General features: G+C 47.6%; 2 protein-coding genes across 2 annotated transcripts in view; one reads left to right on the top strand and one right to left on the bottom strand.

The window, feature by feature from the left end:
• The window catches only part of AP2S1 (adaptor related protein complex 2 subunit sigma 1), a 10,982-nt gene extending 607 nt beyond the window's left edge, over nt 1-10,375 (bottom strand). The window contains exons 1-3 of the mRNA XM_039250075.1: nt 10,129-10,375; nt 5,680-5,829; nt 327-440 (exon numbers count right to left, since the gene is read on the bottom strand). Of these exons, the coding sequence (XP_039106006.1) occupies nt 327-440; nt 5,680-5,829; nt 10,129-10,347 (483 nt within the window). The 5' untranslated portion in view covers nt 10,348-10,375. The remainder of the gene's footprint in view (nt 1-326; nt 441-5,679; nt 5,830-10,128) is intronic.
• Nucleotides 10,376-20,370: 9,995 nt separating this feature from the next.
• ARHGAP35 (Rho GTPase activating protein 35) lies at nt 20,371-140,710 on the top strand. Its single transcript, XM_039246787.1, has 7 exons — nt 20,371-20,477; nt 66,391-70,267; nt 82,890-83,034; nt 131,026-131,103; nt 132,622-132,753; nt 139,362-139,467; nt 140,276-140,710. The coding sequence occupies exons 2-7, from the start codon at nt 66,584-66,586 to the stop codon at nt 140,631-140,633; spliced, it is 4,503 nt and encodes a 1,500-aa protein (XP_039102718.1). The 5' UTR covers nt 20,371-20,477; nt 66,391-66,583; the 3' UTR covers nt 140,634-140,710.
• Nucleotides 140,711-141,906: the final 1,196 nt, after the last annotated feature.

The following is a 141,906-nucleotide window of genomic DNA, read 5'->3' as shown; positions in this document are numbered from 1 at the left end:
AGGCAGAGATGGTATGAGCCGGGCAGGGAGAGACACGCCGAGAAACTGAGGGAGGGGGAGGGAAAAGGAAGAGAACCAGTAACGAAGACGGTCAGAGAGACAGAAGGGCAAGAACAGGGATGATGGGAGAGCGACAGCAAAAGACAAGACAGACAGACAGACAGGCAGAGGGAGAAAGAGGAAACCGCACGGGCAGAGAGGGGCAGAGGGAGGCCCGCGCACGGACCCGGGGAGGTGGGGAGGGTCTGTGGGTCCTGAGGGGAGATCAGAGGTCCCGGGGAGTCCGGGGGGGGGGGCCCAGGCCACAGCCCCCCCAGCCCGCGCACCTCCACGAAGTTGTGGATGGCCTCCAGGTAGGCCAGGTTGTTGTCATTGACGTCCACGCAGATGCAGAAGTAGAGGCCGGCGTAGCGGCGGTAGATGATCTTGAAGTTCCGGAACTGCGGGGCACAGAGGCCGTCAGCGCCCAGCTGTGCCCAGGACCCCACGCGCCGGGCAGAGCGGAGCCACAAAGCTCAGCCCTTCGACCTGTGATAGGTCCCTGAGGTCCTGCTCTGTGTCTGGCCCTGTGCTGGGGACACGGTGGTGACAGAGACAGGCCCGGCCCTCCCCTGGCGGGGCTGCCAAACCCATGGAGAAAGATTCATCCACTGTCATCCCCAGCATGGGCAGCTAACCCAGCCTGGGGATCCAGGAGGGCTTCCTGGAGGAGGGGGTGTCTGAACTGCGATCTGGAGGATAGCAGGAACGAATGGGCAAGAGCACCCCAGGCAGACTGGACGACATGAGGAAAAAAGCGAAGAGCCGAGAGGGAGGCTGGGGAGTTCCACGATGCCCACCCCACCTTTCCATGGCTCCCTGTTGCCTCTGGAGAAAGTCAAATTCCTTAGCCTGGAACTGATTCGTGCAATTATTCCACAAACGCAGCAGGCCCTGTGCTGGGCAGTGTGGTCACTGCTTGTAACCAGGACAATCCCAGCCTTGCTTTTAGGTGAATCGTAATATAAGCAGGAATTTTTCTATAGTAATGTGTACACCACCCAGGAATAAATACATATGGACCAAGGACGCAGGCTCTAATTTTATATGCGGGGGAAATTAGATAAAGAGATAGATATAGGGGCACCTGGTGGCTTGGTTAAGCATCCGACTTTGGCTCAGGTCATGGTCTCATGGTTCGCTGGTTCGAGCCCCTCGTCGGACTCTGTGCTGACAGCTAACTCAGAGCCTAGAGTCTGTTTCAGATTCTGTGTCTCCCTCTCTCTCTGACCCTCCCCTGCTCACGCTGTCTCTCTCCCTCTCTCAGAAATAAATAAAATAAAAAAGAGAGAGAGAGAGATATAAATAGGCATAAGGGTTTGCTAAGCACAAGGTCTTTGGCCCAAGTCTGAAAAATCCCAGCTCTGGGTCTGGTGTTCGAGTGTTTTGTCGCCACCTAGTGGAAGTTACAGAAGCCAACATTGGTCCCTGATTTTTATGTCCCCCCCATCCTTCTGTTAATTTCTATACTTTGAGTATGTTTCCTTTCCTTTTTTTTTTTTAAAGTTTATTTTGAGAGAGAGAGCAAGCACACGTGAGTGAGTGGGGGAGGGGCAGGGAGAGAGGGAGAATCCCAAGCAGGCGTGGGGCTCGATCTCAGGACCCTGACGTCAGGACCTGCGTGGAAACCAGAAGTCGGATATTCAGCCGCCGGAGCCACCTAGGTGCCCAGCATTCTTTCTTGAAGTCTTCTCTCTCCCGCCATCACCCTTCTGGCTTGTCCCTGTGCCTTGGGTTTAAATTTGAAGGCTTCTTGGGGCACCTCAGCGGCTCAGTCAGTTGAATATCTGACTCTTGATTCCAGCTCAGGTCATGATCTCAGGGTGCTGAGATCGAGCCCAAGTCAGGCTTTACACTGAGTGCCTGCTTGGGATTCTCTCTCTCCCTCTGCCCCTCCCCCCGAACGCACGGTGTGTATTCTCTCTTTCTCGGGGATCCGCCCCACACCTTCACGCCTTCTCCCTTCCCCAATAGCTTGCTATCTACTCTCTCAGATAAGTCTCTTCCGGCAGGCTGGGCAGGTCCCCTCTGCATGGCCCCCACCATCGGGCCCCGCCCCCACCCTGACCACGCCAGGCATCGCTGTCTGGGGGCGGGCCTGTCCACCCACTGGACTGTGGGCCGGGGCTGTCACCACTGAGTCCCCAGCACCAGCCTGCACAGGATGATGTCCAAACCCTAATTCCTGGAATCTGTGAATAGGTGACCTCGCATGGCAGAAGAGCCTGCGCAGGTGTGCGCTAAGGATCTTGAGATGGGGAGTCTGGGAGTGTCCGGAGGGGCCAGAGCAACTCCACAGGGTCCTTATGGGAAAGAGGAAGACAGGGGTGCGGGTCAGAGAGAGAGTTCAAGAGTCTGTGCTGCTGGCTTCGAGGCCGGAGAAGGGGCCACGCGGACTGCCTCTGGAAGTGGGAAGAAGGCAAGGAAACAGACTCCCCGGGGCCTGCAGGGGGAACATGGCCCCTGCGGACACCCGGCCTCAGGACCTGTAAGACAATAAATCTGTGTTGTTTTGAGAGTTCAGTAATTTGTTACCACAGGGGCGCCTGGGGGGCTCAGTCCGTGAAGGGTCCAACTCTTGATCTCGGCTCAGGTCATGATCTCACAGTTAGTGAGTTCGAGCCCCACACAGGGCTCCGCGCTGGTAGGTGGGGCCTGCCCAGGGATTCTGTCTCTCCTCTCTGCCCCTCCTTCACTTGCGTGCGCGCATGCTCTCTCTCTCTCAAAATAAATAAATAGACTTAAAAATAAGGTAACTTGTTACCATAGCAAAAGGGAACTGATATAGGTGCCAAGGAATCTGCATTAATGAACAAACGAGAGGAAGAAAGTTTGGGTGGCCGGGGCCTTCTTGCTGATACTCATCCTTAGAGTCTGCTCTCACAAGTCCCCTCCTCCGGGAAGCCTGCCCTGATCTCAGTCTCCCGAGAGAGACAGTGTTTAAGGTCTCCTACCCCTGATCCTCCCCAGTCTGTTGGGGGAGGGACCAATTCTCTCTCACTCCCTACTGCGTTCCCTCCTCCCAGAAACACTCCCTGACCTTCAGGCTGAGTTGGGGGGCCTCTTCCCACCCAGCTGCCCGGTCCCAGCCCTGCCCCGGGAAAGAGGGGGAAATAAACGCAGGAGGGATCGCATGAATGAATGAAAGGCCTGAGTCGGGAGGAACAGAAGATCTGGGCGTCAGGGCCGCTTGTGACCTGCTCGCCTGCCCAGCTGGGCTCACTGACCCCTGGTCCCTCAGCACCCCGAGCAGGAGGTCCGCTATGCTGGCGGCAGGGGGGCAGGTGTCCGCCCCCTCCTTCCATCCCGCACCTGCTCTGCACGCTCTCGCCCAGCGCCCCGCTCCCCACACGGCCCCTATCCTGCCCTCCTCCTAGAAACCCTTTTCTCTAGGCTGCGGGGACCCCGAATCTCCTGGCTTTACCTCTACCTCCTCACCTCCCACCTCTAGAGATGGCCTCTCTTCTCTCCTTTGTTCCCCTCTGCCGAGGGGCCTCCTCCCTGGCTTTCAGCACTTCAGACCCGCTAGCCTTCTCTGCCTCGGTAGTTTCCTGCCTCAGGGCCTTTGCACTTGCTATTCCCAGGTGTGGAGTGCTCTCTCTCAGATATCATCTCCTGCCACTTCTTCAACTCCTTCACGTCTTGGCTCCAATGTCACCGCTTCCAGGCCTCCTACTGAAATCACTGAGCCCTGCGTTCCAACCCCTGGCGTACACACGCCAGCACTTCCGCCCCGCACGGATGATGCTTTTGCTCCCCAGCACCCGGCGCCACCCGCTATGCTCTGCCTCTGTTACCAGTCTCCCTCTGACCAGAACATCAGCGCTCTCGGGGCAGGGACTCCGGTCTTTCTGTCCCTGCACCTAGGACAGTGTCTGGCAGGGGCGCCTGGGTGGCTTGGTCGGTTGAGTGTCCGACTTCAGGTCAGGTCATGATCTCACGGTTCGTGAATTCAAGCCCCGCGTCAGGCTCTGTGATGTCAGCGCAGAGCCTGCTTCAGATCCTCTGTCCCCACCCCCCTCTCAGCCTCTCCTCCTCTCTATCTCAAAAATAATAAACATAAACATAATAACAATAATAGTAAGGAACAGTGCCTGGCATACAGTAGGCCCCCAATAAATGTGATGAATTTACAGGACAATTAGTCTGGGTGATGCCATGGGAATTAAAGACACAGCCTTCCTGATTTAAGAAACCAAAGAGGGACGCCTGGCTGGTTCAGGCAGTACAGCCTGAGACTCTTGATCTCAGGGCCGTGAGTTCAAGCCCCAGTTAGGCATGCAGATTCCTTAGAATGAATGAATGAATGAATGAATGAATGAATGAATGAATGAAAAGCCATATAAGATCCTTGACTGGCTCTGAATAATCAGGTTTGACAATCTGGGGGCATGTAACTACTGATTGGGTATTAGGGTAATTAAGGGAGTATGATTAATTTCATCAGGTTGGCTAACGATATGGCGCTAACATAAGGAAATGTCTTTATTTTCTGGGATATGTAAGAGTAAAAAGTCATGATCTCTGTAACTTCATCTCAAACAACGCAGCAAGGGATAGTTCCTTATCCTAGTCTCTCTACTTTTGTGTGCTTGAACATTTTTGTAGGAAATTTTATTTTATTTTTAAGATTTTATTTTTAAGCAATCTCTACACCCAACGCGGGGCTAAACTCACAACCCTGAGATCAAGGGTCACGTGCTCCTCTGACTGAGCCAGCAAGCTGCCCCCATTTTTTTTTCCTTAAGATTTTTATTTTTAGGTAATCTCTACACCCAACGTGGGGCTCGAATCCACAACCCCAAGATCAAGAGTTGCATGCTTCACTGACTGAGCCAGCCTGGCACCTTGGCGCCCTCATATTTTTGTGTGTGTGTGTTTTCTTAAATAAATTTCTTTTCAATGTTTATTCATCTTTGAGAAAAAGAGAGAGAGAGACAGAACAAGAGGCAGAGAGAGGGAGACACAGAATCCGAAGCAGGTTTCAGGCTCTGAGCTGTCAGTACAGAGACCGACTCAGGACTCGAACCCATGAACCGTGCGATCATGACCTGAGCCGAAGTTGGACGCTTAACCATCTGAGCCACCCCAGGCGCCCCTTTATAAGAAGTTTTAAAAAGGCACCAGAAAAACGATAAATCCTTCAGCCAAAAGAAAATGGTAGAGCAAAAGGGTGAAATATTAATACAGATGAAATTTGGATAGTGGGTGTATGAATCCGCAGTCAACTTCCCTCTCACTGTATTAATCTGTACGTTTGAAAATCTTCACAACGTGGGGAGTCTGGGCCTGGCGCCTGGTAAAGTGTGTGACTCTTGGTCTCGGGGTTGTGGGTTTAAGGGCCACACTGGGTATAGGGACGAGCTAAAACTAAAATCGAAAAGAAGGAAGGAAGGAAGGAGGGAGGGAGGGAGGGAGGGAAGGAAGGAAGGAAGGAAGGAAAGAAAAAATTTTCACAAGGAAAAGTTCTTTGCAGAGAAGGAAGATCTCAAGCTCAAAGCCTGTGGAGGGAATGACCTTGGGAAGGAAAAGGGGGCCTGAGCGGTTCCTACGGGCAGAGGTTGGGCGGGAGGCTGGGAAAAACTGGTGAGAGGAGGCAGGTGAGTGTGGGAGGCGTGGGGGGGGGGCGGGGAGCATCACCTCCACAAAGTTGGTGTGTTTGGCGTCTCGGACGGTGACCACGGCGTGCACCTCCTCGATCAGCTTCTGTTTCTCATCGTCGTCGAACTGCATGTACCACTTGGCCAGGCGCGTCTTGCCCGCCCGGTTCTGGATGAGGATGAAGCGGATCTGGGGACAGCGGGGACAGCAGGAGGAAGAGGAAGTGAGGGTGGCAGGGAGGGCTGGCCGGGGCGGGATGTCCCGCCCCAGGGCCCCACCCATCCCCACCGGGGCCCACGCCCCCTGCTGCCTGCCCTCTGGGGGTCTCAAGTGCTCCTCAGACCCAGGTCAGGCCGGCCTGGCCACCTGCTCCCGCTCCAGGTCACAACACCCCAAGGGAATGGCTTTTCCCACTGGCCACCTCCTCTAGTCAGCTCCAGGGCCCTGCGGCCCAGCCAGGCTCCTCTATCCCTCCTCTGCTTGACCTTGGACAAAGGATCGGTCCCCTGGGCCTCAGATTCCCACCAGCAAAGTAAGTTTCCTAAGACCCATCTTGTCAGAGTCTTCTGCAGGAGAAAGGTTTACAAACTTAGTTCAGTAACCGGCACAAAGCAGGCACTCAATAAATGTTCGAGTTTCAGGCTTCTGCGGTCTGAATCCTGGAGACTCCACTCTTTTTTCCTTTTATTTACCCATTCCTTAAATTTCACTCACTTAAAAAAATATTGATGGATTTTGAGAGAGAGCGCACATGTTCAGAGAGAGGGAGAGAGAGAATCTCAAGCAGTTTCCGCGCTGTCAGCACACAGCCCGACGCAGGGCTCGAACCCACGAACTGTGAGATCATGACCCGAGCCAAAGTCGGACGCTTAACCGACTGAGCCATGCGGGTGCCCCTAAAACTCACCCACTTAAGAAGTGTACAGTTCAGTGGTTTTTAGTGCCTTCATACAATTGGGCAACAATCACTATTCTCTAATTCCAGAATATTTTCATCACCCCAGACAGAAAGCCCCACCCATTTGGCAGCCACTTCCCCTCCCTCCATCCCCTGGCAAACAATAATCTTTCTGTCTCTATAGATTTTCCTGTTCTGGACATTTCATGTAAATAGAATCAGACCATATGTGGCCCTTGGTTTGGCTTCTGCCCCTCGGCCATGTTTTCAAAGTGCATCCACATGGAGGCACGTGTCCAGGCTTCATTTCTTTTCTTTTAAACATTTTTATAAATGTTTATTTATTTCTGAGACTGAGAGAGAGAGAGAAACAGAGCACAAGCGGGGGAGGGGGAGACACGGAATCTGAAGCAGGCTCCAGGCTGTGAGCTGTCAGCACAGAGCCCAACGCGGGGCTCGAACCCACAAACCGTGAGATCATGACCTGAGTCAAAGTCGGACGCTTAACCGACTGAGCCACCCAGGCGCCACCAGGCTTCATTTCTTTTTATGGCTGAATCACATTCCACCGTAAGGATATACCTCGTCTTGTTGGCCTGCCCATCAGTTGATGGATATTTGGGTCATTTCCACTTTTTGGCGATTATGAATAAGGCCGCCATGACCATTTGCATGCAAGCATTTATGTGCACGCATGTTTTCATCTCTCTTGGGTATATACTTGGCAGGGGGGACCTCCGGGTCATATGGTAACACTACTGTCTCACTTTTTCAGGAACTGCTGAACTGTGTTCCAGAGCATTTGCCCCTTCTCGAGTCATGGAAGTGCTTGGTGCCTCAGTTTACCCACCTGGAAAATAGGGCCTCATAAAAGTGCGATGGGAAGTATGAAAAGAATCTAGACTAGCACAGTGTCTGGCTCGGATTATGTGCCGTGTCAGCTCTGTCATCAGTGAGGGCTAGGAAACTTGTTCTTGTGATTCTGAGAAGCCAGGTCAACCCTCAGAAGACTACTGTGAAAAAGTGAAAAGTTCATTCCAGAAGGGCTTAGCATAGTGCTCATTATATGTATGGCACTCAGTACAATTAGTGATCATGGCTAGGGACATTTGTCCAAGTGGCTAAGGACACAGACTCTAGAGTCTGAATGAATCCTGGGACTCCTAGCTGGGTGTCCGTGGGCAATAACTTAGCCTCTCTGGGCCTCAGTTTCTCCTTCTGTATAATGGACATGATGGGAGCACCTGCCTCATGAGATAGTTGCAAGGGTTAAGAAATGTAAGGGGCGCAGCACCGTGGCTAGCACATACTAGAGGTTATACGAGTATTAGTTCTGAGGGGTATTATAATTCACCATCATTTGACATTAAGAAAACCAAGGCCCGGAGTGCCTGGGTGGCTCAGTCGGTATGCGTCCGACTCTTGATTTCGGCTCAGGTCATGATCCCACGGTCACGGAACAGAGCCCCACTCAGGCTCTGTGCTGAGCGTGGAGGCTGCTTGGGATTCTCTCTCTCTCCCTCTCTCTCTCTGCCCCTCCCCTGCTCGCTCTCTCTCTCTCAAAATAAATTAATTAAAAAATTTTTTTGGGGGCGCCTGGGTGGCTTAGTCGGTTAAGCGTCCGACTTTCGCTTGGGTCATGATCTCGCGGTTCGTGGGTTCGAGCCCCGCGTCGGGCTCTGTGCTGACTGCCAGCTCGGAGCCTGGAGCCTATTTCAGAGTCTGTGTCTCCCTCTCTCTCTGACCCTCCCCTGCTCACGCTGTCTCTCTCTCTCTCTCTCCTAGAAATAAATAAAAAAATATATTTAAAAAAAAATTTTTTTTTAACGTTTCTTTATTTTTGAGAGAGACACACAGAATGAGAGTGGGGGGGGGGGGGAGAGAGAGAGAGAGAGAGAGAGAAATACAGAATCTGATGCAGGCTCCAGGCTCCAAGCTGTCAGCACAGAGCCTGATGCAGGGCTTGAACCCACAAACTTTTGAGATCATGACCTGAGCCGAAGTCAGATGCTTAACCGACAGCCAAGGCACCCCAAATAAATAAATACTCAGAGAAAGGAAGTGTCCCAGCCACAAAGCACACCTGGGAGTCGAAAGGCTTTGCTCTGGACCCCTTTACCCTGGCTGACTCTCTGGGACCCTCTCACCATCCATGGGAGTCCACTCTCTTTCCTAAGCCTCACTCTCCAGTATGCGATTCCCCCTTCCCCCAACCCAGCCAGCCAGACACCGACAGGATATTACACTCCCCTTCCAAGAACCCCATCTGCTGAGCCAGGGAAAGCTACTTCCTAGCAGGCCAGGGGTCCTGGGTACAAAGGGAAAGGTCCGGGCCTGGGTGGGGAGAGGCTCACTAGGTAGCCACAACCTGGGGGCGGAGCCAGAGATATATAGAGCATAAGGGGAAGAGAGCTAAGAGTTGAGGGGGAGACCTGCTTCTTACCCCCAAATTCCCTTACATGCCTCTTCTACATCAGAATTTTTCCACCTCCGGAAATCTAGCCTCAGAGGACTCTTCCCTCCTGCATCCTCAACCTCTGACGTTCTCTCTGGATGCCCCCCAACCTTCCCTGTCTCCGAGGCCCCAATGGGGCCATCCCATTTCGACTTCCAATTTCCGGGTTTCAATCAACCCCCTCTTTGGGGCTTCAGAAGGCCTTTTACTGGGGACATCCCTTCTTGGTCGCCAAGGCCTCCTCCCCTGTTGGCGGGGGAGACGCCCTCGTTCTGACACCCACCCCCATTCATCTCGTTTTTCCAGCTCCCTGCCCCAAGAATCCTTTCTTATGGTCCAAAGACCCGTCCTGGGGGAGGGGAGCCAAGTTCAAAGCCCAGCCCTTGCTGCAAACGCTCCATTCTCATCTCTCACACTTCCAGGTCTACTCCGACCCCAAGACCCCTCTTCTTGGAAGGACCCGTTCCATTGCCCCCCATCCGTTTCTAATATGCGCTCCCTACCTCCAAGCCTTCTCCTGCTTTGCAGCACGCTTCCCCTGATCCTAAAGCTCCGTTCCCTATAGCAGCCTGCTTCCCGTCTCCCGGGCCCAGTCTCTTCCCCTTGAGATTCTCTCTCTCCCTCGTCAGCAGTACCCCTCCCGTTTCAACAGCCCCTCTCTTCCTTCAGTGTCAGCTTCCTCCTTCTAAAGACCCCTTCTCTCCAATCCCCGAGGTTTCCATTCTTCTCCAATTATCGTGCCACACTCCCAGGGAGCCCTTCTCTGGGGACGCCCCCCCCCCCCCCCCCCTCCCCCCCCCCCACCTCCGAGGTCCCGCTTCGCGAGTTGCCTCCTCATTCCAACCCCCCGCCCCCGCGCCAGTCATCTCCAAGGTCTCCCGCACAGCCCTCTCCCGTTGGCGCTAGGTCTCTGATGTCCCCCAGCTTCGGGACCCCCCGGTGCGCTCCCGCGCCGAAAATCGCCGCCCAGGTGCCCCCTTCCCGGGCCTCCGATCGGCCCCAATCCCGAGAGCCCGCGCCCGGCCCAAACCATCGCACCGCGGCAGGGGAGGCTTGTCAGTACCCAACCGAGCCTCAAGCACCTGCACGTGGACCCACCCTGCGCCCGTCCCCAGGGTGGGAGCGCCCCCGTTACCATGGCGACCCCCGTCCGGACCCCAGCGGCCCAGGTCCCGCGGCTACTTGGCAGCTCCGGCTCCCACAGCAGTTCGGGGACCCGGGACGAGAGCGGACTTCCGGCAGAAGAACTCGCCCGCCTTCTCGCGCACAGCCCACTGGGAACTGTAGTCTGGAGACCGCGTTCTCCCGGCCGGGCTGCAAGTCTGGGAAAAGGGCTGGGCCCCCTTCCCAACATGCTGCGCGACCGTCCTTTTCCCACCGCACGGTACAGACCCCCAGTGCATGCTGGGAGTTGCGGGTGAAAGTCCCTGGCGAGGACTACAATTGCGCGACAGCCCCAAAGGGAGTTGCATTCTGGGAAATGTAGTTCCAGTAGGCTTCCCTCCATGCATATCCTCCCCAGGCGAGAAGGGCAGGCTGGAAATAGTAGTTTTAAGTAAAAAATTGATCTGTGGGCCGGGGGGGAGGGAAGAAAAGAAGAAGGAGAAGAAACTGCGTTGTGGGAACTCGAAATGTAACTCTGATCGCGATCACCCAGTGTTTTGTTTGAAATATACTGTTTCCCTGTGGGAGATCGAGAGTGGTTTGAGAGAATGACTTTTGCGAGTCAGAGCTGTGTGCAAATTCTGCCATTGCATTTCCTAGCTGTGTGACTTTGGGACAACAACTTCACCTCTTAGTTCAATTTCTTCATCTGTAAACAGGACTAATCTAGAGGTCACCTTGAGTAGGGTTGTTTTAAAACTTCGGTAAGTTTCCAAAGCACTTCTCACGGTGTCTGACATGTAGTACTTGCTCAATAAATACTAGTTAACATCACGAATGCTCATTGTTAACATACACCAGATAGTAGGAGTCTTTTTACCTCCCATCCAGAGCTACAGTTGTCTCCTTTCAGTTATTAAAATAGCCCAAATATTTTCCTAACTCAGCAACTTTTCCTTTGTGCTTTGCTATTCTCTAGAAGGCCTTTCTGCATTCATCCTGTGGCTGACTCCTTTTCTTCCTTTACCTTAAACACCACTTCCACAGACCTGTATAGAAGACCTTGCCTGAGTACAAAAGTGCTCTTCTCCCACCACCAAAATTCTCTAGGTTTGATTTTTTTTAAGTTTATTTATTTTGAGAGAAAGAGAGAGAGGTAACGGGGAAGCAGCAGAGAGAGAGAAAGAGAGAATCCCAAGCAGGTTCCACGCTGTCAGCACAGGGCCTGATGTGGGGCTGGAATTCACCAACTCTGAGATCATGAACCAGTGATCAGTGAAACCAAGTTTCATTTTTTTATAGTATCCATGGGGAGACCCTCTGATGCCCTGAACTCAGGACTGACCTCCTGAGCTCAGAAAGCTCCAAGAAGCATCCACCTAAGTATCAAATTCATCTTTTGGAAACTGACTAATGAATTGTTGGACTGGGAAAAGAAACATTTGTGGGTGAGGTGCCTGTGCAGATGAATCAGAAAGTGCCCAACAGTTACCTGGGCTTCATTTTGATGTTAAAATTCCCCCTCTGAATATTCATCAGAAGCCATCATTAAAGGAGCCTGTTTACCCTGGTCTTGGGGGTCACTGCTTTGGAAATTATTCCCTGTGATTTTCTTATTTGTATAAATAATGATGACCTGTGAGGCAACTCCACTTGGGGTAGTCTTTGTCTATATAACTCACCAAGGAGTTATATAGGGGACAGGTTGTGGAGGGCAGGGAGCCTGTCTATTAATGTATCTACATCCTCTAGAACATGGTGGCACTTGGTAAGCACTCGACAAAGTATTACTATTGATACTGAGGAAAGACTTACCCTCATAAAAACAAAGCACATCATAGAACAACGTAAACGCAAAATGTAGAATTAGCAGAAGCATCACACATTGGCATGAAAAGGTTAGGGATTATTTCTATCTGGTGCACTGCTCTATCTCTAGCAAGGTTGGGACCGAGGTAAGGTAAGCAAGGTGCCCAGGATATAAAATTGAAAATGGCACTCACTCTTGAGCGTGCCTGGGCAGCTCAGTCAATTAAGTGTCCAACTCTCGATTTTGGCAGAGGTAATGGTCTCTTGGGTTCTTGAGTTCGACCCCCACGTGGGGCTCTGCACTGGCAGCACAGAGCCTGCTTAGGATTCTCTGTCTCCCTCTCTCTCTCTGCCCCTTCCCTGTTCTCACTCTCTCTCAAAAATTAAAAAAATAAAGAGTCTTAGGTGATGACCCTGCCCTTGCATGAGCCTGAAAGTGAGCACCTACTTGAAGTTTGTTCCCTGGACACCTCGCTTGACTCACCTTAGCCCTCACCTCCCAGCGCTGATTTCTATGCCAGTGCCCGGCATAAGTTTGGTGTTCAAAAAACATTTGCTGAATGAATGAATGAATGAATGAATGAAGGAGTTAGTGAACAGATGTCAAGAAAACAGACCCTGTCCCCACCATGACAACATTCATGGTTGAGCAAGGGGAAAAGGACATTGTATAAATAAATTTTAAAATTACCTAGGAAACAATAATTTTTTTAAATCTCACACAGTTTCTGTGGGTCAGGAATTTGGGAGTTCAGCTGGGTGATCCTGGCATAGAGTCTCTCACATGGTTGCAAAGGAACAGATTCTTGTCTCTGCCTTCGGGAATCTCATGGCTTTGGAAGCTAAGGTGATATTCCACCTATAGGGACAGAAAGAGCAATCTTTCTTGCACTCTAGTATGGATTCTGAAAGGATCCTTCCGTTTGCAATATCACGATGGTATGCTTGTCACGGGGAAAAACTGGGAAGAGTCAAACTATGCATTGTGAAGGAGAAAAGTCAGTTCATGTGCAGCTACCTGACAAAATATTATGCGTAGTTAAGATGGGGAGGGTCGCCTGGGTGGCTCAGTTGATTATCAGACTCAACTTCAGCGAAAATCAAGAGTCAGAAGCTTGACTGACTGAGCCATCCAGGTGCCCCAAGACATTAACAGTTTGAAGAGTCTGCATCAGTTATATTGCAAAACTTAATTACCCTTACTTTGGGTTTGTCTGATGTTTCCTCATGATTAGACCCAGGTTCGACATTTTTGGGCAGGAATATGACAGAAATGATCCTGTTTCTTCTTAGAGTATCCCATGAGGGGCATGTGATGCTAGTTTGTTTCATTTGAGTTTGATCATTTGGTGAGTTTGATCATTGGACAAAGGTAATGTCTGCACTCTTTTTTTTTTTAATTTTTTTAAAATTTATTTCTAGGAGAGAGAGAGAGAGACAGCGTGAGCAGGGGAGGGTCAGAGAGAGAGGGAGTCACAGACTGAAACAGGCTTCAGGCTCTGAGCTGGCAGCACAGAGCCCGACGTGGGGCTCGAACCCACGAACCGTGAGATCATGACCTAAGCGAAAGTCGGACGCTTAACCGACTAAGCCACCCAGGTGCCCCTCTTTTTTCTTTTTTAAAGCAGGCTCCACACTCAATGTGGGGCTTAAACTCATGACCCTGAGATCAAGACCTGAGATCAAGAGTCAGACGCTTAACCCACTGAACCACCCAGGCACCGCCACATTTTTCTTCTTAAAAGTTATGTGGTTGGCAATAAGAAAGAATGAAATCTGGCCATGTGTAGCAACATGGATGGAACTTGAGGGTGTTACGCTGAGCGAAATTAGGCAGAGAAGGACAAATACCATATGTTTGCACGTATAGGAGGATTAGGAGGAACTTAATGGAGGACCCTGGGGGAGAAGAAGGGGAATAAATAGTTGGGGAGAGGGAGGGAGGCAAACCATGAGAGACTCTTGAATGCTGAGGACAAACTGAGGACTCATGGGTGTGGGGGGGAGGGGGGAGATGGGCATGGAGGAGGGCACTTGGGATGAGCACTGGGTGTTATATGGAAACCAACTTGACAATAAACTATTTGTAAAAAATTAAAAAAAAAGTTATGTGGTATATCTGATACTAAACCCATAAGCAGCACAAGGAAAAAATGCTGAGCATCAAAATTAAAAACTTTTGTGAATCAAAAGACACTATCAAGACAATGAAAAGACAACCCACAGAATGGAAGAAAATATTTGCAAAGCACATATCTGACAAGAGATTGGTATCCAGAGTAATGAAGAACTCCCACAACTTGACAACAAACCTCAATTTAAAAATGGGCAAAGGACTTAAATAGACATTTCTCCAAAGAAGATACACAAATGGCGAAAAAGCATAGGAAAATATGCTCAACATATTTTCAGGGAAATGCAAATGAAAACCACAATGAGATACAACTTCGCAAGCATTAGGATGGCTATGTCAAAAACAAAAGAAAACAACCACCACAAAAAACAATAATAACGAGTGTTGGCAAGGATGTGGGAAAATTAGAACCCTCGCACATTGCCAGTGAGAATGTAAAATGGTTCAGGCACTGTGGGAAACAGTTTGGCGGTTCCACAAAAAAGTTAAATGTGGAATTACCACGTGATACAGCAATTTTATGTCTAAGTATATATTCAAATAACTGAAGGGATTCAAATACCTGTACATCAATGGTTCTGCAGCACAATTCACAATAGCTAAAGACCCAAATGTCCATTAACAGATGAATGGATAAACAAGATGTGATATACACAATGGAACATTATTCAGCTTTTAAAAGGAATGAAATCCTGATACACGCTCCAACATGGATGAAACTTGAAACCATCATGCCAGGTGAAATAAACCAGACACAAACGGACAAATATATGATTTCACTGAAATAAGGTACTTAGGGCACCTGGGTGGCTCAGTCGGTTGGGGGTCCGACTTTGGCTCAGGTTACGATCTCACAGTTCTGTTCGTGGGTTTGAGCCCTGCGTCAGGCTCTGTGCTGACAGCTCAGAGCCTGAAGCCTGCTTCAGATTCTGTGTCTCCCTCTCTCTCTGACCTCCCCTGCTTGGACTGTCTCTCTCTCTCTCTCAGAAATAAATATAAACATTAAAAAATTTTTGAAATAAGCTACCTAGAACAGGCAAATTTATTTAGAGATAGAAAGTAGAATGCAGGTTACCAGGGGCTGGGGCGTGGGAGGGAGGCAGAAAGGGGAGCTATCGTTGGGATACAGAGTTTCAGTTTGGTATAATCAAAAATTTCTCAAAATGGATAGTGGTAATAAACAACATTGTGAATGTACTTAACACCACTGAAATGTACATCTAAAAATGGTGAAGTGGTAAATTTTATGTTATTTATATTTTACCACAATAAAAATGTTACATGATTCATATTTAAAAAAACACCAAAACTTCGCAACTTAGTAGTAGCTGTCACCAATATAGTACTATGTTCCAGGCATTTTCTTTCTTTTCTTTTTTCTCCTCTCCTCCCTCCTTTCTTTCTTTCTTTCTTTCTTTCTTTCTTTCCTTCCTTCCTTCCTTCCTTCCTTCCTTCCTTCCTTCCTTCCTTCCTTCCTTCCTTTCTTTCAGCGTACTTCATGCCCAGCACAGAGCCAGCCCTTGATCTCATGACCCTGAGTTCAAGACCTGACCTGAGATTAAGAGTTGGACGCTTAGCTGACAGAGCCACCCAAGTACTCCTGTTTCGGGTATTTTTCCTAAGCAATTCACTTAATGAAACCTCAAAACAATCCCGTGCAGTAGGTATTGCTATTATCAACTCCATTTTAAAGAGGAGGAAACTGAGGTACAGAGAAGTTTAGTAACTTGCCCAATGTCACACAGCTATTGTAAATGGTGGGGTTGAGATTCTACTCCAGGCATTCAGGCTCAGAGTCAAAACCTCAAGCCACCAGACTGTACTCCGTTCATGTAAGTGTACAGAGAGATCTTGGGGAAACAAAACAAAACAAACAAAACAAAACAAAACAAAACAAAACAAACACGTTTCTGGAGAGGCAAGTGGGATGGGGTTAGATTCTCCATGGAAACAGAATTTTATCTGAGCGTTTTTTAAAAAATGTCTATTTATTTTTGAGAGAGAGAGAGAAAGAGAGAGAGAGAGATGGAGTGTGGGCGAGGGAGGGCAGAGAGAGGGAGACACAGAATCCAAAGCAGGCTCCGGACTCTGAGTTGTCCACAGGAGCCTGGCGGTCCCTGTGGGAAGGATTGACTGGAAGGGGTCACCAGGGGGCTTCCGAGAGATTGGCCACATTCTAATTATCTGGGTGAGCGTTACAGGGATGTGTTTTAATTTTTTTTAACGTTCATTTATTTTTGATAAAGAGAGCAAGCGGGAGCGGGAGGGAGACAGAGGATCCAAAGCAGGTTCCGCAATGTGAACGGAGATGCGGGGCTCTGACCCACCTTGAATCCGGTCCTGAGCCGAAATCAAGAGTTGGCCTCTCAACTGTCTGAGCCACCTGTACGCCCCACAGGGGGGTGTGTTCCTTGTGAATTACTCATGGAGCGGGACGCTTGTGATTTGTGTCCTTCTCCGTATCCATGTTATGTTTCCACTTTTAAAGTCTGTAGAAATGGAGAGGTTCTTTCATTATCCATCCTTCCAGGAGCTATTAAGTGGGTGCCCGCTGCGTTTCAACCGCCGGCCTGGCCACGGGATCCAGCCGGGAATCCGAGCATCCCCGCCTCCCCTTCCTTCCTCGTGATTGGCTGCGCTGCCGACCAATGGCGGAAGAGTTCACCGCTCCCCGCGATCCCGGCTGCATCAGCCAGCCGCAGCTTCCTCTGTTCGGATTGTAGGAGGCGCTGTGGGCTCACTGACTTCTTGGTCAAGCGCAGACCTGGTCCCCACCCTCTCTGATTCTTTGAGACTCTGAGGAATGTCGAGAGAATATACGCCAGCACATCCAGTTCTTTGCAAAACTGTTCAGTGGATTTTTTTCTGGCTCTGCATCTCTCCGATCAGGGCCCAGAACCCCAGACCCCTCCTGCCTCGTACCGACTCCGGCTCTCTGGCTGGTGGGAGTTCCAGTCCTCGGAGCCCTTATGGGAGACACTCGGGAAATCTCGACAGCGGCCCAAGCCAGCAGTCGGCACTTCTCTCTCTGTCAGCTAATTGTTTACTCGGTTGTTTATTTATCCTGGAGTGGAGGCTAGCCGGGCAGTGAGGGGGCGGCTGCCCCCAGGGAAGCCTGCTTCCTGTGGTTGGCTTGCTCAGCGACACCGGCCCTCCAGCAAACTGGGAAGAATTGCAGAGCTGGGAAGGCCTTCCTTGATAGTTCAATCGTTTATTCAAGGAAAACACTGCCTGAGACCCTGCCTTGTGCTTGGACCTGTGCTGGAGACACCGACAGTGACCGAGATAGCCCTGGCCCTGCCCTCATGGCAGGTTAACAGTGTGGTGGGAGAGAAAGACCTGTCACCAGGCAGGGACAACCCAAGGTGGCCTGGGATTGGATGGACAGCCCAGCGGGGCTGTGGGAGCCTAGAGGGAGCACCAGACCAAGCCTGTGTGTTAGGAAGGGCCTCCTGGAAGAGGGGTCATATAAGCTAGCGTCTGAAAGAGAGGTAGGAGTTAGTCATTAGACAGGACTGTTCTTTTTGGCCATCCCCTTTGTTTAGCATGAGATTCATTCATTTAGTCATTAACAAGTTTTATTGTGGGCCATTTGCCATACTGAAGAACTAGCCAGAGTCCCTGCCTTCAAAGGGCTCACACATAAAATGGTGATGCCAGTACAGAACTTCAAGGCATGGTGAAGTGCTATGAAGAAGTAATAAGTTGTAGTTATCTCACCCCCATCATCTGGGTTTGAACCTCAAATCTACCACTTACTAGCTGTGTAACTTTCTCATGTCTTGGTTTAGTAGAACAATAACAACCACGTAAAACCTTGGATTGCGAGTAACTCGTTCTGCGGGTATTCCCCAAGACGAGCAAACATTTCTAGTAAAGTTTAACTTGATAAATGAGCAATGTCTTGCAATATGAATAGTACACGATACCGAATGTTACATGATCACAACTGAGCCAATGGCGCTTGACATTTGCTTTGATACATGCTTTGGATTAGAAACATGTTTCCTGAACAAATTATGTTCGCAAACCAAGGTTTTATTGTATAACCTACTTGTAAAACATTGAGAATTAAGTGGGTTAATATGTTTAACGTGCTTTAGAATATCACCTAGTCTAGAGTGCCTGGGTGGCTCAGTCGGTTAAGCGTCCGACTTCGGCTCAGGTCATGATCTCACGGTTCATGGGTTTGGGCCCCGTGTCGGGCTCTGTGCTGACAGCTAGCTCAGAGCCTGGAGCCTGTTTCAGATTCTGTGTCTACCTCTCTCTCTTACCCTCCCTTGTTCAGGCTGTCTCTCTCTCTCTCAGAAATAAATAAAACATTAAAAAAAGATGCATTTAAAGAAACTTTAAGAAATGGTTAAAGAATATCATAGCATAAAGTAGCCGTTTTCATCAAAGAATGTACCAGACCAAATCTGGGAGGCCACTTTGAGGAAGTGAGTTTAAGCTGAGAGTCGAAGGACAATGTAGAATTGACAGGCTCCAAAAGACAGGGAGAGAGGGACATCTAGGTCCAGAGTGAGCCCAGTCTTCTCTGTTCTGGGTGCTGTCAGTTCCCAGTCTTTCCAAGAATTGAACGACCTGGAACACTGCATTGGAATTGAAAAGACATTACTTTGAGGCAGGGGATTCCGGTGTTCCCTCAAGTGATCTCAAAATAATTTACAAAACAAAGTTTGTGGTGACAGCCTAAAGAAACCTTGGGCCACGCACTTGACTGGTTAAACAAACTCAGAAAAACCAAATGAAACGCAACAGTTACGCACATCTAAAAATCAGATTATATGCATAAAAATGCTAAGTTTAAAAAGTCAAGGGAAACGACTCTGACTGGTAGTCAAAAAACCTTTATTTAAAGGGATGTTTTTAAAACTTGAGTGCCTGTAATTTTATCAACGTTTGAAAAGTAATAATGTTTAGTACTTAACAGCTACAGATCATTTTAATTCTCTCAGCAACCATATGAGAGGTACGATTATTTTTCCATTTTGTGGATGGAGAGACTGAGAAAAGAGACGCAAAATGCAATAGGAAACAGCCTTTCTTCACGCATTCCGTCAATATTGACTGGATGCCCAGAACGCTCATCTTCCACGACGCGCACTTCCGGAGGGATCCCAGAGGAACCTCTCCTCTCTTTCGGAAGAACTCAAGGGTGACCACAGTGCTCCTGCCCATCACTACGGTTGACCCTCCACGGGCCGGGACCGACATTTGATTTGCAGTCATTTGCACAACGCTGACTCGGAGGTCAGGGCTGCGCGCAGAGGCGTACCTCGTCCCTCTCCCGGGCTTCGGGGGAACACAGAACCCAGAGCAACTCGCATCAACCTGCTCGTTGCCTGCAGATCTTCGCTGCCTAGGGAAAGAGCACGCGCTCCCCAGCCCTGCCCCTTCTTCCGGAACGACAAATTGCCCGGCACGGATTGGGGTGAGGCGGGCCACGCCTCCTCGGGTTCCCCAATCAACTCCCTCGCTGGGTGTCCCCTCTACTCCTCAGCCCCTCCCCGCCGCCCCACGTTACGTCGCTCCCTCTCTCCTCCTCCGTTATTCCAGGGGCAGAGGCTCGCGCGGCAAACCCACCTCCCCTTGCCTCCCATTGGCTGGTCAGGTCCCGCGCGAGCGGGATCGCGCCCTTCGCCCCCGCCCCCAAAGCCGGGCCATACCTCTCCCCTCCTGCTTTCTCCACGAGCCCCCGCAAGGAGGGGATGGGCTGCTTCTGGCGCGCGCAAGGGCGCGCGCGCCTCCCGCGGGCCACTCCCTCCGTCTCGCGCCTGGCAGCCCCTCCCGCGCACGCGCACTTGCCCACCCGAGTCCCTCAGCCGGGCCGCAGGCTGCCTGGTGCGGTCTCGCGGCGCAGCCACCGCAGTAGCGGCATTTCTTTGGGGCGCACGCGCATTATGGCCTCCGCGCCCGGTCCCAGCCGGAGGCCGCGGTAGTGGCACTGAGCCCCTCGGGTGCGTAGACGCCCTCGCTTCATCTCCTGCCTGGCGCCGGTTATCCCCTTGCGACGCGCGCCCACAGGCCGTTATCCTCCTCCAACGGTCCGCGTGCCACGCACGCGCAGTGGCGAGGGGCGCGCGCGCGCGGGAGCGGCGGCCGCAGGAAGGAGGCGCCGCCGCCGCCGCCATTGCGAAGGAGGGAGGAGGCGAGCGAGCGAGGCTGGTCCGCCCTCCCCCTGGTTCCCGCCCCTCCCCCCTTCCCCTCCCCGCCCCCCCGCCCCGAGGGAGAGCCGCGGCGCGGCGGGAGGAGGAGGTGGAGGAGGCGGAGGAGGGAGCCCGCGAGGGAGGGTCCGCCCGGCCCCCCGCCGCCGGAGCCGCCGCCGCCGCCGCCTCAGCCGCCGCTGGACGAGGAGCAGCAGAACATGGCGCCGGGGCCGCCGTCGCCTCTGCTGGGATCCTGGAGGCCAGAGCCGCGCTGAGGGCGCCCAGCTGGTGAGTGCGCGAGCTCGCGGGCCCCGGCGGCGAGGCCGGGCGCCGCCCCGCTGCGGGGTCCAAGGGGAGGCGGGGACGGCGGGGCCCGGAGCCCGCGAACAATGGAGGAGCCGGAGGGGGAGGGGAGGGAGCGGCCCCCCAGCCCCCCGGGCCCCGCCGGCCCTGCTGCTTCGCGCTGCGGCCCGGCCCACGGGGCCCGCTTGCCCTTCGGACCTGTCCCTGCTCGCCCCAGCCCTGCCGTCCCCGCGTCTGCCCCCCCCCCCGACCCATTTGGGATCTCGGTGCCTGCCTCCGCCACCCCCTCCTCACTTCAGCCACTCTGCTCCCGATTCTGCGCCTCCCCCTACCCTCTTCCGCCCCTCAGTAGTGCCCTTCGCCCCTCCTGGACTCTGCGGTGCTCTGGGGACCCACCTCCTCAGTGACCTTTCTGCGTTTCTGCATCCCTCAATTCTGCACCCACACTTGGAGATTCGTGTCCCTCCTGCCCCCCGCTTCGATTTCACTCACGGCACCCTCGGTCTGGTCCCTTCTTTGACCCATCTGCTGTTACCCGTCCTCTATTGCACCCCCAGGAACTGCTCCCTCTAGGATCTGCAGTACCACCTCCTCGGAGAGCCATCCGAGATCTTGTTCGGCTTGGCACTGCTGCCCCTAGGTCTTCTCCTTGGACTTAATTCCGCCTCCTTGGGCCCTACTGCCCACTCGCGGAGCCTGCTGCACCCCCGGAATGCCCCTTTCCTCCCCGACCCTTCCATGCCTCACTTCGGTCCCCTGCCCCCTCTCGGGCTAGGATGCACCATGCTTGCCTCTTTCCCTTCTCAGATCTGCCTCCCGTTTGCCCTTCAGACCCCCCCTTTTTTTCCCCTCCTCTCCCAGACCCTTCTACCCTCCCGATCTGCCCTTTGCCCAATCTCCGATCTTGCTGTGCCCTCTTACCTGCTTGCTTTCCCGACCCTACCTTCCACGAGGAGCCTCCTCCCCCTCGTATGACCCTGCAGCTCTCGTCGCTGCCATTCATTTCTCCGACCTCTCTAACAGCCTGGCCGCAGCCTCAGTGCTGCCCTGCGGACCCAGTTCTGCCCAGCGTGCTTGCGGCTTCCTGTGCACCCCCCCTCCCCGTTGGCATTGCTGAGCTGTCTCATTCATTTGCTCCCCCTTTCTTTGACCTGTTTCCCCTTCACTCTTCTCGGCTGGAGACCTGCTTCCAGCCTCCTCTTTGCTCGAAGCCTTCTCCTCTCCATTTTGGCCCTTCTTAGACTTGCGTTTTACCTCCCTGAGTCTTTGATAACTTCTCCGATCCGTCACCCCCTTCCCTTCCCATTCTGCGCGGCGCAGACCTGCCCCAAATCCTTTCTGCACCTGCTCTTTCCTGTGCTCGGTTCTGCCCCATCTGCAGTAACATTTTCCTCACAGCTCTGCCCCTTTTGGAGCTGTCCACCTGCCCACCTTTTTTTTTTTTTTTCTCTCCCCTGGATCCATTTTAACTTTCCTAGTGGTTTCCCCTTAGAGTGATTCTCTTTAATCCTGGTCTGTCTGTAACTGCACCCACCTGTGTTATCTCTCCGTCCTTAAGTTTCCCACCTGACCTCCTCGTCCCCCCACCATTTTGATTCAGCCCTCAGCCTCCACTCTCTCCTTTCTTGTATCTTCTAGGCTCCCTCCTTTGTCTTGCCTTTTACCTCCTTCGTGAGTTCGGCTTCTCCCAGTTCTGCCCTTTAGCAGAGATGTCTTCTCAACCATTCTTTCCCATCACCGGCTGCCTCCCCACCCCCCAGCTCCCTCGTGGAGCCGCCCCAGTTGTTGGATAGATTCTCCCTCCCTTTTTGATACACGTTTCCCGATTCTGTTCTACGTTGACTCTCCTCACCTTTCTTTCCCCTTGTGTCCTGCCAAGCGCCTTCTTTTCTCATTTGGGTCCTGTCAGGCTTGCTCCTCCCAGCCCCCCACCCGTGACCCACCTGTTCCCACCGAGTGCTCCCCCTTTTCAGGCTTGTCTTGCTCTAGTCTCCAGTCCTCAGCTAACGAGGGGAAGGGGCTGGGTTGAGCCTAGGGTTCTCTAGCCTGTGGTTTAGACCGAAGATTCCCTCAGCAGTCTGACCCTCAGGGTTTTATCCCCAGGGATCCTGTGAGATCTGGGTAAATAGATGGGGGGTGTTTGGCTGGTTATTGCTCTCTGGAGCCTGAGAATGTCTGCCCCATTTCCCCTACTTCTACCAAGGTTAGTGCTGGTGAGGGGGTGGGTCTCTTTCCATTAACCGCCCCCCCCCCCTTATTTTTCTCACTCCTGTCTCACTCCCCAGCGCCTTCAGATCCCTGGGCTTTGCAGCTTTGTATCCTGCGGAACAGGAGAGTGCAGCTGCTCACAGGTCTCTTCTCTTTCTTATTTTCCCTTCCTCCTCCTCCTCTGAGCTATTGTAAAGGGACAGTTGTACCTGTTCCCCACTTCCACCTCCAAGCCAGCACCCCTTGGGAGAACTTACAAGTGTGCTTTTTTGCCCCCCCCGCCCCCCGCCCCCCATGACAGTCTAATTTTCGTTTTACCTCTGGCTAGGGAAATGCTGGCTCTCAAGTTCTCCCCAGTCCCACCAGGGGTTATGGCCACATTTGGTGTTTACTGCTTTGGGGCTTCAGAAGCTGCAGTCTTGCCTTCCGTAATGGCTTCGAGTTTGCTGTGTGACCTTTGGGAGGGTGGGCTTCTTTCTTTTCACCTCTGCCCCAGGAAGGCTCTGGCTTCCTGGTCTTCAAAATAATTAAGGCCCGAGTTTGGAAAGCCCGTTGCGGTTGTTTGTTGAAAGAGAGAGTGCAAAGTGTCACTCAGATTTCTGCCCTCTGGTGTTGCAGGCACTCCCAGCCACCAGAGCTGAATGCCTCTGGGCAGAGCCTTGCTGGGGGTGGGGTGGGGGGGTGGTGGTGAACTCAGTGGTGTACAAGAAGTATGTGGGTGGGCCCTGACATTCCCCAAGCCTTGTGAGTGACCTGATTTGGTAGAGTGAGGAAAGAGTGCCAGGAACTGGCTGATACGATTGGATTTTTGGTCTTGTTACCTGAGAAATGTACCTCAGCTACCTTTTCTTGAGCTTTTTCTTTAGTGATCTTATGTTGGGAGTGGGGTTCCGGAAATCCATCCCGAGAAAGAGGTATGTTTTACAGGGAAGCCATCTAACCATTTTCCATCCGTAACTTGGGAGAGGGAACCTTTGCATGTTCTAGGTTTATTTATTTTATTTCTTAAGTAAATCAAAAGCCTGATTCCCCCCCCCCCATGGCCTAGGGCAATTGCATATTAAAGCAGCCATCCAGCTGTGAAGGAGCATTTACTGGAAGGGCTTTCTTTCTTAACTGAGCTATGATCAAACTTTGTTTACTTCAGCACTTATTTAGAAATAGTTCTGCGAGAACACTTGAAATAAAAAAGCATTCACTGTATCTACATAATTGGACCATTGACTCATCAAAAGTTAGGACACTTGTATATGATACAGTGAGGGGAGCTAGATAGAACCATCCATATGGTTCTTTAGCTTCTGACTTCTTAGGTCTTAAATTTTCTGACAAGCAGAGTCTGGTAATTTTAATAATCTGTAGCATGTATCTTCACCATTATTGACTTAAAGAATTTTGGTTCATCTTCCTATTGGTTTCCATTCATTTTTTAATTTTGGCCTTGTGAATTATGATTCATTCTCTGGATTTATTTTAGAGCTTGTTTCCCGTGTTGGTATAAATAGTTGTTTTTTTATTCTTAATGGGGAAGTGATAGCTAATTAAGAATAAAACAACTGTGTGTGCTGCATTGCTTAAATTTGTGTTTCAGAGTTTTAACATCTCTGGCAGCATAGAAAGTTTCTCTGTGCCCAAACCCTAGTTTACATAATAGGAAGAGGAGAGGCAGAAGAACAAAGCTGATTTTTCTTCCTAAACTGGTATCTGATGTTACAGAGATTGTCAGATTTGTCTGATGGCAGCAGAGGCTCTAACCTTAGTGTCAGCATTTGCTTTCGTGTTGGAATTGGGTGCTGCGGAAATCTGAGGTGGTAGCCTTGGCCTTCTGGAACAGTTAATATGCCAATTGAGGGTGGGATGGGGAGCAGGAGATGGCAGTAGATGACTGTTTTCAGCCTACTAACATGTCTTCAAGGGCTCCTGCAGTGCCTAGAAAATCTGTGTAATACTAGTCTGATCAGAGTTCCTCTCTTGCTTTTATTCTTTTTGAACTGTCCTTCTGATCATTTCCCCCTTCCTTTACCCATCTCTCTCTCTCTCTCTCTCTCTCTCTCTCTCTCTCTCTCTCGGCATGATAAAGGCCAAAGCATTTAGGACAATTTAAAAAAAAATCAGAGAATAGTCATTCTTTGTGATACAGGTTACATGGAAAAAGTTGTCCACGTGCAGATCCTTTGGCCTAATGGCAACTTTCAGTGAAGGACAGTCTGGGAGGAGTGAAGGCTTCACAGATGGCTGTAAACTATAGTCTCATAGGTGTTTCTGCAGTCTCTTGTGTGATGAGGAAACACATTGGGTCAATACCCTTGGAGATTGATGAGGTGAGAGTGTATGTCCATTTCCCTCTAGTCTCTGCCTTCACATCTTCAGTCTGAGGGGGCCTTCCGAGAGGTGTTAAGCCACCTGCAGGGCCTTCCTGTGAGCTGCTTTGACTATTGTCATTCACCACCTGGGTGTCTTAATTTACTGAGTCAGTGTGACATTTAATTGATCATCTAGTCTAGTTTAAAAAATTTTCACACTATATGAAATACATAAACTTGGAGATTCTTTGCTTGAAGAGGGAAAGCAGAAATCCCTTGGATTTGGAGCAACACAGTGTGAAAACCCGTGCCTGGTCTAGCCTCCTCGTTTACAAATGGGAAAATGAACTTGCATAGGGCATGGTGACAGGCTTCCTGTCGTAACTGAAGGACTCTTGGAAATACAGGCAGCAGACCTTCTGGTCTAGGGCTTAACCTAATTAGTGGGAACCGTGGACAAATCACTTCACCTCTCTGGGCTTCACACTCCTAGTTTGAAGTCTAGTGTGCTGTCCAGCTCTGATTTTAGATTCTTACTGTCCTGGACCACATACCAAGTTAGAGCTGGGATTGGGACTGGACTCTTGGTGCTATTCTTAATCCCACCCCCACCTCTTTCCCTCCCCTACATCAGGTCCTGTAGCCTGGAATTGGGGGGTAAGGGCCCTTTTTCTGGGAGGTGCAGTAAAACCAATTGGATTGCCTTTGCCGTATACTTTCTCAAACATAATCACTGTCTCTTTTTCAGCCACTCATGTGAAAATTAGAGCTTATAATTTTGGGGGAAGCGGCATCCAGATTGTATTAACTGCATAGCTAAAACCATACACCTCTTTTAAAAGCAATATGGAATCTTTTGAGCTGAGTCATTGTTGACCTAGGCTCTCAAATAGCAATGTCTGAATAGCACTTGAATTGCTGGTATTAAGAAGTGCAAACAAATCATTCATGTTCATCTTCCTGAAAGTTTATTTTTATTTAATTTTTGATATAGTGCTTTATTGAGGTTTCATCTATGAAGAATTCTTGAAAATAACTTTTGGCATTGGTCAGTCTAATTTTCATTTATTTGCTTCTTTGGGCTTAAGAGACACCATTAAGTTGATATATTAGCAGAAAACCAGGTACTTTTCAGTCATGAGCCATCATCATAGGAAAGTAGTATTTACTTTAGTTGAAAGTAGCCAGACTCACCTATCTCCTTCATCTTCCTTTATTGAAATGAGTGTTTTCACTTTATGAAATTTGTGGCAGTTGTGAGTGTTACATGGCGTATCTGTGGTATTTCATACCTATTTTGCTCTCCTAGTGTCTCTGCATTTTTATTGGAAAATGTTCTTTTGCTGGTCATTATGGTAATATTTGCACTTGGCAGTCGAATTTGAACAGTTGAGAAGCAGCTTTCTATGGTGTAAAAGAATGTTGAGTTTATAATGAAGACACTCAGGTCCTAGCCCTGGCTCTGCTGCTTACTAGCTGTGTGACTTGTGTATCTTTTATTTCCCATCGCACCCAGCAAAATGACCTTGTACAGAGTAGGCCTCCTGCTACATATAGGTTGATTGAACCCAAACAGGTGCCAAAGCCTTTTTGTTTTTATTTGGGCGGTAGGTGGGTGGAGAGATGTGCACCAAATATAATGGCCAATTTTGGGCTTTGAACTCTCAGAGAGCATGCGCTCTCGGTCAGCATTAATCCTCATATATACATACAGTATCATACGTGTCTTGACCAGAGTTACACAGCTAATAAGTCGAGAGCTGTGTCTGTCTGATTTTAAAATTCGTTTTTATTTTATTAATCTGCCTTGTCTCTCTGGGATATAAGAATTAGCTATAGTTCATCCCCCAAAGGAATTTATAGTCAGTTGTGAACAGTTATAACTCTCTATAATGTAAAGTGGGTTGAGGGAAGTTAAGTGTTGAATAGACTATTTGGATAAATTTCTGCATTCTTGAGAGGCAGCCCCATATTAACAGCCTTAAAGGCTTCCATATCCAGATACTACTGAGCACACAGGTTCTGTGTCACACTATTTTGAAAAAGAATCTATAGCCCCAAGTCCCAGCTTGTCATTCTAGCCAGCATGTTGAGAAAGTTGAGTGTTTGATTTCTGACCTGGATTCAAACCTGGGTATAACAAAACTATATATAAGTAAAGTTCTCCAAAAGAAAGAAAAAAGACATGTTTGGTAATGTGATGAGTGCTTAAAGCTATATTTTCCTTGGTAAGTAGGAAAGTATCTGGGTGACTCCTAATTGACAATTTTCAGTGGAGAGAACACTCTAAGCAACTAGAAACTTACAGATAAAACTACACCTTGTGCCTTATTTGTGTGGAACTCACTACAATGCTTTTTAAAAACACGATTCAAAAATTTGTTAAATAATGTTGAGGTAAAAGTATGTTGGCTAGCTGCAGCTAATAGCTTCCCGAAGTGTAAAAAAAAAAAAAAAAAAAATCGGTTGCATTGTACTTCTCCCCATCTCCATTTAAAAGAAAGGTCAAAACCACAGCTCCATCTATTGTAGCCTGTAGTACTTAGGAATAAGACAAAAGAAAATGATTACCGTTAATTGCCATGGGCAATTAAAAAGGATTCTTTGTTCAGTAACAAATTGATTGTGTACAAATGAAAGCCAGTACTGCATTAATACGAGATTATTAGATTCTTGAAATCTGCATCTTTAACTAGAATGGCTTTCACTTCAAGGGAATTATTTCACTGGGATTAGTGTATTTAAAAGGTTGGTGGTAAAAGTATCACTAGGTCTTTATTTTTCACAAATGTTAAGTTTGTAGGTAGAAGGCTGGTGGATGCTGCTTTTGTGATACCATTTCTAATGGCCTGAAATAATTGAATACTTTTTGAACGTAGCTGACTTCTAGGAGATTTCTTCCTTTGATTGGTCAGTCACCAAAGGAATGCAGATAAAACTTTTGGTAAATGAGGTAAAGGGAAAAAGTCCTCTCAGTGCTCGGGCAGTGAGTCTCTACTCTTGGCACATGCCCAGCATTAGCCAACAGGCATAAAGGCTTAAAAGTGACAGCAGTAGCTAAAATAGTGAGGATTTCATGTTCTGTGGGAATACATGGAGTACATGTTTACTTGTGTACAGATCCTGTAACATTTTTTTATTAAAAAAATTAAGGTGCAACTTCCATGTAGACAAGCATGTAAATCTTAAAGTTTACATTTCTGAATTTTTTACATATTGTCTAGACAGCTTTTTCATATGATGATGGGGCATCATTTCCTTACCCATATGCTTCTTAATAAGTTGAAAATTGTTTAGAGGCATTTAAGTCCTGACTTTATAGAAAGTGAATTGTATAGAGTGATATTTTGTAACTTTCCCAAGTTTGTTAGGTCTCCAACTCTTCATTTAGGCTCAGGTCATGATCTCAGTTTTCATGAGACTGAGCCCCACTTCGGGCTCTGCCTCTGTGCACGGCTTGGAGCCTCCTTGGGATTCTCTCCCCACTTCTCTGTTGGCCCCTCCCCCAATAAATAAATAAACATTTAAAAAAAAAAAGAATGGAATAATAGTGACCTGGTACAAATTACCACAAGTGACGAAAGCATTCTTTTAATAACAGATCTTCCCCATATGTGTTGTAATTCCAGAGTTTTTGGGTCTCTGTTTGCTGGAATTAAAAGGAAATAGGTAGTAGTCATTGCGATCAGGACTATCAGACACAAAACTATTGTGAACTTTCTGAAAAGCATTTTGGCAATGTTTTAAGTGACATAAAATCCTTGATCAGCTTGTAGAAATCTATATGGACCAAGAAATAGAGATGAGGACCAAAATTGTATGCAAAGATATTGACTCTAGTGTTGTGTATAAAAAATAAACAGTAAATAAATGTTTTAACCTTAGGGAAATGGTCCCTTTATGGAAAGACATGGAGTCATTTAAAAAGGATGTTTTTTGGAGAATTCTTGACATGGGAAAGCACACATAGAATAAAATTAAGTATGAGAAAAAATGGGATATAGAACTATAAACAGTATGATTCCAGTTATTTTAAAATATATATGGGAAAAGTAGAAGAAACATGCCAGAGTGCTGTTTGTATTTATCTCTGTGTTGTAGAATTTTCAGTAAACATTTTTCCTACTATTTTTTATTTATTTAACAAAAGGATAAAGGTTTTTTGTTTTTTTCCTTTTTGTTTTTGTTTTTTGCTGTATGGTTGTATTATTGTATTATAAATACATGAAGGAAAAATTGAACTAAAAACCAAGAAATTAGTCATAGTAAGATCTGCTGGACTCTAGTACCTTTGAAGGTTAAGGCAGTCGCCCTTTCTTAGAATACTAATTGAATTAATTATTAGCCGCATTAGCAGTTGATAACAACAGTGTGTTTATTGTGTACCAGGAGACTGCAGAGTGTTACCCTCCTATCCCCACAACAATTCTCTGAGGTATGTGGTATTTCATTTTGTAGCCCGGGAACGGAGGCTTTTAGAAGGGACTTGCCCAGGGTCATGCAGCTAGTAGGTTCCAGAGGTAGCGTGGTTCAGAGCCCTGGCTCTCACTTTATAGAATTGAGTGTACCCCAGAGAAGAGAACTGAAGTCTGCTTTGTGTCTGATCGTATAGCTAACCTATCAGTTGTCTTTTCATCAGGGTGTCCCCTCATGGTTGTTTTAAGAGAGAGAAGGGGCGCTGGGGTGGCTCAATCGGTTGAGCCTATGACTTTGGCTCAGGTCATGATCTCGTGGTCCATGAGTTTGATCCCCATGTCGGGCTCTATGCTGACAGCTCAGAGCCTGGAGCCTGCTTTGGATTCTGTGTCTTCCTCTTTCTCTGCCCCTCCCCTGCTCGTGCTCTCCCTCTTTCTCATAAATAAATAAACATTAAAAAAAATTTTTTTTAAAGAGAGAAGCCATTCATATATTTTCCCTTTTTCTTGGCCAAAATCAAGAATGGATATTAGTTATATCTTCCCTTCCATGAACCAAAATTCTTTGAGATTAAAATAATTTAGGGCTGGGGCACCTGGGTGGCTCAGTCGGTTGAGTGTCCAACTTCGGCTCAGGTCATGTTCTCACGGTTTGTGAGTTCGAGCCCCGCATTGGGCTCTGTGCTGACGGCTCGGAGCCTGGAGCCTGTTTCGGATTCTGTGTCTCCCTTTCTTTCCATCCTTCCCCCACTCAAGTTGTATCTCTGACTCTCTCTCAAAAATAAATACACTAAATTTTTTAAAAAAAATAATAACAATTTAGGGCTGTTAAGCAGAAGAGGAACACACCTACAGGTTTGTATCCCCAGAGGATAGAGATATAGAGAAACAAGTTTTATTTTTCCTTTTTCCTTCTCATTCAACCAATATTTGGGTGTCCATGCTGTTGAGAGTAACGGTTATACAAAACATGTCTCTTCCTCCTTCAGAGACTTTATATGCCATTTATTAAAACAAAAGCAATTCTTCCCTTACAGGTGACACAAGGAACATCCTGTTTCTGTACCAGAAAGTAAAAAATTTAGAAGGCCAATGGCCTGATTTTTTTCCCTGATCTTTTTTCCTTATCTTATCTTAGAGCTAAGTGTGACCAAACATTTCAACACAAGAATAGGTAGACTAGGAAGATAGATTTCATCTTATTATAAGAAAGAACTTCTTAAGAATATGGTCCAAGTTCATTTTTAACTTGAATAAGGAATAATTTGGAGATTTAAATTTTTACCTTGTTTGTTTTTATTGTTGTTAATAAGATGTTTGCACACACACACTTATTTACTGGTCATTCTTTCATGAGGGAGAATACTGGAAGACCTGAGACTCAATTGAAATGTGAGGGGGTTTACATTCAGACATCAGGAAGAAATTGCAAAATAGCTTTGGAAGCACCACAGGAGGTTTTTTGTTCTCCCATTTAGTCTGTGAACTCTAGAATTTGTCAGTAGGAATACAGTATTTGTTGAATTAAAGATATATGTTTTATTTTATTTTTTATTTTACTTTTTTTTTAAGTTTATTTTTGAGAGAGGGAGAGCAGGGGGAGGGGCTGGAGGCAGAGCAGGGGGAGGGGTGGGAGGCGGGGGGGGGAGGGGGTAGGCAGAGAGAGAGAGGGAATCCCAAGCAGGTTACAGGCTGTCAGTGCAGAGCCCCATGAGGGGCTCAGGCTTATGAACCATGAGATCAGGACCAGAGTCAAAATCAAGAGTCAGTCGCTTAATCGATTGAGCCACCCAGGTACCCCTAAAGGTATATGTGTTAGATAGAAACCAGGAAAAAATAGTCTCTGCGGTCTTTCAGTCCTTTCATTCTTAGGATTCCTCAAGCCACGTATAGAACCTTTTCTGCCATCAATTTTCATTTTGCTTCTCACCAACTTTGTTACCTTGGACAAGTCATTAATTTTCATTAAAATTTTTGTCTATAAAATGAGCCTACGTACCTACTCTACCTACCTACCTACCACAAAGGCTTCTGTATTATAATTCTAGATTTCTTTTGAGAACGGAATGCCAAGAGTGAACGTGCAAGCTCTGTAAGGTCAGAAGGCCTTTCAGTTTTCTGGGAGAATGAAAGAGGACAGTTTGGTTAATTAAACTGCTTAGGCGACCACCATGTCCGCAGCCTGCTGGCACTGGGACTCTGCAGAGCGGCAGGTGCTATTGATGTGTTATCTTGTAACTTGCCCCCAGGTAGCAGTCAGTTTTTGGGTCTTATCAGTAAGTGTCTCACACATCTGAATGTTACAGGTCAGAGGCCAAATAGCAGTGGTTGAGGTCTGTTTGCTTTCATAGTGTTAGGACTGAGGCCTCAGGTCAGGTACTCTCACTGCCACACATAGGACTCCCTTCAAGTCCCAGTCCTCCCTCTAGCCAGCTCTGCACCCTCAGACAAGACACTCCAACTTTAGTGCCTTGGGCACCACCTCATCTGTAAAAAGGAGAATATAGTAGTGTTTACTCCCCGAGTCACTGTGCGGTTAAAAGGGTTGTTATATTTAAGAAGCTTAAAATAATGCCTGGGTCATGGTGAGTGCTATGTAAATGCCATTATTACTATAGTGGTTCCTGGACTTGGCTTTTATAGACCAGCTGAAAATGATAGTGGGAGGGGCGCCGGGGTGGCTCAGTCGGTTAAGTGACTGATTCTTGATCTCATCTCAGGTCATGATCTCACAGTTTGTGAGTTCGAGCCACATATTGAGCTCTGTGGTTACAGCAGAGCCTGCTTGGGATTCTCTCTCCCTCTTTCTTCCCCTACCCTACTGGTGCGCACAGGCTCTTGCTCTCTCACTCTCTCAAAGCAAATAAATTTAAAAAAAAATGGTAGAGGGAAGAGACCAACAAATTTTGTAATTTGTAGTTTTGCCAAGGAGGGCATTAAAAAAAAAAAAAAAGGAATGAGAAACCTTCCTCACTGTTATTTTATAAAAAATTGAATCTAGTATCAAAATAAAAGGTAGCCCTTCTCAACGAAGTTGGCAACCTTATGGACATATGTAGGTATATGTTTCTAAATCTCATTTTTATGTAGACTGGGGAAAGCTTTGCTCCAGGCCAGCATCAATAATGTGTGGATAGGTATTTAGACATAAATTCATACCCCTCTCCTCCATTTATTTTGTCACCTTAAACAAGCTGCCTAACTTTCCTGAGCCTTCTCTGAGTTTTCTCATGTGTAGAATAAAGATACTGATACCTGCTTCATGGGGTTGTTGTGAGAAACCGAGGTAAAGAATAAAGTGTTTGTCATATAGTAAATGCTAAGTTGGTAGGGGTTGTTCTCACAAGGGAAGTTAAGTATTCATTGGGAGCCAGTCAGGTGAAATCCACAGTGTGTGCCATCGGGAAATCCAAAAAGTAAGGTGATGTGCTTGGTTGCAGAAGTCTCTTGCAAGGTACCCTTGTCTACATCATTTCCTGTCTCGTTTATTCTCCCTGCAAGTCACTAAACAAAAACCTGACTTGCATTCCCTTGCTTAAAATCCCTTAGTGCTTTCCTTTTGCCTTGTAAAATGCCTGACCTGTCATGGGTGCCTAATTAATGCCCGAAAGAGGGATAGAGTAGTCTGGCCGGGCGGACCAGAGCGATTTTTGAAAAACAATTGAACACTGATAATACTAAGTCAGTATATCAGGGACCCATGGCGAAATCCTAAAGCTGAATCCCGAGGTCTAGCAGCTGTCCCCTCCTTGGCTTTGGGCATTGTGATAGGCAACAGGACGTGGTTCGAAGGTGCCTACAAAGCTTGCTCAACCTGGAATGGATTGGACTTTCTTTTCTTTTCTTTTCTTTTTTTAAGTTTATTTTTGAGAGAGAGAGAGAGAGAGAGAGAGAGAGAGAGAGAGAGTCCCAAGCAGTCTCCACGCTCCATGTGGAGCCCAGTACAGGGCTCAATCTCATGACCGTGAGATCATGACCTCAGTTCATATCAAGAGTTGGATGCTTAACTGACTGAACCGGCCAGGTGCCCCTGGATTGGACTTTTCAAACTGCCCCTCCTGATACAATAGTCAGCACACCGTCCCTCTTCCCTCTGAGCTCAGCCCTGGGGAAATCCTCTTCCTTGCCACCACTGAAGCTAGGTCCTCAGACACTCTTGTAGTAATAGTAGCCAGTGCTTCCTTAGTTCTTTCTGTGTACCAGGCATTGTTCTATGCTCTTGATATGTTTTAACTCAAGGAATCCTCATAATAGCCCTCAGAAATAGGTACTCTCCTGGTATCCATTTTATGTATGAGGAAATTGAGGCAGCACCTGCTTGGTAATGTAGGAAGATTCAGAGAAAAGAGGATTACACCTCCCACCTCCCAAAGTACCAAATTGTTATACAGCTGTTTGCTGGGCTGGTTGTATGTGTGTGCTCTTCTCTCTTTCTCTCTCTCTCTCTCTCTCTCTGTGGGGTCAGTCGCCTTCGATTCACATATTGACCTCGATTATTGGGAAATATTTCTCCCACTGAAAGGTATTTGGATGAGCATAGCGCATTCTTTGGTTTGTCCCCTTGATCCTTAGTTTGGCTTACCTGTTAAAGATTTCCAGAATGATCTGGCAGTTAATTCCAGTTCTGTTTTCCTTCCTCCTTTTTACTGAGGTCCTTATTGGAGTTTATCATCTGGTTTTCTCATTTTTGGGTATTTTCATCTAAGTTTATCTCAGCAAAATATAAATCAAAGCCTGTCACCCAATTTGTTTTAATAATGCCTCCTTGAAGTATTTTGCTTTTGGTTTTTGGGGAATTGCTCTGGAAATTTTGGTATTGCATGATGCAGGGAAGGGCCGGTGGCATGTGCTGTCTGTCATCAGCCAGCCTGGAATGCTCATTTTAATACCCATTTCAAATATATATTTGTCTTTCCAGAAACCTTCCCCATTCTTCCCTATTTCCAAGGTCTGAATTAGCATCAGGGCTTCTTTGTAGATCAGCCCTAATAGAACTTTCTGCACTGTTCTTTACGTTTCTACTTGAAATGTAGCTAGTGGGACCATGAAACTGAATTTTAAATTTTATTTAATTTTGACAAAACTTTCAATGGCCAAGGTATTGGGGAGTACAGGTCTATATGCTCCACAAGAGAGAGGGTTTTTCCTTCCTTTGTTTTGTTTCTCCTAATTCTGGCATAGGAGTGTGCTCCTTGATGTATTTGATGAGTGACAAATAGCCCTCAGTGGCGGAAATGATAAGGAAAGTTTAAAATAGTCCTTAAATTCTACCTTCCAGGGATAATCACTGGTAACAATTGTGTTTTAATTGTAGGAAAAAATGCCAGTTTTCATTGACATTTCAGTGTTTTCTACATAGGATTCATTTTATTAATTTCTTAAAAATTTTTTTTAAGTTTATTTATTTTGAGAGAGAGAGAGAACGAACAAGAGGGGTTGGAACAGGGAGAGAGGGAGAATCCTAAGCAGGTCTGCACTGTCAGCACGGAGCCCGATGCTGGGCCGTGAGATCATCACCTGAGCTGAAATCAAGAGTCAGTCACTCCACAAACTGAGCCACCAGGCACCCCTATTTACTTTTTTTTTTGGTAATTTCTACATTCAACGTGGGGCTCAAAGCCATGACCCTGTGATCAAGAGTTCGCATGCTCTTCTGACTAAGCCAGCCAGGCATCCTTCTAGAAATCCACATTTGTCAAGGTTGTTGCAGATTTGGGAATTTTAGGAGATGGAGGCTTAGAATGCAGGTCATAAATGTAACAGAAGCAAGTTATGACTAATTTTGGTCAAGTGCCTTTGTAAAGATTGTTGTGACATAATGGAATTCTGTCCTAACGCTTAGAGTTCTTAGCGAAAATCTAGGAAAGAGGATGAATCATCTTTCTTTCCTCTTCCATAGCCCAGATAATTTTGCCAGCATTTTGTTTTGAGGATGAGTTGGGCATTCAGGGGATTTTGGCTTGGCTCCTTGGAGTGGTTGGGGTATTTGGAGAAGAGAAATGAAAGGGATTTATCCCTTGCTGGCAAGATTGAAGAAGCAGAAATGGGTCTGCTTGAATTTCTTTTCTCTTCCATAGTGGAAGCAACACCTTAAGCCAAGTTGTTTTTCTGAACTTTGTGTGTGCCTGTGAGTGTGCATGCATCTGTCCTGTGTAAAGATGTCATTGATTTCATTTTTTGTTAAATTTCCTTTAGTCCCTAACAGTTTTCCCTATTTCAGATCATCTGTGTTGGTAACTTCCATTCTGTTCTGAAATGATGAGTTTATCTTCGGAGCGGGCTATTGAAGTTGGGGCATGGATGGGAAGTGGAGAGAGACAGAGTGCAAGCAGGGGAGGCCCAGAGAGAGAGGCGATACAGAATCTGTCAGCACAGAGTCTGATATAGGGCTCCAACTTAAGAACTGCAAGGTCATGACCTGAGCTGAAGTTGGATGCTTAACCGACTGAGCCACTAAGGCACCCAGTGAAGGAATTTTTAAAAGTCTTCGAATTAAGTGGAATATGGGAATCTTGGATTGGGTCCTGGAACAGAAAAGAGAATTAATGGAAGAATGGTAAAATCCAAATAAAATCTATGGTTTAGCTTTTTTTTTTTTTTTTTTTTTACCATAGGTAATTCCTTTGTTTTGACACATCTGCAGTTGTTATGTTAATATTAGGGGAAGCTAGGTGAATAGGATATGGGAACTCTGTAATATCTGCATCTTTTCTGTAAATCTAAAATCATTCCAAAATAAGTTATTTATTTTTTGAGAGGGAGAGTGAAATCCCAAGCAGGCTCAGCATGGTCAGTGCAGAGCCTGACACAGGGCTTGAACTCACGAACCATGAGATCATGACCTGAGGCGAAACTTGAGAGTCTGGAGGCTTAACTGAGCCATCCAGGTGCCCCCCCCTTTTTTTTTTTAAAGCCAAGAGCCAGAGCATTTCAGAGTTGTGACTTCAGCAAGGGGGAAGCATACATAAATTTGGTTTATATAAGGGCCCCCCAGGAGCTGTGTCTGCCTCTGTCTACTTCCCTCCCTCAACCCAGTGTTCCAGCCATGGTGAATGACAGTAGCTCTCCCTGAGATCCTTGCTTCTGGGCCTTTTTCCTATACTGTTTCATTTTATCTGGGATGTTCTTCCGCTACCCCTATTCCCAACCCAATCCAATCAAACAAACAAAAACTTAACTAATTTCTTTTAATTCTTTAGATCTGGCTTAGATTTATTTTTATTTTTTATTATTTTTTTTAAGTTTTAGAGCACCTGTGTGATTAGGGGAGAGGGTCGGCGGGGTGGGGGGGAGAGAAGGAGAGAGAGAGAGAGAGAGAGAGAGAGAGAGAGAGAATCTTAAGAGAATCCATGCTGAGCATGGAGCCCAACTAGGGGTTTGATCCCATGACCCTGGGATCATGACCTGAGCTGAAATCAAGAGTCAGACGCTCAACTGACTGAACTACGCAGGGGCCCCAGATCTGGCTTAGATTTTATTTCTCTCAGAAAGCCTTTCCTAATTGACCACCAGTGGTCAGGCCTTGTCACAGTTTGCCCCTGAAGTGCTGCTTACTACTGTGTGTTTAAACTGCCTGTTTTCTTTTCCTTTCTCTTTCTCCAACTACATCTTAAGCTCCTTGAAGATAGGGGCTATGCTTTTCATTGTTTTATCTCCCAGGCATATAACCCGGGAATCTAAGCATCCTTGATATTTGGGAAATGTTTCTTGAATAAGTTGCTCCACGACAGGAAGCAGCACATTGCACATGCTCTCAGGTTCCACTGGCAGTTTCACTGAGGCCTGTAAGGAATGGTGGCTGTAGGGGCGCCTGGGTGGCTCAGTCGGTTAGGCTTCTGGCTTTGGCTCAGGTCATGTTCTCATGGTTTGTGAGTTCAAGCACCGTGTTGGGTTCTGTGCTGACAGCTCAGAGCCTGGAGCCTGCTTCGGATTCTGTGTCTCCCCCTCTCTCTGCCCCTCCCCTGCTCGCACTCTGTCTCTTTCTCTCTCCGTCAAAATAAACATTAAGAAAAAAAATTAAAAAAAAAAAAGGAATGGTGGCTGTAGTTTGCTTTAAACCCTCATATGTGCCATAGATGGCCAAATCCCTGGTTTCAGAGATGAGAGTGCACATTTTTAAACAGGCTATTCTTGTATATCAAGCTCCAGGGGTCCAATTTAGGTAGATATTTTAAAATCTGCTAGTTCTGTAGCATTATCTTTTCCTGTACTATGTGAATTTATCTCATTTTACCATAAGAGATAATGTGTGGATTGTTGTAAATCCGTTCTTCAGTAAACCAAGTCAACAGTTAATTATCTGGAATGTGTACAGCCCTAGGTGGAATACATAACGCTATCAGATATGGTCTCTGCTTTTGAATTTCTTACATTCTAGTGGGAGAGATCGAACATCCTCACCCTACAGTTTGTTACTGTGGCTTAATAACATGAATCAGGCAGCAGAAGGACTAGGGGCCCTTGTAGCGTAGCAGGTGCTAAAGCCATCGCCTCTGTCTTCAGTTTCCCTTGATGTTGGTAGGACCTCTGAAAACAAAATGGTCAGTGAGTTTGGATTGCCTCTAGTTAATGTGGCTAGAAATTCGAATTCTAAGCAAAGGCTATAAACTGAGGGTCTCTGGATCCTTAAGGAATATGATTGGGGGAGTGTCTGTAATGCTCTTAAAGAGTATGTGCTGCATTTTGGTTCTGTTTATTTTTTTATGGGGAGAGGATCTGTAGCTTTCATTAAATTCTCAAAGGAATCCATGAACCCAAAAAGATTAGAACCACTGGTTTAGAGTAACACTGAGACCCATGGCCTCATTTTGTCTTTCTTTTATTTCACCGTTTTAGATTGGGCACTGCGTTTTGTTTTCCTGTGATTCTTGGAGGAGTCCTTGTTGCAAAAATTGTACTGTTGAATATCTAAGGGAGAATTGTGTGAAGTGCTCTCTTTTTTGGAAGCTCGGTATTATGGCTCTTAAGCTTTCATCTATTCTCTCATTGTTTAGTAAGAACATCTTTATATTTGAAATAATAATCCCTGCTTTCCTAGGTCTAAGTAGCGGAGTAGTGGTCGCATAAAGATGAGGATGACTAGGTCCTGGCCCTAAATAGGCTTTTGGTGGTACACAGTGTAAGTACTCAGAAATGGTAGCTCTTAGTCTCATGAGAACAGCTGTCATGTTGAATCCTAGCTGTAGTCTTGGAGGATGCACAGGGTAGGATATACTGGACAGGAACACAGGGGAAAGATGATTTAAATTTTATGTTTCAGCGAAATTTTACTGTTGACTTATCTCATTATGTCATTGATAACGTTGCAAAACTTTGCATGTGAGGGTGTAACCGATAGGTGCTTAGGGCCATTGCCAAGCTGAGATCCAGTTGGAAACATGACAGTGACACATGTATTCACATGGAACTCTTTTAAAGACTGTTGGCACCCTTATCCCCTGCTCTGGTCAAGGACAAAAGTATTCTCTTTGCCCTTAGGTCACTTAGCAAGCGGACACGGAGAGGATGTGTAATTCTGGGCTGGACCCTTGGACTTCATTGTTTACTTACTAGGAGATGGCATTATCTTTTGATTTCTCTCAGTAATCAATATAGTGTCAAGGTCACCTCTCCTGAGAGGCAGTATAGATGGGTTTTGAAAGTCAAAATGCCAGAGTTACAAACCCAGCCGTGCTGTTTTCCGGCAGGATAGCCTTGACTCAGGTCACAGTTGACCCCTCTGAGCTTCAGTTTCCTATGTGTAAATTAGGGTTGCAACTATTAGCTGCCATATAGGACTGTCATATTATATACTACATGTCCACTGCTTCGCAAAGGGCTGGTCACATAATAGGGCCCAATAAGTGGAAGCTATGTTGTTATTAGTAGGTGAGGATTACAAATCATGGAGAAATTCCCTCATTTTATCACTAATGATAATTACAGTGTCACTCAGAAGAAAGATAATTCTACTTGTGTGAACGGGGGCATTGGGTACTCCTAATTAGTATTAGAAGGAGTGGCTATGTTTCTCTCTCTCTCTCTCTCTTTTTTTTTTTTTTTTTTTGGCCTGTTCATAATTTTTGCTGGGGCAAAAGCTCTTAATCTGGGGTAAGTGTATTTTCTGATGGAGAAGGTCCAAATTTTTCATCAGGTTGTCAAAGTGATTCTTAACTGGTAAAAGATTACTTGGGCTAATTGATCCATTGGGTAGGTGTAGAGCCACAGTTGGTACTTGATTCTGAAATCGTCCATCATATTAAGATACTGTTGAGAAAACTTTTCCAAATAGATTTCCAAATAGAAAGAACATAATGAAGATAGAGAGTTGAATACTCAAAAAATCTTTTGTGTGCTTTTTCCCTCTATTTGGCAAAGAGAAAGTGGGGAAGAAAGAGATGTCAGGAATGAGTGAAACACTTCCTGCAGAATGACATGGCAGTTTCTTGTCCTCAGAGGTTGAGTCCAGATCATCACTTGGCCTCCTCACCCTGCACCACGGCTTCTGGTCACATGTACCACCTGCTTCTCCTGGACACATGTTCAGGTTCCGTCAACTCCTGCTGTCTCGCTGCTGAGATTGTCCCTTCTCCCATAATTTGCAGTGCAGGTGTCCTTCCTCATACTGCCTGTCTTCATTATGATCGGCTTGTGAGTCCCTCAGAGCACCGACCTTCATCTTTATTCTCTACGCCCACCCACTGTCCTTGTACAGAGGAGCACCGCCTGTGTGCGCAATGTAGGGGCATGTTGTTACACGTGACAAAGAGTTACGGAACTGAAGTGAATACTGATGCATAAGAAGGAACTGAATGTCTGCTTAAGGGGGAAAAAGAATACTGGTTAAAATTATTGAAAACATGAAAAATGGTCAAATGCCATTGGGAGTTTTGAGTTCTGAGAGAGTTTGGGAACCCTTTGGTAGCCTCAGTGACAGCCTTGTTAGGGGGGAGAGCCCCCCCCGCCTTAGGAACTAGGAGTGTGGGAAACAGGCAGCCAGCACTGTGGTCCTGGCTGAGTCGTAGTACTTCTGGACTGGGGTTATCTTCTCTGCAAAGTGGATTGGACTATTTATTTATTTATTATTACTATTTTTTAAATCATATATTTATTTATATCTAAGTTAGTTAACATGTAGTGTGTTGGTTTCAGGAGTAGAATTTACTGATTCATCACTTACATACAGCACCCAGTGCTCATCCCAACAAGTGCCCTCCTTAATGCCTGTCACGCACTTAGCCCATCTGCCCCACCTCCCCACAGCCACCCTCGGTTTGTTCTCTGTATTTAAGAGTCTCTCATGTTTTGCCTTCCTCTGTTTTTTGCTGTTACTTGTTTTGTTTTAAATGTTTTTTTTTTTTTATTTTTGAGAGCACGTGCAGAAGCAGGGGAGGGGCAGAGAGAGAGGGGGACAGAGGATCTGAAGCAGGCTCCATACTGACAGCAGAGAGCCCGTTGCAGGCCTCAAACTCATGAACTGTGAGATTATGATCTGAGGTAAAGTTAGAAAGTCAGATGCTTAACTGCCTGAGCCACCCAGGTGCCCCTCCCTCTCTGTTTTTATCTTCTTTTTCCTTCCCTTCCCCTGTGTTCATCTTTTGTTGCTTAAATTCCACATATGAGTAAAATCCTATATTTGTCTTTTTTTAAAAAAATTTTTAATGCTTTATTTATTTCCCCTGAAGAGGGGAGGGTCAGAGAGAGAGACACACACAGAATCCGAAACAGGCTCCAGGCTTTGAGCTAGCTGTCAGCACAGAGCCTGACACGGGGCTCGAACCCACAAACCGTGAGATCATGACCTGAGCCAACATTGGATGTTTAACTGACTGAGCCACCCAGGCACCCCAATCCTATATTTGTCTTACTCTGACTTATTTCACTTAGCGTAATATGCTCTAGTATTGTTGCAGAAGGAAGATCTCTTTTTTAATGTTTATTTTTTTATTTTTGAGAGAGAGAGCGAGCAAGTTGGGAGGGGCAGAGAGAGGGAGAGAAAATCCCAAGCAGGCTCTGGCACAGAGCCTGATGCAAGACTCAGTCGCAAGACTCAGTCCCACGAACTGTGAGATCATGATCTGAGGTGAAATCAAGAGTTGGATGCTTAGCTGACTGAACTACCCAGGTGCCCTAAGATATCATTCTTTTTGATGGCTGAGTAATATTCCATTGTGGGTGTATGTATATATATGTAAACATATATGTATGTATACACATACATATACCTACACACACGTATATATACACCATATCTTTTTTATGCATTCATCAAATGATGGACATTTGGGCTCTTTCCATGATTTGGCTATTGTTGATAGTGCTGCTATAAACACTGGGGTGCAAGTGCCCCTTTGAATCAGCATTTTTGTATCCTTTGGATAAATACCTAGTAGTGTAATTTCAATAGTAATTCTGCTGAAAAATTTTATTTTTAAGTAACTGCTACACCCAACGTGATGCTCTGAACTCACAACCCCGAGGTCAAGAGTAACATGCTCTAGCCCCTGAGCCAGCCATGCCCCTGGATTAGCCTTTCTGAGCTTGTGATAGGGAGCTGATAGGGGGCATTGATGAGCGTCTGCCCTGTACCAGGTACTAGTCTGGGTCCTGAGAATATAATCAGGACCAACCAGACAGGACCCTGGCTTTTACTCTGGTAGAATGGATCGGGTGGGGCGTTAGTTCTCTCACCAGCATTAAAATTCCGTGATCTGGGAGTGCCTGGGTGGCTCAGTCAGTTGAGTGTCCGACTTCAGCTCAGGTCATGATCTCATGGTTTGTGGATTCGAGCCCCGCATTGGGCTCTGTGCTGACAGCTCAGAGCCCGGAACCTGATTTGGATTTTGTGTCTCCCTCTCTCTCTGCTCCTCCCCTGCTCACGCTCTGTCTCTCTGTCTCTCTCTCTCTCTCTATGTCTCTCTCTCTCAAAAATGAATAAGCATTTAAAAAAATTAAAAAAAAATTCCATGACCTAGACAGTGGGTACCAGCTTCTGCTCTGGGGTGGTTGTGAGGATTAAATGAGAAAGCATTTTGAAGATTACAAGATACTCTTCTCTTATTTATTATGAGTACTGTCCCTACCCTGCCTTTGACCTATAATTTAAGCAAGATTAAAAATGTTTAAAGTGGGGGCGCCTGGGTGGCTTAGTCAGTTAAGCGTCTGACTTTCGCTTAGGTCATGATCTCGCGGTTCGTGGGTTCGAGCCCCGCATTGGGCTCTGTGCTAACTGCCAGCTCAGAGCCTGGAGCCTGTTTCAGAGTCTGTGACTCTCTCTGACCCTCCCCTGCTCACGCTGTCTATCTCTCTCTCTCTCTCTCCTAGAAATAAATAAAACATTAAAAAAATAATTGTAAAAATTTTAAAAAAATGTTTAAAGTGTATGCCAAGGTCACTGCCAGCATTTTTACATTATCTAGTCCCCAGTGAGGTTTTCATATCATATTGTAAGTAAATTAGCCTAGGAAGATTGGGTGGAAGCTTTTTGCACCAATAGGAGTATGATCCCAGGGTTTAGGTAGATTTAGGGACTTAATTCCGTTGATTATAAATGAATCCCTTAAACAGGATTGGGATATAGATTTGTAATACTGTCTTCACCGAGAGTGTGTTTGAGAAGAGCACATTTGCTTACAAGTATTTTTGAAGTGTTTCTGTATTGGGTTTATTTCTGCTGAGTTCTTTCTATTTTTAAAAAAGATTTTAGTCTGGGGTGCCTGAGTGACTCAGTCGGTTCAGCATTGAACTCTCGATTTCTGCTCAGGTCATGATCTCATGATTTGTGAGTTCGAGCCTCATTGGCTCTGCACTGATGGTGTGGAGCCTGCTTATAATTCTCTCTCCTTCTCCCTCTTTCTTTGCTCCTTCAGCACACTTTCTCTCTCTCAAAATAAATAAACTTGAAAGAAGATTCCAGACTGACTGGCTCTTAAATTCTTATATACAGTTTCACATTGGTGAAGACTACATGTTCAGAAAAACCAACTTCTTTCCTTATTTGGGCTTTTTTTTTTTTTTTTTTAACCATAAATTCAGGATGCATTTGTTTTCCAGATGCTTCCATTTTGTGATTAGGCTGAGTATTTTTATTTTTTTACAGGTTTTAATTTTATTTATTCATTCATTTATCCATTTATTTATTTATTTAAAATTTTATTTTTTAAGTAAGCTCAACATGGGGTTTGAACTCATGACCCCAAGATCAAGAGTCACATGTTCTACTGTCTGAGCCACCCAGGCATCCGAAGGTGAGTATTTTTAGATACAACTCCCTTGCTCTTAAGTTTGTCCCCAGCAGTCTCAAAACAAAGAGTATATGATGCAATTAGGATGCAATCCATTGCCTGTGGATTTCATGGGAAATTATTTCCACGCAACGCAGAAGCTTATGGACAAAGTCAAGCTTCCTTTTATTATTTATTTATTTAAAATATTTTTTAAAATATTTTTATTTATTTTTGAGAGAGAGAGGTTGAGAATGAGCAGGGGAGGGGCAGAGAGAGAGGGAGGGAGACAGAATCAGAAGCAGATTCCAGGCTCTGAGCTGTCAGCACAGAGCCCGACGCCGGGCTCGAACTCGTGAACTGCAAGTTCATGACTTGAGCTGAAGTCTGACACTTAACCACCTGAGCCACCCAGGCACCCCTCAACCTTCCTTTTAGATTTGGCGAATTTATAAAAAATGACCTGATGAAGTAAGATTCTTACCTTGAGATTAGAGATTTTAAGTGTGAAACAGTGATGTGAAATTTCTAAGGCAGCTTTGATCTATGAATAAAATGTTACTTCTGATTCAGTCTTTGAGCTGTTTTAAGTTTTTCTTTGAAACTTTAAATGGAATTGACATTATTTACACTATGTCCTCGTGTTTTTCACTTTTAGTAAAAAGAGACACGAGTCTTTTCCCATTGTCTGCTGTGTTGCAGTTTTACTCTGCTGTTTTGTGAGTTCTTGAGATGGAGATAAAAGAGATGGATTCTCTCTTCCCCACGGAATTTTAGTATACGCATTTTCTTTTCTTTTTTTTTTAAATTTTTTATTGTTTTATTTATTTCTGAGAGAGAGAGACAGCATGAGCAGGGAAAAGTCATAGAGAGAGGGAGACACAGAATCTGAAACAGGCTCCAGGCCCTGAGCTGTCAGCACTGAGCCCAACATGGGGCTCGAACCCACGAACCCTAAGATCATGAGCCGAAGTCGGACGCTTAACCAACTGAGCCACCCAGGCACCCCAGTATAGGCATTTTCATTCCCTTACATTTGAGGTTGATTTTCTTCCCATAGTGTTTACTTATGATGGTCCTTATGGAGGCCACCCCTCACAGCATGTATAGAACATTGCTGTCTGATCAGTATGAAAGAGGTCACTTTTCTGGAGTCTTGGAAGAGGATCTCCAGGATAACAAAGTCACGTAGTTACTTCTATGGTGATTTTTCAGGTATGCTTTCTGTGTGAGTACAAATGGGTTTTTGCAGTGGGATGAGAAAAAAAATGAAATCTAAGGGCAGAAGCTTAGAACGTCTTCTCCCTTCCATGGTTTGAGAAACAAAGAAAGGCACAAGCTAGTGTTTTCTCACAATTTAAGGCTCTGACAACTGAAGTGATTCTGATTCTCAGTAGCAAATTACACTAAAGTTTAAAGACAGCCATTTTCCATTAAGTGGCATTTTGGAAATGGTCTGTGTTTAAAACTATGGCTGACATTCTGTTTCTCTTGTGAGTCTTGGGTGACATCATTGTTCCCGTTGAGGGGACAGCATGTGGCATCCTTCCCACCTGGGGCGTGGCGTGTAACCTCCCTATCTGGCAGTCCTATCGGGAAGGAAGGAGATGCCTGGCATTCCCAGGCGGGTTTAAGCAATTGTAAGGCAAGGTATGTAACAGCACTTGGAGCGAAGTGAGGCGCTCGCACACACGACAGTGGGGAGTACGGTACTCAGGGTTTGCGTCTAGGAAGAGCAGAGCCTGGTGCCCTCGCAGTGGGTGGTGGGCCGTGAGGACAGTGCACGTAGGGTCTGGCCGTGGTGGCTTCCGTCGTCCCTCCCGAGGCCCCGCCCGCACAGCCGGCTCTGGCGTGTCTGCTAGGCCTGTCTGCCTTAGCAGCCGTGCAGCGTCAGGGCAGCCGTGTGTGCCGGCCTCGGGGCCGGGTGTCCTGGGAAGCTGGGCGATCTAGAACGAGTCACCTCCCCTCTCTGAGCCTGTTTTCTCATCTGTGCAATGGGGGTTTAACAGTACCTGCCTCGTTGGGTTATTGTGAAAAACGAAATGAAACCACATGCATATAGGTTATTTGGTGCTGTGCCTGGCTTGAGAGTATTTGATGGTAGTTTTTTTAACAGGTTTGTTGTTTTTTTTTTTTTTATGTTTCATTTATTTCTGAGAGGGAGGGAGAGAGAGGCAACGTGAGCAGGGGAGGGTCAGAGAGAGAGGGAGATACAAAATCTGAAACAGGCTCCAGGCTCTGAGCTGGCTGTCAGCACAGAGCCCGACGCCAGGCTCGAACTCAAGAACCACGAGATCATGACCTGAGCCAAAGTCGGATGCTTAACCGACTGAGCCACCCAGGCGCCCCTTTAATATATATATTTTTAAGTTTATTTATTTTGAGACACAGAGAAAGAGCATGAGTGGGGGAGGGGCAGAGAGAGAAGGAGAGAGATCATTCCCAAGCAGGCTCCATGCTGACAGCATGGAGCCCATCTGGGGATTCCATCTCACGAACCGCAAGACCGTGACCTGAGCCAGAAACCAAGAGTTGGACTTCTAACCGACTGAGCTCCCCAGAGGTCACGTATTTGCTAGTATTGTACAAAACGGAAATGACAAGGCGCCTGGGTGGCTCAGTCGGGTAAGCCCAGCGCAGGTCAGGATCTTGCAGTTCATGAGTTCGAGCCCCATGTCAGGTTCTGTGCTGACAGCTCAGAGCCTTGTGCTGCTTTGGATTCTGTGTCTCCCTGTCTCTGCCCCTCCCCTACTCATGCTCTGTCTCTCTCTCTCTCTCTCTCTCTCTCTCAAATATAAAAAAACATTAAAACATTAAAAAATTCTTTTTAATGTTGTATTTATTTCTGAGAGAGAGAGAGAGAGAGACAGTGTGAGCAGGGGAGGGTCAGAGAGAGAGGGAGACAACAGAATATGAAGCAGGCTCCAGGCTCTGAGCTAGTTGTCAGCACAGAGCCTGACACAGGGCTCAAACCCACAAACTGTGAGATCGTGACCTGAGCTGAAGTCAGATGCTTAACTGATTGAGGCACCCAGGCGCCCCTAAAACATTTAAAAAAGAGAGAAGACTAATGAGAAAACTGGTAGCGTGCGTGCGTGCGTGCATGTGTGTGTTTAAAGCCAGTTCTAGGGCATCTTCTGTTCGTCCCCTTACCCCGCTTATGGCGTGAGAAGGCTTCCCGGTGGCATATCGTAGCGCTCCTGCTCTGACGGGCCTGTTTCTCACTTGCACCAAGGAGGCTCTCAGTAGATGTTGAATAAGGGATGGACCTGCAGCCCCTCATTGTGAAACACTGGCTTAAGTATCAAGTAATAGGATTGTCTATGGTATTTGATAGATTTGTTTTCATGTATTTCAATTGGTTGAGAGTTGATTATCTATGAAGTATCCCATTTTAATCCAGAACTTTTCATTTGCCAGTCTCTGAAAGGAATTTATTATGTCTAATATTTACAAAATGCTTCTATAGCATTGTAGGATATGGTTTCCTGTGGTAAGGTTGATAGAAGTAATAACGAACTGGCTAAAAGGGTTTGAGTATTTATCTACTAGGCATGTTGGTAAATAAAGTATGAAAATGACAACAGCTGATGGCTCAGTTCTGGGAACCTGGGAGAGTTAGGATGTTTTGTGCTCTTGTTGGGGTGTACATCTTTTCTAAGGCTTCCATTTCATGAAATATTTTCTGTTCATAGAAAAGTGGATCAGCAGATGATGTGACGATGGGCTGTATGTATGGTTTTAATAGTTGTTAACCTCTGGAGTTAGTAGTTTTTACCTAACCTTTTAAAGAAGTTATACCCTCCAACACTTCTTACCCCTTATCTTCATTTAATGTAATATCTGAAAATGAATTTAAGATAAGACTTAGAAATGTCTACATGATCTCTGAGCAGGTTGGAAACACAGATACTTCTAGGTTTGAATCAGCCCTAGATTGACAGCTGTTTATTCTAAGAAAGGTAAACCACATGTGTTCTGGGCAGTGTGATGTGATGAGGTTTTCAGGGTAACTGAAAAATAGAAACCCTCACCAGAGGTTTAGTGATAGCCTTTATAAGTCCTGGGGTGACTTTGTCAAGGAAGATGTTAAAATCTTTGCCCCATGTGCCAGTTGAACTCCTCTGTCTCCCATCCTTGGTGGCTGCATTTCAGGACTGATAGAGCTTTGGAATTTTTTGTTCAGGGCTTTGGATGAGATTTTTTGTTGTTGTTTTTAATGTTTATTTTTTGAGAGAGCGAGACAGAGTGTGAGCAGCGGAGGGAGATGCAGAAGAGGAGAGAGAGAGGGAGACACAGAATCTGAAGCAGGCCCCCAAGCTCTGGGCTGTCAGCACAGAACCTGACACATGGCTCGAACTCAGCGATCTGTGAGATCATGGCCTGAGCCGCAGTTGGACGCTTAACCGAGCTTAACTGACTGAGTCACTCAGGTGCCCTGAGATTTGTTTTCAGGTTGCTTCTTAGAACTGGACTGTCTGCTTAGCCTTCACCTCCCCACCTCCGTGAATTCCGAAGCTTTGTACAGCCATCAGTCAGGTACCACATACCTAAGAAGTACTTCTGTGTATGAGGTTCTGGGGAAACAGAAGGAAACACTTGGAAGGATTCTCTGTGTTCCATAGAAACTTGGTGAATCAAAGAGAGATGCGGTATTGACTTCCTTTTAAAAACACAACTAAACTATACTATAAATGTTTGGCTAAACACACAGCTAAGCTAGCATCTTAATCTTTAGAACTCAAAAAGTACATTGTAATATACCCAGGGAAACATTTTCTAAGATTTTGTTCTATGGGATTTTTAAAAATCGGTAGTCATCTTTTGCCATTTTGTATTTCATTTTCCATCTTTGTTGATGCTGCTATTTTTATTTCCTCCTCATCTGCTGCTTTATCATTTACTGCCTAGTCAGGAAAGTGGAAACTCCACTCAAGATCTGTCAGGCAGAGAGGGATCTAAATGCAGGGGATCTGTTCCAGAGGTGTTGGAAGGGCTGGAGGAGCAAATGAGGAAAAGATGGTGTGTGTAGAGAAGCAAAAGGGAGAAAGGGGGGGTCGTTACCCAAAGATTAGGAAACTAGCTGCCTTTGGGCCAGAACCTCGGACTCTAGAGCTGCTGACTTGCCGCTGCCGTTGGAGCTCTTTTGCCGCAGTTCGGCGGAAACCCAAGAGCCAGCGCTCCGCCGACGATGCTGGAGCCTGTGCTGTGTGCAGTTGTCTGCCATCCTCCATGGTGGCTTGCTGCTGCACACAGACCAGAAGCAGGAAGAGTGTTGTAACCCTCTTTCTGACATCCAGTTTCCAGCCTTTGGCAGAACCTGACTGCAGGCCAGCTGGCAAAGGGGTCTGGGAAATGTAGTTTGCGGGCTTTCAGTTCTGGTGATGCAGAGAAGAGTGTAGAAGTGCAAGTGTGGCCAAATGAATGCTGTAACTGATTGGGGATGATGAATATGTCATAGTGGAGATGGAAAGAGAAGGCAGTGTTTTAAACTGAGAGCACTCAGAAAGGGAAGAAGTGTAATGGAGTTCCAGACAAGGGCTGTAGCCTTTGTGGAGGTTTGCGAGCAGGGATGTACAAGGCACGTTCAGGGAACAGTTTATCTGGAGCATGGAGTTCTTGTTGAAGGATCGTTGGAAATAAGGTTGGAAAGGTAGACTGGAGTCAGATTGCCTAGTTCAGGCTTTGTGAAGCAAAGGGCACGACCAGGGCCTTAGTAGTGGAGTTGGAGGGAACAATCCATTCGAGGTCAGCTTTTAACTGGCATAGCTGTCTGTGGGCTGGGGCAAGCCATTGGAGTAAATAACGAATTCTGGTTTTCTATGTAATTTGAATGCCTTGATTACTTAATATCTTTGAAGGTTCTTGCTCTTTCTTTTTATGCTTTTATCCCTTTTGGGATGATGCCTTGTTATTGTTAGGATAAGTGGCACTAAAACCTTTAAGTGGCACTAAATTCACTTTATTCTTAAACTGTATAAGTTTATTTGAAATTTATGAAACTTCTGCAAGCACTTTGATAATTTGAGGTAACAGGACACCTTTTTTACTTTTTCTGGTTTGTTAATTGTTTTGGTTTCGTTTGTGGGTTTTGTGGGTTTTTTTTTTCTTTAGAAACTGATTCACTTATCCCATTTGTTTAGCAGATAATTATTGAGTCAGGCACTACCTGCAGTGCTGAGGTTGGGTGGACAGCAGAATAGGTAAGACAGTAGAGGGACACCTGGGTGGCTCAGTTGGTTATACGTCCAATTTCAGCTCAGGTCATGATTTCATGGTTGGTGAGTTCGAGCCGTGCATCAGGTTCTGCATTGACAGTGCAGAGCCTGCTTCCGATCCTCTGTCTTCCTCTCTCTGTGCCCCTCCTCAGCTTGTGCGCTCTCTCTCTCTCTCAAAAATAAACATAAAAAAAAAAAAGATAAGAGACATGAGATCCCCATCATCTTGGAGTTAACAATTTAACAAGAAGCATGTGCAAAGAAAACTATTTCTCAACCCTAGAGCCTCTGCAGTTACGTTGACTCTGCCTGGAACGGTACTTCCAAGTCACACATTATTAACTCTCTCACTTTTTTGTTTTCTTATTGTTTGTTTCCCCTTGCTAGAGTGTGAGCAAGGATCTTTGTCTCTTTTGTTCATTGCTGTATCCCCAGTGTGTAGGGCAGTGCCTGGCACAGTTGTAGGTGTAATTTATAAAAAAACTTCAGTCATTTTTTTCTTGAATGGTTGAATGAGAATAAATAAATGGGGCATCCAGGGAACTGAAGGAAGGCCACAGTAGCTAGAGTATAGTGAGAAAAAGGTACAGTAGTGGAGATGAGATCACATTTGAGGATGTATAAGAATTTGGGGTTGGGGCGCCTGGATGGCTCGGTTGTTTAAGCTTCCAACTTTCAGCTCAGGTCATGATCTCACAGTTCGTGGGTTTGAATCCCACATCGGGCTCTGTGCTGACAGCTCAGAGCCTGGAGCCTGCTTTGGATTCTGTATCTCCTTCTCTCTCTGCCCCTCCCTCCCTCACAGTCTGTGTCTGTCTCTCAAAAAAATGAATAAACGTTAAAAATTTTAAGAATTTGGGGTTTTAGTAGAAAGGCAGAGAGAGACTCTGAGGGGTTGTAAGCAAGGAATTGACAAGATCAGATCTGTACTTTAAAAAGATAATTTGCTGCTCTACAGAGTATGGTTTGCAGAAAGCAAGAGTAGATGTGGGAAGGAACACTTGAGGCTGTGGGGATCCAGGTGATCTAGCTTCCCTGGCAGCAGGTATATTCTCTTGCAGCTTTTGAGTTTGAGTGTACGTTCCATCGCTAGGGATTGATTATATCAGTCTGATTATAATTGTACGCACTTAGGTTATCATTAGCCCCAAGAGACCTACCTGTCTCCATGAAGAGCGTCATTGTCCAGGGATCCTACTGATGGGTGAAAGCTCTCCAGATGCCATTTAACTAGTTTGTATCTCCTGCGCCACCCCCCCCCCCAAAAAAAAAAAGATTTAATACCTCGTTAGGGAGAAAGTCCAGGCCTCTTGACTACTCTCCAAATGTTCTACCCCTAAAATGCTAATATTACCTTTCTCAGAATTCTTCTGAATCATTTGCTGGCACTGTAAGTGGGTTTTTAAACTTTGATTTTGCCACTTTTCAGACTGTTTGTACTAGTACTTTTCACTGTAGGCACTTGAGTTGCTTTGGTAACTTGAAGAAGGCCTTTTCACATGCCTTTCTTGCTTTTTAAAATGGGAGTAGCCTTTGATAGGAATGTTTCTGCCTCTTGACATGTTAGTTGGCAAAGTTGGAGAGGCAGCCTTTAATAAAGGTCACTTTGGAAGAATATTAGTTGGTTACTTACCATTCTTGGCATTCTTGTAGAATGATACAGGTTTATGGCCTTTTTATTAAGTTCTTAAAATCGAATGGTCTTTAATTAGAAGCAAGCTCATATAAAACTTAGTGACTCCAGACAACACTGGGCTTACTGTATTGGATTATAGAGTGAGATTTGCACTCATAGGAATATGGGTTTTGGAGGGGGGATGGAGAAGGGGCGTGAGAAGGTGATATTGAACACAGTCCAGCTCTGTCCATGCCATCTGCTCATTGCAACCTTAACAGTGTGGAATGTGGACATACAACTTTCAAGCTCAGTTGCCTTTTGATTGCTCCTGACAAGGCATTTAGCTCTCATGATTTAACTGGTTGAATAGGGCTTTCTGTTACATAGTCAATATGGAAAATGGAGTCAGTAGCCCAATTTTTGAGCTCCTGTAATTATAAGACTTGACAAGCCATGATACATAGATTGTAATCGCTGTCTTTGAAATGGCCCACTCCAATATATTAAACAAGATAGTGGAGGAATATATAAATTCAAGGACTGACAAGTTACCATGAAACAACCCCCACCTTTTTAAAAAAAAAAAAAAAAAAGGAGAAGAAACAGAGAAAACCTATCTTACTGTTATGCTTCACTGGGTAAAAGGGCTCAGGCAGGTGTGTATCATAGCTTTGTCCAGGTGTACGCTGGATGTCCTTGCTGGAGAAGACTGAAAGAGGACTTGGTGTTTTGGATAGGGCACTTTGGTGCAGAGAAGTTCTATGTTTACACGCTGGCACCTGCACTCTTTTTTTTTTTAACGTTGTATTTATTTCTGAGAGAGAGAGAGAGACAGCGTGAGCAGGGGAGGGTCAGAGAGAGAGGGAGATACAGAATCCGAAGACAGGCTCCAGGCTCTGGGCTAGCTGTCAGCACACAGCCTGACGCGGGGCTCGAACCCACGAACTGTGAGATCATGACCAGAGCTGAAGTCGGATGCCCAACCGACCGAGCCACCCAGGCACCCCGACACCTGCACTCTTGAGGGGGTTTGATTGGCAGAGGGAATGTCCTTTTAGGGACAGCAAGATTAAGCCCGTTTATGGGCTCTCTCACACAGTGGTTTCTCTGAACAGAAAGTCAAAATAACAGATGCAGGAACAGGGGAGTGACCCAAGGAGTTGGGGAGATGTACGCAGAAGTGAAGGAGCTGAGTTGAGTCACATTTGTTCATCACCAAGTCTCTTCTTCCTCCTGCAGACCGTAGTAGTCACATTAGCCATGTGATAACAGTTTTCATTTAAGATTTTAACACAGTTGATGCTGTGGGTAGTTAAAACCAGTCTGCTGATAAGGTTTTATAATGGTGGTGTGCTTTTCTAGTCCATTCTAATGGGAGTTAGAAATCAGTAGTAACTATTTGTTCTTTGATTTTAAGATTTTTCAAAGAGCTCACCTGCAATATGTTCTCAGAACCATGTGTAACCTGGGGAAACTGAGGTAGTCACTGAGGGAGACCCTCAGTGCGTTTCTGTTGGGAAGAAATGGGACAGGCATTCTGGGCATATGTAACTGAGAAGGGTATGCTGTTACCTCATGGGAGTGTATTTTTGAGAATTTTGACTCAGAGACATGGTTTCCTGAACAGCGGCCAAACACATGAGGTCAAGGTGATTTCCTCTAGTAGGACAGCTGTCATGGAAGAGTAGGCTGGACCTGTTTTCCTTCTTAAGTCTGAGGGCTGAAGTAGTGATAAGAGATGACTCATTGATCTTATGAAAATTACTGGCTGAGGACTTTCAAGGAATGGTAGTTGATAAGGAGGAACTAGTTACTATTCTGGTCTGCTATCTAAGGGAAAATCATGAAACTAGCATTTTCTAGAAAATGCCATTTATTAAACTACATATATGATCACGAGTGTTTTCTTAGTTATTTTTGGACTCCCAGCAGGACGTGTTACTTTTATAGTTTGAAATTTATCTTAAAAAAAAAAAAAAAAAAAGAGGGGCACCTAGGTGGCTTGATCGGTTAAGTGTCCCACTTTGGCTCAAGTCACAATCTCACGGTTCATGGGTTCGAGCCCCACATTGGGCTCTGTGCTGACAGCCAGCTCAGAGCCTGGAGCCTGCTTCAGATTCTGTATCTCCCTCTCTCTCTGCCCCTCCCCTGCTCATGCTGTCTCTCTCTCTCTCTCAGAAATAAATAAAAACGTTAAAAAAAAAAGAAATTTATCTTGAACATTAGTTCAAGATAATGGGTGGTAGATAGGTACTATACAGAACATGTAGCAGAAGCTCTTGGAAATATACACATGGTGAAGGGGGGAGATTGTAGCTGTGATACATGGTAACTGGCTGAATGTTACTCCTTTTTGTCCCCTTCCCATTCTGATTTTATGATCTTGATTCATCTTATTATCTCACAGCAGAGATCAGTGTGTGGAAACCACTCTGGGGTGGGGGCTGGAGGTGGGAGGGAGGCCTCGCTTAGAGCACAGGTCTGACAGCGGCTTCTGTGACTGACTTCCTTTCTCCTCCTCAGCTTCCGCATCTGTTACCTGAAGGAAAGAGTTGGCTGCCAGCTTTCCCCCGCTCTGCCTTCCCGGGGCTTTCATTTGGAGAAACCGATCAGTTCATCTAGAAGTCCCTTTTAAATTTGTTAATCCCAAGAAGAATCCTAGGAATTTTTTGCAAAGTGGCCAGTTTTTTTCAGATTTTGCTTCTTATTTATCTGCCCTCTTCCTTTGGCAGACTCCCTTGACAGTGAGACACAGGGTCATTGGTTTAAGTATGGGAAGGAAATTATGGCCTTGAGCACAGTCAGAATCTGGCTCTCAGGCGCTTCCTGTGAGCCACCACTAAATCACAAAGACTGGGCCCGACAAGGCTTCTCAGAGGGGCATCTTACACCACCACTGTGTCAGCGTTTCCACCGTAAGCAGTTGTTTCTCACAGTGCTTATTATGACTAGGTTTCAAGCGGCCTTTACACGGGAAGCATTTACGCGCTGGGTGAGGGTGAAGTAGCAGACAGACCTGGTGGAGGATGAGAGTGTACGGACTGCATTCAGAATTCCCCTTTTCAGCCCAGGCCTGACCGTGCCGTTCCCGCCCAAAGTCCTGGGGCTTCCTCGGGGTCAAGGCCAGACTCTCCTTAGTGTAACTGTGTCCTCACCAGATTTGCCCCGACCTCTCCTGCCAGGCATGTCTCCTGCCCTCCGCTCTGTTCTCTGGCCAGGACAGCACGACACAGTAGGAAGACCGGACCTGGAGGGCGAAGGAGTGGGGGGCAGCGCCAGGGGAGACCTGGCTTCCAGACCTGGTTCCAGCTCTCACCAAATGCTTCCTTTTTTCTTGGTCTCAGTAGTCACGAATGTGGATGAGTTTCCTGAATGAGAGGAAGGGAAGAAAGGGTTGGGGGGGGGGGAACATTAGGAGGCTCTTTTTGACTCTTGTCTCTTGGCAAAATCTTGGGAATCAGACCACCAAATATCTGATCATTAAATGGCTTGTCAAACCATGAAGTTATTTGAGCTTTAAAAAAAAAAAAAACTCATAGAGAGGGACATCTGGGTGCCCCATTTGGATAAGCATCTGGCTTTGGCTCAGGTCATGATCTTATGGTCTGTGAGTTGGAGCTCTGCTCTGTTCATGCTCTGTGCTGACAGTCCGGAGCGTGCTTGGGATTCTCTTCCCCCTGCCCCAGCTGTCCCTCACTTGTGCTTTCTCTCTCTGTCAAATAAATTAAAACTTTTTAAATTATTCTTTAAAAAACCCATAGAACTTTTAAACATTTGTTTTATGGGGGCGCTTGGATGGCTCAGTCGGTTAAGCATCTTACTTCAGCTCAGGTCATCATCTCACAGTTCGTGAGTTTGAACCCCGCTCTGGGCTCTGTGCTGACAGCTCAAAGCCTGGAGCCTGTTTCAGATTCTGTGTCTACTCTCTCTCTGCTCCTCCCTCACTCGCACCTCTGTCTCTGTCTCTGTCTCTGTCTCTGTCTCAAAAGTAAATATTTAAAAAAATTTTAAAAATTTGTTTTATGTGGGATCCCAACATATAAAACAGATCAAATTGAGTTGTTCTGTTTTAAGGCTAGAAGGTCTGATGTGCCCCCTGTTTTTAGCCTTCTCCACAGCCCTGAAGAATTGCCGGTTACATCCAGGCCTCTCAGGGCACTGCTTCTCAACACTTATCGCTCACTCCCGTGAGGATTATTAGAGTCACCCGTTTTGACATGACCCCAGGCAGAGGCCTGGTGTAGAAGGCGGAGAGTGTGTTGCAGTGGGTGCTCCTATTGGTAGAGGGAGTGCCGGCTCTTTGCTGTCTGCTGTGTTTCTCTGATTCCGTGCTTTTATAGAGGAAAGTGTATAAAGTGTGCACAGTGTGAACAATTACGAAATGACTTCCCATGTAAGCAACCCAAGTCAAGGAATAAAACAGAAGCTTCACTTGTACCCTTTCCCGCCATAGCCCCTTTCCTAGCCTCGAAAGTAGGGACCTAAAATACGTTTTCAAATGCCGAGGTGATAAATATTTGAATAGGAAGTCATGTCTTCCTTAATAACGTTTTGTTCATAGTGTCTACATGTAACTTCTTTTCATTCAGAAAATCCAGCTTGCTTTACACATGTTAACTCAAATATTGATCTCTTCTAGAAGACAGGGACACATACCTCAACGAGCAGATCTTCGAATCTGATTGTTAATTGCGCTTAGGACACAATTTTGTGCTGATTCCAGGCCCTTTGGCCCTTTTGCATGTTCTCTCTCGTATCTGTTAACTTTTTCATGTCTCTCAGACATCTGTTTTTAACTTCATATGAAATAAGGCAAATGTGTAAGTAAATGTGGAGACCAGAAAGTAGAAAAGATGGGTCTGAGTATAGATTTTGCTAGCGTGATCCTAAATTAATTCTTTAATCTATGGAACAATTTAGATTTAGAAGTTGGTTCTGTTTCTTTGTGACCATTGTCCTTATCTTCAATACAGGTGCTTTAGGTAAAATAAAATCATTCCTTTTTTAAAAGTTTATGCATGCGGCATGACTTTTATTACTTATAGTAGCCTGTTTTATGACTGCCAATTTATAGATTAGTGTAAATAAGTAGTGAGGAATAATTAGGAATAATGGGCTGAAATCCTCATGTCATCTTAGAGTGCCATCAGGGAATAGAATAGTAAGGCTTACTGTTGGACTTGAAAATAAGCTGACCTATTTTCCCCAATTTGATAGAAATGCCTGTTTCTTTAGCACTGTCCTCTGTTTGCAAGGCACATTTGGCTGGATGGTGCCTCTACTCTTGCATATTCAGAGAAATGTTTATGAAGAATATCATTTACAAAATTTTCTACTTAAAGTAGAAACAAAACAAAAACATTGGAATAGATTAGGTCATAAGTGCTCAGAAGCAACTATTGAAGTGATTTTACAGGTTTTCTTTACTGTTTCAAAAACAGTTTAAAATTGATCTGAATACTCAGGAAATTCAAAGGTAAGACTTGGCTGTGTTTTTGTCTCTCAGTTTGCCGAGAATTTCATCTTCCTGCATCTCATGGTAAGTGGGCTGTGGGCCTGAGACCTACTGGCCTGCACTGGCCTTGGTTTTGAGTTTCCTGCGGCTCGGGGTATTCTCACGGCCTACCAAGAAATCCTGCTTTGTCGTCGTTGCTGTTGTTTTTCTTAGCACAGGTAACCCAGAGAAATCTCGCTGCTTCAGTGACAAAGATTTCTCAGCCTTTGGTTTTTGTTTTTGTTTTTGTTTATAGTTGTTTTGATCAGATAGCTTGATTAGAACTCCAGAGTTACCTGGTAGAAACCTGCTGAGGATAAAGTTTAAGGAAGTGCTTTTGCTGAAAGCAGCCCCCTTTATTCATCAGGGGAATTTGATTTCATCCTGTGAATCACTTGCCTTAGAAATTTTATTTCCTTGGGACCTACTCATAGAGTTCTGCACACCTCAAAGCATGAGAACTGTGTCAGGATGAAAAATGGGCTCGTTGCTTTATTTAGTGTGGGCTGGTTAGGATGGTAAGATAGTTCTGTTTTTTTACCCTGGAATTCAGGTTTGATTTGATGTGTTTTTTTTTTTTTTTTTTTGAAGTAATATCTACACCCATCGTGGGGCTCAAACTCACAACCCTGAGATCAAGAGTCCTGTGCTCTACCGACTAAGTCAGTTCAGGTGCCCCTCCCCAGGAGTTCAGAGGCACCCTTCTTTACCAGGGCTTGGGGAGAAAATGAATCAAGAGGAGCAGGAAGAGGTATTTGCCAAAATTACAGATGGACGGAAGAGAATCTTTCATAGCTGCTCTTTTAAACATTAACTTTAGACCAGATTGTTTTAAAAACAGACATCTAAGATATCAGTCTTTTAAAATTGCTTTTGGTTTTTCTCGCTGGACTCTCTGGAGAGTGCTGTCCATTGAATCTGCATAGGGTGTAGTGAGAGCTGAATACCCCTACATACCCAGTGTCCAGGAATAGCCCGTCTGTTGCATGAGATTACATGTTTCAAGACCAGATGGTTAAGCACTTAAATCAGTCTTTCCAGAGATCTAGATGACCCATTTCAGAGGTTTCCTGTACCCAGAGCCCTGGGGATGTAGTGAGATTCTGTGGCTATGAGGAAATCCTCCCTCCTACATTAAACAGAAGTAGGTGTGTGCAGCCTGTACTAGTGGAAGCAACCTCCAGTACTATTCTGGGCAAATATTTGCTCTTTGCTTCCTTTTTAAATCTATAGTTTTTTGCCCCCCTTTCCCATTTTATTATTTTAAATTGCATTATTTTATTTTATTATTGTTTTTTAATGTTTATTTTCTTTTTGAGAGAGAGACAGAACGTGAGTCGGGGAGGGGCAGAGAGAAGGGACACAGGATCAGAAGTAGGGTCCAGGCTCTGGGCTGTCAGCAAAGAGCCCGACGTGAGGCTTGAACTCAGAACTGTGAGATCAGGACCTGAAATGAAGTCAGCACCTAACCAGCTGAGCCACCCAGGTGCCCTGCATTTTGTTATTTGAATTTGCCATATTTAAACGGAGTTTTCCCTTCTAGCCCTGCGTCGGGCTCTGTGCTGACTGCCAGCTCAGAGCCTGGAGCCTATTTCAGAGTCTGTATCTCCCTCTCTCTCTGACCCTCCCCTGCTCACGCTGTCTCTCTCTCTCCTAGAAATAAAAAAAAAAAGAAAAAAGAGAAAAACAAACGGAGTTTTCTTTTACGTTAAGAGATCAACTCTTTAGACTGATCATCTCCTTAGATGGTGTTAGTTTGTTGGATGAGGAATTAAAGTAGTAGTGTTACCAACAGTAAATAACGTTGGTGGGATCAAAGATCGTCCTATTAGATTCTCACAGGTAAAAACAGTCTGTTCATAGTCTGAGCCCTGGCTGGCCTTCTCGCTTTCTACCTCCCGTGCACAAACATTGTTCCAGTCAGTCTGTCCCAAAACGTGTCTGGTGCTTTTCCATTTTGGTCACCATTATTCTTGCCCTTTCACATCTTTACAACACCTGGGTCATCTTTCAAGCCCTGCCAGTCTTTTGTGTACCAATTCAAACTTCACTTCTACTATACCCCCCCCCCCCCGCCCCCAATCTGAATGATCTCCTCTTCCTCTGGATCCCAAGAAATGGTCTATGCCCTTATAGTCTTATGGCTTAGTTTTTGTTTTTGTTTTACTAAGTAAAAGTATTATATATGGGGCGCCTGAGTGGCTCAGTCGGTTAAGCATCCGACTTCGACTCAGGTCATGATCTCATGGTTCGTGGGTTCAAGCCGCGCATCAGGCTCTGTGCTGACAGCTCAAAGCCTGGAGCCTGTTTCAGATTCTGTGTCTCCCTCTCTCTCTGACCCTCCCCTGCTCATTCTGTCTCTCTCTTTCTCTCTCTCTCAAAAATAAAAATAAAACTCTAAAAATAATTGTATGTGAAGATTCTCATCAGCAAGGACAGAGCCCCATTTCTTCTTTGTTTCTTCACCTTGTCTTAGCTTTCTAAACAAGTGATTTGATTGATGGATAATTTAGTTTTCAGGTCTAAAGATTAGATACTAGAGTAATAGAAAACTGGTTAACCCATCCGAAATATTATGAAGGAAGGAGACAATTTAGCTGCTCTGTCGCTGGGGTCAGCAAGTGGCTGTCTTTCTCTTTTATTCAGTATCAGAGGCTGTGTTGTGCTTGTTGGGTTTGATGTAGTCATTTCAGAAGACACTCTTCATGTGGTAAAGAAATGAGCAGAATTAAGGATACTGCTTCACATTCAACAAAAATCCCAGAGGAAACAAAGGCTCCTTCTGTCAGTCACGTTCATAAAGGTTACAATTCCTATGTATAGCTGAATAACCCTGATACGTCATTTGTGCACATCTCTATCTTTAAGGTTCTGTAAGTTTATCTGGATTTCGCAGATAAATGAATTGGTTGAGTAAGGACCTTGGACTTCACTTTTAACTTTTCTTCTCTGATTTGTCTAAAGTTTTTAAAGAAAAAATGAAAACCTTCAGAAAATTCACTCTAACATTTATTAATATAAAAATGGAAACATTTGGGTTTTTAAAGACTATCTTGTGTTTAAATCATTTTTATTTTTTTCATCATGATACATATGTACTCTTTTTAAAAAAATAAACTTTATTTTTTAATTTTTTTTTTGAGAGAGAGACAGAGCGTGAGTGGGGGAGGGGCAGAGAGAGAGAGACACACACACACACACACACACACACACACATCCCAAAAGCAGGCTCCAGGCTCTCTGTCAGCACAGAGCCTGACACGGGGCTCAAACTCACCAACCCTAAGATCCTGACCCAGGCTGAAGTTGGGCAATTAACCAATTGAGCCACCCAGACACCCCTGTATGTACTTTTAATCCCTATCCTTTATTTCCCCTATCCCCCTCCCCCACTTCCTTTCTGGTAATAATCTGGTAATTAATTTGTTCTCTAGTTAAGAGTATGTTTCTTGGTTTCTCTCTCTCTCTCTTTTCCTTTGCTCTTTTGTTTCTTAAATTCCACATATGAGTGAGATCATGTGATGTTTGTCTTTCTCTGACTGACTTATTTCGCTTAGCATTATACTCTATGGCTCTATCCATGTTGTAGCAAATGGCAAAATTTCATTCCTTTTTTATGGCTGAATAATATTCCGTTATATACTTATACCGCATCTTCTTTAGCCGTTCATCTATTGATGGACACTTGGGCTCTTTCCATAATTTGGCTATTGTTAATAATGCTGTGATTAACATGGGGGTGCACGTATCCCTTGAATTAGTGTTTTTGTGTTTTTCGGTAAATATCCAGTAGTGTGACTCCTAGATTATAGGGTAGTTTTATTTTTAATTTATTTTTAATTTTTTTTAATGTTTATTTCTCAGAGAGAGAGACAGCGTGAGCAGGGGAGGGTCAGAGAGAGAGGGAGACACAGAATCTGAAGCAGGCTCCAGGCTCTGAGCTGTCAACACAGAGCCCGATGCGGGGCTCGAACCCACAAACCGTGAGATCATGACCTGAGCCGAAGTTGGACGCTTAACTGACTGAGCCACCCAGGTGCCCCATTATTTTTAATTTTTGAGGAACCTCCGTACTGGTTTCCACAATGGCTGTACCAGTTTGCATTCCCACCAACTGTACAAAAGTTCCTTTTTCTCCGTATCCTTGCTAACATTTGTTTCTTGTGTTGTCGATTTTAGTCATACTGACAGTTGTGAGGTGATACTCTCACTGAAAGACCATCTTATTTAAGTTCGGTGGGTCAATAGACCATAGAGTTATGTTTTCTTCGTATTGGAGCTTTTATATTCCATTCTTTCTGGTTCATTTGGAAAATCTATTCCTCTAGAAGATTCTCCTTTTGGAATCCCTCTTACAGGAAAAAAATGTTTCCCAGTTGGATCCCCCTCTTTTGCATTTCTCTCTCTTGTAAAATGCATACATTTTAACCAGCTGCTGATGGTATTCATAGCTTTGAAAGCTCATTCAGAAACTTAAGGTGTTGAGAAGTATGAGGTATTAAGGAGGTTTAGAAAATGCTCTTTGCTTTGTTAGTTACAATGCATATTTCCATTCCCTTCCTCTATTGGGATTAAGAAAATTTACGGTACCTAGTATTTTACTTCCTTTTTGCTAGCAACTCCCTGTAAAATTATTTCCTTACTTTATTATTATGTAATATTATATAATTACCATATAATATTATAGTATTGTTAGTTTGGTGGTATTCTATACGTCGTGGTTTGAAACCAAATGCGTCTTCAGAATTTGTTAACTATTTTCAGAGATAGAGACCAGTAGTTTTGGTTATGGATAATAGTGGTGGATCTGTGTCTTAGGGGACATTCCAGATCACAGAGCCCAGAAACATTTCCTCTTGGGGGTGGTGCAGGGGGAAGGAGGGTGAGACCCATGCTGGTGAAGCTGTTGACAGTATGAACTTGAGCAGTCATAGTAAATGCTGGATCTCAGTGGCATTTCTGTGTCCTTTGAAATGTGTACTATCTTGGGAATGTTGCTACTTCTTGCCCTGGATTTCGTAGAGGTGTTAAAAAAGAAAACACCCTCCTACCTTCCAGTTGAGGCACTCTTTGGGGAGCTGGTATAGTGGTTAAACAACTCCGGAAGCCTGGTGACTGGTTCTGAAAAAGCTCTCCGTTGTTTGCATTATGTTGTAGTACTGCGTATGTTTGTAACAAAAACTGAATATATTCCTGAAGTATTTTCCTTTTCGAAGAAGTTGACTTGTGGTGTAAAACTACTCAACATTGGGGTTAATTTTTCTAATACATCTAGCTCTCCAAAGCTTGAAGATAAAAGTAGTTACAGTTTAAGAATACTTTTTCCCCCCTCTGCTGTAACTCTTCAGTTTTAAAAGGACTAATATTGGCAAATTACCAGAATGGACCTTTGGATTTTGCTGTTTGAGGAGTTTGGTTACCGACTGAGAACACCGGTTCCTATCAGATGTAAACTAAAGATATTGCAAGGTCTTGGACGTGCCGCATCTTCCACTTTCTCTTTCTTTGTGGCTTTAAGATCATTAAATTTAGTGACTCAGCTAATTTTTTTTTTAAATCCACCTCTTAGAAAGGTTGAACGTGTTTGTGACCAAGCACTTAGAGTTATTTCCTTTAAATCAAGTGTTTGCAGCGGTTTTAGATTTATAACAGTCTTTGTTTACTGTGTAATTCAGTCCAATTGAGGAACTAGTAAAACTGCATTATCCAGACATCAAAGACAGGCATGAAAGAAGAGTGTACGTATACCGGGGAACCTATTAGGTTTCTAACGAGTGGAAAGTTACCAGGTGTCCCCAAATTAACCATATCTTTGCCAGCTGATTCTCATTTTTTTGTAGATTTTTTTTTTAAGGTTAGTCAGCAGTGTTCTGGGTTTAAAATATGAGTTGCTGTGTTCTTGAGAGTTGAGAGTGTTGCTTTCTCGTCTTCAGTGTCCTTCAGATAGCTGAGACGTTGACTTTCATGGGCTGCCCAGAATATCACGCACTGAAAAAACTGACCAAAGTTTGGAGAATACATTTTAGCTTAGTTCACAGTTGAGCTGCTGTCTTTATTTCTTGAGGTTTAAGAGCAGGTTAGTGTTTTGTTTTCCTGGGATTTCTGTGAAGAGAGAGATTACTCAACCCACTTTACAGAGAGTAAGTGGGGTGATTGGCCAGCTGCGTGCAGCAGTCACTTGAATTGGGACCCCTGTCACCACGTTGCATTTCAGGATTGTCAGGTAGGTGGTCTTGAGTCCTGCCAGACTCTGGGATGGGGAGTTGATGGAGAAGGGCTCTGGGATGGGAGCACCCCTGACTTAAAGGCTCATCAGCATTCCCATCTGAGGCTCTGTTAAACCTGAGTCTCCCGAGGGGTGGAAACAGAATTGTGTATGTGTGTACTACAAGTAATATGCAAAAGCACTGTGATGTCGTACAAATCTTTGCTATTTGGGTATTTTAGAGGATGTGTGTAAACATCTTATAATTTTACCTAAGTAAGCAATTACCTAGGGAAGTGTAGGAAATGGGTAAGGTTTGGTTTTTTTCTCTTTCACATGGATGTCTGTCTGTTTCTGCTGAAATCTGGGACTTGGCTTCTTTAGGAGCATGCCATTAGGTCGTCTGGAGGCGATTGCTTTCATTGAGTTTTCTGTTTTGAAAACGGTCAAACCATTTTTACATACCACATGTAGGCACATTTTGTTTCCATAGAGGGCTTGGCTTTCTCAGTTATCAAAGGAAGATATGGATGTTTGGGAAAGGCCTGTGACCTTGTGAGGTTGTCATCATAAGGGACAACTTTCCTCTCCTATTCATCACCCCTCTTCCTAGAATAATGTATGGTGGTGTAACTTCCCACTGCATTTCTTAGGAGACGGGCCCACAAAAATATATTAAGGTGGTAGAAATGCTGGGTTCCTACCAGCCATGACTGAGATTCAAAAGAAAATTGTTCTCTTTATTTTAAATTGAGTTATCTCAGGAGACCATTCATTTGGTTCGGCAGTTGTGTGGTCATGTTTGCACGTGTGAGTAGACGGCAGTGCAGTGTGAGCAGTGGTAGCCAGAAGGCCATTTATGTGGAGACAGCCAAGGCCTGCGTATTCTATTTCTGTCAACCAGGAAGTTGCCAAAGACATTGTAAGGTATTATCATAACATTTTATTACTTCACCTCTTCAGACTTTAGATCCTTTAAGGTACATCTTTTCAGCCACATTCTGTGGTTCTCCATAGCCTTCGGGGAAGAACCCGAACTCTTTGAAAGAGGTTTAGTCTGATTTCTGCTTTACTGGCCAATACGTCTCACCCATCTCCTCCCCACACACACACACTCGAGGGGCCTTTCCTTTTTCTGCAGAGAGGAGTCTCTGTATTTCTTTCCCCTACTTGTTTCTCCGGAGGTGGAGCTTCTTCCAGAAAGGCTTTCCTTAATCAAAACACTAGGTTTGGGGACTCTTTAATATGCCCTCATAGTCATTCCCTTACTCGTTCCTTCAGTAAATATTTGTTCCAAGCACAATGCCATAGTGCCATAGGCTGAGGATACAGAAGTGAACAAGAAGGGGTGGGCTTTGTCCTCACAGAGCTTATGATGTTCTCATCAGGGAAACCACCCAATAGTCAAACCTTTTTAAAAACGCTTTTTAGGGGGCGCCCGGGTGGCTTAGTCGGTTAAGCGTCCGACTTTCGCTCAGGTCATGATCTCGCGGTTTGTGGGTTCGAGCCCCACGTCGGGCTGTGTGCTGACTGCCAGCTCAGAGCCTGGAGCCTGTTTTAGAGTCTGTGACTCTCTCTCTGACCCTCCCCTGCTCACGCTGTCTCTCTCTCTCTCTCTCTCTCTCCTAGAAATAAATAAAACATTAAAAAAAAATTTAAAAAAAAATAAAAAAATAAAAACGCTTTTTAGTGGCTCCTGGGTGGCTCAGTCAGTTAAGTGTCCAACTTCGGCTCAGGTCATGATCTCAGGGTTTGTGGGTTTGAGCCCCGCGTCGGGCTCTGTGTTGACAGCTCAAAGCCTGGAGCCTGTTTCAGATTCTGTTGTCTCCCTCTTTCTCAGACCCTCCCCTGCTCACACTGTCTCTCTCTCTCTCTCTCTCTCTCTCTCAGAAGTAAAAACATTAAATTTTTTTTAATTATAAAAAAATTTAAAAAAAAAGGTTTTTATTTGGAAATAATCACAAATTTATGGAAAGTTGCAAAAAAATTAAAGTAGCTCAAAGAAATACCCAGATTTATCTGTTGTTAACATTTTACCTCATTTGCATTCTTTTTCTCAGTATATATACATATTTCTTTCTGGACCAATCACGTACATTATGGCCTTTTCCCCCCAAATACTTCAGTGTGTATTTTATAAGAGTAGGCTATTCGCTCACATGGTAGTTATCATGTTCCTAAATTTACATTGATCAAATGCTTCTATCTAATGTTCGGTTCATAGGCCAGTATTACTAAATGACTTAATAATGTCGTGTGTTTCCCATCCTGGTGCAGAATTCATTCTAGGTTAGAATAATTGCATTTAGTTATGATGTCTCTTTAACTTCTCTTGATCTGGAATGTTTACATAGCCATTCTTTGTCTTTTGTGACATTGCTATTTTTTGAAAAGTATAGATTGTGCACTACCTCCCCATGATAGAATCTTGCTCATTTTTAGTTTATATCATGTTTTCTCATGACTAGGTTGAAGTAGTACCTTCTAGGTCATTCACACCGCTTAGTAGTGTATCCTCTTGGAGGTACCGTATCTGGAGGCCCATGATGTCCTTCTGTCCCTCTTTTGTGATGATAATTTTCATTATCCAGGTGGTAACCCAGTTTCTTTATGATATAATTAGTGCTTTTCATACCTCTTTCCTTTGCAACAATAAGTAGCATATCAGGAGGCCCCTCAATTCTGTGCAGATATCCTGATTCTCATCAAAATCTTCTGCCTAGAAAGGGTATCAGGTGATGACTTTTGTCTTATCCAGTCGTATGAACTCAAGTTCCTATTTTGGGCAGTGGGTTATAATTCACTACTGTATTTAATTATTTTGGTGCTCAAATTGTTTCAGATTTGACCAGTGGGATCCCCGTTCAAGCTGGCTCCTGTGTCTTTGTGAGGTGCCCTATCATTTTTTCAAGCACTTCCTTTCCTGCACAGCAGGATGTTCTAGGCTCCTCTCGTACCAACTCTGCTCTAACCCTGGTATCAGCCATTTCTCTAAGAAGCCCTCAAACTCTTTGTTTTAACACCCAGTACAACTGCTTGCTTGCATGTCTTCCTCTGTTAGATGTATGGAGGGCACATAAATGTCCTACTCATATCTTCACTCAGCGTAAGGCCTGGCACATTTCATGTTTAAGTATCTGTTGACTAAGAAAATTGATTTTTGCGATAGTTCAGCGACTAAGATCAGGTTCCAAAATTATGATGCTGATGGGTTTTCTTTTCTTCCCCCTGTCTAGGAAGACATGTTTACTATCTGGCGATGAGAAGTGGTGAAAAGTGACCTCGTACTGGTGTACAAACACTATGAGACCTGACACTTGCACTGCGTGGGCAGCTGGCCCCCACTGATAATGTGGGGAAGCCATCAGGTCCACTGGAAAACACTAATCTGATCTTGGAAGTGGCCGATTGTGGCAGGATGTGTCGACGATGATGATGGCAAGAAAGCAAGATGTCCGCATTCCCACCTACAACATCAGTGTGGTGGGATTGTCTGGGACGGAGAAGGAGAAGGGCCAGTGTGGCATTGGCAAGTCTTGTCTGTGCAACCGCTTCGTGCGCCCCAGCGCTGATGAGTTTCACTTGGACCATACCTCGGTCCTCAGCACCAGTGACTTTGGCGGGCGAGTGGTCAATAATGACCACTTTCTCTATTGGGGAGAAGTTAGCCGTTCCCTGGAGGATTGTGTGGAATGTAAGATGCACATTGTGGAGCAGACTGAGTTCATCGATGATCAGACTTTTCAACCTCATCGAAGCACTGCCCTGCAGCCCTATATCAAGAGAGCTGCCGCAACCAAGCTCGCATCAGCTGAAAAACTCATGTACTTTTGCACTGACCAGCTGGGGCTGGAGCAGGACTTTGAGCAGAAACAAATGCCAGATGGAAAGCTGCTGATTGATGGTTTTCTTCTTGGCATTGACGTTAGCAGGGGCATGAATAGGAACTTTGATGACCAGCTTAAGTTTGTGTCCAATCTCTACAATCAGCTTGCAAAAACAAAAAAGCCCATAGTGGTGGTCCTGACTAAGTGTGATGAGGGCGTTGAGCGGTACATTAGAGATGCACATACTTTTGCCTTAAGCAAAAAGAACCTCCAGGTTGTGGAGACCTCAGCAAGATCCAACGTAAACGTGGACTTGGCTTTCAGCACCTTAGTGCAGCTCATTGATAAAAGTCGAGGAAAGACAAAAATCATTCCTTATTTTGAAGCTCTCAAGCAGCAGAGTCAGCAGATAGCTACGGCAAAAGACAAGTATGAGTGGCTGGTGAGTCGCATCGTGAAAAACCACAACGAGAACTGGCCGAGTGTCAGTCGCAAGATGCAGGCCTCTCCCGAGTACCAGGACTATGTCTACCTGGAAGGTACTCAGAAAGCCAAGAAGCTCTTTCTCCAGCACATCCACCGCCTCAAGCACGAGCACATTGAGCGCAGGAGAAAGCTGTACCTGGCAGCCCTGCCGTTAGCTTTTGAAGCGCTTATCCCCAATCTAGATGAAATAGACCACCTAAGCTGCATAAAAACCAAAAAGCTCTTGGAGACCAAGCCAGAATTCCTGAAGTGGTTTGTTGTGCTTGAAGAGACGCCGTGGGATGCCACCAGCCACATTGACAACATGGAGAATGAGCGGATTCCCTTCGACTTGATGGATACTGTCCCTGCCGAGCAGCTGTACGAGGCCCACTTAGAGAAGCTGCGGAACGAGAGGAAAAGAGCTGAGATGAGAAGGGCATTTAAAGAAAACCTGGAGACCTCTCCCTTCATAACTCCCGGAAAGCCTTGGGAAGAGGCCCGTAGTTTTATTATGAATGAAGATTTCTACCAGTGGCTGGAAGAATCCGTATACATGGATATTTATGGCAAACACCAAAAGCAAATTATAGACAGAGCAAAGGAAGAGTTTCAGGAGCTGCTTTTGGAATATTCAGAATTGTTTTATGAGCTGGAGCTGGATGCGAAGCCCAGCAAGGAGAAGATGGGCGTCATTCAGGATGTTCTGGGGGAGGAGCAGCGATTTAAAGCACTACAGAAGCTCCAAGCGGAGCGAGATGCCCTTATCCTGAAGCACATTCATTTTGTGTATCACCCAACCAAGGAAACATGCCCCAGCTGCCCCGCGTGTGTGGATGCTAAGATTGAGCACTTGATTAGTTCTCGGTTTATCCGACCATCTGACCGGAATCAGAAAAATTCACTCTCTGACCCCAACATTGATAGGATCAACTTGGTTATCTTAGGCAAAGATGGCCTCGCACGGGAGTTGGCCAATGAGATTCGAGCTCTCTGTACAAACGATGACAAGTATGTGATAGATGGTAAGATGTATGAGCTTTCCCTGAGGCCAATAGAAGGGAATGTCAGGCTTCCTGTGAACTCTTTCCAAACGCCGACATTTCAGCCCCATGGCTGCCTCTGCCTTTACAATTCAAAGGAGTCTCTATCGTATGTGGTGGAGAGTATAGAGAAGAGTAGAGAGTCCACGCTTGGCAGGCGAGATAATCATTTAGCCCATCTCCCCCTGACATTAATCTTGGTTAACAAGAGAGGAGACACCAGTGGAGAGACCCTGCATAGCCTAATACAGCAAGGTCAGCAGATTGCCAGCAAACTTCAGTGTGTCTTCCTCGACCCTGCTTCTGCTGGGATCGGTTATGGACGCAACATTAATGAAAAGCAAATCAGTCAAGTTTTGAAGGGACTCCTGGACTCCAAGCGTAACTTAAACCTGGTCAGTTCCACTGCTAGCATCAAAGATCTGGCTGACGTTGACCTGAGAATTGTCATGTGTCTGATGTGTGGAGATCCTTTCAGTGCAGATGACATACTCTTTCCTGTCCTTCAGTCCCAAACCTGTAAGTCTTCCCATTGTGGAAGCAACAACTCTGTTTTACTTGAACTACCAATCGGACTCCACAAGAAGCGCATTGAACTGTCTGTTCTTTCGTACCATTCCTCATTTAGCATCAGAAAAAGCCGGTTGGTCCATGGGTACATTGTTTTCTATTCAGCCAAACGTAAGGCCTCCTTGGCTATGTTACGTGCCTTTCTTTGTGAAGTGCAGGATATTATCCCCATTCAGTTGGTCGCACTCACTGATGGCGCTATAGATGTCCTGGACAATGACTTAAGTCGGGAACAGCTGACTGAAGGGGAGGAGATTGCTCAAGAGATCGATGGAAGGTTCACAAGCATCCCCTGTAGCCAGCCCCAGCATAAGCTTGAGATCTTCCACCCATTTTTTAAAGATGTGGTGGATAAAAAGAACATAATCGAGGCTACTCATATGTACGATAACGCAGCCGAGGCCTGTAGCACCACGGAAGAAGTGTTTAACTCTCCCCGAGCGGGCTCTCCCCTCTGCAACTCAAACCTGCAGGATTCGGAAGAGGATATCGAGCCCCCTTCTTACAGCTTGTTTCGAGAAGACACATCACTGCCCTCTCTGTCCAAAGACCATTCTAAGCTCTCTATGGAACTGGAGGGAAATGATGGGCTGTCTTTCATCATGAGCAATTTTGAGAGTAAACTGAACAACAAAGTACCTCCACCAGTCAAACCAAAGCCTCCTGTCCATTTTGAAATTACAAAGGGGGATCTGTCTTACTTAGACCAAGGCCATAGAGATGGACAGAGGAAGTCTGTGTCTTCTAGCACCTGGCTACCTCCAGATGGGTTTGATCCTTCTGATTATGCCGAGCCCATGGATGCTGTGGTCAAGCCAAGGAACGAAGAAGAAAACATATATTCAGTGCCCCATGACAGCACTCAAGGCAAAATCATCACCATTCGGAATATCAACAAAGCCCAGTCCAACGGCAGTGGCAATGGTTCCGACAGTGAAATGGACACCAGCTCTCTAGAGCGAGGCCGCAAGGTGTCCATCGTGAGCAAGCCAGTGCTGTACAGGACGAGATGCAGCCGGCTAGGGAGGTTTGCTAGTTACCGAACCAGCTTCAGTGTGGGAAGTGATGATGAGTTAGGGCCCATCCGGAAAAAAGAGGAGGATCAGGCTTCTCAAGGTTATAAAGGGGACAATGCCGTCATTCCATATGAAACAGACGAAGACCCGAGGAGGAGGAATATTCTTCGTAGCCTACGGAGGAACACTAAGGTAAGATGTAGGTCAGGAATGAGTCCTGGGAGTGGCTTGCACAGTGTCTGTGTGAGCGCTGACTGATGATGATGGTGATGATGATGGTAGTGATGATTTTTCAAGGACAGCTTATTCTGGTTTAAAAAAAATTGGTCTGTGTGTCTCTTTACTCTCTGACAGTGTAAAAAGCAAGCAGTGTCTCAGATCGCTACCACTGGCAGCTCTGGAGCAGTAGGGACCTTGGGTAGGCAGCCTGAGTTTGAGTTGTCTTTGTCCAGAACAACAGTTAGGTGATTCCAGAAGGAGCAGGTCGTGTGGAACTTACCGGTATCCTGACTGGTAGCCAGGCCGGTGACAAGATGCTTGCACTTGCTTTACGTAAACAGCAGAATCTAAAATTGCATGCTTCTGTCTCTGACTGCTAAACAGACATTTCATCCATATGCCTCTTAAAAGCTCCTTTTTTCCCTCATTAACCCATACAGGTTGCTGCATTTTAGCATAGGAAAAATTGGATGATTATTTTATTTGCAGATGCGAATACTTCACTCGTGCGAAGGGTCTTTACATACGTAAATGAAAAGTAAGAAGTAACTTGCCACTGTGAGTTATAAACCTGTGTTACATTTGTGTGCAGTGCCCTCCAGCTGCATTATTTTAAGTGGGTTGCTGCTGTCAGTGAGGGCTTCACATTTTGTTTAGGGGCAGAGCGGGCGGGGAGAAGAGAGAAAGTAAACCGCGGGTATTATGAGTGTCAGGCCTGCCTTCAGGTGTAGAGCAAACAGCAGCAGGTGAAGCCTCTTTATCTTGTGTAGAATTGCGGTGTGGAAAGTAGAGTGCCCTGTCTCGTTGGGCTTAAGATTTGAGATAGGTATTTCCCAGCTTCCCCCCCCCACTTAGAGCAGAGGGAAACACTCTGTTTTTCAGAGAAAGACATCTTGGTGAGACAGGACAATAGAACTGTGTGTTGTGCTATGTGATGTACAGAGTGATCATTTCTCTGCGTTGAAAGTTTTTCCTCCTCTCCCTCCTGCGAAGCAGCAGAGAACAAAGTCACTTGTATGAAAAGATTTCAGGGAACTTTGGAAGAAAGGCTGCCAAAAACTTATGTTATTACAAGATATACCAACTCAGAAGGATCTAGAGCCCAAGCTGTTTTAAGAGTTGACAATTCTGTTGTAAAGTAAGTACTACCTGGAAGTTAATTCTTACTGGTTAGGAGACCCTTGCAGATGGAGGAACGTGGTGCCACTGCCCCACAAGGAGCACATACTACTCGCTTTGTGTTCCCTGGTAGCTTTCGGAGTGTTCACCGGTCGCCACTGGCTGGAGTTTCCAGAGTTTTCTTACCTGTGGAGTTTCAGCAAGGGCAGGGCAGCATTGTTGTGTGTTCTGTCTTCCCCCCATCCCTGAATTGAACGTTAATAAATACCATAGGCATTCTCCTATTTGATTTCCCCTTGTTCTGTTTTTTTCTTGGATGCCTTCACCTGCCTTCAGTATTTTGTCCTCTACAGGTTAGTAGACCCTTAGGGCAGACCCACTGAAAATCCTTCTTATTTAGGGAGTCAGAAATTCGCCTCCCCCCGCCTCCCCAGTAGTTCCTCAAAGCTCTCCTGTTTAATGATCCTGGAATCCAAACATTTTGAACATTTTGACTTTCTTCTCTTCCTCCTCCACTCCTGATGAAGACTGTTACCAGAATAGCTTGTCTGAAGTCATAACGTGTGGGGGTGTTTGCACACCTGGGACTTAGGAAGGTGGCATTATAGCACACTGAATTATAACTAGTCTCTGACTTCTAACTACGTTTTTAATACTTGTTGAAGATAATGCTTGTAAGACACATTCCCAAACAAGCCGGGCTTTAAAGAGCACACACGTTAGACCCAGCAGAAGACAGCTGGCATCCATGTTCTTGAAGAGCACTTCCTAACCTAGAACTTCCTTACCCTGGGTTGCTGGGTCAGCATGCAAGATGTGATCAACTTCCTGTCTTAGTTATGTGGGCCACACCTCTTCAGGTCACATAAAAATGATACCTCTGGCCCAAGAGCAGTAAGTAGCGTGCCGGAGGCCAGCGCAGGAGTATCCTCTGGAAAGTGTGAGTAGAAGGAGCGATTGTCTTTTCCTGCCATGGAAAATGGTGCTTTGAAATGAGTGTAGCTGCTTTGTCACCCTAGTTCAGAGATAAGCAGAGCCTGCCTTCTCTTCCTCGTCCGGGCAAACCTCCTATTAAAATTGCTGCCTTAAGAAAGCAGCCTGACACTTGTTTTACTGGAAAAGCAAGATGCCATGGGGCAGAGAGTGCCAGGCCAACCCCTACGTGCGGGATTTGGCCTTTGATTTTTATTGGCATGACAAAGCAATACAGTATTTATTTGAAGTGAGGGGTGAGCCAGTTGGTAATGGAAAATGCACTTAGTGCCTCCTGCATGCCAGAATGCTAGACACCACTGGGGAAGTGGCACAGATCCTTCTTGGCTGGGCTGTGGCTCCCAGGTGACACAGCAAGACCCACACAACTACTGAAAATAGGTGGTCTGCCCAGGGGGTGCTGTGTTGAGGCAGAAGGGAAATCCCATGCTAGGGGGGAGGGGGCGGTGAAGGTAGCGTAGGGAGTGTGGTGATTAGGAGCTCAGGTTCTGGGAATCCCGGGAATCGGGAGCCTGAAGTCAAATCCCAACTCCTCCGCTTCCTCCCCGGGACATGGGGCCCTTGACTCACCTCTCCACATCCCTTTGGGGAGAACATAGCGGCACCTTCCTCACATGGTTGTGAGAGCTGGGCTGAGGTTATGCACAGGAAACACTCAGCACACTGCATCCTGGACAGGTGTTAGGTGTTGCAGGTCACCTAGCTGGACCTGGAAGAGTGGGTCGAACTGAAGGAGCGGTGGAGGTGAGGACGGCTTGAGGGTACAAGTGTTCAGCGTGTACTCAAGCAAAGGAGAGTGTTGGTCTGGTCTAGCTGAGGGCTCAGGGGACCAACATTGTCCCTCCCTTTTGTGCAAGTTTTAACCCTGTGTGTTACCCAGCTGCTTTCTCAGCACTCGCCCTAGCAACAGCCCTAACAACGACAACAAAAAGCTATGCTCTGGGTACCGGAGTGATGTGGAGAAAGAGAAGTCGCTCAGCTTCCCTTGGCTGGTCTGCTGATTAGCTCTTCACTGTAACATTGGAGTCAGAGTGAGGGAAGCGCTTTCATTTCTGTTAATGAAAGTGCAGACTGTAAGGCTGACTGTCATTCTGGGTCCTTTTCCCAGCTGAACCATTTAGCAACCCACCCTCATAGTGGGAGCCTTCCGCGCTCAGCTGAATGAAATTGAAAATCTACGATTGCACTTCAGCGGGGCCCATGAATAGATGCTTTGTCTTTGGAGAGTTGGTGTCGCACATGGTCTCTGTCTCTGGGTACCGCGCGTTTGCAGAGATGGGATCACGAACGGCAGGGTCTCATTTTAAAACCAAAAAACCAAAAAACAAAAAAAAACAAACCAGGCTGGGGAATCTTGCTCCACAAAATGTGCCTTTTGGGCAAGCTCGAGTTGCTGAATTTCGTGTGTTTGACCACGGATTTAAAGAGAAGACATTATTGGCTATTCACCCTTCTATCTGATGTGCTCTTATCTTTGTGTTAAAAAAAAAAAAAAAGACAAAACAATGATAAAGAAAATCTTTCACTCACTGTAGCTGCCACATGACAAGACAACCTATTGAAAAGCAAACCAATTCAATCACGCATTGTTTGGTCTATAAGGCACCAAGTAACCAGTTTGACAGTTCGTGTGCCCCCCCCCCCCCCCCGCCAGTGAATTGGCTTATTTCATTGGATTCAGTGAATCGGCTGGTTGTTGTGGCTTTGTGTGGACACAGCTCTCATTTTGTGAGGCCTAGAACGGAGTTAAAGTTTCTAGTGTGAATAAAAACCAGCTGGGGAATTGGACAGCTCGCTCCCCAGGGAGGGATGTTGCATTTTGACAGACAAGCTGAATGGTATGAAATATGAGCTCTTTGTAACCTGCTCAGGAAAGACTCTCAGTGTGTGCTTCAGAAAAGGCTGGTCCTACTCAGGGTGCTCTGAGGCCAAATAAATACCGTGGCCTTAAAGATGGGGCAAGGATGCCTACCTGACCTTGGATTTTCTGATTCCTGAAAGAATTGCGTCTTTTAAGAGAAGGATGTTTGCTCCAAAGCATGTGCTTGTTCATTTATTTTTTTAGATTTTTAAAAATGCTTTATTTATTTCTGAAAGAGAGAGAGACAGCGTGAGCAGGGGAGGGTCAGAGAGAGAGGGAGATACAGGATCATGACCTGAGTGGAAGTCAGACGCTTAATCCACTGAGCAATCCACGCGCCCCTTGTTCATTCAGTTTTGGAAGGAAATGTCCAGTTCGGTGCAGGGGTACTTAGCGAGCAGTTGTGCTCCTGGCTGAGTGCGATGCGCGTGGTGGTTGTGTTTATCTGGTTTACCATCAAGGGATGATGGATTTTAAATATGCGCCGATGGGTATTTTGAATACTATCAGAGAGGAGCTAGGGGCGCTGAGGGATGTGGAGCAAGGAGTTGTAAGCTCAGCGGGCATAGCTGGCACAGCTCCCCAGGGCAGCAGTCTGCAAATGTGGACTTACAGGGGGAGGCGGCCGAAGGCAGTGAGGGTAGAGGTTTTCTGGGGAAAGCTCTTGAGAAAACAGTATGGAACTTGGAGCTGTGGGGGGGGGAAAACTTGAAAGAAACCAAGCGTGCTCACTGTGGAGAGTGAAGGGGCCGTGGAGCAGGGCTGCGAGTACCGTGGGAAGGGTTTTGTCCTTCCCCAAATGGACCGAACGCTTGCTGTGCTCCAGGTGCAGCACCAGCCGTTTTCCCGTTGCCACCGTCCACGTTGGCGCAGTTTCCCGAATGGAGGAGCTGAGACTTTTGAACCCACCACTCTTCTGACTTCCGCTTCCAGCGGGTTGGCAGAGCCCAGCCTGCAAGAATTTGGTAATCTTCAGTAGCCAGGCACACATTTGGATCACTCGGTCAGTCCACTGAAATTTGTTCATTTCAGACAAAGGACTGTGATTATTATCTTTAAAAATCTATTTCCCCACACTACCCCCTAAGAATGGCCTGGCGCTGTCTGTTTCTGGCTTCAGAGTCTAGTTGAGTAGAGGACAAAAAAGGCATGTGGACACTGAAATAGCGACTGGAACTTTGAGAAATTGTTTTGAACTGGTGTCATGCGTTTTCCAATTTATTTTAAGCCCGAAGAACTGCTGTAGTGTGTTTTTGGTGACAAAAATAGACTATCTTTAACTATAGGCCTTAGCTTATAGCACACCTGTTCTTAAAAAAAGAAAAAAAAATGACAATGGGCAACCCAAATCTAGTTTTCAAAGAGCAGAGAATTGCTCTGATCATCAGTGAACCGACTTGTTCTCGTCCACCACCTAGTGATACTGAAATATCTTTGTAGGGACCCAAATTATTTCAGCAGAAGCCAAGAATCACCTCTGCTTCCATAGAGAAAGGTCTTCTGAATGCATTTTCTCCAGTATTTGAGAAGAGGCAAGCAGATAAAAACTGACCTGTAACTCTGGGAGGTCCAAGTTCAGTAGTGTTGGATCAGGCAGGATGTTTGTACAAAACTTTCCTGGGACTGGTGGACCCTCCTTCCTAGTTAGCCCGCTGTGGCACTGGCCCTTCAGTCTGAGACAGTGGCAGGGACTGACCCAGATTCGCCAGACTTCATGCCTTTCTAGAGCAAAAGTTCTCCTCTTATTTGGGGCCTGTGTGGGGATGACACACCTGTCTTTTCTGGGCCTAGGGGAGGATTAGGGATGCTAGGAAAGCAGAGGCTTGATGCTGCTTCCTGTCCCAACCCTAAAGAAAGATGCTCCAAGACAGTGGGTGACCCGGCTGTAATACTGACTGCCAGCTTGAAGGAGACCAAATCTAAAAAGTGTTTGTGTTAAAAAGTGTTTGTGCTTTCATAGCAGACTCTGCCAGTGAGAACAAATCCACCCTCAGCTTTTCTCTTAAACTTGGGCTTAGATGTTTTTCAGAGCCAGAAGGGGGAGCACCAGTTAACCAAGAATGATATATTTGGGGCATGAGTGAGCAACTTAATTGAAAAGGTTCTTTGGAAGCTCCATTGGAAATAAGAGAGAATCATTACTCATCAGAAAGCTGTGATGTTGACTATAGAATGCCAAGAAGGTGCTCTGGGGGAAACCTATAGTCATGTTGTGTATGGAATCTTGTGGGTTTTTTAAGACTCCTCCCAGTTTCCCTTAATCCGGGGTCGACCAGTACACTACTTGGCAAACTGTGTGTGTGTGTCCAGGGCTTTGCTAATTTCCCTCTAGAGAGAGAACTGTCCTCATTCAAAGGGCACTGTCCCTGTTCCATACTACATTCTGTATATGGCATTCCTCCTTTAAAAGAGAGAGAGAGAGAATCCAACAACTGCATTCTGTTTTTTATTTCCTTCATTGGATAGGTTACCAAGCATTTAAAAGACTGTGCTAGATGGTACGACTGTGGTGATCATATTTTCTGACTCTGAAATCTGGTTAAATAATTTGATACGTATTAAGGGTATTTTATTGAGACCAGGAGAAAATATTTGAAGTTGTCAGCTCAAGATCGCTAAATAACTGTACCTGCTATTCCCATGGAAGATAGAATGTTTTTTTATCCAGAAAGAATGGCTGACCTCTCCATTGGAGCAGGCTCAGTTGTTCCTGAGCCTGATATCTAGATCAGCTCTGCTGGCCAGGGATATAGCTTTCTTTTACCATAAGTTCATTGAGGAGGAGAGATGACTTTGGTCCCAGTATTAGCTCTGCTGCTAGTTTGCTCTGTGACCTTGGGCATAATTCATTAAAAAACAAAACTGCTAAGATCCTTACTGAGTCCAGTAGGATAATAGTCATATGTGTACATAAATGACTGTCCTTTATCCAGTGGCCACACAGTGATATAGGGAATGATTACCTCCTCTGTTTTTTATTTTTATTTTTTTTTATTATTTTTTACAAATAGTTTATTGTCAAGTTGGTTTCCATAAAACACCCAGTGCTCATCCCCACAAGTGCTCTCCTCCATGCCCATCTCCCCCCACCCCTTGCCTCCTCTGTTTTTTAAAAGGGAGTCTGGGGGGCGCCTGGGTGGCTTAGTCGGTTGAGCATCCGACTTTCACTTAGGTCATGATCTCGCGGTTCGTGGGTTCGAGCCCCACGTCGGGCTCTGTGTTGACTGTCAGCTCAGAGCCTGGAGCCTGTTTCAGTCTGTGACTCCCTCTCTCTGACCCTCCCCTGCTCACGCTGTCTCTCTCTCTCTCTCTCCTGGAAATAAATTAAAAAAAAAAAAAAAAAAAAAGGAGTCTGGGATTGTAGTGTCAGTATGAATAAGACCTTCTGAGCCTCACCTCCTCCATCCACGGGAGAGGAGCGCAATGTTAGGAGAAGAAAAAAACTTCTGTACGTACAGAGATAGTCCTTCTCTCAGCTCCACATGAAAGAATAGAAAGAAATATTGGCCCTGTGCATTACTGGAAACTGTTTTTGTTCAGGAAATTTATGGAGTGCCTACTGCACATCAGGCTCTGGAACCCAGTTGTCTTTCTCTCAGCCACTTCTCGTCCTTTGCCTGGCATTCTTCCCCTTTTCTTGACTCCATTGACTCGGGCCGTGGAGTGGGCTTACTGCTCCACAGGCAAGTACAGATGTCTTCCTACTCCACCAAAGTTGAGAGTTTTCCTTTATGCTCTTTTCTGGTTTCAGAAGCCAGGAGACCAGTGGGAAATTCCAGTCACCATCTCTTTGCAGTGCCATCCTGGCATAACTATCGGTTCATTCCTTTGTTCCCTATACTACGTAGGTATTATCAAGACTAAGAATCAGGCATGTTTTTAAGGAAACTGAAGTGAAGAACAATGGACTATGTTACTCATTCAAAAAAACAGATCCATCCAGAAGGACAAGATGAAGGTGGTTCAGCCTGCCCCAGTCTTTGGCTTCTGTCACAGCATTTCATCATAGAGTTCACGTAGGGGAAAGAGGGGCTTGGTGTTTATAGATCACTAGCCTCTGGACCCTGGCTCTCTCCGTGCGGAGTATGATTCTCTTGGAGTTTCGTTTCTCACTGTAAAATGGCGCTAATAGCCCTTACCCTGAGGATGGTTGTAAGGTTTCAGGTAATTGTGCAGAGAACCTGGCGGCGGCCTGCACATGGCCACTCCACGTTAATCACTGTTTTCCATTTTTGACTCTAAACTTAGAGGCACAGATGTGTAGATTATTCTCAGGGCTTGGTCTCCTCTGGCTAGATGCTTTTTTCAATTCAGCCTGCTCTGTGAGTGCCCTCGAAAGAAGATTGATGTTGGGATGGTGTTACTTTCTGCTCTCCAAGGGCCTGCTGCTTGGAGGACCCCAGGGACTCCATAATGAGCGACCCACGTCTGACCGGGGACTGAGACAGCTGGCAGGCCACTCACAGGATGGCGTTTCCATCTGACATGTGCCCAGTAACCCTTCAGGTGCCTGATGTGTTGTTTGTCATATCGACATTCTGGCCCACCTCTTAGTGTGCACCATGAGGTCTGATTTCCTTACTAGAAAGGTTTAGAATCAGTTGTGCAAGAATCCCTGTCCTCATTTTGTGACCCCTACAGAGCCTTCAGTTACTTCTAGGAGATGTTTTGACTTTTCGATAAACCAGAGTTTGTTTAAATCTGAGAGGGAGAATCTGTATCATTTAGCAAGGGGAGTTGATCCTATTGCCAAAGCTTACTCTCCATTTGCGCCTTTTGTAAGCTGAAGCATTGAACTAGATCTTAGATTCTTTGGGGTGAGAGACATAAGGGCAGTTGTCCAATTTAGCCTTGACAGTGGTATGGCAATAGGTATGTAGTTTGCAATCTGTGCTTTGAATATTTACAGAGCAGTCCCTTCCTTTTTATTTTTTTAATTTTTTTAAAAAATTAATGTTTATTTTTTAGAGAGAGAGAGGGAGAAAGAATGTGAGCAGGAGAAGGGCAGAGAGAGAGAGATACAGAATCAGAAGCAGGTTCTAGGCTCTGAGCTGTGAGCACAGAGCCCGATGTGGGGCTGGAACTCACGAAGCATGAGATCATGACCTGAGCCGAAGCCGGACGCATAGCCAACTGAGCCACCCAGGCGCCCCAGTCCCTTCCTTTTTAAACAGCTAGGGGCTTTTTGGTTTTTAAATTTTTCTTTATATTTAAGGCCAAAATTGCCTGTGTTGTCTTCTTATCTCTCTCAACATAACCCTTTGGAATCCTATAAAATAATCTCTCTTTCCATGTGATAGATAGTCCTATAGCTGTTTGAAGTAGTTGTCTTAATGCTCCATTCTTTCCTTTTCCAGCTTAAAGATTCCTGGTATTTTATGTGAGTGGGTCTCTAATACCTTAGAAATTGTCCAGGTTGTCAGTGTACCCTTAATCATTTTTTCAGCTGTCCATTTATTCATTCTGCCTCTCCCAGGACCTTTCAGAGTAAGGCCATGAACCATAGTGGCTAAAAGCACAAGTTTTCTAGTCAGAACTGACTTGGGCAAGTAACTGAATTTTTTTTTTTTGCAACTCTGCTTCATCTGTAAAGTGGGGTTATTAACCCCACACCCACAGATCTGTTGTGAATCTGCAATGAAATAATGCATCTAAGGAACTTAAGCAAGGGTCCAGTACATAGTGTTCAGGTGATAGAGGGTTTCTAGCTAACTTAGATTGTTAGAACACACCTCATTATGGTTTGTGAGTTCAAGCCCCACATCGGGCTCTGCGCTGACAGTGTGGAGCCTGCTTTGGATTCTGTCTCCCTCCCTCTCTGCCCCTCCCCTGCTTGCTCGCTCGCTCTCTCTCTCTCTCTCTCTCTCTCTCAGAATAAATAAAAATATAAAAATAAACTTGGGGCGCCTGGGTGGCTCAGTTGGCTGAGCATCCAACTTTGGCGCAGGTCATGATCTCATGTTTTATGGGTTCAAGCCCTGCATCGGGCTCTGTGCTGACACCCCAGAGCCTGGGGCCTGCTTCGGATTCTGTGTGTGTCTCTCTCTCTGCCCTTCCCCCGCTCATGCTTGCTCTCCCTCTCTCTCTCTCTCTCTCTCTCTCTCTCTCTCAAAAATAAATAAATTTTTTAAAAGTTAAAAAATAAAATAAACTTGATTTTTAAAAAAGAAGGCTTGGGGCGCCTGGGTGGCTCAGTCGGTTAAGCGTCTGACTTCAGCTCCGGTCATGATCTCACGGTTCATGGGTTTGAGCCCCGCATCAGGCTCTGTGCTGACCGCTCAGAGCCTGGAGCCTGTTTCAGATTCTGTGTCTCCCTCTCTCTCTGACCCTCCCCTGCTCACGCTGTCTTTCTCTCTCTCTCTCTCTCTCTCTCTCAGAAATAAAGAAAACCTTAAAAAAATTTTTTTTAATTAAAAACGGCGGCTTATGGTGATTAGGAAAAAAGTTCCATTTTTTTTATTCCTTAACAATTTATTTGGAAGCATCAGTTTTAGTGAAGAACAATACTGTTGTTAGTTTTGACAGAGAAATTCTGCAAAATTGAGAGCGATAAAAAGAGTGTCACTGAACTCCAGATGGTCTTCCTTGTATATTCAGAATCTGAAGCTAATAATTTAAACTGTATGGCATTTTTAAGGGAGAACATTGCTTGATTCCTGGTTATCCGCTGCCCCCACATGTGACAACAGAACTCACCCCTCTCGTTCCTCTAATCACTAGATGGCTACTGTTAAGCTAGGAACTGAGCCAGGTCCCCCACATTTCACCCTCATGACCACCTTGTGAGGAGGTGCTGTCCCTGAGATGCTAATAAGTCACTTACCCAGAGTCACAGGACTTGTCTGCAGGACTCAAACCCAGGTCTGTTAATTTCAAATCTTAAATTCTTTATGTACTTTATAAATAGAAGACGGCAGGGAGAGAGTCTAGATTGGTTAAATCATCTCATGTAAAGATCTATCATAAATCATGAATTTGCTTTTCCTTACTTCCTTGGTAAAAAGTCTGGGTCGGAGCCCGTTTGCTTCTGATGGGCAGCCTGTGAGGGGAAGGAGCAGCCCGTCCCTGCAGCCTGAGAGGCTGTGTGGCTGGGTTTAGGAGGAGTGGGACAGGGATGGGGGCAAGCTTGTGGAGGCTTTCTGGTTCTCCTCTGGGACCCCGAGACCCGTTCACACTGGAGAGTAGTCTTCCAGACTGACTCAGTTAGCAGGCTCTGTGAAGAGTGGATCGTCTTTGCCTTTCGGTGGTCATTACAGGTAACGCCAACCGGCAGCTCAGAGATGGGCTTTCCTCCTTTCTCGTACATTTTCTTCTCAGCTGTTCTTTCTCTTTGCCACTTGTTTGCACAGGAAGTCCTCAGAGAATCTCAGACTAAACAGGAAGTGATCTGTTCCCATATAAATAGAGGTACCAGAAGGAATGAGGATGGGCAGGATGCGGAACACGAACGGTTGACCCTGGCTTGTTAGTTGTCCCCTTGAATGGATTTTATGCAGAGATCCCTAAATACTTTTAAGTTTCTAGGTTGCGTATATTTGTAATAAATCTGTCCTTCAGATTCATCTCGTTAACCTGAAAATGAAACCGAATTGCTGGAGTTACCCCTGGGTCCATTTACCTTGATCCTATTTGGTTACCCTCCTCCTTAGTAGATATTTTAACAAAAGATATGTTCAGGTGTGTTTTTGTAGCTCTTAGGAAATTTACCATTTGTTCAGAGCATTTTTTCCTTATGTGAGCTTCAAAATAAAAGGATTGAATAATTTTGGAGCAGAATATTGCAGAGATGTTTGTGAACGAGCACGAGCTTTGGAGACAGACCCTCCTGGGTTTGAATCCCAGCACTATCACTCGCTGTGTCATGTAGTCACGTGGGACATTTTTCTTTGATACAATGGAATGTCGTGAGGTTTAAAAGAAGTAATATTCGGGACTTGCTTGGTACACGGTGAGGTCTCAAGTAGTTGCCGCTGCCACCCCCACTCCAGAGGAAGGGGGCTGCTGGGAAGGAAAAGAAAAAGTTACTATGTTCTTTGTCGTGTTTGCTCAGTTGGTTTTACCCTTTCCTAATTCGGAAGCTGTGGAGAATTAACCCCGGGCTAATGTATGGAAGGCAATTCTCATTCGGAGCTTTCAGTCCGAGCAGAATACATGCTCTATTTCTTTTCTATTTCTTTTCTGGAAAGAGGAAATTACTCATTCTCCATTCCATCTTTTATCTTTTAAAAGATTTTAGCCATGGTGAGTGTAGAACATTCATTATCCATGTGGGATGTTTGGAAAACTTCCTGTTTATTCCAGGGCACTCCTGAAAAAGGATGTGGATAGTCATCTCATTGTTATTAGCTAAACATGGCCTGCTTCTTATAAACACCCTTATGTTGATAATGCAGTCTCACACTGAAGGTGTGACTGTGTGTCAACTTGCTGGCATCTTGTTTGATATTTGGAGGTTAGAAAATACAAAATTAGTGAGATGAGCAAACGGATCTCTATCCTGCTTGGAGTCTTTCCAGCAGTTTCCACACCACTGTGAATTCCCTTCTGGAAGCCTTAACTGTATTTAAGTTGCGTGTTGATAGTCACTTTGTTTTTGTTTTGTACTTTCTTTTTTCTGTACAGAAACCAAAGCCCAAGCCCCGGCCATCCATCACAAAGGCAACCTGGGAGAGTAACTATTTTGGGGTGCCCTTGACAACTGTCGTGACTCCAGAGAAGCCCATCCCCGTTTTTATCGAGAGATGTATCGAGTACATTGAAGCCACAGGTAAGAGTATTGTTACCTCAGAGCTGATTATGACATTCACTGTCTACGGGCTACTTTCCAGCGTGCTGAGCCATCTGTAGACTCTGGGACCATCTCTCCTGAAATGTGAGGTGCTCTCTGAGGAGGGTCTGGGCAGCTGTCAGACTTACGGGTCCTCCATCTGCGTGTACCTGTGCAGCTCTTGTACGGGAGCTCTGAGACCTTTCGGGACGCTGAGCAGCCTATTTTCAGGCCTGCACCTGTGGCTGCTTAGGTGCTTTCTCAGTGCTCCCCCAGCCCCCTGTCGGAGCACCTGCTCTGTTTGTCTGTGGCCTCGCAGATCTGTCAGCTGCCAGGGGGCAGGGAAAGGGCGTGTTGCCGTTGTGTTCACGGCGCTGTCGTGGACACAAATGGGAATAAATCTTGGCTTAATAAAATGAAGGAGTAGTCGTGACTAGCAGCCCTTGGCCTTTGATCAGGTACCTGAGATTCATTACTGATAGAATTTTCCCCCCGGGGTAAAACGCAGCTAGGACCCTTGGACATCCTCTGGTCAGGCCGCGGCTCTTCAGCTCCACTGACGACCTGGTGTTACTGCAGAGACCAGCTGTCTTCATACTTTCTGCGTTGTTCTTGAAGTGACGAATCTGTACCTGCATTGAAAACATTTATTCGTTCATTTAGTGTTCCCATAGTGTGTCTGTTTGGCCTCTCTTCCGAAACCGCTGGAGCGTCCGTTTTCATGCCATTGTTTCCCTTGGTTTTCTCCTGGATGCTCTCACAGCCAGTGAGCTTTGGGGAGGAGGCGGTATAAGCGGGCACAGGGTTAGGTCAGTTCTTGGGCATTTGTAGTTGAGCTCACGCATATGGGCTTAAACAGTCTGAAACCAGGGTAGGGATTAGCGCCTTCCTCTGTGTTCCGATCCTGGCGTTGTCTGCAGTGATATGAGGATTGTGTGGTGTGCACCGCCTGTGGGCGCTGCCGATACTGTCAGCAGCATCCTAGTAAGCTGTGTGACGGTGTTAGTATTTACTTAGGATGTGCCAAATCAGGGAAAACGGGTTTCGAGTTGAAGCCTGCTAAAGCAGACTTTGTGGTTATTTCCAGGGTTTTCTCTGCAACACACCAGGGTTGAATCACGGTGAGCGCTTTGCCCAATCTACTAGCAGATCTGCAGCTTTGTTTAGTTCATTCTGTCCCCCAGAGCCTTTTGTCCGTGTCTGTCTTTTGACCCTGGTCTTATATCAATTTCTTTCTGGCACCTCTCCCTTGTGCAAGGAGAAAAACTGCACAAAGATTCAGTTCAGGTGACTGAAGCCTTTACGTGTCGACCTAGCACTTCAGAGAGATAGCTTGTGTCGTTTCGGGGAGGGGAATGTTACTTCTTCCTCATCTTTATTTTCAAATTACTTTCTATTTATTGGAAAGGTATAAAATTTACAAGTTTAAACAAATTAGAAGTTACAAAAATTCCCAGGTTCCTTAAATGTTAGTATTTTAGCCCTTTCCCCACACCATTTTTTCTGTGTGTATGATTATCTGAAATATTAGACCGTTTGCAGATCTGATGCAGCCTTACTTCTAACTACTTCAGTGGGTAGTTCCTAAAAACATTCCTTACACAACCACCATGCAGCTGTCAAAATTAGGACATTAACACTGACCCAATACCAACCTCCCAACATCTGTAGATGTTTTCATTTTATCACTTGTCCCACTAATGTCCTTTATGGCAAAATGCAGGAATATTTTTGGCCCAGGAGCTAATCCTGGACCACATGATAGATTTAGTGGTCAAGTCTCTAGGCTCTTTCAGTCTAGAACAGTTTAGTCTGTCTGTTTTTCACGGCCTTGATAGTTTGAAAGACTATAGATCGGTTCTTTTATAGGAGGTTCCTCCTCAGTTTGGTGTTTTTTGGGTGTTTTCCTCAGGATTAAGTTCATATTTTCACCTTGGGCAGAAACAGCAGGGAAGTGATGCCATGTCCTTGCTGGTGCATCGTACCATGTGACACGTGATGTCAGACTGTCCCATCGCTGGTAATGTTCACTTTGACCCCTTGGTTAAAGCGGTGGTGTGTGCTGAGCTCCACTGCAAAGCTGCTCTCTCCCCATCGTTTTACTCCCTGGTGCCTTCAGCGTTTCTTAGTCGGTATTGTCCTGTCAGAGCTGTCCTTTGTGAATGGCCTCCTCAAGTGGCTCACCTGTGGTGGCACAGGGTGCCTTAATGTCACCCACAAGCCTTCTAGCTGAGCATGACAGTGGTTTTGACCTATCCCACCCACCTTGCTTCTCTCACTCTTAGACTGTGATTCACTTTTTTGTTGTTGTTGTTGCAATTTTTTTAAGTTTATTTATTTATTTTCAGAAAGAGAGAGAGAGAGCCTGAGCAGGGGAGGGGTAGAGAGAGGGAGAGAGAGAGAATCCCAAGCAGGCTCTGCACTGCCAGTGTAGAGCCAACACAGGGCTCGAACCCACGAACTACAAGATCATGACAATAAGCTGAAACCACGAGTCAGATGCCTAACCAACCGAGCCTAACCAACCGAGCAGGTGCCCCTGCTTTTTGATATCTAGTGACAGAATTATACCTCTCCTTGCCCTTCTACGAATGAATCCTTTTGGGTATAAGGATTTACCACCAGTCATTGCCCAGCTGCTACTTTTCTTAAAGTTCTGTGAGACTGTGACACTGTCCGCCCTGTCACCAGAAGGCTGAGAGCTTCAGGGTCATCTCCGATCAGGTCCCAAGTCTGTCACTTCTACTTCATCTTCTCTTGGCTCTATCCCCTCCATCTCATTTTTGCTTCCCCACCGTCACCCCCCTCCATCTTGCTTATATGATGATTCCTCTACTAAACACCTCGTTTTACTGCCTCATTGCCTCCCAGATGGCGGCCATAGTCTTGCCTCCTCCCGTACGTTGTGCTCTTGTTGTCTGCCTGCCTGCCTGCCTCCCTTCCTCTTTCCCCCTCTTTCCCTTCTCTTCTCCTTTTCTGTCCTCGGCTTTCTGTTTTCATACTACTATAGCATTACTTTTTAAATTGTTTTACAAGATGGGGTGCCTGGGTGGCTCGGTTGGTTGAGTGTCCATCTCTTGATTTCAGCTCAGGTCGTGATCTCACAGTTTCGTGAGTTCGAGCCCCATGTCGGGCCCTGTGCTGGCACTGTGGAGCCTGCTTGGGATTCTCCCTCTCCCTCCCTCCCTCCCTCTCTCTCTCTCACCCTCTCTCTCTCTGCCCCCTCCTCGCACTGTCTCTTTCTCTCTCAAAATAAATAAATAAACTTAAAAACATTTGTTTTGCAAGAATACAAGCAGAATTACTTTGTATTTCTTGAGGCGCCTGGGTGGCTTAGTTGGTTGGGTGACCGACTTTCGCTTAGGTCATGATCTCGCGGTTCGTGGGTTCGAGCCCTGTGTCGGGCTCTGTGCTGACTGCCAGCTCAGAGCCTGGAGCCTATTTCAGAGTCTGTGTCTCCCTCTGTCTCTGACCCTCACCTGCTCACGCTGTCTCTCTCTCTCTCCTAGAAATAAATAAAAATATTAAAAAAAAAAAAAAAAAGAATTACTTTGTATTTCTCTGCTTTGCATGTGTTCTTCGTGTGGTTTGAACTGTATCCCAGGTCCCTCCTCGCCTCTGGGACTTGTCCTCATTCTTCAAGACTGCCCCACCCCCAGCAGCCATTGGGTGGGAGCTCCCTGTTGGTTCTGAAGCCCATTTTCACTTCCTGAGAACGGGGTTCTCTGTTCTCCTTGTCTCCTGAGACTGTGGCGCTCAATACACGTTACTTGTTGGTCGGATGAGTGGTCTTCAGGCTGGAATTCCTTAACTCCATCGTTTCCCTTGTCCTTTTAAACTTTGGTTACATAATTCCCCTCTTTGGCATTAGTTTGTACTTTCATAGAATTTCAGGGAGAAAATTAAAGATAGAATCTATGAATTTAGCATGTGTATGGGGGGTGCTCTTTTCCCTGAAAGGATTTTTTTCCTTCTTCATAAAATTAAAGCATGTTCATTGTAGAAATTCAACAAAAGCCAAAAACTGTGAAAAAGGATTTAAAGATTCATTGATCCTCCACTTCATGAATACCACTGTTAATATTCTGATATATTTTCTGATAGTCTTATTTCTTTGCATATTCATGTCGATTTTTATGTTTACATAATTCAGAGTATGTGGTATGATAGTTCTCAAAGGTGTTTAGCATAACTTAGATGAGGCGGGAAAGCCCTGAGTGTACCAGCTCATCTGCTCCTGTCTTCCTGCAGGCGGAGAGTTCAGTAGCCAAGAGGTGGGCTGGACGACCATTTTCTGAGAATCGCTGCTTTTTATTTATTTACTTTTATTTTTTTTAATGTTCCGCTTTTGAGAGAGAGAGAGAGAGAGAGAGCTCACGAGCATGAGCAGGGGCGGGGGGGGGTGTGTGCAGAGAGAGAGAGAGACACAGAATCTGAAGCAGGCTTCAGGCTCCAAGCTGTCAGCACAGAGCCCGATGCGAGGCTCAAACCCACAAACCATCAGATCATGACCTGAGTTGAAGTCGGACGCTTAACCGACTGAGCCCCCCAGGCTCCCCGAGAATCACTGCTTTTTAAACCAGACATTGTTTTGTGAGTGTGCTCCTTGTCACTAAACACTTTGTGAAAATATGACTTTTTTTTTTTAACTTGAAGATCTAACCAGTTTTATTAAGTATTCATGAATTGGGTAGCATTGCATCTAGCAAGCAGAGAGGATCTCCCTCAAAAATACGTTTAATTGCTGCATAGTGTTATGGCAACAGATCATTTACCTCTTTTCGCTGTTTGAGGGGCTCGTGCAGCTTTTTCTCCTGACGCACTGAAAGAAGCAGATTAGCTGGGACCCACCTTTTGGAACAGCGATCTAGAGCTTCAGATCTGCAATTAGACCCAGTTTAGAAGCGTTCTGCCATATGCCCGTCTGGACACTGAGGGTGATGACAAGACCTGCCTCTCAGGCTGCTCTCAGGGTTCCGGGACACTTTCCTGGAGGCGCCGAGTGTGGCGCGGGGCCCAGGCAAGTGCTCAGTGTCTGCTGGTGTCGCCTCAGCCTCACTGGCAGTACATCTGCTGCTGCTTCCTATTGCCTGTTAGACTCTGCCATTAATTGTGAATATCCTTGACTTTTCTTTGCTCTCCAGCTTTTTTTTTTTGTTAACTTTTTTTTTTTTAAGAGAACGACCACATGAGGAAGGAAGAGGGGCAAAGGGTGAGAGAGAGAATCTTAAGCTCAGGGTGGACCCTGACACCAGGTTTGATCCCATGACCCTGGGATCATGACCTGAACCAAATCAAGAGTCAGACACTCAACTGACTGAGCCCCCCAGGCGCCCCTTTCTCCAGCTTTTAAATTGAATATAGTAAAACTCGTGGAAGAGTTAAAAGAATAGTGTGATGATCACCCAGTACTTACCAGCGGTTAACATTGTGCCATATTTGCCCTTTCTTCTCCTAACTTTTCTTGTTGCTAAACCATTTGAGAATAAGCTGCAGGTGCCACACATCCCTTCCCTTCTAAAAAAATCTGAGCATCTGTCCCTAAGCTTAAAGAGTCTCTCCATAACTGCGTTAACATTATCGCTTTTAAGAATAAGAGCATTAATTCAGTGGTGTTTTGCCTGCATTCCATGTTCAGATTTACTCAGTTGACTTAAAACTCTGTCCTCTACCTAGGATTTTGTTCTAGGATCCAAGCAATGTGCATAGTGTGTTTGGCTCTTGCTTCCTTTGCCCCTTTCAGTCCAGAACAGTTCTCCTTGCCTTTTATTTTGTTTTGTTCTGAATGATGACCTTTTTTTGTTTTTAAAGTCTAGACAGTTGTCCTGTAGAATATACCTTTGTGTGGTGCGCTGTCTGGACCTCTCCATCGGCCTCAGCCCCTTCTGACACCACCCGTGGCTGCCTCCCCATGTGGCTCCTGTCTGAACAGAGCCTGGGACTGCTGAGATTTTGTTGAATGATTGAATGAATTATGGACTGTGTGTTTTCCCAGGTCTGACTTAACCTGAACTTGTACTTAGGAAAGCCTCTGCTGCCACCTGACCCTCCATCCCATCGTTCCCTCTATTGCTCATGGTGGAAATCAGCGTATGACCCCAGTTCCCACGTGGTAACTCTCGCAGGCGCGTCTAGCTGATTGCAGATGATACTCCTCAGGAAACTTGTTTGCCAGGTCTGCCCCTCGCAGCCAAAGTCCAAAGTCGTCGTGTCCCTGTCTTCATGTCTGCCTCCGACACGTTGGCACTTGGCTTGTCCTGGCAAATAAAATACCGCACCATCACTTTCAGCGGCGTGCGTGGGAGTTCACACTCCTGCCCACCAAAGGGAGAAAGAAAACTCCAGTGAGAGACCCAGAAGGAAGCCCCTGTCCGTGCATGCCTCGGGGCCCTGGTTGCTGCCCACCTGCCACTTCAGGGCGTGTCACAGCCAGCAGTGGAGGAGCAGCGGCAGAACCATTATGAACTGGGACACAGTGAACCATCCCATCGCCTTATTATTTTTCCTAATTACACAAGTAGTAAGTTTGTTCACAGTAAAAAATGAATTTTTTATAGATATAGATCTATAACAGAAAGTCCCTTATCTATGTCCAGAAGTAATCTGCGTTAATAGTTGGGTTATGTTTTCTGCTAATACTACCACCCCCACCCCCAAATGTTTAAAGACATGAGATCATGTGCAGGCTATTCTGCAGCTTCTTTTTTGTTTTAATTTAACACTGGATACACCCTGGGCATCGTCTTTTTAATTCCATCTCCAGGCCACCTAACTGCATTTTAATCTTGGACCTGAGAAGGGGGTGGCAAGAGTTGGGGGCATGGTGGGGGTCGGGGTCGGGGGATCTCGGGGAGTGTGCGGAGGGGGCTTCATTGGCGGGCAGCTCCGTATTCCAGGATGGCCCATGGCGCTTCCTGCCTCTGTGTGTTTCCCCCTCGGGTTTGTGAGTGACCTGCCACGCCCTCCTCCATGCGGATCGTAGGGGAAGCCGCTGCCTTCTGGCCTTGCAGTTCTCGGTCCCTGCCTGTGTTTCCAGGCTCTGGGGGAGTCCTTCCCCGTGTTCTCAGCTCTTGCAGGTGGAGATTGGTTCTGGCTTGCACCTTTTTTGTCCCAGAGCTTTCCGACCAGTTCACTCACCCTCGTTTCATGTTTCCTGAAAAACTGGAATGTGTTCAAGAGGTGGCCTGTGGGGAGGACAGCTTGCGGGTTGATTTGCACAGGCTTGTAGCCCGGCTCAGCCCAAGCAGCCCCCTGCGCCTCCCTGCCGCAGCCCGCGCTGCCTGTGCATTTCTGCCTATAACACTCACACACCCCCCCCCCACCTCCCCGCTTCTCCCACACGTGGGAGCAGGAGCGCTCGGTCCTGCGCGGAGGTTATCCCGCGGGAGTGCGAGCAGCGACTTGTTAGGGCCTGCTCACCGTCCTCCTGAGAGTCATTTCTCTGGACTGGTGTGCTGTCAACATACCTCGTAGGTTTTAAATCCCAGGTCCCTGGGCCAGTTTTGAGTCAGAGCTCTTGCCCCACAGCTGGGGGAAACGTCCATGTCCCCCAGGGGCCTTCCGGTGTCACTGCTGCCCCCTCCCCCCCCCAAAGGCCTGGTGTCCCAGAGGCTGAGAGCTGCTCCCTGCTTTGCTCGTTAGGGCTCTTTGTGGTTCCCCAGGCCTGGGGCCTCACTGGGCAGCCATCTCGCTAAAAATGGCATTTGCTAGGAATGATTTCTCTGAATCATGTAACGTGTGAGACCAAATCCCTTTGCTCCCTCTTTCTGTGATCTTTAAACATTTTCTTTTGGTGGGCGGGGGCAGGGTGACAACAGCCAAAATGATTTCCCATCTAATATTCTTTTCTTTTTTAATGTTTTATTTACTTCTGAGAGGGGGAGAGAGAGGCAGCATGAGCAGGGGAGGGTCAGAGAGAGAGGGAGACACAGAATCTGAAACAGGCTCCAGACTCTGAGCTGGCTATCCGCACAGAGCCCGACACGGGGCTCGAACCCACAAACTATGTGATCATGACCTGAGCCAAAGCCGGATGCTCAACCATCTGAGCCACCCAGGCACCCCTCCCATCTAATATTCTTTTTTTTTCAATGTTTTATTTCTGAGAGGGAGAAAGAGAGGCAGTGTGAGCAGGAGAGGGTCAGAGAGAGAGGGAGACGCACAATCTGAAACAGGCTCCAGGCTCTGAGCTGGCTGTCAGCACAGAGCCCGACACAGGGCTTGAACCCACAAACTGTGATCATGACCTGACCCAAAGTCAACCATCTGAGCCACCCAGGCTCCCCTCCCATCTAATATTCTTTTTCTTAATTGCTTTGCTTAATTAGGAAGAGGTGACGAATTCCTACCACCTCCAGCAAGCGCCACAGAGGGCTGAGAAAAGAAACTGTTCCCAGGGAGAAACAGTTTCATTTGGGAAGAATGCCCCTCTTGTACATCTTGAACTATAATGCATTCAGACGGTACCATATAGACAACTGGTAGACCATGGTTTTGTTAGTGCATCTTTCTTTCAGCTTGTCCCTGTGGGATAGAAACGTCCCTGTAGTTAGGGAAGCCTGGCAGCTGTTTAAAATAGTAATGCCAAAGACGGGCTGCCGTCACATTCACGCTCCCCGTTCCTAGCCCTGACATATATACTGAGTGCTTGCTGCAGTCCGGGCTTTGTACCGGGCACTTGCCATATGTGGCCTCCTTTCACAAGAGATTGTTTTGTTTCTCCAAGAACCCAGATGTGGCGGGAGGCCGGCCCCTGGGAGGGGTCAACATCTCTCATCAACCGTAGGGAGACCTCAGTGTCCGTAAAGTGCAGGGTTAGCCTGGCTGGAGGGAGGGTGGCAACCTTCATGGTCTCTTCCGCTCCTCTCTTGGAAGGGCTCTTACCTGGTGATAGGAGGGGACCCTGCCTTCCAGGGCGGCACCTACCTGGGCACACTACCGCGGGGGCAGCTCGTCTACTTTCAGAGCCCTCTCCTGCCAGGCCTGCAACTGAGGCACTGACAGAGCCTTGTGGGTTTAGTGCCTGCACTTAGCAGGCTGTGTGATGCAAGAAGGACCTCTTTATTTGCCTTTGGGGTGCTGCTCCTCAGTGGGCAGCAGAATCCGGTCAGGCTTGACTTCTCATCTCTTGTTCAGTGGTAGAATGCAGGAAACAGCACCAAGTAGTTACAGAAAGATAGAAACTTCCAGAGAAGTTGTGAGTAGGGTCTAAAAGTTTTTAGCTTACCATCTTTCTGCAGAGGTTGAGGGGAAGTCTGCAGATTTCATTCATTCACATATTTTTTGACTATATTAATTAAGCACCTGTTGTATGCTAGGAACTGTGTTGAACTCAAGCTCCCCACATGATGTACCAGGGGTGGGGGAGAGAGACATAATCACACAAATGCATAATTAATTCAAGCAAGGCACATTATGGATTTTTAAAAAACTTTTTAATGTTTTATTTCTGAGAGAGAGACAGACAGACAGTGTGAGCAGGAGAGGGTTAGAGAGAGAGGGAGATACAGAATCTGAAACAGGCTCCAGGCTCTGAGCCGGCTGTCAGCACAGAGCTTGACATGGGGCTCCAACCCATGAACCGTGAGATCATGACCTGAGCCGAAGTCAGACACTTAACCTACTGAGCCACCCAGGCGCCCCACATTATGGATTTTAAATCCACTGGGGAATGACATGGGTGATAGGACCAAGTGAGGCTGTGGAGCAGTTAGAACCCTCACACGATGCTGGTGGGAATGTAGAAGGTTAGGCTCCCTTTGGAAAACTCTTTGGCAGTTTATTAAAAGCCAGATGTACGCTTACCATTCTCCTCCTAGGTATTTGCCCAAGAGAAATGAAACCATATTCACACAAAGATATGGACTTAACTGTGTCTACCAGCTTTGTTCACCAGAGCCCCAAACCGGAAACCACCCCGTGTCCATCAGCAGGTGAATAAACAGACTGGGCCTCTGTCCACTGGAATAGTACTCAGGCCCAGAGGAGAAGTCACAGCCGCACGCAGCAGCACGGGGGAATTCAGAAGCATTATGTGCTGAGAGTGATTCAGGCCAGACACAAAAGGCTACAAATTCTGATCGCATTTATATAAAGCTCTGTAAAATGCAAACTGATCTGTAGTGACAGCGGGCAGATCAGTGGTTGCCTGGGAGCTAGGAGTGGCAAGAGGATTGATTGCAAGGGGGCGTGGGAAAAATTGGGGGATGATGGAAATCTTCTATACATACTCAAAACCATCAAATCATATGTACACTTTAAATGGATGGAGTTCGGGGCACCTGGGTGGCTCAGTCGGTTAGACGTCTGACTTTGGCTCAGGTCATGATCTCACGGTTCGTGGGTTCGAGCCCTGCGTCGGGCTCTGTGCTGACAGCTCAGAGCCTGGAACCTGCTTCGGATTCTGTATCTCCCTCTCTTTCGGACTCTCCCCTGCTCACGCTGTGTGTGTGTCTCTCTCTCAGAAATAAATAAAACATTAAAAAAAATTAAATGGATGGAGTTCATCATATATAAATTATGCCCCAATGGAATGCCTGGGTGGCTTAGTCAGTTAAGCTTCTGACTTTGGCTCAGGGAATGTTCTCATGGTCCATGGGTTCAGGCCCTGCGTCGGGCTCTATGCTGGTAGCTCAGAGCCTGGAGCCTGTTTCAGATTCTATGTCTCCCCCTCTCTCTGCCCCTGTCCCATTCACACTCTGTCTCTCTTTCTCTCTCTCACTCTCAAAAAGAAATGTTTTTAAATAAATAAATAAATAAATAATAAATTATGCCCCAATAGTTCATTTTTAAAAAGTGAAAAAAAGGGGCGCCCGGGTGGCGTAGTTGGTTAAGCGTCCGACTTTCGCTCGGGTCATGATCTCGCGGTTCGTGGGTTCGAGCCCCGCGTCGGGCTCTGTGCTGACTGCCAGCTCAGAGCCTGGAGCCTGTTTCAGTCTATGACTCCCTCTCTCTCTGACCCTCCCCTGCTCACGCTGTCTCTCTCTCTCCTAGAAATAAATAAAAAACATTTAAAAAAATAAATAAATAAAAAATAAATAAAAAGTGAAAAAAAAAAAAAGAAAGAAAAAATCAAATCACTGGATAACAGTTCTGAAGGAACTTGATAGTTCCATGGTCTCAAAATGTCATCTAACACCAAGGGGGAATGTACCTTTATAATGAAGAGATGTGGGGGTCATCATCTTCACAAAGTGACCAGACCTGGTACCCCTACTAGTAGTTCAACCAAATGTGTCTCTTGCTAAAAATAATTAATCTGAATCTTACCATGAAGAATCCATGAGATAAATACAGAATGTGATGCCTTTTAGAAGATATCTGGCCCGGATTCCATAAAAAGGTCAATATCACAAAAAAGAAAAAAAGTTTGAGGGCCTAATGCAACTTCTGTGTTTATAACATAAACCCCATTCCCATTCAGATAGTCCAGTGGTAAGGCCCCAAGCTTCGACGTCACCCCTGGCATCCTACTTTTGTATGTAATAGCTGGTCTTCAGCTTGAACCAGCTAAGCCTTGTTTTTCTGTTCCTTCACAAATTGGGAATAAAAATAGTAGTTCCTTCACAGAGAGTTTTTGAGAATAAGAGGCATCCCTGTTTGTGACATTCTCACATGACTCCTGGCATGTAGCACTCACTCGGTGGATGTTAAGCCGGTTTTTGGTGGCTCCTGTCACTGACTTGCTGTGCTTGTTGAAATCCAAACAGGACATCTCCCCAGCACAGTAATGGATGAGATGAGACAGTGGTGGTTTTGAACTTCTCATTGAAGTATAGCTTCCATTAAGGAAAAGTTCGCCCGTCACAAGTACAGCTCCGTGAACTGTGTACACAGACTGAACCAGCTGTGTGGCCAGTTTAGGAAATAGAAGATGAGCAGTTGCCCCAGAAACCTTTTACCAGGGATTACCGCTACCCTGCCTTCTAATGGTATAGAATAATTTTGTCTGTCTTTAAGCTTTAAAGTGGACTCCTACCAAATGCAGCCTTGTGCCTCGCTTTCACTTGACGTGATGTCTGTGAGATTCATCCCCTGGTTGAATCCATAAATTCACCCCTGCTTGTGTGTGATTGGGGTCCATGCGCATGGCTGGATACCCTTCATACCCTTCCACCGCATGAATAATCCATTATTTATTTATTCATTCTGCTCTTCATGGACATTTGGGTACTTTCCAGTGTGAGGCTATTATAAATAGCACTGCTGTGAATGTTCTTATAAATGAATTTTGGTGCATATGTGTGCACTCGTGTGCTTCAAGTATATACCCAAGAGTGAGGCCGTTTTTAATAATTAATTTTAGCATGTTGAACCTGATGGTTTAAAAGACATCAGTCCCTGAAGGGATAATCATCTATGAAGCTGGGAGCAAAAGCAGTACAGGGTTCTCTTTACTACCTATTCATGGCTTTGTGTTTCAGATCTTTTAAGAAGTCAGGGGTGGTTCTGAAAGGGCATGTACCCGTACAGAGCTATCTCACATACTCTTTTAGCAGGGGGATCGTTCCCATTTGCAAAGCGTGCCTGGCCGGGGGGGTCTTGAATTCTTCCAGTACCTTGTGATGTAATTCTGTTCTCTGCCGGGGTTCTGTCTGTGGTTTTGAGGTGAGACTGTGGTCAGCACAGGTCTTGATAACCTGGTGGTATTTCCTTGTGGGTCCATTGTAGGGGCTTTGCTCCCTGATTAGATTTTGGCTCCTTTGTAGCACAGATAAGTAGGTGTTCTTAGTGACACCCACCAGCGAGGCACCAACGTGAAAGGCTCAGCCCTGCGGGCAGTTTGTGAATTGTGAAGGGAGGAAGGGTGAGGCTTCAGAGACAGGGGTGTCTGAGGGTGAGCGCTGGGCCCTGCAGCCATGACTTGCGGGCTGTGGCTGTAATTCAGCTTGTTTGCAGCATTCGTGGGTCAGAGGTGGCCCTCATCTCTTCTGCGCAAATGGAAGCCCTCTCTAAAAATGGTCTTTGACAGATACTTAGAGCTGTGACCTTCTTCCTGATGTAGCTTATTTGCCTGGGTAAACGAGCAGAGTGCTCTGTGTGGCGGATTTAAATTTCACCACTAATTGAGGAGAGCATCTTCAGGGAGAAATGCTCGCCATTAGAGCAGAGGCCTTTGGGAGACAGCCCGGCAACAAACACATCAGGGCAGATTAAGGCAGGAGGTGGAGATGAGGAGGGTACAGAGGGCGCTGTTATTAGTGACTCTGGCCACAGAGAAGCCACGTGAGGGCTTGTGCCGCAGGCCAGGGGGACCGCATGTGCGCCACATACACGTTATGTACGTTTTGGTAGTCTTTCTCCCCCCCCACCCCACCCCAATTTGTTTTGCTACCGAATAGTCTGTGCGGGATGAGCCCGGAGCCAGAGGGCCTGGATTCAGATCCCAGTGCTGCTGCTCGTGAACAAATGTTAAACCTCTCTGCAACTCCGTTTCCTTGACTATAAAATGGGGATGGTGGTACTTTGAATCCTTGAGGTGCTTCAGTGTGTTAAAGGCCTGATAAGAGTACCTGGCAGGTTGCGAGGGATGATCAGCCTTCGCTGCTGCTGCCACTGCCGCTCCAATCACCCAAGATGCACCTTCCACGCTGGGCAGCCCCGGACCTTGTGGGAGCCCTCTTCCGCCCGGCGCCCTGCTGTCCCCTGAGCATTGTGCCCCTCACGCTTGGGGTCTGGCCCAGGCCTCTTCTTTGGGGAGGCAGACTCCCTCTCTCTTCTGAGAGCCTTGGGCTTAGAGCAGGGCGGGTCAAGTGTGGACTTTGGAACCCATCACCCTGGGTTGGTTTAAAATTCCAACTCGGCTGCTTCTCTTCCCTGAGCCGTCTGGGCTTGAGGCCCGTGCTTCCTGTGTCAATTGCAGCTCCCGGGAATGCCTGCCCCAGGAAGGCTGTGAGGGCAGACTTGACCCGTGCGTGAGAGCCCCGTGGCCTGGCATTTCAGAGACGCCGAACACGAGGGGCCCTGGTTCTTTTGTGGTGAAGTCTACAACTGAGCCCTGCTTGTCCTCTGAGCCTTTCATGGGCTGGTTTGGAATTGCCGTTTAGCTGTTCTCTCCTCGCGGCTGGCCTGATTTAGATGTCCTCCATGCTCACGTGGCCTGTCATGAAGCCTTGGGAGCCTCTCTCCACAGAGCTATCCTCGCCTCCATGTTCCCTCACTCTTTAGTAGGTAGGGAGTCCCTGCGCACTCATTGCTCTGCCGGGGTCAGAGTGCCGGTGGCCTAGAGCGCTCGGAATCGTGAGGATCGGGTCCTTACTTCATTCCGTCAGCACCCGCATATTGAACATCTCATCTGCTGTGTACCCTGCACCGTTCAAGATGCTGATGATACAGTATTGGACAAAACAGATAAACACCCTTGCTCTTGTGCCGCAGACATTAAAATCTAGTGGGGGAGACAGACAATAAATAGAATATATATAAAGAATCTTAGTAATTAGTGCTCGAGAGGATAAAAATAAAGCAGGAAAGTGGTATGTGAACTGTCTGTAGGAAGTGTTAAAATTTTAGATATGAGGGAGCTGGGGGAGGGTGGCTTTTGATGAGAGCCTGATGGAAATGAGGGAGAGATCCATGCCATTACCTGGGGAAGAACCTTCCAAGCAGAGAAAAGAGCCAGTGTGAAATTCCTAAGACTTGGAATGTTCCTGGTAAATGCTTGGCTTTTACTAAGTGAGGTAAGAAGTCACTGGAGGGTTTTGAGTGGAGGGACAGTATTTGGCCTCTGCTCAATAATATAACTCTGGCTGCTGCTTAGGGAACAGTTCTCTCCTTGGGGACTTGAGCCTGCTTGATCTCCTTGCATTTCTGCAGATCCTCCCCCATTCTGCCCTTTCTCTGGATGTGTAACCAGTCCCCTATGTTGCTGGCATGGGTTGACCTAGACCCTTAGTTTAGACCTGAAAGGATGAAGCGGCACAACTTCGCATGGGGGCGGGCAGCCTGGGTTAGAGCCGGAACAGGGGGAGTACGAGAGATGGTAAGCGGACCGGCCAGCTGCCGACCCCGGCTTGCCTTTCCAGCCTCCTCTTTCCTCACATGCTCCAGTTTCACGCCTCCATGTCTTTGCTCAGGGCTGTTCTTAACTGCCTGGCGTGCTGCGTACACCCACCCCCCAAGCCCTGCACCTGACAAACCCGCATCTTTCTAAAGTCTTCGTGCTCTATATGTGCCTCTCCTATGTCACATTTTGCCTTGTTTTAGGGTTACTAAGGCCATAAGGGTGAGGCCCTTGATCTGATAGGATCTGTGTCCTTCTAAAAAGAAACACAAGGGGCTCCTGGGTGGCTTAGTCGGTTAAGCGTCCGACTTTCGCTTGGGTCATGATCTCGCGGTTCGTGGGTTCGAGCCCCGCGTCGGGCTCTGTGCTGACTGCCAGCTCAGAGCCTGGAGCCTGTTTCAGAGTCTGTGTCTCCCTCTCTCTCTGACCCTCCCCTGCTCACGCTGTCTCTCTCTCTCCTAGAAATAAATAAAAAAAGCATTTAAAAAAAAAAAAAAGAGAAAAACACAAGAGAGTTCTCCTCAGAAGCTGAATTGGCCAGTACTGTGATCATCTTGGACTTCCCAGCCTCCGTGCTGTGAGAAAGTCTGCTTCTGTTGTTAAAGCCCCCTAGTCCATGGGATTTTGTACAGACCTTATGGCAGCCTGAGCTGATGAATACAGAGGCTAGGCGGCTGATAGAGGCATCAGGACGCCTGAGATCCTTAAGGTAGGGGCCAGTTCTGTCTGCACTTATGCGTCCCACAGGGGCCTGGCTCTCCACTGACCTCACTCAGGGATCTTTGTGTTCACATGACCCAAAGAGAGCAATTGGGTCAGTAAGAATGGGGATTGAGGCAACAGAAAGTCGGAAGGCCTGAGACTGGTAGAAGGAGACGTGGAAGAAGGCCACTTGAGAATCCTGGTCTGAAAAGATAAGCTCGCTCTTTTGTGTAGCGCCTGGCTCTCAGGTGGTTTGTCTGTTTGAAACACAAGCTGACTTGGGTATCAGGCAATTGAATCCCACTTTTTCAAACAGAGATCGTGTAAAGGCCCTGTGATTTCACCTCTGTTCGCCTTCTCTCACTCCTGGCTGGACTCTTTTGGCTCTGTAGATTTGGTGGCCTCCCAGCAGTTTGAAGAAACAAACTCACACAGTTTATCTTTTCACGTAAGCTGCAATTTGGTTGAAACAAGACCTTTCTAGTACGTAGTCCAGAGCTCCTGATAACCGTAACTATAGCCAGTGTGTCTGTGGTGTGATCTGGTTTTCGTGTTTCAAAAGCCACAACAGAAAACTGTTTCTTCTGTTGTGGTTGTCAGGATCCAGCGTTTGGGCTGTGGCAGCAAGAGAGTGTTTGTATAGAAACTTAATCTAGGATGAAGTATTTCACTTCCTAGTCAAAGAGCATGTATTCCTCGGTGACCCAGAAAGCGACGGAAGGACCCCAAATCTGGGTAAATTCAAAATTCTTCTGAGTCTTGAAAATGCAGATTATGGACTTGTTGTTTCTGTTGTTTTAATATCACTACAGCCAGATGAGGAAAGATGAGCTGAAAGTGCCTGGCCTGCACCGAGCTAACCCAGCTCTTGAATCTCACAAAGGCCCCTTGGTTCTTAGCTGCCCTCATGCAAGTGATATGAGCTTGAGGGAAGGGTCCCGGGCAGCACAAGTAGGTAAGGTATTAATGGAAAGTCAGCCTCATCGGGAAGACGTTGAAATGGGCCCAGACGTACATCGTACATCATCCTTTGGTAGGAATGTGGTAGTGGCAGTGACAATAATGATGAGGATAATTAACATTTCCAAGGCCCGGCTCTAAGCTCTTTGGAAGCGTTACTTCATGTCACCCTCACTGGGAGGGCGGAGCCCCAGAGGAGGTGGCCCCAGCCCGCACGCCTTCCAGCAGCCTTCTTGGCAGCAGTTTTGTAAGGTCGACAAGATCGTCCTAATCTGAACATCTCTATTGCATATTTCCTGTATTTTAGGTAAGGCAGCTTTATCTTCTGAGTGATCTTGGAAGGGAAGGACTTCTGCGTCACTTAAATAATATAAGCAAGATTACAAGGGCGAGCCCCTTAAACCATCTGAAAAAGAAAATGATTATCTTGTTCTACAGAATGGAAATGGCTATGTTAACGTTACACTTTTCTTCTTGAAAGACCTAAAGAAGAAAGTAAAAATGAGCCTTAATGCTGCCACTCGGTTATGGCCATCATGTAACAAGAAAGAGCAGACAGCTTGCTTGGGGGCCAGGCCCTGTTCTGCCACCTCAGAAGCTCCGCAGCCCGGGGTACGTCACTCCCGCTGTCTGCGCCGCAGCCTCCTGCTGTGTTAGATGGCGATGGTGATGAGAGCGGGACTGCGGTGTGTGGGCGTCCCCGCCCAGATCGCACCCGCTCTTTCTGTGCATTTGACAAGTACGTACTTGTTGATCCCTCTCAACGTACTAATGACAGGGACACCTGTGGGGCTCAGTCTGTTAAGTGTCCAACTCTTGATTTCGGCTCAGGTCATGATCTCCTGGTTTGTGAGTTCTGAGCCCCACATCGGGCCCCTTGCTGGCCGTGCAGAGCCTGCCTGGGATATTCTCTCTCTTTCCCTCTCTTCTCTGCTCCCCCTCACCTCTCCGCCTCCCCGCCTGCCACTCACTTGCTCTTCTCTCTCTCAAATAAATAGACTTAAAAATATATGTATACTGTTGACAAATGATTTTTAACTATTCTTCTTCTTTTTTTAAAAACTGTTATTTACTTTGGAAGGGAGGAGAGGGAGAGAATCCCAAGCAGGCTCCAGGCTGTCATCCTGACCTGAGCCGAGTCTGATGCTCAACCGACTGAGCCACCCAGCACCCCAAGAAAAAAAATTTTAAGGGGCACCTGGGTGGCTTAGTTGATTAAGCATTTGACTTAGGTCATGATCTCATGGTTCATGAGTTCGAGCCCCCCATTGGGCTCTCTGCTGTTATAGTAGGAGCCCACTTTGTATCTTCTGTATCCCTCTCTTCTCTCTCTCTCTCTGAAAATAAACACTTAAAAAATTTAAGTTTTTTTTAAAAAAGTGACAATACTTTATCAACCCCAGAGTAATAGGAAAGGTGATTTCAGAATACAAGCTGGTCCACTGTTAATTTTTTTTTATCCTGTGTTTGGTATGAAGGGCAGGACAGTATGTGGTGAAAAAGCAAATCTCCCTCTTAGCTTCTGCCCCAGGTCCCTTCAACTAGCAAAGTCCCTTTGCCGGGATGTAACTTAGAGGAGTCTTTGTTGATTGCTTGAGTTTATTTATAAGGTTTCTTCCACATAGTATTTATTCCTTTGTTTGTTTTAGTGCTGAATTTTCCCTTGTTTCTTTTGGCTTCTGGGCTTTTGATATATTCAGAAAGGGTTACTCCACTCAGGATTATTTTTGAAAGTCTACCATAATTTTTTCCTAGTATTTTATGGTTTTTATTTTTATCTAAAATTTATTTTGTAGAAGATGCAGCTTTATTTCAATTGTGACGGCGTTGCTTATTACATCATCTGTCTTCCCACCACTGATTTGAAAACCGCTTGTAATATATACCAAATTCTTATATTTGTTGGGGTGTCTTTCTGACCCCTCTCATCTCATTGATCTAGCTGGCTAGCGCCTCGTCCAGTCCATGTGCCAGAACATTATTTTATTTACTTTAGTTTTATAGGTAGCCATTTAAGGATTTTCTTGGCTTTTCTTGCTTTTGTTTATTTTCCCATATGAACTTCAGAATCTATTAGTTTAGTTTTAAAAATAAACCTTTTGGAATCCTACTGGGATCATATGTTAACTGTTGTTTTCTTTATGTTATGTCTTCTTTTGTGTTCCTCACTCTTATTTAAAGTTTCCTTCCTAAAAAATTTTTAAAAAAATAAAGTTTTCTTCCTATAGTTCGTGCACATTTAAAAAAAATTTTTTTTTAATGTTCATTTATCTTTGAGACAGAGAGACAGAGCGTGAGTGGGGGTGGTGGGGCAGAGGGAGAAGGAGACACAGAATCCAAAACAGGCCTCAGGCTCTGAGCTATCAGCACAGAGCCCAACGCGGGGCTCAAACCCACCAACCATGAGATCATGACCGGAGCCAAAGTTGGGTGCTTAACCAACTGAGCCACCCAGTTGCCCCCGTGCACATTTTTTTAACGATGAATGTTCGAAAAGGGACTAATAAGTGGGTATTTTTAAGGCCATTGATTTCTGTATATTAAGTTTATACCCAGACTCCTTACTCACCTTTTTATTGCTGGTAATAATTTTTCAAATGATTCAGTCTGCTTTACTAAAATATAATTCACATACAGTAAAACTCAACAGTTTTTCAAGTGTGACACTCTTGAGTTTTGGCAGATGTATATATTTATGTAATCATCATCACACGATATAGAACTTCCTGGGTTTTTTTAGGTAAATAATTTATAACATATCTAAGTAGTTATAAATTGCCTCCTTTTCACCATATTTATTCCTCTGATATTTTTTGCTTCTGGATTAATTATTTTGATCAATAATACCTCTAGGACAATTTTATTATTTTTCTTCCTTTCTTCCTCCCTCCCTCCCTTTCCTTCCTTCCTTCCTTGTTTATTTATTTTTGAGACAGAGAGAGACAAAGCACTAGCAGGGGAGGGTCAAAGAGAGAAGGAGACACAGAATCTGAAGCAGGCTTCAGGCTCTGAGCTGTCAGCACAGAGCCCAATGCGGGGCTCGAACCCACAGACCGTGAGATCATGACCTGAGCCAAAGTCACATGCTGAACCAACTGAGGCACCCAGGCGCCCCTGGTTTCGTTTTTATCAAGAATGGAGTTATATTATACTAAATACCCTCTGAGCTTTTATGAAGTTGCAGTCGTTATAGTTTTTCTCCTTCCATCTATTTAGGAACACCGTACACTAAGAGTTTGCTCCTTTTGACCCGCCCCAGCAGTCTAGTCATACCTGTGATATCGTGGCAAGTAGGTAATTTGGGCTTTGTCCCCAGGTTCCTGGCCCACGAACTTGGGAGTGATTAATGTCTTCTTTATGTTAATGAGAGGACTAGTGAATGGGGTCCCTAGACAGCTTCAAGACGGAGACTGGTCACCAGAGAGACCTAGGGACTTTAGTCCTGTCCCCAGCCTCTGGGGAGGGTCAGGTAGCTGGAGACTGAGTTCACTCACCAGCAGGCCAGTGATTTAATAAAAAATATCTGTGTAACGAAGCTTCTGTAGAAGCCCCGAAACGATGGGACCAGCGGACGTCCTGGTTGAGTTGCTGGGAGAGCCGTGCGCTCCGAGAGGCATGGGGCTCCCCGCCTGTCCGCCCGCCCGCCTCACCTGCGCCCCTCTTCCCGTGCCTGGTCCTCGGCTGTGGGCTTTGTGACCCACCGGGCCTAGTCCGCCAAGGCGCCCCTGAGTTCTAGCAGCTGCTCGGGCAGGTCGCCAAGCCCGTGGAGGGGTTGTGGGAGCCCCCGGCTTATGAGCTGTTAGTCAGAAGTCACAGGAGGGCCCCAGGTCTGTGACTGGCGTCCGAAGCGGAGACCGGTCTTAGGGGGCTGAGCCCCTCACCTGTGGGCTCCGCGCCGACGCCAGGCAGGTAGTGTGAGGATTGAATTGAACTGGGCACCCAGCTGGTATCCAGAGAGTCGGCTGCTGTGACAAAAGCCCACACACATGCGGTGTCGGAGGTGCTGTGAGTGAAAGCAGACCGCTGGGCGCGTCCGCTCTAAGCGCGCTGCTCAAGGCCGCGCGGCTGCTCCCGGCAGGCGCTGTCTTCCTTCCGAGCGCTCAGAGAGGTTTATTGTCTTTACACCCAAACAGCAGTTTTACTGGATATGAAATAATTGGGTTGTTCTGCCTTTTGTTGATGCCTTTACAGGCACAGTGCTGCCGCCTTCTAGCGGAGACCGTGCGCAGGGGTCCAAGGGCGACTGCCTTTTCACCTGGGCGCCTCTTATTTTTTTTTAAGTTCAATAAATTTATCAGGACATACCTTGTTAATTGAAGTAAGTCCCTTTTTCCTGGAACATAGTGAGCCCTTTTAATTTGTAGATTTGAGTCATCTTAATTTCTGTATTATGTTTCCCTTACTGAGTTTTCAGCAGTGTCTTTTCCATGTGGTTTGTTTGTTTGTTTCTATTTCCATAATGGAAAAAATCTCTATTTCTCTGCTACTTCTCTGAACTCTGCCCATAAATGTTTTCTCTACTTTTGTTTTCTCATGTCTTTTCTAAGTGCTTGTATCTCTGCTTTACACCCGCTCTCAGAGAGGGGATTGCATTTTTTGTTTTTCTTATTAATGGGAATATATTTTTATTAACCACATAGCAACATCTTGTGATAGATGTTCTTTGCAGTCAGTTTTTCTTGTAACTTCCGTTTTTGCTGGTAGTCTTCCTGAAGAATTTGGGAACTCTTTTTTCATGGTGGTAAAATACGCATAATATAAAATTTACTATCTTGACCATTTTTACAGGTACTGTTTGGTACGTGCTAGATCCTTTTTAAGTTGTCATTCATCTTTGAGTGAGGAGATTCCTTCCTCATCTGGAAATTTGTAGACCGTCTTTGTGGAGAGAGGCTGGCTTAGCTGGAGATTTCCTTAAATATCTACGTGTGGACAGAGCCCCTAGCCTTTCTTGCCTTTGGACATCTGGAGTCGGCAGTGGTGATGCCCCGGCGGCCTCCCCGACAGACTGCGTCCTGCACGTTTCCCCGGCGTGCATGAGTCCTCACGCCCAGTGGGTCTGCCTCGGCCACCAGTCCCCGAGCCACTTCCCGCTGGTCGAAACAATGGATTGCCGGCTTTGCCCCCTTAGAATGAAGAGTTTACTCTTTAGAAATAGGCTAGTGGCTTTGGCCGACATCTGGAACAACAGGCTGTGTCTTTCATCGAGTTCCCACACCCTCCTCTGACCTTTACAACATTGGCGGTTCTTAATCCTATATGAGGGTTTGGGGTCACACATGTCTCTAGTTTTGTCAGAGACGTGCTGTTTCTGTTTCTCATTGTCCTGGTTGGTCTGTGTGCTTCTCTGGTGGAGATAGGGGGTAAAGTTGTCTTTCTTCTGCCGTTTAAAACCAAGTACGTCTTCTAACAAATGAGTTTAACATTCCGAAAACCTCATTTTTTTATGGTCCTTTTTTTTTTTTTTTTTTGGCCTACTGATGAGAACTCCCTCATTACCCTTGGTTGGAAACTTGCTGCTTTTGTGTCATAAAGGTAACCTGCTCTGGGGCGCCTGGGTGGCTCAGTCAGTTAAGCGTCCGACTTCGGCTCAGGTCATGATCTCCTGCTTCGTGGGTTCAAGCCCCGCGTCGGGCTCTGTGCTGACAGCTCAGAGCCTGGAGCCTGCTTCAGGTTCTGTGTCTCCCTCTCTCCCTGACCCTCCCCTGCTCACTCTGTCTCTCTCTCTCTCTCTCTCTCAAAAAAATAAATAAAACATTAAAAAAAAACCTTAAAGGTAACTGATCTAACTGAGGGAGTGGCTTCAGAGGCTATACAGAGAGGGATGTGTTTAGACCCTTCCCTGACTTCTCTCCATTAGCCCAGCTGTTTCTGTCTTCCTCTGATTTTATTAGCATTTCAGTTGGATTCTTTGTCCTCAAGTACACATTTCTTGTGTATATGTCACCCTGCTGAGAAGCTCCAGGAAGGTGTGTCTCCTCCACTACCAGGCAGCTCGAGCTGCGGGCGGAAATGCCGACCACTGTCCTCACCAGCACACGATGCGCTTGGTGAGCCTGTGGGTAACGGCTTGCAGAGCCTGCGGCCCCCTCGGGTCTGGTGTGGGGAAGATCCAGAATCTCCTGCTGTGCTGCCTGAAACCGCCAGGTGCCCTCAACCGTTTTCATTCTTTAGTCTACTTAGAACAACATTCTTTTTGAGAGAATAGATTTTTTCACCACAGCATTAATTATTATTGTCATTTCTGTAGCTAAATGTCTCTTCTCCAGTTGGCCGCAGTATGTCAGTCAGGTCAGGCCCAGTTAAAATCTCAGTGGCTGAGGGGCGCCTGGGTGGCTTAGTCGGTTAAGCGTCCGACTTTCGCTTGGGTCATGATCTCGCGGTTCGTGGGTTCGAGCCCCGCGTCGGGCTCTGTGCTGACTGCCAGCTCGGAGCCTGGAGCCTGTTTCGGAGTCTGTGACTCCCTCTCTCTCTGACTCTCCCCTGCTCACGCTGTCTCTCTCTCTCTCTCCTAGAAATTAAAAAAAAAAAAAAAAAAAAAAAAACAAAACTCAGTGGCTGAAAGGAGCAGACATTTTCTTTTTCTTTTGTTTTTTTTTCAAAAGACTTTTTCTTGTCCAGGATGCTTGTCCTAGGGGCTCAGGTCTTCATTGTCCTCACTCAGGGACCCAGATGATAGAGCAGCCACCCTCTTGAATGATGCTGGGTCCAAGGGTGAAAGAAACTCGTGGAGGCTCTCACTCTGGCCATTAATGCTTCACTTCTACTCGGATGTAAGGGATCCGGGAGAACTGGTCACATGACTCACCCACCACAGCGGATGTAAGGAGCCCACTCTTCTTGCTCCCAGGAGAGGTGGGTGTTGGGGGAAGCACTAATGACTGCCACAGCCACCTGCCGGTTGTCAGGGTCAGCACAGTTGGCAGGTGTCCTGTTTAGAATTTCTAGTGTTTGGAATTGCATGTTTGTCTCCTAGCACACCAGTCGAGTGGAATGCGTGTGCCCAGCTCTCTCTGCATAGAACTCCCTGGACCATCTTGCAGAGGGAAGATGTTCTGAGCTAATCTCTTTTTTCTGCATGATCTTACTTAATCCCCCTCCAGTCTATGAGGAAGAAACTACCACTTTCCTCTTTTAATGATGAGCTGGTATTGAGGAAAATTAAATCATTTGCCCAGAAGTGGCTTAACTAATAAGTAGCAGATTCATCTCAAATGTTGATCTAATTCCAGAGCTCATGCTCTTAATCTTATTTATCTTTATCTTCAGGTCTAAATGTCCCCAACTTTAAAATGAGAGGCTTATTCGACTAGCTCATCTAGACAAGGACCTCATTGACTTAAAAACCGCCCGTCTTCCTAAAACTAGGTAATGGCCCGCTTGTCTCTGCTTCGAAATGCTGGCCCGTGCAAGGTTTGGCCTTTCCTAGAAACGGGAGACCAGCACCTGCAACAGAATAATTTTAAAATGGAAATCTCGATGATAGTAGAGAGACAGGATTCGTGACAGTACAAGTTCCACTTCCCGTGCCTGACTATAGCGGGGGCCTTGGCAGCCAGCCGCCGTGGTGGCTTGAGTGTTTCTGGTCACAGAGCTCAGAGCCAGCGTTCTCTGGGAGTGCAGGGTATATGCACAGCAGGAAGTTAGGTGCTTTCTTTGGCCTTCTAAATAAATCTGGCAGTTAGGAAACCAGCTTTTAAACTTGGGGCGCTTGGATGGCTCTGTCAGTTAAGTGCTTGACCCTTCATTTCGGCATAACTCCCGATCCCATGGTTTTTGAGTCAGGGTCACGGATCTCACAGATTTCACGTCGGGGGTGTGCTGACAGCACTGAGCCTCCTTGGGATTCTCTCTTCCTCTCTCTCTGGCCCTCCCCCTGCTTGCTCACTTGCTCGCTCTCGCTCTCTCTCTCAAAATAAACATTTTTTTAAAATTTTTTAAATGGTTTTTTATTTATTTTTGAGAGAGAGAGAGACAGCATGAGCAGGGGAGGGTCAGAGAGAGAGGGAGACACAGAATCTGAAACAGGTTCCAGGCTCTGAGCTGGCTGTCAGCACAGAACCTGACGCAGGGCTCGAACCCACAAACTGTGAGATCATGGCCTGAGCCGAAGTCAGACACTTAACCAACTGAGCCACCCAGGTGCCCCAAAATAAAACATTTTTTAAAAATAAAAAAATAAAATACATTAAGCTTAAAAAGTGATTTTTTTGCTAGGTTTTAGATTTCAAACTCCTTTTTAAAGCTTTTGTTATTTTTGTTGTAAAATGGGTATTCCTTATTAAAAATCATCAAAGGCACAGTGTCTAGAGATTGTGCATTCATGTACTATTGGTGGGAATACAAATAGATATGGCCATTAAATAAGATAATTTGGCAGTAACTGTTAAAAACTTTAGACCCTTGGCTCAGTTGATTGAGTATCTGACTCTTGATTTTGGCTCAGGTCATGATCCCAGGGTCATGAGATCAGGCCCCAAGTCGAGTTCTGCAGTGAGCCTGCTTAAGATTCCCCCTCTCTCCCGCTCATGCTTACTCTCTATCTCTCTCGCTCGCTCTCTAAAATAAAAATAAATAAAAATTTTAAACTCTTATGTCCTTGGTCCTAGCCATTGGCCCTTCTGGGAATTTGTCCCATGGAAATATTGGCCTCTGCCTACAGAGTTCTGTACAAGGGTGTCTGCTAACAGGAGAATAAGCACATCTACCCAGTGGAGGACTAGGCAGGTGTTAAAATGAGGAAGTTTATCTGCATGTGTAATATGGAACTATGTCCACAATGTACTGGAAAGTGAGAAACGCAGAATATAAAATAATGTCTGTAGGGTGATCCCATTCATAAGGTGGAGGAAACCGTGCATATGTGTTGATGACATGATGAGAAAATGTCAGGGTACCTGGCCTGCTCAGTCAGAGCATGTGACTCTTGATCTTAGCGCCATGAGTTCAAGCCCCGTGTGGGGTTTAGAGATTACTGTAAAAAAAGAAGAAAGGATGGAAGGAAAAGATAGAAAAAGAAAAATGTCTGGAAGTAGCAGACTTCAGGAGTATCTCCCAGGTGGCTCTGGGAGGGAAGGGAAATTTTTGATAGGGATAATGGTGAAAAGTAAGACTGTGACTAGTTACTCTGTATGTAAGTACTGCATTGTATGAGAAAGAATTTAACAGTAAACGTTATGTTATTTAAAAAATTAAACTGGATAGAATTTTTTGACATAGGGCCACGTGGGTGGCTCAGTCGGTTAAGCGACCGACTTCATCTCAGGTCATGATCTCATGGTTCATGGGTTCGAGCCCCGCGTCGGGCTCTGTGCTGACAGCTAGCTTAGAGCCTGGAGCCTGCTTTGGATTCTGTGTCTCCCTCTCTCTCTGATCCTCCCCTGCTCACGCTGTCTCTCTCTCTCAGAAATAAATAAAACATTAAAAATTTTTTAAAAAAAGAAAGAAAGACATTGCTTCTGGTCTTGTGTTATAAACAGTACTCCTGTGGCTGGCTGTCTGCAGGTGTGTATGTACACGTGCACATACACGCGTGTGCAAAGCTGTCTGCAGAAGAAATACCTCAGGGTGGACGGACAGGTGTGTACATTTTGTATTTTATGAGTGTGGACAAACCCTGACCGCGTGCCACCCGCATCTGTATTTTTGCAGTGTATAGATGCAGCACTGTGCTTTTAAGTGGTAACCTGTTAGAACTGGAAAGGGGCGCCTGGGTGACTCAGGTGGTTAAGCATTCCACTTCGGCTCAGGTCATGATCTCACCGTCCGTGGGTTCAAGCCCCGCGTTGGCTCTGTGCTGACAGCTCTGAGCCTGGAGCCTCCTTCGGATTCCGTGTCTCCTCCTCTCTCTGCCCCTCCCCCATTCGCATAGTCTCTGTCTCTCTCAAAATAAACAAACAAACAAAAAAGGCTTTTTTAAGCATCTAGTCCAACTCTTTCATTTTACAGCTAAAACCCCAAGGCTTGAAAGCTTCCCTCCCTCCGCCACCATATGCAGCTGAGGTTTCCTGAGAGCCTTCCGCTTCAAGCCAGAGTCCTTGCCTCTCTTGCCAAGACTGGACTAGTGATGCTCTTGGCACCCAGAAGTGCTGTGAGTGTGTGACCGTGTCTCTCACCTTGTGGCCCTAGAAGAATAGCACTGTGTTTGAGAGTCAGCTGATGTGCCAAGCGGAGCCTCTGCTTTGATAGCCCGCACCCCTGCGTTGGGGGAATCCCCGGGCCAGGGCCTCACGCAGACAAGCTAGGAGGGTTTGTTACTGCCGAGAAAGTTAGGTTGTCCATTGTGCCGTCCTGCCTTTCACTCGTGATTTCTCCCACTCGGCCCTTCTTCCTGCCACCCACTCTGTACCCCGTGCTGCCGCTTCCTGATTGTTTTCTAGGCCAGTCCCTGGTCCACATAATTGTGTCATCTTTAAGAAAATTATTTGCTCAGAGTAAAAAGGAAACTGATTTCTCTTTTTTCCTTCCTGGCCTGCTTTGAGAGGGTGGTAGAGTGGTGGATTCCAAGGAATTGTTTGCATGGCGTGTGGCTCCAAGATGAAAGATTTTCAGAATCCAAGATTCCTGTATTTTGCTGTGGAGATTCTATCTGGTAACCTTCTGTGAGTCAAAGCATAGTTGGATGTTTGAACATTTCCTGTGGTCAGAAATTGTTGCCTTTGACTGAAGATGTATTTTAAGCGTTGCGTGCACACACTTCTAACTTGGCTAGCGCTGCTAGCACGGCTTTCTGGATGCCCAGTTTGATCATGTGTTAAAGATAATGGCTAATGGAGCACCTGGGGGCTCAGTCGGGGAAGGTCCCCATTCTTGATTTTGGCTCCAGTCCTGATGTCACGGTCTGTGAGTTGGAGCCCCACGTCGGGCTCTTTGCTGACAGCACAGAGCCTACCTGGGATTCTCTCTCTCTGCCCCTCCTGCGCTTGCACTCACTCTTGCTCTCTTTCTCTCTCTCTTTCTGAAAATAAATAAAATTAAACTTAAAAAGAAAGAAAGAAGGCTAAATTATAAGAGCCAACCCTCTTAATGTTAAGACAGTCTCACGAGCATGGTGTGTTCCGTGTCCTGACATTACCAAGAGATTTGTGCAAACTTTAGATAAGTATAAAGTTCAGACTGGCCTCCTCTTAAATCCCAAATATCTCTGAAACATGGTGGAAGTGCTAAAGAAAGCTCCTGGTCTGTTCTAAAGCGACACTGGTAAATATAGTGCCAGAGGAGGGACATTCCAGATATAATATTTAAGTAAGTACTTATTTTGATGATATTAGTACGTCCTTATTTTGAACCAGACAAGGCCTTCAATAGGTGTGCACTCTCCCACTAGAGAAGTATTTTGAGAGAGGGAGAGGAGGGGACAGGAAGAGAGAGACGCCCAAGCAGGCTTCTCGCTGTCAGTGCAGAGCCTGATGTGGAGATGGATGTCACAAACCCTGAGACCATGACCTGAACTGAAATCAAGAGTCAGCTGCTTAACTGAGCCCCCCAGTCGCCCCAACCATCCTTACCACTTTTAAGTATGATTTCACTTTTCACATCTTTACATCGTCTCCCTAAGTTATCTTCTGAAAAGATACAACAGTGCTGTTTAGTTTTCTATCCCCACTATACAAGGAATTCCATAGAGTGTCACCCAGTAGCATTTTTTCGGTAATGATTTATTGCTGTGGTGGATGCTCTGTTAATCAAATGCCACCATATCATCAGAGATGAGATTACTATAAGTTGAAAATACGATTTCCAACTTTTCTTGGGTAGACTTTTAAGTTTATTTGTTTATTTTGAGAAAGAGAGCGCATGCATGGGTGGAAGAGCAAGGTGGGCAGAGAGAGCCAGAGGGAGAATACCGAGCAGCCTTCACTATTAACGTGGAGCCTGACATGGGGCTCAATCCCACAGCTGTGAGATCATGACCTGAGTCAAAATCAGGAGTTGGTCGCTCAACTGACTGAGCCACCCAGGTGCCCCTCAATTTCCAACTTACTTTGTGAACTTGAGCTGTTGACATCTTTGTCTTCCTTTATACCATGGGTCAACCTCCACTGAAAATTTGTGACAGAATAATTTTCAAGTTCTAACTGTGACTCAGCTGGCCTTCTGAATATGGGATTGTGTTTGCTGACAGTGCAGTTTTAGTTCAGCAGAGGGCTTGATGTGGCTTGTTGGAGCTACGAGGAAGATGATTTCACCTTGGGTTTTAAGGTTAATATGGGAATTCTTTTTTCCCCTGTGTTTATTTATTATTTATTTTGAGACAGAGCATAAGCACGAGCAGGGGAGGGGCAGACAGAGGGAGAGAGAGAGAGAATCCCAAGTAGGCTCTGCACTGTCAGCTCAGAGCCCAATGCGGGGCTCAAACCCATGAACTGTGAGATCTTAACTGACTGAGTCACCCAGGGGACCCCCAAGGCATTTTTAATCCTGAGGAAGCCAAAGGCCAGGTCTCGTTGGAGAGATGGCTACGTGGAAGAGAACGTTAACAGGAAATAGTTTGTGGCAGTGAGTTTGTCCCATGTCCATGAAACTGAGGTTTTAGGTAGAAATGAATGAAGGAATTCCCTTGAGCTGGCTTGGTACCTGTCAGGTGGTGGCCAGGCCTGGAGGAGAACTTGGATTCGGTAGCAGACACCGGATGCAGAAGAACCTTCCAGGCAAGGGAAGTGGGCTGCACGAGAGTCGGGTGTGGAGGTGAGTGGTGCTGCTGACCACAAGGCCCTGTTGCCCTAGGAATGAATGTCAGGCGCCAGCATTTGGACTTGGCCAGGGCTTTTCACCTGTCTGTCTCGGATCCCTTAGGAGTCCAGAGAAGTGCTTCTGTGCGCAGATGGGGAAGGAGGCTACCAGGACCCTGGGTCCTTCACCCTTGAGGTTTAGTTTCAGATTTCATTTGCAGAAGGGATCTTGTCGCTCCCAGGAAAGCTTGTCAGCGCTGTCGTCAGTGGGGAGGCCGGGTGTGCGGGTTTTCATCCACAAGAATTTGCTGAACCGTGTAAGCACGAAACTCTCCGAGTCCTTTCCCTCTGTGCCTTCCCACGTCAGTCACTCTGATCAGTCAGTCCTGTTGTTTTTATTACCCGAGGGTCTCGAACCTGGTCCCCACCTCTGCGTTTAGTCTGCGTCCTGGTTTATGGGCAGAGCGTCTCGTCCTTTTTGGTCCCTTATCCACACTGCTGCAGATGTCTCTCTGTAAGGGAGACTGCATCACCTTCCCCTGTTTCAAATTCTTCATTGGCTCAGAATATAGTTTTAATGCTCTTGCCAGTAGGATCCAGCTCCTACCTGTCATTGAAGAGCCTCACCTCTGGCCCTTACTTTCATCCACAACGATAAAATTCAGCCACGCAGCTGAGAACTACGTGCAGTTCCTTAAGCTTTCGTGATACTTCTCCCCCACAGCGCCTTTACTTGCTGTTTCAAGGACTCCCCTCCTGGAGTCCTTCTCTGACCTACCCTCTGAGCCGGGACACCCCACCCCACCCCATGTTCTGTCGGGCGCTGTGCAGTCCTCTGTGGCCAGTCAGTCACACTGAACTCCGATTGTCGTCCTTCCTCAATAGATCTTAAGTTCCTTGAGGGAAGGGACTGGGTCTTCATCATTGTATCCTGCAAACCAAGGACACAGAGCTCTAATCAGTGCCTATGAATGACCGACTGGTAGAGAGACATTCAAAAGACCCCTTCCCTCAAGACTTCCATTCAGTGGAAACGTGGAATTGTATGCACAGAAAAAGAGAAGTAAAAAGATGTTTATAATACTAACTTTGAGCAAGGTTGCAACACGGAAGTAGAAACAGATTTCCCTGTGTTCATAGTGTGAGGGGTGGAGGGTGCGCTGTTACAGTCCAAGGGCTGTGGGAGGCTTAAGAGGTAGGATATTTAAGTATTTAAGGCTTGGAAAAAAAGGGGCTGTGCATCAACAGAGCAGGGCAAGAAGCGAGCGAATCAGGCTGCCTGGGTGAATTGGAGATATGGCGTCCTGAGTGAAGGTGCTAGCCATGGAAATTCAGATGCATCTTTCCTGGCTTTGGGGAAATGTCTGAAAATCATTTTAGAATTTAGGGTTCAAATGAATACAGCATGGGTGACCCTTGAAAACAATGTGCTCAGGAGCCCTGGGTGGCTCAGTCGGTTAAGTGTCTGACTTCGGCTCAGGTTATGATCTCATGGTTCATGGGTTTGAGCCCCGCGTTGGGCTCTATGCTGACAGCTCAGAGCCTGGAGCCTATTTCAGATTCTGTATTTCCTTCTCTCTCTGACCCTCCCCTGCTCATGCTGTCTCTGTCTCTCTCTCTCTCTCTCTCTCTCTCTCTCAGAAATAAATAAAACATTAAAAAATAATAAGAAAAAGGAAAAAAAAGAAAACAATGTGCTAAGTTAAAGAAGTCAGTCACAGGGAGCACGTATTTGAGGATTCCATTTCTGTAAGGACAAAGTAGACAGGGGATTTGAGGAGACAGATATTTGGAGTAGCTGCTGAGGAGTGTGCAGTTTCCTTTTGAGTTGGTGAAAGGGTTCTAAAATTGATTGTGATGGTGGTTACGCACTATACATTTTTTAAAAAACCACTGAATTGGAGGCATCTAGGTGGTTCAGTTACTTGAGCGTCTAACTCTTGATTTCAGCTCAGGTCATGATCCTAGGCTCTGAGCATACTTGAGATTCTCTCTGTCTCTCTCTCTCTCTGCTCCTCTCCCCCAGTCACGCTCTCTCTCTAAATCATACTCTCTCTCTCTAAATAGTAATGATAATAATAACAACAGCAACCACTGAATTGTATACTTTCAACAGGTGCATCGTATGGTGTGTGAACTGTATCTCAGTAAGGCTGCTACACAAGAACGGTACTAGGTAAAGGATAGGTGGGTAGACATTCTGCTCTCGGTTTGTACTTAACATTTCTCGGTTCGTAGCGGTCGATACTGATTCAAAGGTGGGTCCTTTGAGAAGAGACCTGCCTGCCAGAGATTCTTCGTTGCCTGATGCTTTCTCTGCCGTCTCGAGCACCCGGGGCTGCCCAGTCCTCGGCCGTGGGACTAGCAGGGGCTGCCGGACGGCGTTAGCGCCCCAGCGACTCTGAGTGAACACCTACATCTGGGCTGTTCTGAGCGGCCACCCGCAGACCAACAGAGAACACGCGTCAAGGGTCCCAAGGCAGAGCCTCACCATCCCGACCTCAGTAACTGTGGGTGAATTGCTTCCGTGGGTATCATCAGCCTCAAAGAAGCAGTAGAACTTTTTCCCAGCCCTAGGTTTCTGGACTCCTGCCATGGTTAGAGCTCTCGGCTGCGTGTATTCCTGGGCTGGACTCAGCTCCTGAGATGCCTCCGTCTTTGTTTCTCGGTCTGTCCTCTCCATTTTCAGGAATCCTTCCCTGAATTCCCACTCTCCCACCTGCTCCAGGCAAGATGAGGTTTTAGTACCAGTAGCCCCTCCCCTGCTGGTGCACAGCCCTGTCACAGTGCTGCCACTTGGCTTCTCCGTGTCCTGCGACGTCGCTGCACTGCAGGGAACCCCAGGGTGGGGCCCGTCTCTTCCTCGCCTTCACCTAGCTTGGCGCCTCGTGTGTTATAGGCACTGGGGTGTTTGTCCATGGAGTAAGTGACTTCTTCCTCCTGTGCGGCCGAGTTGGCTAGATTAGGGCAGATAAGGAAATAGTCACTAGATGCAAGATGCATCCTTGAGGACTGATCACTTGGAGATCTCTCACTGGCTAGAGCCCATCGTTTTTGCTGTTCTTTGTCCTTGTCCAGGCAGCTAGATTGCATACAAGTTTCGTTGCACCGTTGAAGGCTGTAGGATGCTCCTGCCACAAGGGCTGTCTTTGGGGAGGTTGGTGTGATATTTGTTGTTGGAGGGATTTAATACTATTAGAGCAGATAACTTGGGGAAAAGCAGATTCTCAGACCCCTGGAGTCAACGTGAAGGACTGTGCAGGCAAGTGTATTTTTTATTTAGAGGTGCTTAACCTAGGGTCTCTGGGTGGGCTTCTGGAGGTCTTTGAACCCCTGAAAATCCATGCAGAGGCTGTGTGTGTGTCTGTGTGTGCGTGCATGCACATGCACACTGTGGCTGGGCCGGAATCTACAGCCAACTTCATTAGGTTAGCAAGGTGAGTGAGGGGGTCTCCTCCCAAAAGGGTACAGACAGCTAGGCAGCTAAGCACTTGTGGGATGCCTACCGAATGACCCAGAGCGAGCCAGGATGACGGCACACCCTTGTCCTCAAGGAGTTTATGGTCCAATAAAAGTGAAGAGATTTGGCCCTAACCACTCAGAGCTGTTAAAAGAGAGCTCTGGGAGGTAGAGTTCCCCTACTTAAAGGGTAAGTAGTTGTGAGGTGATTGAGCCTAGACAAATGGTGTTCTCTTCACAGCTCCGTGACAGGAGAGACCTCATGGCTCCCCAGTGATTCTGTGTGTCCCTCTGGCCAAAGTGGCTGGGTAGAGTCCACCCCCAGCTTTTCTGTGTGCCTGTCCCTTCCCACTGGATTCTTTCCCAGTGGAGAGTCACTCACTGATCCCGTATGCTCATGACACACGGCAGTAATGGCAGCCTATAAAAGTGTTTTTATGCGATAAGGATAGCTCCTGGCTTTATTTCCGGTGTCTCGCCTCCATATTGTAGTTTGAAAATAGGCCCCTCCCCACAGAGACGGCCTAGCACGCATCTCTCTTCCTGTGTCTTCACGGTGAATGGGAGAAAGCCCTCCAGTGTTAGGGAGCGCTTTGATACGTGGCTCACAGTTCTTCCAAACTCACCAACCCAGGCTTTCCTGGACCTGCCCTCCAGGACACCCCTCCAAACTCACCCACGGAAGATGGTGCCTAGTGTTTGGAGCAAGTAATACACATATAATTTTCAGCTTCATAACTGAGAGCAAATTATAATGTCACCCTGATGGGAGACAGCAAGACAAAAGGCCAGACTATTACTTGAGCTGGTTTCCTCCAGCTGTGGGTGAACTCCCAGGTTGCTTAATCTAATTGGGAAATGCTCTTTATGCAGCACAGAGCCTTTCCCAGAGAGGGGACATCTGTGGGCAGTGTGACAGGTGTGACTCTGAGCAAGTTCTTTAACATCTAAGGCTCAGTTTCCTTGACTGTAAAATGGAAGCTGGAAAGGGCTCCCTTGCAGGAGAGTCGTGGGTATCAAGGGAAATAACGTGCACCAAGTGCCAGTTTGGAGCTCACCTTGCCAGGCCCGGTGCTCAGGGTTTCCAGAAGTCTCGCTTTGTTCTCACGGCGGCCCTCTGAGGTGGGCGTGATTTCCAATTCTCTGACAAGGAAAATGAGATTCAGAAAAATGAAGATAGGAACTGGGATTCTAACCCAGCGCCATTACCCTCTTAGCCGTGTGGCCTCCCTGTGCTGGAAATTTGAAGCGCAGAGAAGACCGTGCCCTGGTGGCTGCGGGAGCCCTGGGGCCAGGTCAGCTAGTGTTGGACCCTGCTGCCCTCCCCAGACAGCCTTCTTCCCCTCTAACTGCAGCATAGGTTTCTTATTGTCCTCCTGACATCAGACACGTGCGGTCTTTTCTACCACCGCTTCTCCAGCTCTCTGATGCCAGCCAGGTGTCACAGCTCAGTCCCGACACTGACTAGCCCGGGTTGGTCAGCGTAGGACTCAGCAGGTTTAAGGACTGCGTCTCACATGCCTGTCCTCATGTCACACACCATTTGCAAGGTTGGATCCCCGAGTCACCCCCGCTTCCATGTGACATACATGGCTATGCAGTCGGGGGTTCCTCAGCCTCCCCCTGGACTCAGTAATTCGGTCCAACGCCTCACAGAACTCCGGGCAGTGCCGCACGCTCCTGTGGTTGGTTATGCCACTCCAGGAGAGCCCAGCGGAGGAGCTGCCAGGCGCGTACCCGTATGCTCTGTGAGCGCACCGCCCTCCCGGCACCCCGGTGCGGTCCCCCCACCCCGGCGCAGCGGCTCACCCCGCCTGGCGTGCAGGGCTTTTATGGGCATGCCTTTCCTCCATGTAGGTGATTAGATCATTGACTGTGACTGGGCTCCATCTCCAACCCTTTCCTTACTTTCTTACTGGAAGTTGTAACTCCTTTAATCAAGACCTGGTCTTTGTGGTTGCCAGCCCCCTCCCCGAAGCTGCCTAGCGTCCTGGAAGAGCCACTCATGATCAGAGACTCAGGTATGGTTAGAAAGGGCTTGTTGTGAATAACAAAAGACATTCTTATCTTTAAGGAAATTCCAAGGGCTTTAGGAGCTCTGTGCCAGGAACTGGGGACAAAGACCAGCTGTAGATTTCCTGTTATACCACACTGCCCCTGCCCGGCTTCCCACAGGGTCCTGAAGTTAAGGTCTTGCCGGTGGGCTCCCTCTGCCCCTCTGAGGGCACCAGGGCTGAGGAGGCCTGGGCCAGCACACCCCTCTACAACCTGGGGGGAGCCCTGTGCTCGTGCTGCTGCTGCTTCCCAGGTCACTGAATAAACTTCATGCGGTATTAATCTCAAAGTATCACCAATCCCTTTTTAGAAGAGAGGAAACAAATCCCAGAGTCCTCTGTGCAGAGGCCACTCACAGCCCATCGGAATGGAAAGGACCCACATTCCGGCTCTTTTTTCCATGTGAGCTTTTTTATAATTTTTTTTTTTATTTTTAATGTTTTCTTTATTTCTGAGAGAGAGACAAAGCGTGAGCAGGGGAGGGTCAGAGAGAGAGGGAGACACAGAATATGAAGCAGGCTCCAGGCTCTGAGCTGTCAGCACAGCCCGACGCAGGGCTCGAACCCACGAACCAGGAGATCATGACCTGAGCCAAAGTCAGACGCTTAACAACTAACTGAGCCACCCAGGCGCCCCTGAGGCTGTGAGCTTTGTCACATCCACTGAACAGATTCAGCATTATACCAAGTTCCTTAACACTTGGGAAACAGCTGCTCTAGCCTCTCTATTTCTCTCCACGCGCATCATGGCCACGATCTAGAGCTGTCGTGGGGACTTGGTGGGACTGGAGCTTCAGATCCAGTCAGTTATTTCCCTGCCGTTGGCCTCAGTCTCTGCAGTTCTGTCTTTCAGAGAAGGCAGTTCGTGTCAGCGTAGACACCCCATCTATCACCGTAACGGTTTAATGGGTGCAGTTACAACTTGTGTACACCAGCAGGCTTTCTGGGAGTAATTGCCATATTTATACTGCTTTGAATTGATGATAAAGTGCTGAAATAAGAGGTGTGTGGTTTCATCTGCTGTGATTTTTATGGGGGTTCTGTGTTCCTTAATTCCCCCTCCCTCTGTAATTCCAGGTTCGCTGGCAAGTTGGTTTTTCCACTCTTTTTGACCCCTTCCCATGTTCCCGTTTCTTACCACCCTCCTATCTTCTGGTCTCTTGTAAATTAAAGACAGGTGTTTGCATTCTAAAAATGACCCCGTGGGGTGCCTGGGGGGCTCAGTCATTTAAGCCTCTGACTCTTGAGTCTGACTCTTGATTTCGGCTCAGGTCACGATCTCCTAGGTTCCTGAGATCGAGCGCCCCCTCCAGGCTCTGTGCTGACAGCACTGTGCCGGCTTGGGATTCTTCTCTCCCTCTCTCTCTGCCGCTCTCCTGCTTGCGCTCTGAATCTCTCACTTGCAAAATAAACATTTTAAAAAACTTGACTTCCGAAAAACAAAAATTTGCTCCCTTGCCACAAGAGCAGGCGGTCAGCCCCACTCTGGCCTCTTCCGGCGACGCAGAACTCACATGGCTGTGGCGCAGCGTTGCGGGCAGATCTCCTGAGGACACGGTGCCCTGGCCTGAACACGCACCCTGGCCAGCCGCTGGGCAGCCCCCAGCCAGGTGGAAGCCTGGAGCCCCGACACAGCCCCAGCAGGCCCGCCGGCCCGGGAGAGCACCCCGGGGATGCGGTGTGCACCGTGCCCCTGAACTGATCCCTGACCGGAGCACCTCTCTCCCTCGCCCGCTGTGTAGCCTCCATGCCTGCACGTGTGCGTGTGTGTTTCTCTGTCCAGCTTCCAGGAAGGGGTGCGGCCCGCTTTCGGGGGAGCCCAGCCACAGGCAAACTAGGCTGCATTCTGTAAAAGTGAACAACCCAGATTGGGAAGCCATTCACAGGGCAGCAGGTGACTGACCCCCAGGCCGGAGGCTTTTTCCTCCCCACCTTCTGCGGCTGGGAAGGCCTGCCAGTGTGTGCGGAGGCCCAAGGCGGGCCACTTCCTCCCTCTCCACCCCAAGGGACATTGCACTTCTAGTTTCAGGCATTTACTTCTCCGTCCCTCCTCTCTGAGGGTAGTTGCCACATGCCTTCCTCGGGTCTGAGCTGCTGGGCCAAGTCCAGGTACCTACCTGGGTGGGTCATCGGGAAAGCCTGCCTGCTCCTGTGGCCTCCTGGGGCGCCACACGCAACAAACAACCTCACGGCTGTCTGGGGCTTTCCACTTTGCCGGTGCCCTATAAGAAGGTGCAGAGCGAGTGGGCTGTGGGGATTAAGCATGGGCTCTGGGGCCAGGCTGCCCAGGTTCGAGTGCAGCCCTGCCGTTCATTTGCCGTGTGGCTCGGTCTGCCCGGCTGTCAAATGGTAATCTACAGCTCATGGGCTGTTAGGAGGCCTTGCTGAGATGGTGCCTGCAAAGTCCTCACACCTGAGCGTGGTCCACGGTAGAAGCACTGCGTAAATGGAAGCAGTTATCATAACACATAACATAACATAATTTAGATCCGGGGGCCAGGGGGGCGGGGGTCAGGGGAGCCTTCTCTGAGGGAGCTATGTTTAGCCAGCCAGAAGCAGCGGAGGGAAAAGTAGAAGAAACAACCTGTAGGAAGGCCCTGTGGAGGAAAGAACTGGTGCTTCCGAGCCAACATGATAGGGGGCTGGGGAGCAGGCTCAGGCAGGGGCACAGGCCACCCCATACCACATGCGGTATTTGATCCTAGATGCAGGATGGAAGGATCGCCAGCCGGCAGGGGCTATAATCCCCTTTTCTGCCTGAGGATTATAGGCCTCTAACCTACGAAAAGTGCTCTTCTTAGTGAGGAAAGGGAAGCCGGGAAAGGAAGGACATTGGGCTGTGATTGGTGACATCTTTGTTCCTTTCATGGTTCATTGGGAATCAGGAACCTGAAAGAAGTTAACCTCTGCCCTCATTAATGCTTGGGGGGGAATCTGCCTGTGACCTCAAAGGGGCCTTTCTCCTTGGGGGCCTGTTGGAAAGGAAGTTGGCATTATATGCATGGGGCTGGTAATGACACACTGTACCTCTGTGCTAGTTGGAGCTGTTTCTTTGTTGGTGGCTCTTTGTTTAGCCAGTGAGACCCCTCACCATGGTGGCTCCAGCTCGCCTCAGAGTCACACTGCTGTCACCCCTATGCCACTGAGCTTGTGTGTGTGCCGACAGAGTCACACCCAGAGCCTGAAGGATGCTCGAATTCTTGGCAGAACAGTCTCCCAGCTGCTCCCAGCTTGGAATGTTGCTTGCTACTTTGCTGGGTACAGTTTGCTCACCTCGACTGTGGGTCACACTCCCCCTCCCTTCAATCCCGGGCCGCCCCAAACAGGCAGCATCAACACTAGGCTGACCTGAAGTTCACTTTGTCAGTATGGTTTCTTAAACCCATCTATCGGCCGATGCATTTTCTTGAAAATCAGGAAAAATACAGGGCTTCCCTTGTTTGGCTCAGAGCAGAGTCCAGAAGCCCTCTTTCACAGTTAAATTCAGTAAATACATGGTTAGCTTATAAAGGATCAGCCAGATGCTAGAGCCATATGACGCCCCAGACCTGGTGCGATATTTTCATCTCTTCCCTCCACATCTCTTCTCTCCCTTCCTCCTCAGCCTTGAGATTTATGACATGACTGTGTGGACGTACAATAGAGTTGGAAATTTATAAAGCCACAGTGCCTACTTGTGGGGCTAACACCCGGTCAAGCAGTCATAATAGAGTGTTAGTGGCATTCTGTCATGGGGAGAAAGGAGGTCTGGCATTGCCAGAAACAGACCTTGATTGACGAGGGAATTGCCAAGCGAAGACAGCTAACAAAGGGGCACTGGCGGGGCCAGAGTGACCCTAGTGTTCGAGAAATAGAAGAGCCAGAAAATCATTCCAAGCACATCCAAAACAGGAAGGCAACGGGGAGATCTGGTGGGGACTCTTTCATGTCATCAATAGTAGAACTGCATCGTAGGAATAAAGCAAGGACGCTTTCCATTGGCTGCTTTGTACATGGCTAGGAGGCGGCATTTTTTCTGCAGCTCTTCCTCCTCACCCTCCGAGTGACAGATGAGAACACTGAGCGGGGTGTGAATGAGGAGATGAATGCGTAGGACTACACAAGGGGGTGGAAAGTTCTCAGAGCCCGTAGTGGATCGATCTGGCATTTGCAGGATGTAGCCTCCAAACCACACCCGAGGCAGAGGGGACGGGGAATTAATGTTGCAGATAGCAGAGCCCCTTGCACAGCCATCGGACACCAGCGCCTGAGCGGGCAGCTCACATCCTGCCCCCGCCGCTGACCCGGCTCTGTGGCTTGGGCCTCGCCTCACCAAGCCTCCATTTGCTACCTGCAAAATGGGAATAAAAACAATATTTACCTTAGAGAATTACTGGTTGGATTCACTATGATAATTCTAGTGAATAGCTGAGAAGACTGACTGGTGCATATAGTAAGGCCTCAACCAATGACCTGTTGTCATTATTATCCTTACTCTTTCAGGGTTCCAGCCATTCGTATTCCTCACTTTTGTGTGTGTAATCTCAGTATTTGCAGCATCTCTTCAAGAGTCCTTAATAAGCAACCCTGTTTTTGATTAAGAAGCCAAAGCTCTGAGGGGCGCCTGGGTGGCTTAGTCGGTTAAGCGTCCTACTTTCGCTTAGGTCATGATCTCACAGTTTGTGGGTTTGAGCCCCGCGTCGGGCTCTGTGCTGACTGCCAGCTCAGGGCCTGGAGCCTGTTTCAAAGTCTGTGTCTCCCTCTCTCTCTGACCCTTCCCTGCTCACACTGTCTCTCTCTCTCACCTAGAAATAAATAAAACATTTTAAAAAATTAAAAAAAAAAAAAAAAGCCAAAGCTCTGAGAGGTGGAGTGATCTGTCCCCAGTCACCCAGCCAGCTGTGAGGCGGAGCCAGGATCAGTGTCAAGGTCACATTAATGTCCAAGCCCATGCATGTTTTAAAACATTTTTCTGCAGACTGGCTGGTTTTGGCTAAACCCTCAGAACAGTCCAAGCCTGTAGCCGGGCACTGCTGTTGAGGCTTGTGAAGAGGGTAGAGCGAGGCGGGAAACGGCAGACGTTAAGCTGCAGCCTTTGCATACGTTTCTCGTCTCTTCCTAACAGTGGTGAAGGTGGGTATGTGTCCGTTCTGTGGTCAGGTGAGCCGCAGGATTCAAACCCGTGTCTCCCTGACAACAAAACTCGGGTGTACCTCCACTTGCCGGCTTCCTTTCCACTCAGATCATCTGGGTAATAGCTCCTTCTTTAGCCCTGAGGTCTCCGGAAAGTTGCACCACCAGGCCGCGGGGTGGGAGCCGTTCTGTGAGCAGAGAAGGAAAGCCAGGTGGCCAGGACCTTCCAGCCAGCAGGTCGCTTCTGCTCTTGACCTCCGTGCTCCATGGTCCCTAACCCTTTGGTCTTACACCAACGTGGGGGTGCTGCAGGGGGCATCTGACCCCTCCCCAGAGACTGGCCCTTTTCAAGACCCTTTGGATTTTTTTGTTAAATGTTTTATTTATTTCTGAGAGAGAGAGAGAGAGAGAGAGAGAGAGACAGTGTGAGCAGGGGAGGGACAGAGAGAGGGAGATACAGAATTGGAAGATAGGCTCCAGGCTTTGAGCTGTCAGCACAGAGCCCGACACAGGGCTCGAACTCACAAACTGTGAGATCATGACCTGAGCCGAAATCGGACACTTAACCGACTGAGCCACCCAGGCGCCCCAAGACCCTTTATATTTTATGGTCGAGGGAGTTGCCTTCTTTCCCTGAGTTCCCACACCCCTCTGGGCTTGAATTTAGCCTGCCTGAGGCCTCTCAGATGTACAGACAAGAATAATACTCTATTAGATGGGTTTTCAGCCCCCAGAAAAGTCAACAGAAGTTGTTTCGCAGTTAAGGCTGGTCTCCTGTGGGCCATTTAGAGCATCGGCGGCACCCATTAAGTTTTTTTTTTTTTAAGTACTGAAGTGCTGAGTTTTTCTATCTAAATATAGAATGTAAAAAATAAACAAGTCAGAGTTTATCTTGGAAGAGGAGTTGACTTGTTGCTAGAAAGGAAACTTAGGAGGAACTGAGTCCTGGTGTGAATGAGCAGAGGCGAAGCCTGACCTGGGCGGACTGCCGAAAGCCTCCCGGCCACGAAAGCTGGTGCTGAGAAGGGGTACTTGGGATCCAAGAATAAAAACTTGTTTGGACATTTCAGAAAACCAGACACATGCCCTGGCAGGAGAGGCTTCTCCCCCTTGGCTTCCTAGCTCCCAGTGCCCCTGGCGCCCCAGGTGCCAGGGAGGAGCCGGGGGCAGCGGCCGCTCTGATGGGGAAGTCAGGGGTGAAATACGCCAGGGCTTGGCACGCGGAGAGCGCCTCCTGGCTGGCATGGGTGGGCCGACTAGCCTTCTGAGGTCATCAGAGGAGTCTTGAGGAAGATCGCACCCAGAAGGCCCTGGAAAGGCACGCACCTGCCATGCAGGGGGCTCGGTAAATATTCAGTGAAAGAATAAAGCCCTTTTGCCTTTCTCTTTACTGTTTTTTAACATTTTTATGAAAGTCATACATTTATGCTTTTATCCCATGGATAAAGTTTAATACATTAAGGGCTTGCTTACATTATCAAAAAAGACAGCAATTTTAATACTTCTGAAAATGCTTTGTTTCCAAAGTATCCGGTATTTATTTTGCTTTGTATATATTGCCTCCCAATTTTATTGAATCGTCAAATTTGGTGTCAGAGATCTTTGAGGTCTGAGCCATCTTCTAGAATAGCGGTTTTCAAAAAGTGTGGTTCCCCGACCAGCAGTATCCGCACTATCTGGAAGTGTGCTGGAGAGCCACACGTCCTGCTCCAGGCTGCCGTTAGGTCCAGGGTCCGGGGAGTGAGGCCCAGGCACCTGTGCGGCCTCCTGCCATCCCAGGGAATGCGACACACACTTGGCTCGCAGAACCTGTCATCTAGAACAGAGTAAAAAAACACAGACTCGCAATATTAAATTTTTTTTTTTTTTTTTTTAAGAAAAAATGGGGGGCCACCTGGGTGGCTGAGTTGGTTAAGCCTCTGACTTCAGCTCAGGGCGTGATCTCATGTTCATGGGTTCGAGCCCTGTGTCAGGCTCTGTGCTGACAGCTAGCTCAGAGCCTGGAACCTGCTTCGGATTCTGTGTCTCCCTCTCTCTCTGCCTCTCCCCTGCTCTTGCTCTGTCTCTCTCTGTCTCAAAAATAAGTAAAAAATTAAAAAAAATTTTTTTTTTAAAAAGAGACTCTTAAAGTCAGGTGGGTTCAGATCACAACTCAGCAGCTCTCTGACCTTGTGTGTCTTACTTTACCGCTTAGTCTCTGCATTCCTGTCTATAAAATGGGATCAGTAATAACCTCTCTGAAGAGACTATTGTGAGAACAAATGTAAAAATGTGCAGCAAGCACTTGTCACACGTAGTAAGCATCCATTAAGCGATTTATTATTATTCTTGTTAGCTATCTTCCTAAACCAGGTATTATTAGTTTTAAACAGAAACCCATAACAGATGGCTATCCAGTGAAGAGGGAGTTCAGAAGCTCTGGCCCATCCCCACAGATGTCAGCTGTAGCTATTAGATTGTTATTCCAAATATTGAGAAACTGACTGTTTCCCTTCCTGCAGTTTCCATTCTTAGTCATAGCCCTGTTTTCCAGAGCAATTGGACAAGACTGTTCCACCGAGCAGTTGTTCAGGTATTTGAAGAGAGTGACCTTGGCCGTTCTGAATTTTCCCTTGTTCTATTCCCGAAGATTAATGTAGAAGATATTTGAAGGGCTTTTTAAAAAGGAAAGGAAAAGGCCTGTAGCCAAGGCGCTGCTTTGGTAGCTGGTCGCTGGAGACTCCTGGTGTGCAGAGAGGCCTCAGACTTGGGGTTGAAGCTTCTCGAGTGAACTTGCGGGTGTGGAGCGGATGAGTAGTTGGGGAGGGGACGCCGTTGGTGAGGGCTTTTGTTTCGTGCTGGCAGGCGGGAGCCACGGGCACCCTGGAGTGCTCCTGCGCGATTCCCGGGGTGCTCTTGCGCAGGTCCCGGAGGTGCAGCCCTGGAAGCTGCTCTTGTTCTTGGTTGTATCACTAGCCCTGGGCTCTGTTTCGGTAGCAGCCTTTGTGGTGGTTGCAGTGTGCTCTAAGCTTGTTTTTATTTAATTGATGTCTGATTAGTAGCTGTGAAAAATTGTACTGGCCAAGCAGATACCTTTCCTAAATTATGCTGTGGCGTTGTGTAGGTAGGGCAGCAGCAGAACTACTATTTTAAAATGGGATTTTGTAAAATAAACATGTGTCCTGATTACAGGAAATACTAAATTGATGATGAATTGATGCTACTGCGGAGCTGGCCTTGAGCTTATAAATGCCTCCACGCTCGGGATCGTCCATCTGGGGAGGTTTCAGCGGGCCCACGTCTCGGATCATTTCCAGAGAGCTGGTTTGCAGCTCGTTTTCTGCCGTCCGGTGCTGGGGCTGGTGGCCACGAGGAGACAGTGCAGAGGACTCCTCTCCAAGCTGGAGCTCAGAGTTGCCAAAAGATGGTGAATGGCGTGAGGCCGTCACGATCTTCTGCACTTCCTGTGGGGCCTGTCCTCACTGGGGCTCAGGCCCCGGCTGTGCACATACTTCAGGGACTTTTAAGGTCCTGCCATTGATGCCATTGTTTCCTTTGTGCTGGAGGGGCTGATGCTCAGGTGAAGGGAAGAGTATGTAGAAGGTAGGTGTATTTTCAGCCGATAGAGGGTGAAGCCTTGTGCCTGCCTGCACATACACAGGGCTTGCCGAAACGTGGGTGATTTTTTGTGTAAGTGTGTGGTATGTCTGTGTTAGCTGGGATGTGAAATCGGTAAAAGTTTAAATATGTCTGAGACACTTGGAAAAGCCACTAAGAAAAGAGACCATTGTAAAATTACTGGGTCCATCCCTGACTCTGACCTTTGAGGGGTGACAGCATTAGGGGATGTGCCGTCTCAAAAGCGACCCAGAATGGCAGCCCAGTGGACTTCATTCAAATGTAGCATATCTTCTGGGGGGAAGACTGTGGTCTGCACCCCAACCTGTTGGATAGATGTCATACATCTTCCAGAACAGCACTGAGGCAGAAGAGTGACAGAGGCCCCGGACTTGGACTTCGTATCATCTGTGCAGTTTGGGGCAAGGATTTCATCTCTTTAGGACCTTCCTTTTCCCCCTCTGTGTTCTCACTGTCCAGCAGCTCCTACAATGAGGGCCAGAGGACTCAGTGGTGTCATTGTTGAGTGAGTGAGTGAGTGAGTGAGTGGCAGGTGGATGTGGTGGGAAAGCACCTAGCTCGGTGCACAACAGTGACGCTCAGGAAATGTCAGCACCTGAAGGGAGGCAGAAGCAAAGGTTACCGCTGAGCCGGGGTGCATCTGGGGCCTTGGGCTTGGAAAGTGTGCGTACTCCCCCCTCAAGTGCAGGGAGGCTAGCTCCTTTGTAGGTAGGCATTGCAGGGCAGGGTGTTCTTGGGGCTGGCCCACCAACCCCCATTTTCTCTGCAGTGAAGGGCCCACATGCAGTTAACAGCTTTTAAGCCAGAGAATTGGTGGCTTTTGCTTCGAGTTCTTTAAGGTTCACCTGCCACCACTCTGGGCCCCCAGAGATAGGCCGCCGCCTTTATCCTGCCTGCTGGGCGCCTCTCCAGGGGCAGCAGGCACAGCGATCACCCGTCACCGACATGGAGGCACCCGGCTCTCAGGACTTACTGATGGGCTTCCCGGCCTCGTCCTCCCCGCTGCTCACCCTGCCTTCTGCTGCTCGGGACTGCTCCAGACCAGTCTTCAGAAGGGGCCCGGCTTGCTGTAGCCATGAGACCCCACTCTGCCCTTCTCTGTGACTTCATCATCCTTTAGAACCGTGATCCAAGGGGCACGGCAGTGGCCTCTCCTTCCCTGAGATGAGAACGGAGGCCGTAGCCAGGGCTTGAAATCCACTTTAAGCTGAGTGGTGCTTCCTGTGCCAAGCGGTTGAGGGCTAAGGGGTGGAGGTACTTTGTGTTCTTCTGTGTTATTTAACTACATTTTAGGATTTTTTTTCCTTACTTAACACTGTACATACTATATCAGTTATAGAAGGATCACAGAGCTAAGTGGGGGAAAAAAAAACTATAAAAGAGCAAGAAAGAAATAGTACCTGCTCTAAAAATAGGAAAACCTATTCAAAGATAAAAACAAAGGGACACGTTGGGGTGCGTGGGGGGCTCAGTCAGTTGAGCGTCGGTTGACTCTTTGTCTCAGTTTGGGTCATGATCTCCCAGTTCGTGAGATTGAACACCACATCGGGCTCTCCAAACTGACAGCACAGAGCCTGCCTGGGATATTCTCTCTCTCCCTCTCTCTCTGCCCCACCCCTGCTCAGATTCTCTCTCTCGAAATAAATAAACTTTTTAAAAATGTTTAAAAACAAAGGGATACATGATAAAGAAAAGACTGGTCCTGAAAACTTAAGAATTTTAAATTACATACTTCAAAAAATTCATTATACAAATTTAGAAGACAGATAACAAAAAGGGGAGAAATGTAAAAGGGTATATAACATTAACATAGTTCCTTAACTATTCAGAGACCTCTCTCAAGCACAAAATTAGAAGGACCACTCATAGAAAAATAAAAAAGAATGACAAGAACAGGGGCACCTGGGGGGAGGGGCTCAGTCAGTTAAGCATTCAACGTCCGCTCAGGTCATGATCTCATGGTTCGTGGGTTCGAGCCCTGCATCAGACTCTGCGCTGACAGCTCAGAGCCTGGAGCCTGCTTCAGAGTCTGTGTCTCTCTCACCCTGCCACCTCTTGCTCTCTGTCTCTCTCTCTCACTTGCTCTTTCTCTCTCTCAAAAATAAATAAACTCAAAAAAATTTTTAAATGACAAGAACATGAATAGGAAATTCACAAAGTAAGAAACCCACACTGCCAAGAATCTGTTAAACTTACTAGCTTTCCAGAAAACATAAGAAACATAATTGTGGGGTATTTAAACAGAAAAAAACTGAGGAAACCTAAGTGATTAACAATAGAACTGTGTTTATTATTTTTTTAGTTTTTTTATGTTTTTTTTACTTTTTTAAATGTTTTTATTTCTGAGAGAGAGAGAGACAGCATGAGCAGGGAAAGGTCATAGAGACAGACGGAGACACAGAATCTGAAGCAGGCTCCAGGCTCTGAGGTGTCAGCACAGAGCCTGACGCGGGGCTCGAACCCATGAATCCTGAGATCATGACCTGAGCTGAAGTCAGATGCTTAACCGACTGAGCCACCCAAGCGCCCCACAATAGGACTGTTTTAATTTTTTTTTAATTTTTTAAATTTTTTTAATTTATTATTTTATTTATTATTATTTTTTTTTTTACAAATAGTTTATTGTCAAATTGGTTTCCATATGACACCCAGTGCTCATCCCCACAAGTGCCCTCCTCCATGCCCATCTCCCACCTCCCCCCCATATCCATCATTCCTCAGTTTGTTTCTCAGCGTTCAAGAGTCTCTCATGGTTTGTCTCTCTCCCTTTCCCCCACCATTTCTCCCCTTCTTCTCCCCCATGGTCCTCAGTTAAGTTCCTCCTAATCCTAATAGGACTGTTTTTAAAGTTACTGTATACTTTGATGTCTTTAAAATCATGTTGTAAAGAATGGTTAATGAATAGAATAAGCTCACAACATATTTTGTGAGTAAAAAGGTCGGGTTAAAACACAGTATTGTCTCCATTTAAAAAAAGAAATTCAAGGGGCGCCTCGTTGGCTCCGTCAGTAGAACATGGAACTCTTATTCTCGGGGTTGTGAGTTCAAGCACCATGTTGGGCAAGGAGCCTACTTTAAAAGAAAATTAAGGGGCACCTGGGTGGCTCAGGGGGTTAGGCATCCGACTCCAGCTTAGATCATGATCTCACAGTTTATGAGTTCGAGCCCCACATCGGGCTTTGTGCTGACAGCTCAGAGCCTACTTTGGAGTCTCTGTCCTCCTTTTTCTGTCCTTCTCCTGCTTGGGCTCCCCCCAAAATAAATATTTTTAAAAAAATTTTTTTAATTTTTTAATTTTTTTTTATTTTTATTTATTTTTAATTTTTTTTAATGTTTTTATTTATTTCTAGGGGAGAGAGAGACAGCGTGAGCAAGGGAGGGTCAGAGAGAGAGGGAGACACAGATTGAAACAGGCTCCAGGCTCTGAGCCGGCAGTCAGCACAGAGCCCGACGCGGGGCTCAAACCCACGAACCGCGAGATCATGACCTAAGCAAAAGTCGGACGCTTAACCGACTGAGCCACCCAGGCGCCCCTTTTTTAATTTTTTTAATGTTAGGGGTGCCTGGGTGGCTTAGGAAAGCGTCCGACTTTGGCTCAGGTCATGATCTCATGGTTTGTGGGTTTGCGCCCCACATCGGGTTCTCTGCTGACAGCTCAGAGCCTGGAGCCTGTCTTCAGATTTGGAGACTCCCTCTTTCTCTGACCCTCCCCTGCTCATGCTGTCTCTATCTCTCTATCAAAAATAAATAAAAAACAGGGGCGCCTGGGTGGCTTAGTCGGTTGGGGGTCCGACTTTCGCTTAGGTCATGATCTCGCGGTTCGTGGGTTCGAGCCCCGCGTCGGGCTCTGTGCTGACTGCCGGCTCAGAGCCTGGAGCCTGTTTCAGAGTCTGTGACTCCCTCTCTCTCTGACCCTCCCCTGCTCACGCTGTCTCTCTCTCTCCTAGAAATAAATAAAACATTAAAAAAAATTTTTTAAATAAAAAACACTTAAAACATTTTTTTTATTTTTTTAATGTTCATTTTTTAGACAGAGCTTGAGTGGGGGAGGGGCAGAGAGAGAGGGAATCACAGAAAGTGAAACAGGCTCCAGGCTCCAAGCCAACAGCACAGAGCCTGACGCGGGGCTCAAACCCATGGACCATGAGATCATGACCTGAGTCAAAGTCTGCCACCCAACCGACTGAGCCACCCAGGCGCCCCAAATTTTTTGATTAAAATACAAGAATATACATCAAAATGTGGACAAAAAAGAAAATGGGAGAAAGTGGGTTGAAGCATCTAGGAAAGCCTGGTGCTTCGCCCTGTCCCTCTTCCCTGGTGGGCTCCTCACAGTATCGCCGGCTTTGCTCAAGTCCAGTCCTCCTCATCCCCTGTGTCCCTGCTCCTACGTAACCTGCCTGTTTCTCCTCAGGACTGAGTACGGAAGGGATCTACCGGGTCAGCGGGAATAAATCCGAGATGGAAAGTCTGCAGAGGCAGTTCGATCAAGGTAAGGCCACAGCCTGGCTGCGCATCGGAGGCTGGAGCCTGCCAGGGTGGACGAGGCGGCCAGGGCGTGGGGGCGCTCCTGCCACACGCGGCCCCAGAGCCCAGAGCTGCTGGCTTGGTGACTGAGAAAGAGAAGGTATTGGCCGCAGTTAGCCTTCCCTCCATGGTCACACTGCCACGTGGAGAGAAGGGGACAGGCCCCGCCGGCAAACGGGAGCATCACCCATGCCAAATCTGAGTCGGCCTGCCGCTCCACCTTGTCACCATCCACTGACGCTGGTCCAGGCCACCCCAGCATGTGCCTCTGCCACCTCGTGAGGGCCTTACTCTCTGGCCCTGTGGGGGTAGTTGCAGGCACAGAATACGAAGTTGGGTTGCGGCGATAGTCCTCTTTTGGCCAGGATCCCAGGAATACTCTCAACCATGCCTCCCCTCCTCGCAAAGTCCCTGCACAAGAGAGACAGAGCAAGGGAACATTTGTGATCAGCTGAGCATTGGGCCCCAGACTCCCAAAGCTGAAGTCTCATGAGTTAGACTGGCTCTTGGCAGGGACTCCCGTCTCCTAAGCTGGGTCTCAGAGGCCCGGAGCCAGAGAGCCGAACTCTGAGTCTTAGAGCTGAGCACACTGTGGGCTGAGAAGTCACACCCACTGGTGCCAGGAGCAAATGAGCCAAGCAATGAAAGTTCTCCGTTGTCACCAGCCGGAGAGGAGAATCAGCTGAGGATCAGAGTAGGGTCCCACCCAGTATGTGGCTGGGCCTGAGGAGCACAAGCCAGATTCTGAAGCCAGGCAGCCCGTGGGGGCCTGCGGGACAGAGTGGTGGCCGGGAGCAGGCCAGCCTCCTGGAGGCAGCGGCGCGGGGAGGGCGTGCACTGGGGCGGGGGGCAGGCGGGCAGAATGACGGTGTAGCCACGTACTTGGTTATGTACTTGTATGTATGTGAGAGTCTGTTAACAGTTTCTGCCGCCCAAAATAGAAATAGCTAGTGTCTAACAATAGATGAATTCTTATAAATCGGGAATGCAGTTAAGTATTTAAAGCAAAGTTAAGACACAGAGATCAGTGGTGTCATAAGCCGGGAGGGGCAGAGGGAGAAAGGAGTCTGCTCACCCTGCCACCTTAAGGAACAAGGATGGAGTTGAGATTATTGGTGACATTCTGTAAAACAGCGAGCCAACCTTTTAGGAAAGTCCTTTGCTTTTCCGGGCGGGGGGAGGTGGGGGGAGGGTAAAGAAAAGGCGGCAGCACAGATGGAGAAGGTGAAGCTGCTCTATTCAAAGGATGACCTTGGAAGGAGACCCTGGGTGTCAGCCTCTGCGAATCTCACAACTTTCTTTTTAGCAGGGAATGCCGCCTCCCGTTCGGCCTTTGATGATCCTGAGTCCCTGCCCAGGCTCCGGGCCAGCCCTGGGCAGCATCCCAGGGTCTTCGAGGTTTCTCTGCCTTCCCCCAAGCACTGAGTTTTCCTTTTGCTTCTGTCCAGCTTAGACTGACCTCGCTCTTCCAACTTCCTTTCAGACCACAACCTGGATTTGGCAGAGAAAGACTTTACGGTGAACACCGTGGCTGGTGCCATGAAGAGCTTTTTCTCAGAGCTGCCGGACCCCCTGGTCCCGTACAACATGCAGATTGATCTGGTGGAGGCGCACAGTGAGTCCCGGCCACCCCGCCCCACTCACGCCCAGGCCGCACTCCAGGCTGACCGCGTTCAGAGAATTGAGGGGAGGAGCTGAGCACCAGTAGCAGGAGTCCTGTGCTCAGGGAGCATCCACTCTGGCTCTTGGAGCTGAGGTTGGAAGGATGTAGATAGGGACAGGGAGCCAAGGCTGACACCGAGGGGGCTTGTGGACCAGGCTCCCCTGCCTGTGTAGAGCAGCGGTGCTTTTCTGAGGGTCCCAGCAACATAGTCGGCAGGTTCCCCAAAACTCCACGACTTACGAGCCTGGTTTTGTATCGGACTTGGGTCAGATCTGCTCCTTTACTTGTTCACAGTGCAAGTGTGGTCAACACAACGTTCCCTGACCCTTAGTTTCCCTACAGCGCTGTCCCTGCTCCTATTCATGAAATAATTGCGAGCGACCTCGAGCGGGGCTGTAAGAGACCTGTTAAAGGGCGTAGGTATCTCTTTTCCCCTCTGCTCGCCCATGCCTCTTATGAGGAAGTTAGCATGTAATATGGGGCCCGCCTCTGGGGGAAGGGGTGGCTCCGGTTGCCCTGACCTGATGATCACTCAGGGGTGTGGCAGGTCAGCACCTCCGGTTTTAATGGCGACCTGTGTGTGCCATCTCGCCCGCCCTGAGAGCTGTTTCCACCCTGACCTGCGTCTCCGGAGGTGTCTGTCTGCCTGATTGGGAGCCTTCCCTCCAGGCAGCCTTTCCTAGACTCTGGGTGGTGCCGCGGTGCCCACCTTGTGGCACTCTGTACCTCTTTTAGTCCAAGGCAGCCTCCCTGCAGCGCAGCTCTGGTGGGCCGGGACCCCCAAAAGGGGCCATTGCTGTGCAGCTGCAGAAGGGAGAGTCTTGGCCGGTGACCAGGGAAGTGGGGAAGAGGAAAGGGAGCCATGTTCCTTGGACGACAAGACTTTAGTCTCATCTCATCAGTGCCCAACTCAGAAGAGGGAGTCTCAGGCAAGCAGGGTTTACTCGCAGGCTGATGTTGCAGGCAGAAATTGGGGAGAAGTCACAAATCAGGGTTTTAAGTCTTGGATCACAGACTCCTGGTGGCTCCAGGAAATGGATGTGCCGACAAAAGCCCACCCCTGGACTGTGAGGGCACCCCAGTCAGAACCTGGCTGCCGCCGGGATGCAGGGCCCCTGGGTCACCTTTCCATGGCCTCCGTACTCCCGTGGTGCTAATGTTCACAACCTGGGTGCCACCTTTGCCTTACTTTATCCCTATAGTCTTGGTGGATTGAAGTCTCTCCCTCCTCCTGAGCTTATCCGAGCCCATCTCAGGTGGGGCAGGAGCAGGTGGTTCTGGGGCTGTCCTAGGGTTCCCTGGCCGCCTTTCCCGCCTGCCTTCTCTGGGTAGGAGTCCGCGTTTCTCCAGATGAGTCGGGTGGGGACAGGTGCCAGCTTCTGCTGTGATCCTGCTGTCCAGAGACTCCTCCAGCAGTCTCCAGGCTGGCCCAGATGTGAAGCACGTAGGAAATCTCTATCTGGAGCCACCTTTGTCTCCACCTAGCTCTTCTCTGGGTGGAAGTTGGGAAGAAAAGGTGTGGGCTGGCCCTCCCCTCCCTGAGCTCCCCGAGACCTGTCAGCATTTGTCTTGACTTGGCGCCATCTAGAGGCTTGTAGAGTCCTGGCACCCAACAGAACCCCATTGTTTCTGCAGGAACTGCTAACATAGCATCTTTTTGTTTTTGGAAGGGTGTAGGGGGCAGGAGAGGGAGGTGTTACTGATGGAGAATCAGCTGCCCTTCCTACAGCAGCTTCCCCGGCCTCCACTACTGAGGACGGGAACTCCTTGCTGCAGCAGCCTGGAAAAGGGTGGAGATTTCTGCTTCCTCTTCCCATTGTGTATTTCCTGTGCCTGAGCTAGTCAGCTGGGGTTCCGTTGTCTTGAACCCGGGGGCAGGAGGGTGGGGAGGATCTCGCTGACATGGCACCTTTCAAGGCTGCAGCAGTTGGGTGAAGATGAGCCATATGTGTCCTGCAGTGGCTTTAACTGAGCTAGGGACGCCAACCAGGCAGTACCAGTGTTAGTGTTAAGAGACATTATGAAACAAAGATTCTCAAGCCCAAAAGTAGCTATTCCCAGCCTGGCTGGGTTTCCATGGCAACATCAACTTGACCAGCTCTTCCCACTTAATACCTAAGAGCTGTTTTGTCTGTGTGTTCAGGGCTTGGGAATGGTTTCAGATTCCATCACAACAAATATCAAGGTCACTATCAAATTGTTTTGTTAGCTCCAGAGTTTCACAATATTGAAACACTGAAAATGTGTCCACAAATAGAGATTTTTGTGATTATTTACCAGTTATCTGCCTCCCACACTCAAGGTGATGTGTGGGTGATTCAGAAATGAGTAACAGCAGTGGCCATCACCCACCCTGCTGGGGAGTGGCACGCTGGGGCTTGACCTTCCATGCAGACGTCGTCCCTGCCCTCCCTGGGTGCATACGTAAGTTACCTGACAGAATGAAGCCAGCTGAGCTGGAAGTGTAGAAAATGCAGGGTGGAGGGCTTCGTGGAAGAGGTGGCAACTGAGCTGTGGCTTCAGGGAGGACCAGGATTTCAGGCAGCAGAAAGGAGGGTGTTGGGTTCCCTGTTCCATCTCTCATGCACACCTCATTCTGGCCGTCACCATGTATTGTCATTGATTCTTGCCCCACATCTTCCACCCCTCCTCTTACGACACCCCCAACCTCACCACCACCTATTTGGAGTCCCTCCAGTCCAGCCCGTCCTGTCCTACGTCCTTTGTGCCAGAGAGGACCTAGAACCGGCTCTGTCTTGGTCCAGAGGTTCTGAGCCTAAGGACCTTTGGCTCCGGTGACTCATTAGCCCCATAACTGCCTATAGACCTCTGTATGCGCATGTTAGTCTAGAGAAGACCAGCAGCTTCCATCAGGTTGTCAATGGAGTGTGTGACCCAGGTGGTTCAGGACACCAGCTCACCTCTTACCATTCCCCCTGGGAGCTGGGGCGCCTTGCAGCCAGAGGCGATCAGCATTCTGGGATCACACCTCCTCTTGTCTGTCAAGATAGCTGCTTAAGGCCACAGGGGTGTCCCTCACTCGCATACTGGCACGTACCAGACCCTGTGTGGGACAGGGACAGATGGCAGTGGACAGATGAGTGTGTAGTCCCTGCCTCGGTCTGGTGGGGGAGGAGGCATGGAACAGGTTACTGCAAGGTCATGCCTCCCAGAGAAAGATATCCAGAATCTTCCATTCCAAGCCCAACAGCGTGAAATCTTGGACTCGTTTTGCACCTGAGGGAGAGGTAGGCGGTGCGTGCTGTGCATGCCTGCATGCTTCACTGAGAGGGGGGTGTGACCTTGAGCCACTTTTTTCCTTGTCTGGTGGTGCAGGTGTGTGAGATGGTCAAAAGCCATCAGCTTTTCCTCCAGGCGCTAAGCGGGGTGGCAGCAGATCCACGCCTAGAGCCTGTCTGATGGCCTGGGCCAGCACCAGCAGCGCAGTGGCCCAGCCAGGGCAGGAACGGTGTTCTGGGTCAGCATCCCTGATGGCAGTTTGTGTCACCTTGGGCCAGCATTCTTAACTTCTCTGAGCCTTGGTTTATCTATATACTGTGAGGGGTGTGGCAAGCTCACCTCGAAGTCGTGGCCTCCGGCTGTCCCCTTCTCTTCCCGCTGAGCTCTTAGGGTGCATGCCGGTCCTACGTTGGTTCTAAGGTGCCTGGTCTGCATAAAGATTTTGTGTAGGTTCCACTGGCCCGAAAGGGCCTCATCTGCACCTGTCTTGCTGTCTCGGTTGACTGAGCCCTAATTTCACAAGTAAGCTGTGTTGGCTGGGGCAGTCCTCGCCCCATAGAGGGACCCTCACCACCTGCATCGTCTTTCAAAGAGAGGATCGTTGGAGTTGGAGCGTGCTGCGGCCTGGCAGAAGGCAGGGGACCAGGAGCGGACGTGGGGGACCAGGAGACAGAGCCTGTGCCCAGCCGCCTTCCCCCCCACCAGTCGTTTGTCCTTGGCGATGCCTCTTGGCGTTTCCCCAGCCAGCGTGTAGGACGGGCCTGGTGCAGTTGCGCTAGCGCTCTGGCCTGTCCAGAGGGATGAAATCACTGGCGTCCTGAGTACCAGGAAGAGGATTCGCCTGCTTGAGGGAGGAGGTGAGCGAGGTCAGAAGGTAGTCAGCAAGACGGGCCATGGTTTTCATGAGACAGACAACAGAGGCCCGGGCCCTGCACCGAGAGGCTTCCTGTCGTCTCCGTGACGTCTGTCCTCCCCCTGCTGAACCCCACGCTCCCCAGCACTCGCGAGCACCTGTACCTCACAGCTGGCTGCAGGACACACACGCAGGGGCCATCCAGGGCTTCGCTGGGCACCTGGCCGCCACCCCGCGTGGGGAGGGAGGCTGGCATTCCTGAGGACGGGGTGTGGTTACTGTCAAGGCAGCCTGATACCCCCCCACCTCTGCTCCCTCCTCCTTCCAAGGAAGACCAAGGAGCAGACACGCCTGTGGCTCCACGGACGGGAAGGAGAGGACTGGCACCTGTCATGCCAGCCCCGCTTCGTGCCTCTAGTCAGGGAGGCTGAGACTCATCCTTGGGTAAAGGCACCCTAGGGGACAGGCACCTGACAAAACCCACAGCTGCATCCGTGCTGCACGGGCGCCCAGGAGACACCTGTGCGGGCTCGCGTCTGGAAGGGGGCGCGGTCGCTTTTGTACTCAGGTTCTGAGCCTGCACGTGCCTCTTGGGTGCCGGGGCCATCTCTCATACTCCCTAGAGCAGTGTCCTAAGTAAACTTCTTCCTGAAGTTTAACAGTAAAGGTTTTTGAAAGTCAAGGCAGGAGACAAAGTGTGCTCTCGAGGTTGAACCCTTAGAATAAATCTTGGGCGCAGAGCAGTGAAGGTGATAGTGACCCCACGCAATGAGCTCTCTTGGCTTTTCAGTCATTTTCTAGCAGGCAGATGCTATCAAAACACTGGTGTTATTGAGGCCCACTCTTGCATCCAAGAACACCCGGTTCCGTGCCCGTGAGCCTGCCGGCAGAAGCTCTGGGCTGCTCCTGCCCTGCCTAGCTTTGCAGCCTCCCTTCCCACTGCTTCCTGACATTCGGACTGCTTCCAGATGCTTACCGTTTGTGTGCCAGTGAGCTCTTCATTTCTGTGTGGCATCACCATCACCAGCCCCTTTTACAGACCAGGGCCTACCACTCAGAAATGTTACTCACCCAAGATCATCCAGCTGGCTGGTGTCAGAGACAGAATTCGTACCCAAGACCGGGTGGGTTGGGTTTGGCTCTGTCTTCGCCGCACAGCCCTGCCCCTGGCGACCCCTCCCCGGCTGTTCACGCACCATCGGTCCTTCCTGGCCCCACTCGAGCCAGATTCCTCCTGCACTTCCCAAACCGTGACCCTCTAGGTGCAATGCCTTCCACAGAGGCTCTTCACTTAGAGGCCACAGGCTTCCTAAGGAATCTGATGGGTTTGGGGGATTCTATGAACCTCCAGAAGTTGTGGACAGGGCTGTGCCCAGCATACCTGGGGGGATGTTCTGGGGCTCACATCCATCCCAGAGGAGCCTATGCCCCCAAACCAGTCAGGAACCGTTGTGTCTTTTAGGGATCCCCCATTCATCCACCCCCTTAACCAGAAGTGGGGGACAGCCGTTGTCTCTGCCGGGGCCCTGCGTGGCTCTTCTGAGTCCTAGCACTCACCTTTGGTCCTACGTAGCCACAGGGGGGTCTTTCCACGCTCCTAGAACCCTGTCTAGGCTGGCTCCCCCAGAAGGCAAGCTGGGACCCCAAGGGACACGAAGGCCCACAGGCTTCACAGCCACTCAGTGGTGTTTGGTCCCCAGCTCTGCCACCTCTCTGGGTATGAGATCCCTTATCCCTCAGTAGGGCGACAAGCCCCTTCCTCAGAGGACAGCGAAGACTGACTGAGCCGGGCCTGGTGTGGATAAGCACTTGTTTGAGTTTGCTGGTTTTCATGCTCCCACTGCGTTAGGGTTCCATGATGGGCAAAGTGTGGGCGGTGGTGGGGACAGGGGCTGCATAGTCCCTTTGATGGACTGCATGAGAATTCCCCCACTGTTTCCATCAGCTCCTCCAGTAGGGAGATGTGTAGAGGGTCCTTGTGTCTCTAGGAAAAGGACAGAGCCCTGGTCTTGTGACAAACTCCCTCCCTAGACAGCCTGTTGGCGTGGGTGGGTGGCAGTGCTCACCCGTCTGGTCAGGAAGCACGCGGGCTTTCCGCATTGGCATTCCTGTCTCCAGGGGCAACCGGATGAGCGAAGAATGGTGTTCTTTATGGGGAGTCTCTGTGGATCGCTGAGTCGCGGGTGGTGGGGGCCAGGAAGCCCCGGCGCACAGTGCTCCCCTTCAGCAGGGGCCTGGGACCCAAGAGGTAGGCCCGGCTGCTGGGTCGGGGCCACCGCCAGGTGTGCCAGCCGTGGGCACAAGCTTCTGGGGGGAAGAATGGAGCTGACCTTGTATAAAAGCCCCGGGCCACCCCTAGGCAGCCCCCAGCCCACCAGTCTCCCCACCTGCCCCGGACTGCTATCTCTTGAGCCCATAACACCCACCAGCTGTGGCCATGAAAGTCTTCGGTTTTCTCTCTCTTCAGAAATCAATGACCGGGAGCAGAAGTTACATGCCCTCAAGGAGGTACTCAAGAAATTTCCAAAGGAAAACCACGAAGTCTTCAAATACGTCATCTCTCACCTGAACAAGTATGTTGCAGGGCTTGCCATTTGGTCTTCCCTCCGTCTGAAATCGCTGGTCAAGGTCAGGGCCGGCGAGCAGCAGAGTGACGCTGGGCAAGGCCGTGTCCCCAGCCTGGGCTGCCAGGGCTGCCGGTCTCCCTCCTTGGTAGCCACATCTGCCTCACCGGGGAGCACCCTGGGGTCTTGACTCCTCCCGGTCCTGTCCTGCTTCTGTCCGAAAGCCCCGTGTGGCCTTGGGCACGCCCACAGTCCTCCCCGGTGTGTGACAAATCACTGCCAGGATGCGTGCACTGTGAGAAAGCTTGAGCCCATCAGGGACGTCCAGGAGCTTTGGGCAGGGAGCCTGTTACCGGTTTCCTGGCTTGATTCACACACACAGCAGGTTGGTTCTCCAGGCAAACCTGATCTTCTCTTGGCAGAGTGGTCTGTGATGGAGGTCACACTCCCTCTCTCTGCAGCCCGAGCAGCGTCACACACTTTGAGGCCTGGGTGATTGTCCGAGGCAGACCGTCAACCCACGGTGTTTGTGGAGGGCATCCCATGAGGCAGGACCTCGGAGTCACTCCTCAGGGGCTGGCCCTGTGGTGACACCGGAGCAGAGGGCCAGCCATAGAGGGTCTCCAGCCTCGACTTGCAGGCCAGGCCCCGGAGAGCTGTGCTTGGGCCTCTTTTGTGGGCGGGCTGCGGGCGGGCAGGGCAGTTGGGGGTGTCGGTGATGGCGCGCGCGTGGGATGGGGCGGGGGCCCTGCTGGAGGAGAACTCATCCAGCCCCCGCCCTGCGGAGCTCTGACCCGGAGTTTGGTGTCGCCCGCAGAGTCAGCCACAACAACAAGGTGAATCTCATGACCAGCGAGAACCTCTCCATCTGCTTCTGGCCCACCCTGATGAGACCCGACTTCAGCACCATGGACGCCCTCACGGCCACGCGCACCTACCAGACAATCATCGAGCTCTTCATCCAGCAGTGCCCCTTCTTCTTCCACAACCGGCCCATCAGTGAGCCGCCCGGCGCCGCGCCCAGCTCCCCCTCCGCCGTGGCTTCCACCGTCCCCTTCCTCGCCTCCACGCCTGTCACGAGTCAGCCGTCACCCCCCCAGTCGCCTCCACCCACCCCGCAGTCTCCCATGCAGGCGCTGCTCCCCTCCCAGCTTCAAGCCGAGCACACGCTGTGAGCCACCGGGGCCTGGGGCAAACGGAGACCTCCTCTCTTCCGCGGGGTGGCTTTTGGCCTCCGACAAGACCGGGCCCGCTGGGGCAGGAGTGGGGAGAGTGTCCCCTCTCCCCCGTTACTTTCTCGAGACCTCAGCGGTAGCCCCAGCCCCAGCCCACGCCGCGTGCTGGGCCGCCAGGCTCCCCGAGCCCGGCGCCGCAGACCTGGGGCTGGCTGTAGGCGGCGGCCAGAGGGCGTCCTGCCCTCTCCCTCGGACCCTTGTGAGGACAGAACTGGCCAGGCGGTGTCCCCTGTGGCCCTCCACACGCTCACTGCTCCCCAGACCACTTAGTCCAGCTGCCCACGCACACCAGCCTCAGGGCAGCTGTTCACTGCTCGGTCAGGGCCCGGCCTCTGCCAGCGGAAGCAGGTTCCAGCATCGGGGCCAGCCGCCCCTGCAGGAAACTTCCCACCCGTTCCTCGCACCCCTTCCTGCCTTCCGTGTCTGCACCTCCACCCCTCTCATGGTGGCACCTGTCCGGTGGCCTCCTCGGGACGCACAGGCTGCGGCTCTGTAAGCCCCAGGTACCGTGCTGACGGCACTTGCTGGCTGTGCACCTGCACCCAGAGCGTGGGACTCCCCTCCGCTCCCGCACACCCTCTGCCTCGCGGGATCGGGACTGCACGCCCTGTAAAGCCAGGGAACCCTGGGCGAGAGATGGGAAAGCCCTGCAGTAAGTCCCAAAAGAAAAGGAGGAAAATACAGACCTCAAGACTGAGCTCTCCTCCCGCTTCTCAGAGAGGCAGGCGCTGCGGGTGGCCCCTGTCTGGGTAAACGCGCAGCAAGGGTGCCTGAGCTGGTTGCGGGAAAGGCGTCGGATCTCCAGGATGGCCTGTCAGCAGATGATGCCCTTTTCCCAGAAGACAGCTGAAGCCCTCAGTGGAGAGCTTGGGAGGCCAGCCTGGGTCCTGGTCTCCCTCAACACACTACAGTGCTGTGGACACACTACTCGCTGCGGGTGCGGGCACGCGTGCAGGGGGTCCCTGTTAGGGCGCAGCTTGGGGCGCCGGGTGCACCTAGGCCTTGGCTCAGTCTTTACCCCAGGCCACCCCGCCGAACTCTGCCAGCCTGGGGCCGAGGCTGCTCCGAGGGGGTTGGTGACATGGGGTGCGCCGTGGTCCATGGTCTGGGTGCCCGCACGGGGATGGGGGGGCTGGAGAACAGAGGCCATCGGAGTCACGAGGAGGGTGCCGGGCCTGCCCAGCCTTCCCCAGCCCTTCCCGGGAAACAGCCC

The sequence above is a fragment of the Hyaena hyaena genome, unplaced genomic scaffold (genome assembly GCF_003009895.1).
Source record: "Hyaena hyaena isolate Hyena2069 unplaced genomic scaffold, ASM300989v1 scaffold_9, whole genome shotgun sequence".
Taxonomy (NCBI): Eukaryota; Metazoa; Chordata; class Mammalia; order Carnivora; family Hyaenidae; genus Hyaena; species Hyaena hyaena.
This window is presented reverse-complemented; position numbering and strand designations above follow the sequence as displayed.

Bases quoted from the DNA above. Each gene is read 5' to 3' on its own strand.
- ARHGAP35 (XM_039246787.1), top strand. From the start codon at position 66,584: ATGATGATGGCAAGAAAGCAAGATGTCCGCATTCCCACCTACAACATC. The intron at 83,035-131,025 runs GTAAGAGTATTG...GTTTCTCCTCAG, and splicing joins CGAGTACATTGAAGCCACAG to GACTGAGTACGGAAGGGATC. The intron at 132,754-139,361 runs GTGAGTCCCGGC...CTCTCTCTTCAG, and splicing joins TGATCTGGTGGAGGCGCACA to AAATCAATGACCGGGAGCAG.